Source organism: Protomyctophum parallelum, assembly GCF_964188405.1.
Source record: "Protomyctophum parallelum genome assembly, chromosome: 14".
In the NCBI taxonomy this organism is placed as follows: domain Eukaryota; kingdom Metazoa; phylum Chordata; class Actinopteri; order Myctophiformes; family Myctophidae; genus Protomyctophum; species Protomyctophum parallelum.
The window spans coordinates 30,909,297-31,043,479 of NC_139709.1; the positions used below are offsets into that span (position 1 = coordinate 30,909,297).

The 134,183-nt window shown below is 42.6% G+C and overlaps 8 protein-coding genes across 10 annotated transcripts; 2 read left to right on the forward strand and 6 right to left on the reverse strand.

The window, feature by feature from the left end:
- Positions 1-8,921: 8,921 nt before the first annotated feature.
- Positions 8,922-14,820, reverse strand: LOC310871009 (putative oxidoreductase ZK1290.5). Of its 2 annotated transcripts, XM_083782439.1 has the most exons (8): positions 14,623-14,820; positions 12,889-13,137; positions 12,677-12,778; positions 11,851-11,942; positions 11,401-11,583; positions 11,174-11,233; positions 10,847-10,948; positions 8,922-9,971 (listed from the first exon to the last, which is right to left on the reverse strand). In XM_083782439.1, exons 1-7 carry the CDS (start codon positions 14,690-14,692, stop codon positions 10,853-10,855), a joined length of 852 nt encoding a protein of 283 aa, XP_083638565.1. In that variant the 5' UTR covers positions 14,693-14,820; the 3' UTR covers positions 8,922-9,971; positions 10,847-10,852. The 2 variants fall into 2 exon arrangements, with proteins under 2 accessions (XP_083638565.1, XP_083638564.1); XM_083782438.1 differs by lacking the exon at positions 10,847-10,948.
- Positions 12,693-18,453, forward strand: LOC310871008 (exostosin-like 2). Its single transcript, XM_083782437.1, has 6 exons — positions 12,693-12,785; positions 15,139-15,244; positions 15,741-16,189; positions 16,301-16,371; positions 16,991-17,106; positions 17,824-18,453. Exons 2-6 carry the CDS (start codon positions 15,240-15,242, stop codon positions 18,224-18,226), a joined length of 1,044 nt encoding a protein of 347 aa, XP_083638563.1. The 5' UTR covers positions 12,693-12,785; positions 15,139-15,239; the 3' UTR covers positions 18,227-18,453.
- Positions 18,454-24,380: 5,927 nt separating this feature from the next.
- On the reverse strand, positions 24,381-42,880 carry scinlb (scinderin like b). Of its 2 annotated transcripts, none has more exons than XM_083782567.1 (16): positions 42,660-42,880; positions 40,211-40,365; positions 36,078-36,239; positions 34,824-34,973; positions 34,078-34,167; positions 33,169-33,301; positions 31,965-32,053; positions 31,297-31,512; positions 30,039-30,169; positions 29,039-29,129; positions 28,217-28,387; positions 27,765-27,939; positions 27,219-27,334; positions 26,518-26,595; positions 26,279-26,339; positions 24,381-25,429 (listed from the first exon to the last, which is right to left on the reverse strand). In XM_083782567.1, exons 1-16 carry the CDS (start codon positions 42,838-42,840, stop codon positions 25,266-25,268), a joined length of 2,163 nt encoding a protein of 720 aa, XP_083638693.1. In that variant the 5' UTR covers positions 42,841-42,880; the 3' UTR covers positions 24,381-25,265. The 2 variants fall into 2 exon arrangements, with proteins under 2 accessions (XP_083638693.1, XP_083638694.1); XM_083782568.1 differs by lacking the exon at positions 42,660-42,880 and adding an exon at positions 42,483-42,500.
- Positions 42,881-54,128: 11,248 nt separating this feature from the next.
- ccdc18 (coiled-coil domain containing 18) lies at positions 54,129-83,625 on the reverse strand. Its single transcript, XM_083782733.1, has 26 exons — positions 83,202-83,625; positions 81,039-81,219; positions 80,304-80,495; positions 79,758-79,867; positions 79,448-79,576; positions 78,050-78,146; positions 77,826-77,947; positions 76,991-77,285; positions 76,303-76,390; positions 75,745-75,962; positions 73,570-73,680; positions 72,142-72,273; positions 71,705-71,839; positions 70,780-70,845; positions 70,175-70,291; positions 69,355-69,522; positions 67,372-67,514; positions 65,588-65,751; positions 63,980-64,193; positions 62,226-62,325; positions 61,939-62,055; positions 60,930-61,067; positions 60,200-60,337; positions 57,478-57,963; positions 55,636-56,436; positions 54,129-54,193 (listed from the first exon to the last, which is right to left on the reverse strand). The coding sequence occupies exons 1-26, from the start codon at positions 83,300-83,302 to the stop codon at positions 54,173-54,175; spliced, it is 4,584 nt and encodes a 1,527-aa protein (XP_083638859.1). The 5' UTR covers positions 83,303-83,625; the 3' UTR covers positions 54,129-54,172.
- Positions 83,626-91,004: 7,379 nt separating this feature from the next.
- Positions 91,005-100,233, reverse strand: LOC310871245 (uncharacterized protein; the record flags this gene model as incomplete). Its single annotated transcript, XM_083782734.1, has 4 exons — positions 100,112-100,233; positions 95,765-95,837; positions 94,525-94,854; positions 91,005-91,780 (listed from the first exon to the last, which is right to left on the reverse strand). The coding sequence occupies exons 2-4, from the start codon at positions 95,829-95,831 to the stop codon at positions 91,005-91,007; spliced, it is 1,173 nt and encodes a 390-aa protein (XP_083638860.1). The 5' UTR covers positions 95,832-95,837; positions 100,112-100,233.
- Positions 100,234-101,694: 1,461 nt separating this feature from the next.
- Positions 101,695-105,003, reverse strand: LOC310871246 (ferritin, middle subunit-like; the record flags this gene model as incomplete). Its single annotated transcript, XM_083782735.1, has 4 exons — positions 101,695-101,850; positions 102,052-102,180; positions 103,265-103,411; positions 104,899-105,003. The coding sequence occupies 4 exons, from the start codon at positions 105,001-105,003 to the stop codon at positions 101,695-101,697; spliced, it is 537 nt and encodes a 178-aa protein (XP_083638861.1).
- Positions 105,004-113,647: 8,644 nt separating this feature from the next.
- On the forward strand, positions 113,648-115,484 carry LOC310870801 (ferritin, middle subunit-like; the record flags this gene model as incomplete). Its single annotated transcript, XM_083782119.1, has 4 exons — positions 113,648-113,752; positions 114,740-114,886; positions 115,023-115,151; positions 115,329-115,484. 4 exons carry the CDS (start codon positions 113,648-113,650, stop codon positions 115,482-115,484), a joined length of 537 nt encoding a protein of 178 aa, XP_083638245.1.
- A 1,619-nt stretch (positions 115,485-117,103) lies between these two features.
- Positions 117,104-131,909, reverse strand: wrnip1 (WRN helicase interacting protein 1; the record flags this gene model as incomplete). Its single annotated transcript, XM_083782737.1, has 7 exons — positions 117,104-117,701; positions 118,772-118,851; positions 119,401-119,556; positions 124,223-124,431; positions 126,129-126,367; positions 127,133-127,327; positions 131,208-131,909. 7 exons carry the CDS (start codon positions 131,907-131,909, stop codon positions 117,423-117,425), a joined length of 1,860 nt encoding a protein of 619 aa, XP_083638863.1. The 3' UTR covers positions 117,104-117,422.
- Positions 131,910-134,183: the final 2,274 nt, after the last annotated feature.

Here is a 134,183-nt window from a genome sequence, read left to right on the forward strand (position 1 = left end):
GCTCAATACATTTCACCATTGTCATGCCTCAAATCATTCAGTGCATAATCAATACTAGTAGTTCGACCTGACATTTAATTTTAGTTTGATTCTCAACCTTTTAAATTTCCAGTTTGATGAGCATTCAGCCACGGACGCCCCATTTTATACAACCTTTATTGATCAGTTCTCAATCTACACTGACATTTTTAATTGAACAAATTTAGTGTGGCCGTCTCTTTTCATTAAGCCAATAGCGCCCGATTCTACAAATCCCTTCTAAATCAGTAGTTCTCAAATTGATATGCATTTGGCCGCAGACCACAAATCAAGATTTTTCAAAAATGTTCACAAATAGCAGATATGAGCTTGTACATCTGCTGATATCCAATGCAATAATCTAAAATTACACTTTGACGGGTTTTAATGGTTTAACAGTGCACAGGAAGGATAGAGAAAAAGACATGAAACTACTTGAGAAAGGCAGTGTGTGGGTGGGGGTTATTTACCTGGGGTCCCTGCTCAGTGTGCCTGGTCTCCCACCACCACACCTCCTAGCATGCTCTACGGTGGTACCGGATACCCTTGTGGTGATTTCTGTAACACAGGTTTGTTCTATCTACGGATTGTCCTTAGTTGATCTCTTACCGTTTGAGCTGTCCGGCATGTAACTGCCATGACCTCTCTGGGTAAGAAATACATAAGCTCCTCCGCCACGTCAAGGCGTCAATCCATGGAAGGAGACCAATTTAGTCATCGCCAATTCCCAATTGCCCCAAGTGTCCTTGAGTCCCTGTTGCTGGCAGCACCACCCCCACAGCTGGGGAGGTATAAACTACTGTGTGAATCCTCCCATACACACTTGCAAGTAGCTTCTGCAGTGCAGCAAAAGGGACGGTCACTTGATCCATGCCAGATTAAGTTCCCACCCGTAAACACGGCCAATTGTGTTTGATGGAGCGCCAGGCCAAGTTGGAGGCACCGCAATTAATGCTGCAGTGGTGGGCGAGTACTTTACCTCTTACCACACCCAGACGCCCCATAGACAGACGTTGCAAGACGCAACCTAGAGCCTGGCCGCGCAAGACGCCAAGGCCAGTGACCATCACAGGGTTGAAGGGCACCTCAAGCTAGCCCGCCAGACACGAGGCCAACTGACTGGTGACGATCAGCACACAGGACTCCCGTCAGTAGAAACCTGTGGACAAACTACATAGTTAGTGCAGAAAACAGACAGGCACGACATTACTTTTTTTTGTTGATGCAATACTGGTCAGAATACTGCTCCATTCTGCTGCTCTGTGGAGAGAGGGGGTTTTATTCATTAGTTTTCTTTGCGACTATTATTACTTGATGTTAAAAGTTAAACCCTATAGAGTAGAGAGACAGTGTCAAGTTTCTCTGTGAGGCCTAGCACATGTGGAGGAACAAGATCTATGCCTCCAAGATCCACTTCCTGCTGAAAAGGCACCAAACCAACCTGTACCAGAGGTCCTTAAGAGCTGCTTGTCGTCTAGGAAAGGTCACTTACCTGGTCGATCCTCTCATGAAGTACTACTAAAAGCATTCCGTATTAATCCACACAATTCTATAAGTGTAAGGTATGAAATAAAAATGTCTGGCCCTCAACTTAGCTGCATGTCCTGTGATAGACGGCTCCTTGATCAACTTGACGCACCCCCGTAGGAAAGGAAAGACCCTGTGCATGCAGCTGCTACAATGACCAGCGCACCCCAGGTCTGTCTGAGTTACAGTCTTAGACCCATCTTGCTTCGAGGAGGGCCTCTGTCGATGCGACCAATACCATCGACATCGGTCTTCCTCTTCACCCCCCCCTCTTCAGTCACTTCTGGCCCGTCACTAAAGACTATACGCCTCCTTACCGTTTCAGGGAAGCTACAGAACACGGACAGCTGCATCTGTCCGTCTGACCTATAGACAGTCACTCTCCACTGCCTTTGGACTGGCCTTCCGCCCAGCTCCCATGTGGCGGAGACACCAGAGATGACTCTGCCCAGCTGCTGACCGTTCACCTCCACGAGGTCATAACGGCTGCCACAGCGGGCGTTCCAACACCTGAAGGGGGGCGTTAGGGTGTCAGGGTGGGACGGAGTCACCAGGGAACCAGAGAACTCCTGGAAGAGAACGTTGCTCTGCTTAGTCACCACGGCTAGTGGTGGCGTGGGAGGGCGGACTAGCACCCACGTCTTAGTACTGGGGACATAGCGCTTACAGAGACACCGGGTGACTTTACGGATAAAAGCTGGTCTCCACTGCTTTCTACGACGGTCATACCAAGGAAGCACCGGCCTCCACTCATTAGTACGCTGGTCAAAGTAGCATGCACAGGGTCTCTCCTCAACAACGGGTGTGACATCCTTCGGAGGTCTGAGTAGCTGCTTCTCAACTACTACTAGTGAGGAAACGTCACTAACCTTGTTGAACTGGCGGTACAGTTCAGGGACGCACGCTGTGATGATGGCGAAGTCGTCAGCGGTCAGGGCACGGTTCACCAGGTTGTCCACGCGGACATCTACCTCCCTTCTGGAAGGAGCCCTGAACTTACCTGCACGTCCAGAGACAGCCGGCTCGTTGATCAACCTGATGCGATACTGCTCCATTCTGTAGAGAGAGAGAGGTGCCGCTTTGAGCCTGTGGAGAGAGAGAACTGAGAGAGGTGCTGCTGTGCCTGTGGGGGGAGAGAGACAGAGGTCCTCTGTGCCTGTGGAGAGAGAGTACGGAGACAGAGAGAGTACTGAGAGAGCTAAGAGTTGTACAAGGCTGATACCTGTGAAAGAGAAATGTCAACAAAAAAAGAACAGATCTAACAATGAGTATTATTTATGCTACAAGTGGCTAGCTTAGGTCTGGTCTTTAAGAGACACGGTGACTGATTTGAATGACTGCAGCTATGTTGTTATAGTTTGATTCAAAATGTAACGGCCGAGCCACAATTTGAGTTAACTTGTAAATGTAGCTAACTCAAGTTTGAAACACAGTACAACGGAAATAATTAAGACGGGAACCTGACGGTGCAAAAAACAATTGAAGCTAGGCTACAACGGCTACCGACAGCCTAAATGCTTTCAAACGTTTATGAAAACCACAACTACAGAAGTTATCGACGCAACGACGATACCGACAGCCCAAATCCTTACAAACGTATTTGAAAAACTACAGACGTTTTTGAGCAACGACGATACAACCCAAATACTTACAAATGTATTTGAAAAACACTATACAGACGTTATCGACGACGATACAGACAGCCCAAATGCTTACAAACTTATTTGAAAAAACACAACTACAGAAGAAGTTATCTACGTACGCAGCGATACCGACAGGCGGCAACGGTAACAGACGGTTAGTCCCCTTCCCCGGCCCTTACCCCAAGCACAAAACTCACTGTTGAAGAGAAAACGCAACAATATTAGCACGATGCAAGATAAACACTGGTTCCTTTCGTGGTTGTCGATGTATCCTACTGTGTGATGGTGGTCGGCAAGTGATGTCTGTGGCTGTTGAGCAGGTGGTGGCACTGGTAACTGGTAATGGTGCTGTTAAGAAGGTTGGTAGATGCGACTGTCTCTGTTTAGGATTCAATGCATCTGAGGTTCAGACCGTGGGACTCGGCTTTTTATCTGCAGCCCGCCCCCAACGTGTGCTCGTTCCCGTCATTGATTGGTTGACTGTTGGGCTGTCGCTGCTCGTTGATTGGTCGGTTTAAATGTCAACTGACTTCTCACCAGGCGTCGGGGGGGGATTTCCACCAGGGTGCGTTCGGAAATATCGCACGAGTGTGCTCCGGTGCGGTATTTCCGAACGCGCCCGAAGTAACAAATTGGTTTCTTGTGTTTATTTTTGGATTTTTGCTATAGTTATTATTTTTGTTTAAATTCAAGTGACACATATGTTACGTTTAGAGGAGAAAATATGAGTCGTTGATTGTTGAACCTGAACCACCACTGCATGCCACTGCAGATCAATGAAATTATTTATTTACACGATTACATCAGCCTCGTAGCGTGGTGTTGTGTGTGTGTGTGTGTGTGTGTGTGTGTGTGTGTGTGTGTGTGTGCGCGCGTGTGACATGACACGGCAGTGTTACGGTGAAATTGGTGACCTGACGAAATATGTGATCACTGATCATCTTGTGGACTTCTTGTCTTTGACTGACACATGGCCTAAATAGCGCTAGGTTAGACTGCTATAAGTGCTAATAAACAAACAGCAATGATTTACGTATGGAATGGACACTGTCAGACGTTATATGATGTGTTATATGACCTATTTCAGCAGGTCACCAATTTCACGGTAACATCGCCATGCTGGAATGACCGATTTTGGGTATTGTAATACAGCGTTTACATGACATCACGTTGTCAGATCACATTCAAGACATAGCAACCGTTCTGTAACTTCTGTAGCTACTGTCATGTCGGCCACTGTCACTGATTTACATAATGAACCGAATACCCCATTAGTTATGTAAATGTCGCCCACATGAGAGCACTCTATTGATAGTAAACTCATCTGTTCAATACACAGTAACACCCCCTGTTGTTGTGTATTGAATAGAGTAGTTAACCTTTCGACTTTTGTGTCGAAGACTAAAGTTCAAAGCCTTCTGTCTTGAACTTGACCATAGGAAACCTGAGGTGGTTCAGGGGAGTCCCTGCAAAATGTGTTTAGCCAGTACTTTAACCACTTTAACCCTACTCACGTCTATTTGAAAATAATAGATCAATAAGTTAACAGGATGGGTAAAATGCAGAGGACGAATTTCACCTATGTACCTTAGCCCAGAGCCTTAGATATAATATAGTCTATGCAAACTGCGTTCACTTCATGGGGCCAGTCCAATGGTGACTCTTCTACATAGACTTCTATTGAGAATGGGGACAACCAACTGGGACAAGTCCTGGACCGGAAGTAAGCAGAAATGCATTGGACTCAGGCAACAGCCCAGCTTTAATGATCTTAAATCCCTTTCTTTTAGATTGTTTTGTAGTAATAGTACAACATAAACATTAAAGAGACTTTAATTGTTACTGTAAATTAAAACAGTTGTCATGTTGCACACATGCTTAAAATAGCTCTTATTTGCACCGCCCTCATTGAAAACAATTGTAACTAGACAAAGTGCCAATCGGCACAGGTCTCCACCAGGGCAGGTCAGGTTGTGGCCTCATGGTGGCGCTATAACAGGCTGTTGAGGAAGATTTGGGCCGGAGGTTCGTGTTGGAGGGATGCAGGTACAATGTTTTTCCATGTGTGCATACATAAGTTGTATACAGATCGATGCAGTTATAGCTAAAAACAGGAATTGGCCTGTTATAGCGCCACCGTGAGGCTGATTTTGAGGAAAGAATTGTGGCATGTCGTCCTCGGCCTAGTGAAAATGTGCGTGTATAATTTAACGGAAATTGCACACTGTGTTTGTGATTTGTGGCCTTTTTTCGAAATGGACGAATCGTGTGAGCTTTGGAAGCCAATCTTAGCCAATCAGGATGGAAGATGGGAAATGGTGGCGCTCCGTGTTGATCACATGACTATGGAGATAGTGTATACCGATTTGCGTGAAATTTGGATAAAATCTGAAGGAGTAATAATAGAAAATGTGTTTTACATATGTCGGCCTCCTGGTGGCGCTATAAAGAGCAGATGTGAAAAATTCCAGGCAAAGGTTTTTCCTTGGCCTCTAGGGAGTTGGCATACAAAGTTATCCACAGATCCGCGCAGTTAGAGGTAAAAACACTTTTCGGCCAGTTATAGCGCCACCTTGAGTCTGAGTTGAGATTGTTCATGTGGCATTTCGTCCTCGGCCTAGTGGGAATGTGGGTGCACAATTTCACGGAAATCACGCGATGTGTTCATGATTTGCAGCATTTTGTTTGAAACTGAGCACTCCTGTGAACTCCAAATCAGGATGGAGTGTGAGAAATCTGAAAGACCGGTTTCGTTGAATGGCTCTAGAGAGACTGTGTACCAATTTGCGTGATGTTTGGACAAAATCTGTAGGTGTACTGTGCAAAAACTTGTTTTGCACAAAGCGGCCTCCTGGTGGCGCTATAACAGGCCGTTCTGGAAAGTTTGGGGCAGAGGTTCATCGTTGGCATCCAGGGAGTGTGTGTGCAAAATTTGGCATCGACCGGGTTAACGGTGGCCGAGATTAGCTGCTCACGGACACACGGACACACGGACGGACACACACACGGACGGACGGACGGACACACGGACGGACGGAGTGCAAAACATACTCTCCCCACATGCCTTCGGCCTGGTGGAGACAACAAACAACAGTTGTATTTCCAACTCCAGCTTGTCTCAGTTCAGGCTGCATGAACAGTGCTCGGTTTCTGCCCCCTCAATATCGTAACTCTTCTATTAGATGGCTCTGCTGTAGCCTATATATAAATGGTAAATGGTGCATTTATAGAGCCTATATCCAAGGCGCTTTACATAGATTACATTCACCCATTCACACACACATTCATACACCGATGGCGGATGAAAACATGCAAGGCACCAACCTGCTCATTGGGAGCAATTAGGGGTTCAGAGTCTTGCTCAAGGACACTTCGACTGTCGAAGCCCGGGATCGAAACTGAAGCCCGGGATCGAAACTGAAATGGTTCCCAGTTCGATCCCGGGCTCCCCCAGAGACTCTGGGGGACTCACACAGACACACACACACTACACCCTTCAAACCATATAACAATATGAATGTACATCTGATATTCACAAGCTTGCATATCTATGCCATCAGATGCCAAGAATATGCCCGCTTCCCACAATATTAATCTTCATCATTCGACCTCTGTTATTTGTCCAAAGTCTGACATATTAATGGTACTACTCACATGCTTTATCCTCAGGATGGCGCTCCATACGGTGATCCACTGAAGTGACATGAACTTGAAATAACTGGGCTGAATGAGAACAGGAGTTGATACTGTACACTGCTTAGAATGAATAAAAAATGTACCTTCTCATACTTACATATATACCTTACATATTCATATTTTAGGGTGGCGAGGAGGAAAAAGTCTCCAGCTTCTCTCTAAAATTCACTTTGTGCCATTTTAATAAAGTAAGTCAATCCAGTGGGATGCATTTTATTTCATGATAAAAATAGTGCATTTTAGAGAGAAGCTGGGGAACCGAGACACTTCCCTTCGGTGAGTAGCTATATGTCGTTTTGTTTATTCTAAACCCTTGCACCCTTGGCAGTGGGAAAACTGCTAGAGAACAGTGGAGGCGTGCCCGGCAGGCTGTCAGTGAGAGAGACTCGCTGACTCACTGGACCAGGGCTAGGGTTCCATGTGCGTCCTGCACGCCTCACTGACCGAACATGTGCTACTGTTTGGTACAGCAGTGGACACTATACAGGACACTGGTCGATACTGGGCTGAATCTCAGAGACCATAACTGGAACATTCAGACAGTGGAAGGAAGTTACCACCAGAATGTTACGTGTGGTACTTAACATCAACCAGGATGAGCACATCACCAACAAGCGTCTGTACGGGGCATTACCAAGTGTAACAGAGAAGATAGCAGTAAGGAGGATGAGACTAGCTGGCCACTGCCACCGACATCAAGAACTCCCGGCCAAAAAGCTTGTACTGTGGGAACCAACACACAGGCATCGATCGAGAGGACGTCCCACACCTACCTACGTGGACGTACTAAAGAAAGATACTGGTGCGGAAAGCACAAAGGAGCTGGCCAGATGTATGGAGAACCGAGATGACTGGAGACGCCGATGGAGGGCTCGTCTGAGGACGACGTAGAGACCACTAAAGCCCAAACCACACCAAAGGGTCGGGTCGGACAAAACTTTTTTAAAAGTCAACCACATTAATGCAACTCATTGCAGTGGTCGACCTTGGTTTTGTCCCGACCCGACCCTTTGGTGTGGTTTGGGCTTTAGAGTGACGCCTTGATGCCCTGGAGACGTGTAAATATCTTTGTAAATACTTTTATATTGTTTTTATTGTATAAAATGTACATTGTTTGCATTTATTTAGCTGTTGCCTGTTATTATTATACTGTTTATACATTTGTGGAGTTATTGTAAATAAATTTGTGTGTGAAATGAACATTTCTGCTTTTATTTCTACCTGTGAAACAGATTATTTGAATACGGTACGCTAACAGTCTGAATAACTTTAAACATCTGATCTTTAAACATCCATCAAAATCGACAGCAAACAACTCTGGATACTTTTCATTATACAGCAAGTAGCAACCACCAAACATAACATAATAGGACATGGAACATGTCCCAAATAATATAGAACTGAGCGATTGAAAAATAGCATGGTTTGAGAAGGTGAACTTTAGTCAACTAACAACGTTTAAGACTTAAACCACTTAAACTTTAAGTGGTGCATTGCAAAACATTCTCCAACACAACTGGGATTGGGGGATGTGAATGGCTAATTGGGACTCTTGTGGAACACTGCAACAATGTTGATGAAGGCAGAACTAAAGTCCAAAAAGAGGATCCAGGCATACTGTACATGTTAGTAAAGTCCATAAAGGGGATTGATTCCTGGCATACAGTACTAAAAAGTGAGGTCAGGTGCCACAGGATGTAGTAAAGGCTCATGTTATAAATATCCTCAATGTAGCGGTTCATGCTTTTTGTTAATGCACATAACGGTGAGATGAGTTGAAACATTTATTTTTTTATATATTTTTTATCCCACGATTTTGTAACCCATTTTTCACCCCTGTGTCAATTATCTAATGTGATCCTGAGCTCTACACACCCTCCGCCAACCTAGTCCCCATATATGGGGGACATGGGGAGAGCAACTTCATGCCTCAGTGTCCAAGTTGCTCCTTTACACCTGACAGGGGGGAGTTTGGTTGGACGTAGCGTGTGGAAGGAACACATTATTCCAACCAGTTCCTTTCCCCTCCATCAGACGCCCCGGCTGGCCAGGGGGAGGCAGTTTAGAGACCAGGATTACTGCACGTTTTTTGTGAGGGTACCTACCCTAGGGGACACGGGGAGAACATGCAAACTCCACACAGAAAGGCCCTTTCGCCAACCCCTCCTCGAGTATGGGCACCGATGACGCGGAGGAGGAAACACGCCGCCAGCACCCACAGCGTCCCGAGCGGGAATTGAACCCAGGACCTTGTTTTTCTTGCCTTTATTGATAGAAGTACAGTAGGTAGACAGGAAACGGGGAGAAAGATGGGGGAGAAAGACAGCAAAGTTCGTTGGGATTGGGACTCAAACCCGCAACACACTCGTGCTGGATTGCCATCCTAGGTGCCTGGACCGCTAAGCCAGTGACTAAACTGAGTGACTCTCTTATGACAGTGAGGGAGTCTGTAGTGTAGGTTGTCACTTGACTTGGAGAGTTGGGGTATTGGTATTGTTACACCCATATCTGTCAACACCGCCTTGTCTTTCATGTGGCTGATAGCTGATCATTGTGCCTAACAAATAGGCTACTGGCAAATACTCTGTCTTTAAAATAATATTTCTTTTTATTCAGTTTTGCTCTCAAAGATTTAAAGCACTTGTGGTATAAACTCACATTTTCTAACTAAGGCAGTTGAAACCAATTTTGGGCAGGAAACCCTTTTGGTGTTTTAAGCATTATGTTGTACTTTTGCTGTTGAAAAATAGCAGATCTACAAGCTCATAGCGCTCACAACATATTTTCAGATGGGGGTCAGCAGTCAATTACATAATAATCTTGGAGGCCCTTGACATGAAAATGTTTGAGAATGACTGACATAGAAACATGGGTTTTTCAGAAAACGGTCAGGATTTAGAAGGCATTTGTTGAATAGTCCTCAGGTCTTAAAGGCACTGACGATCTATGAGATTGTTACACAAATGTGTTGGATCACGTGTGTGTTTGCTCTTTCCAGAGTGGATCACTTAGATGAATGAGTTTCATGTCGCAGTGGAGTCTCCTGATGCTGTCCATGTCCTCAGGAGAGAGCAAGAAATCAAAGACCTGTTGAAACACCAAAATTATTAACAACATAGCATAAAAGGTCGAACACTGGTCCAAAGTGTGAATCCATCTCATGACTATGACATTGATTCAATAATGTATACTGTAGTATGTCTATAGCAGAAATGCGTAGATGTTATCTATTGTCCTTGGCTCCTGACATAATTTCCCATTGCTACTATGTTTTCTGAACTATGAATTTCACATTAGAAGGACCTGCAGCCATCTCCTTACAATTGAGTTTTTAACTGCTGGTTGGTGGTTGAGATCGATCAAGTAAGTTATTCGGCGAGATGATGTAGGCAAAGTATGTTTAAATCGAGGTATAATGTGATAGTGCTGCACGATTCTTGCTCAAATGTGAATCTCGACTTTCCAGCCACCTGATTATCACACGATTCTCCTTTTTTCCATGAAAATATCTATTTAAAAAAACATAAGAGTAACTAAAATGAATTAGACAGAGTGCTGCAGGATTCTTCACAAAATTAGATTGCATAGGTAATCTAGATGTCGATTTTCTAATTTCGATTTATTGTGCAGCACTATAATGTGATATGTACAGTAGTGTAGAATAGATGAGTAAGTGCAGGTTTGGTCAGATGAGAGAAGTAATTCTAGCCTAGGACAACACAGATTACAATATCACAAGTCACAAGAAAATCTGATCCCATTCATAACAGATGAAGGCAGTGTACTCTGGCAACAAAGCAGAACAGCATGATGAAAAAAGGACGAAGAATCACTTATGAATACAAAGATCATAAAGGCACCGTGAGGAAAACATGCAGAGAATCAACAGATAGGACGGCTTGTGTTGAGAAGAGAGTGCGATAGAGAAGCAACGTCAGAATGGAGATGTTGTTGGTAAACACCTTGTGCTACTCCACATGGGTGGGATCCCAGGATACGTGTCTCCCATCATGCAATCTGCCCAAAGTTGCCATGTCCACCTCTTGCAACTGGAACCCAAACACCTGAGAGAGGACGGACGTGGTGGTGGTGGTGGTAGGGGATTTAAAAAGGAGAACGAAACTGGGTATATGGATATTGACAATGGTTGGAAATGGGCAGTATGTTTCTGGAACACCTTGTGTTTTCCCACTGATCTTTACCATTCATTTTTTTATTACCGACTTCCCTCATTTGAGGCTAAAGTGATGGTGGGGTCAACAAACAGCAAGTGCTTATGTTGAACTCACTTGACAATTCTCTTGTACTCTCTCCTTCTTGGTAGATTTGGGTATTGTGACAACACCATTCTATAATGGAAAAATAGTTTAAACACGTTAATACATACATAATAATGCATGCATACTACATAGTTTAAGGCAATAATAATTGAAAGAGTGGTTAACCTTGGGGATAATGTGCTTTTATGGCCTGTACAGACCAGACTAGATTGTCAATATTACGACATGATTAATACCTGTATGCTCCAGCGTATGCAGATTTGAGCAGGGGTGCGTTGGTACTTTCGTGCAAGCTGTAGAACAGTGGGATGGTTAAGGGCCTGTCCCTTGGCCAGAGGGCAGTACCCTTCAAACACTATGCCCTCCTGACGACAGTACTCCGCCAGCTGATTGGGCTGCTGGAACGGATGAAACTCTACCTGATTGGGTGAGGGTGGGTGTTGTACCCCAGAGGTTAAATGTTGAATGCAGCTCTTTAGAAACAACTGTTCATTCATCTCAGAATGGACCCCTAGAGGAAATCCAATATCTAATATACTTAGTCAATTGTTTCATGTGTTGTACTTTCAAATAGGACCATAGTATACCAGTGTTTTTGCATGTCCTAAGACACATTTGGATCCATTAGCAGCAGCACACCCTTATAGATTTTGGTCTAAGGTTGGTTAGCTAGCTGTAATACTCACTTGGTTGACATGTGGTACTACACTACAGTCATCCTTTAACTGTTGCAGGTGGTGGACCAGGAAGTTGCTTACACCAATAGCCCGACACACCCCTACAGAAGCAAAATACACAGGCCATTTTAGAGAGGCTTTATTCATTTGTAAATTGACAGGAGTAGTGCATAGCAAAGAGATGCATTCCAAAGCCAAAGGAAATACTTAAAAACTTCCTTTTTTGACTAGGGTCCCCCAGGTGTCTATCCTTGGCCCACTCTTGTTTCCCCCTCTACACCAAACCTCTTCGCCGAAAATAGCTGACCTACAAGCTCACATAGTTAGAGAAAATTAGCTAAATGTGTGGCAAATCTGCAAAGAAAATGCTTACATTATTAAGTAGCATGTGACGTGTCAAACTAGGGGGTTTTCATGATGCTGAACTCATTCCAAGCATTATTTTTGCACGAAAACACTCCTTGGGCTAAATTCGGCCATAGCCCAAATGTGCTGACCTCATCACATTTGTGATGACTGCAAAGGAGTGTTTTTTGTGCAAAACTAATGCTTGCAATGGATACGGATCGATGTAATGTGAAAGCATTGAATACAGTTGAATGAAGTGTTGTGTACTTGGGTGCGGAAGAATCAAGGCCAATGAGAATAATGGCCATTCGGGACCAGGCAATCGTATTCAGGAACAGTTTGAATCAAACGGACTCAGTGTGAATCTGCCCTTAAAGGCAGGCCTTAGACCTTTTGTGAACCATGTATTCTGACCTCTTATTAGTGTAAAATGTCAAATCCATGTAATAAGCATTGCAATTATTTAATGAATCCCTTTGTTTCTCACCCTCTTCATAGAGCTCCTCCAGGGCTCTCCACGTCTCAGCTCTCACCTCCCTGTTAGAGCGACCAGTCTGTCTGGCATCTGGCCAGTGCATCAGGTACAAATCTGAGTGGTAAGGAGTTCATAAAATTACAAAGGGGCATTTTGAGAGTAAGAAGATAGGGATAATGTGGTTTACAGACCAGACAGTAGGTGAACATTATCTTACAACTTACCAAGATATTCCACCCCCATCCGAGAGCAGGACTCAAGGCAGGCCTTTTTGGCATGTTCATATCCATAGTCCCCACACCAGAGTTTACTGGTGAGCCACAGCTCACTTCGTGGAATCCCACTTTCTCTGATAGCTTCACCTAGCTGTGTCTCGCAGCCATAACGCTTTGCTGTGTCAATGTGCCGTACACCACACTCGCGGATTGCATACACAACAGCATCGTGGGCGTATCCACCATGATGGGATGTTCCTTTGAAGAGATCAAGGACAAACATTTCACAAAAATCAGAAATCAGTGGTGGAAAAAGTACTCAATTGTAAAAAACTAAAAGTAGAAAAGTATTGGCATCAAAATGTACTTAAAATGCCAAAAGTAGAAAGTACTCAATATGCAGAATGTCCCAATTCAAGTTTTCAAATGTATAAAACTCTAGTAATAATAGCAGATGTACAAGCTCAAATGCATCGCCATGCGACGCATTGTGAGCTTGTAAATCAGCTATTTTCAAATGTCCGAAATGTAATGCTGAACTTAAGTGTTCAATGTATGTTTTGTAAATAATAATCAAAGTAACTAGTAACTAAAGTTTTCAAGTAAATGTAGTGGAGTTGGAGTAAAAGTACAATATTTGCCTTTGAGATGTAGTCGTGTAGTATTGGAAATTGTACAAATACCTTAAAATTGATCTTAAATATAGTCCTTATTAAGTAGGCCTAAATGTACTTTCCACCACTGGAAATCATACATTGCATATAACATAACGAGCCTCATCGTTCATTGAGTTTAAAGCTCATTTCCCTTACAGTTATGTTTAGTTAATGAGTTATTATTATTATTATGTTTTGCCTGTTTGAGTACTACGGTAGTAGTAAGTAAGTGGATGAGGAATAGACCATTTTTGCACCCAGCAACACCACTTGTAATTTCACTGAAGAATATAGAATATAAATGCTGGCTAAAGTTTTCAAGTAAAGGCAGGAAGATACAAGGACAAAGCAAGTTCAAGTGCAATGTCGTAGTCCAAAAACTTGATCAACTCACACACAGTCCACACCCACAACACCAGAGGGAGTGCAACAAACCATGTACAACCCAGATTCGGCACAAACAAGGGACTAAATTATTTTCGCTCCTATGCCACCAAAATGTGGAACGCCCTACCAACAGTCATTAAGACATGTGAATCCCTTGACTCCTTCAAAACCGCTCTCAAAGGGCACCTACGGATGGAGGGATGGCTGCAATTCGAAACTGGCCTCTGTCAAATCTGAATCCCCCCCCCCCCCTTTCCTCTCACTGTATATGTATCTTTTCCCTTTTTGCTTCCTATATGATGACTTCCTGTTCTGTTCTTTAACTACATAGAAGTGTCTATTTGTATGTCTCTAAATGTTTTGATGAATTGAACAATGTGGACCCTGTTGTAAACAAGTGTAATGCTTAATTGGGTCGTCCACTCACAGTTAACAGTCTTTGTATTGACTATTGAGTTTGTGCTTGAAATGTACTGTAATTCTACAAACTGTTAATAAATATTTCAATCAATCAATCAAAAACAGCGCATGCATGCCATGCACCAAAACAAAAGAAGGAAAAAATTGGAAAAAGACAATTCAGATCAATCATGTGCAATGAATTCATGTTGTATGTTTCACAAACTGCTGCAGTTTGTTAATAAACTGACAGGGATGTGCAGAAGATGCAGCAGCTGTATATTGCATAGGTCAAACGCACCTAATCCAAGCTGGGGAATGTGCAGTCCGTTAGAAAGTGGAACATTGGGACAGTTCAGAGAAGAACACATGATGGAAAAAGCCCAGACTCACTGACGTGAAAGAAGGTAAAAAATCCGACAAGAATAGAAATTGTGTAAAGAAATACATTAAAAACAAAGTCAAAGAGAAAGGTCTGCCGACCAGATCGCCAGATCACTGCAACCCTGTGTTTTGATCTGGGTAATTCAGTTTCCGCTTCCTATCAACTACATTCGGGATCAATTCACACAGGTTTCAGATCCGGGCATCCGGCTTAGAGCAGATATGGAAATGACACCTGTGCGTTTGTGTTCAAATGACCGGATACAGTCAGTGGGCTAAAACCGGATCTGAGCACTGAGACGCAAATAGAAACACTTTCGGACTGTACTAGCAGGTTGCTATGGTAATGTATCAGCTAGCCCGCTCTGAGCTAGCCTAGCAAACATGGCAGCTACTTGAGGCTGACTGCGAACTCCTGTTTGTTTGTTGACAGCTGGTCGTGGGACTCTTTTCTTCAAAGTTCTTTGATGTGTCAACACATGGTGGCGGGGCGTGAAAATTAAGAGGTCTTGCTCTACCAACTGTGAGCATAAAATGAGGTAACGTTAGTTCCATTTTCTCCATGTTTTAAGAAGTTATATCTCGTTGTTTGTCAATGGTTAATTACTTCATGTAGGCTATGTATACTTCATGTATAGCACACTTGGTCAACTAGAATGGCTTTTAAATATGATTGATATATATTTGGCTGCTGACCCCCCCATCTGAAAAGAGTTTGTGCCAGGGACCCACAGAAGATAAAAAAGGAAAATGATAAATAAATAAAAAAGAAAATCTAATTAATTTCAAGATTTTTCATTTTTTCCAAAATAGCAGAGTTGTTAAAATGATTGTGATGCTACATTAAATACTTTTGCGTTGAACCGCCACCCAAGGACACCTGGGGGTCCCCGTACCCCACTTTGAGAACCAAAGGTGATGATGGTCAACAGGTGATGGAGTTCAATGAACCGTGAGAGAAGTACGGTTCATTGAGAAGTACGTTAAAGTAGCATAACGTAACTTAAATGTTGCATTCGTCTCTTCTTGCTACAGGGTCCTTCGCAGCTTTATGGGTCTCTGGCGGCCGTATCTAGTTTGGCCAATACTGCTCCTCCTGCTCCTGGTCTGTGCGGCTTTGACCACTCTATTGCCACCCGCTGAAGACAGAGGAGGCGACGGCGTCCTGGGGGTTCTGCACAGAGCATCGTCCACCAAGTCCCACTTCGCACAAAGGAGGACAAAAGAGGAGGAGGAAGGAGAGGGATTCACTATCGTCATCCAAACGTATAATCGCACGGATATTCTGCTCAGACTTCTGAACCATTACCAGGGAGTACCCCGCCTTCGGATGATAATCATAGTTTGGAATAACGTTGGGGAACAAACCCCCCAAAAGCTTTGGGACTCGCTGGGGCCCCATCCTGTCCCAGTGGTCTTCAAGGAGCAGAGCGTCAATCACATGCGCAACAGACTGCAGCCTTTCACTGAAATTGATACAGATGGTCAGTATTTTATATCAACTGATTGTGTGTTGTCTGTCATGGATGGACTGTTTTACTCTGAAAGATTAATATCTTCCTCTAACATAATATGCCTTGTTTCCAACACCTTAGCTGTGTTGATGCTGGATGATGATACCTTGGTCAGCGTTCCAGACATCAGTTTTGCTTTCTCTGTCTGGAAGGTAATGCCATCAGCTGTTGAAACTAATTATCATCCCATCTTATCTGATAAATGCACCATGTCTCTGTCTGTCTTGTCTGTGTGTAATCCACGTAACTTGAGAACCGTTCGCCCCACCGACTTCAAATTCAACACACACGTTCCACACCACCACAGGGGGTGCATTGCCCGCTGTCGAGTCGGTCGGACCCATGGTTGTCCAGAACCGCCCCCCAAAAGGCCTCTCTCTGCCCGGGCTCTGGACAGGGCCCCTGCCCAGGGTCCATATATGGAGCTGGACTGTTCTGACATCACAACACTCCATATTTGGGCATGCCAGAACTCCATAAATATTTGGGCATGCCTGACAAATCCATATATGGGCATAAAAGGTACACAGACATAATATCTGGGTGGGGCATGCATTTCCAACTTGCATCGTTCCAATTAGGCCACCGCTGTAGAGGCCCCACAGGCTCTACTCTAGTATAGATTAATGTGCATTAGACATTGACATGATGCAACATTTGTCATACATAGACGGACAGACTGGTACACTGTGTGTGTGTGTGTGTGTGTGTGTGTGTGTGTGCGCGTGTAAAAAACTGCTACAATATTTAATGCCTTATTTTGTCCCACAGCAATTTCCGGATCAAATTGTTGGTTTTGTCCCTCGAAAACATGTCTGCATGGCGGGTGGAGTGTATAGCTATGGTAGCTTTGAGCTGCAGGATCCAGAAATAGGTGGAGGGGACAGGTATGTCATCCTTCAACTACTTTTCAACCTATTGTGGGCAATGACATTTTAGGCCAAAAATAGCAGCAGTCTTTTTTTCTTTTTCTTTCTTGAGACACTCTATTTTGTTTATGTTACCAGGGAGTAAACAGATTATATTTTTAAACTGATCTGCCAGGTTAACCTTAACTGTAGACAGTCAGTTTCAGTGTCGTTCTTTCTTCCTCTTCCTTGTTCATCTGATTTATTAACACTTCTGCAAGGTTAAATCACCATTTACTTTTCTTTCTTTGTTTTAAAGAGTTGCAATTACTATATGCACATTCACACAATATCAATAAACCCATCTCTTCTCATACATATTCATCACAAATCACAATGCATCTTATTTTCCTTCATATTCCACATTCCCATGCCATGTCTTTTTACATTGCTCAGCATCAATGAATCTCAGAAAGTGCATTTGCCACCTGGTGGCGGAATGTGGAATAGTTCCATTCCTACAACAGACTCCCTGCTCATTCTCAAGACACAATAAGGCTATTCAAAATAGAACACATTTATAATAAAACAAAAATGTGACTACACATTTGGGTACGTCACATTTACTCTTCTATTACTTTGATTACGGAATTGACCACAATATATTTTAATCCGATTTTTGCCGTATTTACACACTAGCATGTATTTGTTTTGGTTGTCGGAGGTCCACAGTTTAACCTATACTTTCCACTGCAGGTACTCCATGGTGCTGATTGGTGCGGCTTTCTTCCACCGCCACTACCTGCAACTCTTCCAGGACCAGCCTCAAGCAGTACATAAGCTGATTGATGACACTGAGAATTGCGACGACATTGCCATGAACTTTGCCGTGGCAATGCATTTGGGGAAACAGTCGAGGTTGTCGAGCATTGGCAGACCCTCTGGGGTCTTCGTCAAGCCCGTGGACCTACGCAACCTGGAGAAAGACGCCAGCAGCGGGTACCTCGGTATGTGGCGTCGCCCCGAACACCTCCTTCAGAGGTCCTACTGTCTGAACAGGCTGGCACAGATCTACGGCTCCATGCCACTCTGCTTCTCCAACCTGATGCTCTGCCAGTTTGGCTTCCCCAGCTATGGCAACCACAAGAGCAAGGGTTGAAGGGGAAAAGTTCCTATGGCAACCACAAGGGCAAGGGCTGAGGAGCAGGAGTGGATGGATACAGTGGGATTCAATTCACTGACTGCCTGCCATAGATGGAATGAAGTCAATTGCAAGTAGAGTTCAGGTGGGTCTATGGCGATGTGTGACTTACTATTTGAAAGGGCTGGGGGTTTAGATTCATACATAACCTGATGCAGTGGTTTAGTGGTCTCTACATGATGACCTATGGCCCTCGTTAAATGTCTTATTTCTTTTCATGTATTTGACCATAAATCAGTCATTATTAGCATATTCTCTTCACATTTCTCAATCTGTTCCATTCATAATGCAACGGAGCCCTTCCGGCCGTGGAGGACCTTCTTACTCTTGAATACCAACACAGATGGTGCTTTTCCTTTTTCCCCCTCATAAATAACGCTTTAGCCTGATGAGGCAAACATGTTATTTTTGTATTATTGCCAAAGCTGCCTTTACCTTAGTGTTTACAACTGGAGTACCTTGTTATGCACTTACTTTAAAAGCCAGCAGATGTCAGTCTCATCTGCAGCTTAGTAGCATTGCTGTACAGACATGAATGATGGCGCTGTCTAGAATTTTATAGAAATATATCTGTTTTAGAAGGCGGCACAGTGTCACTTCTCACTTTAAACTAGTTGATATCATATTTAGCCTGAAAATCTGATTCTGTGTAATAGTGATACAATGTCTTATCAGTATCCACAATTCCAACACTATAATATTATCTGTCACTATTTATCTAGTGGGACTTTTTCCCCGTCCAGTTTGGCAGTTTCAATCGATCTGTAATGACAACTATTGTTTTTTTACTGTGTGAATGTGCAGAGATCAAATATTGCTGAACAATAAATTCTGTTGATCTTCAATCTATAGACTCTCAAGTCAGTCTCTAAACGCTTTGCTCTCTTCTGTTCTTAACCCATTCTGACCTGAGATCAGATTTAAAAAATGTCTTCTACATCCTGACAGTTTTCTGAAAAAGCTATGTTTCTATGTCAGTCGTTCTTCGATTTTTCAAAAATAGCAGACCTACAAGCTCGTAGCACGCCACTCGGTGGTGCGCTATGAGCTTGTAGATCTGCTATTTTTCAATAGCTAAAGCATAACATAATGCTAACACCAAAAGGGGTTCCCGCCCAGAATGGGTTCTGATCTGTTGATGGAAAAACCATAACCACTTAAGCCCTCCTATATAATTTGTTGTATGACAGAGTGTAGAACAGATTGAAAACGCCCTTCTAGGTTCCCGCATTCATGAATAAATTGACCCGCCCTGGCAAAGAAACACGTCATGAGTTGGGTCCCTGCATCACTAGAGCACAATTCAAATGGCACAATTCAAAATAGTCATTGCATGCGAGAACCTTTATCCTGATAGCTAAAATGTTTGATTGTTGACCATGATAAACTAACATATAGACACACACCTCAATAATCTCAATAATAAGGGCATAATTAATGCAGGATTCCCAATAGTATAAAAATTGTTATTCTATTGTATTACTGTAATTGCAATGTTTGTGTTTCACGGAAGCTCCTGTGAATGACATTTTCTTTCTACTTCATTGGAAGGCTTGATGCAGCCCTTTTCTCTACACAGTAACTACTCATTTTACAGGTGGAAGCTGGACTCCAGAAAAAGGGAAGACGAATGATAGAAGGAAGTGAAATTATGCTGATTTGAAATCTGTGGACATGAAGGTGGACATGAAGCTGGGGAGAAGCCGAGGTATCAGTTCGATCTGAAGGCATTGACTGTATTGCAACAACTGAAACATATCCTAATCCTGCTGCTACTGAAAACAATACAGTGTCAGGTTTTAGATTACATACATGTATACATACAGACATTACTGTACCTTTAATTCACCCATCCTAATTACGTCACCATCAACATCTATATATACACCTCCGAGCATACCCATAAAAAGTACTTTAAACTCACAACTTACATACATGTATATATGTATACATGGGTTACCTGTTACACAGCCAATATTGAAACATATCGTAATTACGTCACCATTGACAGCCAGTTATAACCCGACTTTAGTATTTCATTTCAATGTTTTACAGAGAGGCTGAGATTTGAAAGTTTGTAGCGGTCGACGGTAGGCACTCAACAGAGTGCAGTTCTAGTTTTCTTTTGCTCTCAGTAACTCCCATACATAAAATAAACCCTTTTTTAAGGCTGTATCTTCTGATACGGCAAACTCATCTTCCCATCATGCACCTGTGCACAGTGCTCAGCAGCGCCACTTTGTCACCTGTTGGTACACCGACAGACATGCATACATACATACATATGGAGGGATAGAGATGTCATACTGACATATACTGATTATCTGGTTTTATGTTGATTCCTTTTGATGTTGATTTTGTGTGCAGGCATGCTTTTCTTTATTATTTCATTTTGAGTTGCCGTGTTTTGGAAGCCAGTCTATAGTGGCAGTGGCAGCAGACCAGCATTGATTAATCTAATTAGAGAAGTAAGTTGAACAGGTGCAGGGCATGAGCTAATCATGACTGAATAAATGGTTCTTCTCCATGACAGGTCGGGGCTCTCTGGGCGTGGACGCTCTAGCTCACGACTGGCCAAGAGGCCTGCTTTATGCTTTTCCTCCACTGTCACTGATATCTCCGGTATTGGAGCGAGTGAGGACCCGGGGCTTGTCAGTAATACTGATAGCCCCAGGGTGGGGCTCGTGGAGGTCGGAAATAACACCTCTCTTATGCGGGCACCCATGGCAGCTCCCGCTGAGGAGGCACCTCCTGACCCAGGCTAGAGCCCAGTCGACTAGGGACGCCTATGGCGGCAGGTTGAACGCGTTCGAGAAGTGGTGCGTTCAGGAACGGGTGGTTCCTTTCCAGGCTCCGGTAAGGGTCATTCTGCTTTTCCTACAGAGTCTGATGGACAGGGGTCTGTCTTTCAGCTCTATAAAGGTGTATATGGCGGCTATATCGGCCTGCCACGTGGGTTTTGGCGATGGCACCGCGTGGATGCACCCCCTAGTATGTCAATACATGAAGGGTGGGTCCCGCCTCCTCCAGGTGCCCAAGTCGCTGGTTCCAGCGTGGGACCTTTAGAGTCAGTGGACTTGCAGTTCCTGTCTCTTAAAACAACATTATTGTTGGCGCTGGTGACCGCTAAGCGGGTCAGTGATATTCATGCTTTCTCAGTGAGCGAGGAGTGCACTCGTTTTTCTGAGGATAGAACAAGGGTAGTCATTAGAACCAATCCGGCTTTTCTGCCTAAGAACCAGCTGGCCACGTGCGTGCCGGTGGATCTGGTGGAGTTCTGTCCACCACCTTTTACCTCTGAGGAGGATAAGAGGAGGGAGGCACAATCTGTGTCCGGTAAGGGCGTTACGGATTTATATAGACAGAACGGCGACGCACAGGAAGACAGCTCAGTTGTTTGTCTCCTGGGGCCCCAGGACTCTGGGGAAGGCTATAACTAAGGTGAGGGTCTCACAATGGATAGTTGAAGCCATAGAGCGGTCATACTCGTGTAAAGGTTGCAGCCTCCCATAAGCAAGAAGGCGCACTCTACACGGGGGATGGCGACATCCTGGGCCCTATGTAAAGGGGTATCAATCCGGGATGTGTGTACTGCGGCGAGTTGGGGCTCCTCCTCAACTTTTGCCAGGTTTTATAGGCTGGATGTGACTGCGGCGCCTGTGGCACGTGCAGTCCTCAGTGTGGCCTCTAGGTAGAGGCCGGAGATGTTGGGATCCATAATGGTTTTCACTTGCTCTGGCTCTTCTCGTTTCTCCCTACCGGTTCTGAACTGGGGGGATCATATAGTACTACACTAAGCACTGTTCAGATCTACGTCTGTCTGCTCTTTATGCTGACCTTATAAGACATGTCTGTGACTGTCAGGTTTTTTTTTTTGACTGCCTGGCGGGCAGGACTTAGGCCCTCCTTATCTCACAGGCTATGAGTCGGGCCCAAGGGGCTTGGACTTTGTGGCTACAATAAGGGAGTGTATCACGTCTCCTAAAGCGAGTTTCCTTGTGAGTCTAAATTATAATTAACTATAGGTTATGAAGGTAACCCAGGTTAATTAATTAGACGAGCAAGGAAACTCGCCAAACAATGGGTGGAGCCTGGTTTTTATACCACCAAGCTGGAGGGGGTGGTCAAGGCTCCCATTGGTCCCAAACCCAGTCAATCAATTGCCTGTGAGTGTATTATAATGCTTCTGTGATTATGACGAAGTCACAATCTCCTAAAGCGAGTTTCCTTGCTCGTCTAATTAATTAACCTGGGTTACCTTCGTAACCTATAGTTTAACGTCGTTTAAGACAAGCAGATCGCAAACCAAAAAAGACGAGTAGGGAGTCAATGGAGGGTATTGCAACTCTAGATTCATCCCGTTATAAAAAAATCTAGAGTTGCAAATTGCGGCTATCCTTGCAGGTGATTCTTTTTCTAAGTGCTGGAGTTTGGAAGTGCTCGTTAGATATCACTCAACTGCCCTGCGTACCACCTGTTTTGAATTACCACATAATGCAAGAGGCAGGCAGGCAGCAGGACATTGCTTTACTTAAAACGAGTGCTTCCAAACTCTGAAAAAAACATGGCCATGGTCTGCAAAAGGTAAATAGGAGTGGTTGCACCACTCAAAAAGACAAAACACCATACAGATATGAACATGAACACCCCTCTACAGTGCTTTGGCACCTTCCCAATCAACAGGATTGCAAACAACACTGCATATGAGACAGGCCGGTGACCCACACATAATTTAGCTTCCCCACAGTGTCAATAAATTAACACATTATAAACCATTTTTGTTCTCTTGTGTGTTGTTACTTAAACATGGTCTATATGTTGTACACAAGGAAACATGTGCAACACAACATGACTTAACAGTCACTTCCAATCAAGCAGCTGGTGATGTCAATTAGTAATTTTGACTCAGGTGAACACACACACACACACACACACACACACACACACACACACACACACACGCTTCAGCAAATAAAAGCTTCAATCACATCACACAAAACAACAATGCTTCTAACTAACTAGTTGCTGCTTTATCAATTGGAAAATCAAAACAAAATTACACACAGGCAATTCCATCAATTCCTTAATGATAATTAAGCAGTTAATTAGATAAGCCAGTGCACCATTGGTCCTTCCAGCCAGGTGGTCCCCAACTAAATGAATGATGAGTTTGTAACCAAATGGACACTTGAATATTTAACTCTTGATATAATGAAACCAAATGGACCCATCAGAGTAAATATCTGCATTCATTAATGTAATACCAGAAGTCTACACAATTAGATGTAAAATAATTGTCATTTTGATCAACGTTTGCCTGTTATCTCTCCTAATGGTACCAACATCAATACAGAATGGAATTGTGGACAAACTCTTTTATAGAAAATATGTTTTAGTCTCTAAATGTTCTGATGAATTGAAAATGGTGGACCCTGTTGTAAACAATTAAGTGTATAATGCTTGTAGAAGCTTTTTTTTGTTTTTCACCAGCCTGGTAAAAACACTGACGAGTCTAGTCTACTACATTTTTTTGGGCAAAACACATTTCTGTAGATTAGGCCATAATCTACAGAAATGTGTTTTGCCAAAATCGGCCTCATGGTGGTGCTATAACCGGCAGATGTGGAAAAATGAACCTAAATAGGTTTGAATGTTTTTCCTTGGCCTCTAGTGCGCCTACAAAGATGTACACAGATCGGTGCAGTTTACAGTAAGAACATGAATTGGCCTGTTATAGCGCCACCATGAGGCTGATTTGACATTTCTTGTGCCATTTCTTCCTCTGTCTAGTGGGAATGTGTGTGTATATGAAACATTTAAAATATTCCTTTTCAGGCAAACATGTCCCCTGTAAGATGAACCTAAATAGGTTTGAATGGGGTTTCTAGGAGTAAGTATGTAGGACTATAGTAGCATGCCAAAGTTTATGCTATTGCCATAGAGAATGCATTGGGCGTGAAACTACAAAACAGTAAAAAGTTCCAGCATGTGTCTCCACAGTAAGATGAATTATAAAAAGTGTGAATGGAGTTTCTAGGTGAAAGCGATTTTTTGACGTGACAAAATCTGATTTCCAACTTCAATCTGAAAAATGTTTTAAAAACCACAGTGCTTCAAATACTGGACATTTTATTTGAAATCCATCCACCCTTCCAGCATCAGAGTCCTAAGGTAAAAGCAACACAGATGCCTTATAACCTGCTCAGACACAGACTATGATTCATAAAAAATAAAATACGTGCAGCTAGTAGCAAAGAGCCTCATTTCAAAATAAGCCAGCCCCTATAAAACCATAGTAAAAAAAAAAGATTAGTGACATGAATACATTGCATAATGGAATTAATTCATGACACATGCATTGCAAAGACAAAAAGGGCATGTTTGAACTATGGACACATTTCAAGTTTTTTATTTAATTGAAGTGGGAGCACACTTTGAAATTAAACCCTTCAAATGAAGTCCATGGCATTACCATCATCAATACGACAGTACACAGTTTGACAAATCAATACATGGTCTACACTACCATAAAAAAACAATACAGAAAGGTGCACAAGTTGATATCATTTGAACACAAGCACAGCATAGTGGAAGAGAGGAGAGGGAAACAGCTGATATCTGATATTGGCTTCTTGTCCTATTTCCCCCTGCTGTACACATCTCACTCATTAGGAGTGCTGCAAATATCACACTGATGCTTTTCACAGAATCGCAGCCAATAACATGTATGTGCTCGTGCTGTAAACAAAACACAGTAGAGGATCCCAAAAAACACTAATGTGATGTGATGGAACCCCTATTTTAATTTCAGCGAGCTGCACTGTGACAAAGGAAAAGGGCAGGCTATCAAGAAGGTAATAGTGCTAAAAAGTGAAATTGGCACTTTAGGGATCTTTGGGGAAAGGGAATACTTCTATTGCCTGAGATGCTAGACATAGCCAGAGAGTAACTGGGGTGTTGGAGTGGTTGTAAGAGCCCTGGAGGTTTGGTGTTCAGTTCAGAAGAATCGTCCACGGATTCTGTCCAGTAGGTCTGTCTCCCACATCTTGGGATCCCAGGCCTGGAACCAGCCAGTGAATGTTGGGGGTTCGTCCCCCTGTTTGATGGTGGAGATGGCCAGCCCTCTACGACCAGAGGGGTCTGAGTCCACATATTCCTTTGCTGAAAGACAGAGAAGAATGTAAACATTAGTTGCTTACATCATAAGGTGGCGAGGACGATTCTACAAAATGTCTCTGTCAGTCGTCCTCACACTATTTCAGAATTATCTGAATTTGGCCACGGACCCCAATCCCCCCCCTGAAGCAAAGATTTGAGTTAAAAATGTTCGTTCTGACAGAATATATTCAAAGATATCCACCACATTTTCACGATTTTTCAAAAATAGCAGATCTACAAGCGTGTAAAGAGCTTTACTCTAGGACCTGGCTAAGATATGTATGCGCTTCATTTAGTGGAGAATATCTCAACTGCTCTTGGCTAATATGACCACTGCGAACAACGTGGGAACTGTGAAAAAATCTATCTGGGGCGAAATACCCGGAAATGACCACACCAGACAGCTACTTCAAACATGGCTCTATCTTCTAAACTGTTTGTGCGACAGATTTCCTGAGATGCTCAAAATGTTCAGAATGTTTGAATACTCAATAGACCATATGCACACAGCGGTCATCTTTCCACAAATTAATGGCAGGGTGGAAACTAGCCGCAATTTGCCAATGACTACCCATACATCTAAACAGACAAAGTCCTATCTAATTGTATTAAATCATGTCAAACTCACTAAAATTGCAGCTGTACGAAAAGCTTGAATGATGCTCTTTCTATCTGCAAAGTGTTTTTTTCATAAAAATCCACCATAGACATGTTATGAGCTACTTTATGTCAAGTATTGGAGTTTGGAAGCGTTCGTTGATTAATCACAAATGATACTAAATACCTTTTTCCTTCAGACAGTCTAAGTGGACTATTACATCTGATGTATGATGTAGAGAGATTGTTACAAACCGATTTTGGGAGCTCCGGTCCTTTCCTCTTTATTAGCTTCTTTGCCAATCCAAAGGAAGATCTATGAGGAAGATACAAGCATGTAGCATATCATAATGCAACCTGTCAACCTAAGGCCACAACCCATCTTAACATGTCTCTGGGCTCTCTTGATTACAGAAATAACTCAATGGTTTATTCATTCATAGTAGTATTGCTGATAATGAGTAAACATTGAAGACGATGTGCCCTCATCTCACCTGGTCCCAGGTATCCAGGAGCATGACATCATCAGTAGCCAGGTCTGACTGAGTGAAGTCCCCTGGTACCTCCTCCACCTGGAAGACAATGCGTTTGACAAGTATGCCAACATTACTGCATGTAACAATGTTCTGCCGTATATCTCTGCTGGAGGAAACCTCATAACTCCAAAATGTTCATTTTTCAGGAAATGAAAAATATACATTTTTCAGGAAATTAAGAAAACCTTATATTTTTAACACAAAGCAATACATTACAGCCTCATCGAAGTTGGTGTTGTAACTATATATATTGTCAATTACCTCCATAAGAGGGGGAGAGGTGGTGGAGTTAGTTGCTTTAGCAGACATTTTGAGGGTCCAATGGAGTTAAGGTTTTGTCCAAAGCACCTTTTACTACTTTCCATTGGTTCAATATTTTCGAAACAACACAGACACGTAAAGGGTGTTCAATAGCACTGATTTATGCAAAGAAAATAAATTCAAAAACCACAAAAATTGAGTTATGAGGTTTCCTTCCGACAGCAACGAGATTATGCACTTTGTAACTGTCTGTTTTCCTATTATCTGACTGCACTGACATTTATGTCTTTTGACCTTCTTGTACTTCTGTTCGTGTTGATATTATAAATATATATATTTCAAATGTGCGCACTTATAATAAATAATAATAATCCTTCCCATTCCTTCCATTGGCTTACCGTGAGTCGTCCAGTTTTGTTGGAGCAGCCAAACAGACGTGGGGGTTTAACCATATTACGCAGACTCTTGGAGGTTTGGTAGTCCTTCTTACCACCCAGGGCAGACCAGAAACCAGCTGGAACAAAGACATGGATTAGCCACAGGTTATTATTAGGTTTCCTAGTGGCTGTAAGATGCTACAGAGCTATGACGCAGCTGCTCCTACTACTACTCATTATCTTGCCGACCCTACAAAGGTCGGCATCACAACCCCACCCTTTGCTAGCCTGGTTAATAAACCAGACCGAATCAGCCGTTGGCAAAATATTAGTCTGGTTTATTAACCAGGCTAACCCTTTGCATCTTAAGTGACTAACTGGAATTAATCTGTGGGAAACAACCGAACACAAGTGTAAAAGTGAACCCAAATTGATCCTTTTTATGGTGCTGCTTGCTGAAGGGTTATTATTATCAGCCAAATGCACTATAAAGTATAGATTATGCTTAGCAGTGGCGCCTTCCTATCATGGCTGTTTGTCCTCGTTGAGAGCTCTGAGGACACTCACCTGGCTCCGTGCCCTCTGACACGTCGCTGCTGCCGCCGCCCAGGAAGCCCACCACGTGCTTGGCGGCGACCATCTCCTCGTCGGTGGCTCCCGCGCCACGCCACACGAACATGGCATCGGGAGCTTTGAGCACAAACACGTCGTTGGTGTTGAGAGTGGACGCGCAGGGCTCCACCTGCAGGGAACAGAGAGAGGGGGAGAGCTGTAAGGCCTCACTCACACCTAAGACACACGCAAGACACACTTGTGTTCCGTGTGTACATGCAACAAGGTTATGTCTTCCAACCATGTGACTCCCATTGGAAATGCATTGAGGCGGCCATGACACACAGAACACAAAGGACACAAGTGTGTCTTAGGTGTGAGAGAGGCCTAAGTGGCTGCAAGGACGCAAAAACAAGGTACTGTCATATACACACACACGCACACAGACAAAATGGCTGACAGCTGACCTCCACAGCCCGTGTGGCGTTAGAGGAGCTCTGGCGGATGTGGAAGAGGCGCGTGCCGCCCGCCTTGGTCTGGCCACCCTTGCGCGACGTCCCGCCACTGTGGATGATCATGGGCTTGCCCTGGAACAGACTCATCAGGTGGGGGGGCTCCTGGCCCTGGGTCACTCGCACCTATAGTGGACACAAGAGGCAGAGAAGCTATATAGACCTTTTTTTCTTTTTTTTATCAAAGTTTTTTTATTAATGTTCACACGAAAATATTATACAACATTTTTCGAACTTTTTTTCCCCCTTTATTCCCTCCCCTCCCCCCAGAGTTCCCGCTCTGAAAGAGCCACAACCCCAGTATCTTATTTGAGAGGTCAGCTCGGGAGGTGTTTTCCAATGGGGGAATAACTGTTTTTGTCACATCTAAGTCAAATTAAACTCTAATCAAGTCCTGAATATCTAAAAAAAAACATCAACCTCATGAATGGTATTTATTGGGTATTGAAAGAATGGAAGTTTCACATTTCACTAGATTGTGACTGCAGTGTTTTTTTGTCAGAGCTGGCAGGACTGTTCTGGGAGCAGTTTTACAACATCGTAATGTGACGTGACTGTCGTGACAATAGATCTGCAGGGTTGCTATACTGGCTGTATTGGCTTGCATGTGCCAATTAAAAACAACTTGAGATCATGAGACAGATTAGAGCCCATGATGTCTCCATTATAGGTCTGTGACTCCACGGTACACACTCTTAACTAGTTGATTTGTGAAGTATGACAGACAGACGAAAGTAGCCTCGTAATGAGGCCTGAGGCCTAAAACCAAGCACCGACCTGAACTGGGGATCCTCCCATTGAGTCATCCAGCTTCACTGTCATGAAGGCTGAGGCAGCCAACTCATCCTGGGTGCATTTGAGTCCCTGCCTGGAACACACACACGCACACGCACAGTCTGAATGGCATGCAGTACATGGGAGTACACTATGTCGCAGTGAGGGAATTTCAGTTTAACACAAATACAATGCTAAAAGGATTGAACCCAAGAAAGCACTATGGCTTGTTGTTTCCCCTCCACTTTATGTCAGTCACGTTTGCACACTGCCGCTGAATATTTCCTCAATATAAGGTTTTTTTCCCCCCCCGGACCAGGTCATATTTTATCCGTTTTCCGCAGCTGTCTAGTGGGGTCTAGTTGTGTGTTGGAAAGCTAGTGATAGCCTACTACTTTCGGATCTGCAAAATGCAGCGGGGAAGAAGAAAAGAAAACGCACCAGTCTGAAACCACCTTTGGTGACAGACAATATCTGTAATACTATGTGAAAACATAATATTAATTAGTTAATCAAAAAGAAAAATATGTACGGTAAACAGTTTGAGGGGGGGGGGGGGGGGGGGGTATGGATTTTCTTTCATGGCTGTTTGGTGGCATAGCAGTAGATTTTCTTCTTTCTTTTTTTTGCCTTTATTGATAGATAGATATATAGTAGGTTAGGTTGACAGGAAACGGGGAGAGAGATGGGGGGGAGAAACACATCAAAGGTCGTCGGTATCGGGACTCAAACCCGCGACAAGCTGTCAGGCTTGGATTACCAGCCTAGGTAGAACAAATGTAACCCCTTTGTTATGATTTGTGGAGCTCCCGTATGGTGTAGTCGTGTATAGACCAAAGGGTGTGTGTCTATGCCACCTGGACACACATGTATTAATTAGGGGATGTATAAACTCACATGCATGTACCTATGTAACACCTATGTAACACACCTATGTAACACACACACACACACACACACACACACACACACACGCACACACACATACAGACACACATCCTACCAGGTGTATATGATGTGCTGCTCACGCCCTCCCAGCCTGTAGCTATAGAGGATAAGGTAACAGTCTCCACCATAGAAGTGCCCATAGGAGGAGGCGTCCACGGGCACCTTCTCGCCTTCCACGCGCCAGATCTAACAACAACATGATGAACAAAACAAAACAGGAACATTTACATTAAATCAAATTACATTCTCTGCTAAGGCGGCGCAATGTATCGTTGTCGTATCGTTATCGAGGTATGAACGTGCGCAATATCAGCATTGCAAAAAGGCAAAGGTATCGCAATGTATTTATATCAATAGATTGTCAATATATCGAATTATCGTCGATATATATTGTCCACTTCTAAAGCCAGCAACATCCCATCCATGCTAGTTTGTATTGATGCTACACTTTGAACATCAAATTACAAGTGTGGGGACTGGGGACCCAATAGCACTTAGAATTAAGAGTGATATTGACTTGTTATTAAAGGACAACTTTAGTTTTTTTCAACCAAGGTTCATGTTTCAGGTTGTTATTAGAGAAAGTAAAAGATGAGTGTAAATTTTTCTTCTTTTGCTGCTTTCTTTAGTTTTAGGGATTTTAGCAGTTTTTGACAGGGGGGCGGGGGCATTCGAGCATGGGGCTAAATATGTATTATTTTACAAAATGTTATAGCGATTTTTTTTATTTATTATTTACTCTAGTCCTACTAAACCCGAAACAAATACATCTGGCCACAAAAGATCACAAGATCTACTGAATGTGTCAAACTGACATATTGAGCCTATAACACACAGTGTGGCTTCCCCCCAGTAGGCTACCTTCACATTCAGTAGATCCTGTGATCTTCTGTGGCCAGATGTAATTTCCTGGGGTATATTAGGACTATAGTAAATAATAAAAAAAGAAATCGCCATAATATTTTGTAAAGAAATACATATTTAGCCCCATGCTCGAATGCCCCCGCCCCCCTGTCAAAAACCGCTAAAATCCCTAAAACAAAAGAAAGCAGCAAATGAAGAAAAATGAACACTCATCTTATACTTTCTCTAATAACAACCTAAAACATGAACCTTGGTTGAAAAAAAAATAAAGTTGTCCTTTAAGAGTTTTTTTAATAATGTTTAGTCTTCAATGTTGGCATAAATACCGAGATATGACATTTTGTCCGTATCGTGCAGCCTAACTCTACCATGATCCGATATCTGACACATTTTTGTCTATTCATGTTTGCACATTTTACAGCAACACAGACAGGAGGACACACGCATACCTGAACCTTGCCCGTGCCGTCGTCGACCATGCCATGCTGTGCAGCCATGGCCTTGTTGGAGTGCAGGGTGGAGGCGTCGAAGGGCACCTGCTCCACCTTGGCTATGCGGCCGATGGTGTAGGCCTTGGTGGGGCCTGTGGTCTCGTCCTTGTCCTTCCAGTCGCCGAAGAACTGCTTGAACAGCGTGGTCTCGGCCCCCGCAGGCAGAACCTGGATCTGCGGGAGGGAAATGATTTAGAAGAAAGTTATTTTATTTGTACCCATAAGTAGATGAATCATCTCTGGAGTGTAGTGTTACTGCTGCATTACCATTCACATACAGTGCTTCCTAATAGCTGAAGTGTATTTGTATGCAACAAGGATTTCTCTTCTCTGATACTGTATATCAGTGAAACTGTAGACCAGTAAGAGTGACCAATACAGCAGTATTAAGATGCATAGTCTAGCGACTCTAGCCATATATATGGCTGTGTTTCAACCAAAGTTTGTTTTGAACTTTTCAGCTCCCCCTGGTGGACAAATGAACACAGTGACATACGAAAGAAGCTGCCTCTTCACAATAGTTGTGCACTCATTCTGGCCTGGGTGCTTCTCAACTAATAAGTGTTCAGACTTCAGATAGCTTATGCTATGCGTGTAGAGATTAGCACCTGTATCAGTCACTGTACCTGGGTCCTATTAGAATATCCCTTATCCTTGATGAACTGCTGGGCTGCTGACATGGCAGCTTTGCGTTCCGATGTGTTGGCCTTAGGTCCTGTGAGCAGTCAGACAAAGATGTCGCAGTGAGCAAGTAATCATTTTCAGAACACAAAATATATATATATATATATATTGAATTTGGAAAAATGTTAGCAGAGAACATTCCGGTCCTTGGTTATAATTGGCTGAGCCACGCTCAACACCTTTGTGAAGAACACACTATAAACACACACCTGAGACCACATTACATGAGTATTACGGTTTGTACTAAATGTAGGAGACTAATGAGAGGAAAGAGATTATTACAGAATATAATAGGAAGATGGAAAACAAGGAAGGAAGTACTGCACCTGATTTACCTGTATATTGATTTCCTGCTCTGTGCTATTTATGCTCTGTTTTATATTTTATTGTCTCTTTTCATTGTTTTATATTGCTATTCTTGTTTTTACTCTGTTCAGCACTTTGGTCAGCTTTGGCTGTTGTAAAGGTGCCAGGACCATTTAATAAATAGACTATGTGGTCCGTTCGCTGTTTTTTCTGGTGTGCAGGGAAAGGTATAGCAGCCAGATATCCAGATAACCACCCATACTTAAACACGCGTTCCACTGTGTCTGTGCATTGCTTGTCAAACTCAATGTTACTGAAGAATTCCATTGCTTGACAGAATAATTATTATGATATTTATCAATACATTATTGCATTTTTGTTACTGTTTATTTGATTCGTGCAAAGGTGGTTCCAGGCAGTCCATTTCATACTGTGCCTGAAAACACCCCTTAACTGTTCTAAAATTAATTTAAACGATGGGCTCTGGGGGCATATTGCTTTCATATAATATGCAAAGTATACACGCAGCAGCCATTTTGCTCTTGCATAATACTGAAGTAGAATGATGTGAGGCGTTCTGACTGAAGTGTATCTGGACAAGTTTAGTTTGCCTTGACTTGTATAATCGCACTTGCCCTTGAGTATGCAATTAATCCAGTCTGTTTCCAGCTTGTTCAGTAATATAAAGCTAAAAAAAAAGAAATGGGGCCGTGGCACAGACAGGGGAAGATACAGTGAGGAAGCATAGTGGTTGGGTTGAGAAAAAAGTGAAACCCAGAACTATATGGAGAGCAATTTATCTTCAACTGTTTTATCTAATCTGTGATTGCGAAGACACACCTTTCCAAACAAACACATTCTTGTCCGGCCCGTTGTCCAGGATGTAGCACTCTTCCAGAGCGAGCATGGCCTGTTTGAATGGACTGGACTGGGCCACTACTGAGGTCTTCATACAACCAGAGGCATCGGAGATCTAAACAACACAAGAATATCACAAGCAAGCAGATTCATGTAGGAACTTTAGTTTAAGTGTAAACACAAACAAGGGACAGTTTTAACTCATGTAATTAATTTGTTAAATGAATAAAAAAGAATATTACTAATATTATTATTTAAATTGATAACCGAGTTCTTGCTGAAAAATGTTTCAGCTCCAGTCTGTAACTTCAGTATAGCACCCTCAGTTGACATAACCTTACCCGCCGCAATCACAGTGATTTATTGGAGTTGGGATATTCTTTCACTCTGAAATACATTTTCTGGCCTTTTGATGCAAAGACATTACTGTTGGGGGTTAATAACTGAGAGAGGCCTATATTTGGATCTATACAATGTTGAATTGAATTATGGATTGTATCTTTATTAATTGTGATGAACCTCATGTATTCATTTCATTAGGCCGTAGCATAGAAGCAAAAACAAGCTAGGGGACATGCAACACAGCTCTCTAGCCAGAAACTGCCGGAGATGTTTGTGGCCAAATGTACTCCTACTGTATAACCTTGTTCCATCACCAGCTTTGTTTATATTGTGGTATATTGGATCTTTAATCGCACGATAGAGTAAGCTTACTCTTCTATGCAGTTCTTGCTTCATATAAACATTGTAGATAGCTGAGAGACAGGAAATGAAGTGCAGAGAGCGGAGAGGTCCTGCAACACGTGGTCTCCACAGGATGTTGCAGTTACATGATAAACATACTATCTGGTCAGTTACTTACTGGCACCCCTGCCCTATAGCGTCACTCACCATGTAGAGAACCCCCTTCTTCCTGTTGGAGTTGTCCACCTTCTCGTCGTCCGCGGTGCCGGGGGCAAGGCTGGGTTTGGGTCCCAGAGCCTGGAGGGGCAACAGAAAGGATTAGCAGACATCGTCACTCTCTATTGTTTTCTCATTCGTGTCCTCGGTTCATGGATGGACAAACTCAATGGTGCGCACGCACGCACGCACGCACGCACGCACGCACGCACGCACGCACGCACGCACGCACGCACGCACGCACGCACGCACGCACGCACGCACGCACGCACGCACGCACGCACACACACACACACACACACACACACACACACACACACACACACACACACACACACACACACACATTAGTTCTCAAGCGGCTTGTTTCTCTCTTATTTGGTGCCAGTGTTTACAATGACACTATATGGCAGAGAGTTGGCTCACTGACTGGCACAGCATATAGGACACCATTGTGTTCACACATTCCCACGTTGCTAGTACTTGAATGGCCCGTAAAATCAAATGCTTCAACAATGTATACGGCTCTGGCTTACTAATAATCACTCAAGTTCTGGTGTAGATGCTCAAGTCTAGTAGTGTGCAGTAGAAAGGCTAAGCGGAAAGAGCTAGAGAAAATGAGTGGTGTGTGCGTGTGTGTGTGTGTGTGTGTGTGTGTGTGTGTGTGTGTGGCGTGCGTGTATGCGTGCGTGCGTGTATGCGTGCGTGCGTGCGTGTGCACACATGTACATCATCACCTCTATGATTGCCTCTGGCTCTGCTCCATCGTCGACCATGTGCAGCTTGGCTCTTCCGTTCCTCTCGTTGTCTCTGATGTCAATGGCCACCTGGGAGGCCTTGAGCCTCTCGAAGCGGTTACACTCACTGCCACACCACTGGTAGATGTCCTGCAGGAGAGACGAGTCGACAGAAAGATGTATGAGCAGAGAGAATGGCGGAAAGACACTGAGGATATTAAAACCCATTTTGGGCGGGAACCCCTTTTGGTGTTATCATCATGTTATGCTTTAGCGCGCCACCGAGTGGCGCGCTACGAGCTTGTAGGTCTGCTATTTTTGAAGAATCGTAAAAAGTGACATGAAAGATTTGAGAACGAATGACATAGAAAAACATAGCTTTTTCAAGAAAACAGTCAAAAGACATTTGCAGAATCGTTCCCAGGTGAAAATGGGTTAAGTAGTGACTCAAATGTAATCAATGTCGATGTCTCAACCAAAATGTAGTCACTTGGCAGGATTTTATTCATGTTTTACCCTTGTGACGGTCATGTCCTCATAAGACGAACGTAAAAGAGCACAACATACACATTATCACCTGCATACTCCCTCGTAACCCCACACACGTCTCTCTCTCATTCTCCCATTCTCTGACTCTCCTCTCTCTCTCTCTCTCTCCCTCTCTCTCTCTCTCGCATGCACGCACGCACACTAGAGTTCTCAAACTCTGCCCGAACCCGACCAGGCCCGACCCGACCCGACATTTTAGGGCCGGGCCGGGCCTAAAATGTATGCTAATCAGTAGGGCCGGGCCGGGCCGGGCCTGGGGCTCCATGAAAAAATATATTTTTATATTTTGAATAAAATGTACAGTATGCTAATCAGTAGGGCCGAGCCGGGCCGGGCCTGGGGCTCCATGAAAAAATATATTTTATATTTTGAATTTGTTTAGAATAATAAAAATAATAGTTCTGTTCTGTCTGTTTGTGTATTTATCTATTATGAAGATGGTGCTGACTGGCGTTTCACTTTTACTTTGTGTAGAGTTCTCAAATTCTGCACAAACCCGACCAGGCCCGACCCGACCCGACATTTTAGGGCCGGGTCGGGCCTAAAATCTATGCTAATTAGTCGGGCCGGGCCGGGCCTAGGGCCGATCAGTTAGGGCCCAGTTAGGGCCGGGCCTTAATTTTCGGGCGCGATGAGAACTCTAACGCACACACACACACACACACACACACACACACACACAGAGCACAGACTTGGAACCTGTACCTTTCCCAGGTCGACTATGAAGCAGTCTCCCTGGTTGAAGCTGCTCCAGGACAGGTCCACCTCCGTGGCCCTGATGGCCCTCCGTCCCTTGATGTGCAGGAGCCTCTGAACGCTCATGTCATTGGTCACCACGTGCTGGAAACCAGAAGCCACTCCTCCTTTCTATATGGAACAAAGATGGTTCAAGAAAAGATCATTTTCATCTGCAAAGTATAGCACATATTGAGGATAAAAAAAAGTGAGGGCGCCCCTCGCTTCACACAACTGTGATTTTTCCATTCTGAGGACTAACTATATTCACACCCGAAAGGGGTGGGGGGATTTAAAGGCTCATTCATAGTCTGGATTTACGGTGGTGAGGTGACCACCGAACTACAACATGACGTCACGAGCCGCGGTGAAGAGCAGACCACCGCCACCGCCACCGCCCCAGCCCTTCTCTCTGTTTTTACTCACCACCGCTCAACGTTATTTCAGCTCCAGTGGTCACCTCACCGCCGGAGCGGTGGTCACCTCACCACCGGAGCGGTGGTCACCTCACCACCGGAGCGGTGGTCACCTCACCACCGGAGCAGTGGTCACCTCACCACCGGAGAGGTGGTCACCTCACCACTGGAGCGGTGGTCACCTCACCACCGGAGCAGTGGTCACCTCACCACCGGAGCAGTGGTCACCTCACCACTGGAGCGGTGGTCACCTCACCACCGGAGCGGTGGTCACCTCACCACCGAAAATCCAGATTATGAATGCCATACGAGTCGATACAACATGAGATCTCCATGTGAATAATATGGTCTCATGTAGAAATTAATTCACATTCTCTATACCATTTTAATCATTCTACATTAACTATAAGCCTATACACAGGCCACAATATAGTGCTGTTATAACAGGAGCCATTCATGGAAATGTAAACACTAAGGCCTCACTCACACCTAAGACACACACAAGACACACTTGTGTCCCGTGTGTTCTGTGTGTCATGGCCGCCTCAATGCATTTCCAATGGGAGTCACATGGTTTGAAGACACAACCTTGTTGCATGGTGGGAGGGAGGGCAGAAGACAGCCATGCAACAAGGTTGTGTCATGAAACCATGTGACTCCCATTGGAAATGCATTGAGGCGGCCATGACACACAGAAGACACAAGTGTGTGAGTGAGGCCGATTTGAGAGGGGATGTCTAACTCTCAGCGAGTTGTGATGCCAGCCAGGGGTCAAAGACGCTCATGACACAAATGAGATGAAAAGCGGTCCCACGCTGTACAACCACACGGAACACAGGGTCATTTAATTTAACTGTAAAGGTTTTAACGCCCCCACAATTAAATTAACATTGTTTAGGAATCATACGGCAATCTGAGAACCCATCATCAAAAATTAAGGAAAAGCTCGAGAGACTACTCATACGGATACAGGTACAAGCAGCGAACTGCAAGGATAAAATAGCTAATTTACTCTGCAGGTATCAATCACACTACTAGCTAATAGCACTCATTATTAATAGTATACAAATCAGAAGTTTTAGCAACACTACATTTTAGAATGAAATGGAGTAGAGAGTTAGTATGCACCCAGGTTGGCAGAGGAAGTGTAGTGCCCAGGATTAGATAATTGACGATAAAATGGGTTGCAGAATCATGGGATAAGAATTATGAGAAAAAAAAAGGTTATGTGACCTAGCGCTGGTAAAGGTCTGCCCAGTTAATTGTCATGGGAATGGTCAGGACTCAGGAGACATAATGTCAAAGGTCTCTACACTAGTTTGTTATGATTTGTAACCGCGTTACCACGTGTTTAGGATCCCAGATGAATACAAAGCTTCTTTATGTGTAACAGGCTGACTTCACTCATTTTGTGAGTGAGGTGATGGCCTATATAAAATAAATCCTGGTATGCTCTATGTTTGTTGGAGAACTCCCCGGACCGGTCTGTGACAATAAACTGACAGAGAAGGACGTACTTGACTCTACATTCCTTTTTTTTAGTGCCATGCCATGAAGCACTTGTATTATCAGAGAGCTAACATGATTTTAACAGAGGGAACCATGTTCTGAATCTGTTCTACACAATAGTTCTCTACCGTGGTCCGTGGCACTGCAAGGATGGATGCTCTCGTAATGTGCCATTCTCTTGGTGAGGCCATTAAGTATTTACAAAGCATGCAAATTAAATTTGGCAAACAAATGGAGAGGAAACATATACTGCCAGTGTTCCCTGGGAAGTCCTGCTCCCTACAGGATCTTTCCATTTCCATCGACAACCTGGTGGCTCGTGTCCAACTGCCATGCACGTGGGAGGGAGTGGTACTGTTACTGTACACTACAGCTGTCCTTCAAGGCACACGTTGCAGCAATCACTCACTCCTGTAGTTTTGCACTTTAGAGGTTCAGACACTTCCAAGGAGTCTGTCCATGCAGCTCCTTAATATCCAGACATGATTGATGACCAGGCATGACTCAGCTCCCACCTTGCTGGTCTGCTTGCATCCTCACTCAAACCCCTCCAAATGATCCAGAATGCAGCAGCACGCCTGGAATTCAACCTCTCAAAATGTAATGTCTTTCTCTCTCTCTCTCTCTCCCTCCTTTAGTGCTCACTTCATTGGCTTTCAGTTGTCCTATCCAACACGCTGGTGATGACCAGCAGCCATGGCACCCACTTATCTTCAGGACATGATGCACCCCTTCCCACACTTAGGGCTGTATTTTGCTTAAGTACCAGGTCTTATTACTTAACTTAAGACCTGGAGGCGTGGTCAATGCTCTTTGGCCACTCAGAATAGCCAAATGGCATTGATCACGCCTCCAGGTCTTAAGTTAAGTAATAGGACCTGGTACTTAAGACACGAAAATTACAGCCCCTTACTGGCTTACTGTATAACAGCTAATACAGGATGTATGGACATCCCTTCCTACACCCTGACCAACGCTCCAAGGGCTGTAATTTCGTCCATGCTAAACCCCTTGTCCTTAAACTTCTTTGCTTTTGCCTTAAAATAGCCAATCTACAAGCTCACAATGTGTCGATGTAGATCGGCTAGTTGAACTATTCAAAATTCAATTCAATATTCAATTCAATTCAAGTTTACTAAAGTGTGAAATCACATCAAGTTCTCTCAAGACACTTACATGTAGAGCAGAGACCCGACAGAGATCCCACCCCTGAGCAAGCAATTTTGCCATATTTACACACAAGGATAAACTAAGAATCTTGTTTGTATGTGGAGGAGGGGCCATACGGTGCTCAACATGGAAACCACATCTCATGCTGTCTCAGTGCCTTTCTCCAGAGAAAGACAGTTAAAACTTTTCCATGGCAGTGAGTGTTTATTTGAATGGAAAGAATGCCAGACCATGAGGTCAGATTATGGCTCCCTCTCTGTGCAAAGAACACTGGAGAGGGAGAGAATTAGAGGCCGAAAGGAAGAGAAAGACAGGATAGAAGGGCAAGAAGAAGAAGACAAAAATAGAGAAAAAGAGGTTGTGGGTTTGTTGTGCATGTGTGTATGTGCACGCATGTGCACACATGTGTCTGTGTGCGCAAACAGAACAGAAAACAGAGTTTTCCACAAAGCATCATTGCAGAGGCAGAGCAGTATAAACAGGGATAATTACATCAGCCCAAACCAAGGCGGTCTGGAGGTCTTTATGGAAATGTGAAGCAGATGGTGAATGTTACCAAACTAGAATGTTACTGAACTTGTTTCATTTGTTGAAAATGGCTGTACAGTTGAAGTAGCTGGCTATGGTAACCGTGTTTCAGTCAGTCAGTCAGTCAGTCAGTCAGTAAGACATGGAAAAGGAAGTGTTTTGGCTTGGACCATGCACGAACTTCAGACTGCTATTACTTGACAAAGTTCAGCGCATGTTGTTAATCATTACACCCTACGTATCTGTTACTTTTAAGTGGGCCTTAAGTGGGCTTCTGAGATAGAGTACATGCCTCCACACCCATTTGAAATTTCTATCTCACCGATAAAGACATTTATAAAAATAAAACGTGAAACTAATTGAGAGACAATAGCCAATCTGCATGTAGTTAACAATCAATAGTATGTATCTGTCTGTCCCGTGCACATTGTCTATGCAAACCCCCCCCCCCCCACCCAGGTATTGCACAAGGAAGCTCACCTGGTACTTGATGCCTGATTTGAAGTAACCGACGAAGGTAATGGATTCATTGTTCTGGACCTCCCTGAACTGCACCGGTCCACCGCCAAGAAAATCATCCAGTTGCATGGCAAATATGGCAGCTGCCCCACTCTCATCCTGAGAACAGTCGTCCCCTGGAGGAGAACACAACAGAGAACAGAGCCGAGTCTGCCTGTGAGAATGTATTCAAAAGAAAATTGTGAACGCTATCAAGAGGCCAACTCAGCACTGCACATGTGTTGCACATAAAGATAATGTACCCTGTTTTTTTTCCACAAATGAGTCTTGAAAAATGGGGCTCGTCTTATAATCAGAGTCGGCAACAATACGCTAAGTTGATTTCAAACTGTAGAGAGCATTGGTCCAAAATATACCCAAGATGACTTTATCTTCACCCTTGGAACAACAAGTTGGGTCATTAAACAGTAAATTGTAGCTAGAGTCTAGACCGGTCTCAGGAATGACCGGTCCTAAATATTCACTGCAATAAAAGCCCCTGAGTCACACCCTTCATGAACCCTTGAACAAAAGTCAACAGCTCTAGGCTCACTGGAGACATACATCGAGACGTTACATCCATCATCTACCTTACTGAGATGCAATAGAATGTGGACTCAATTCTTCGGGGTGCATACTTAGTTTAGACTAGTCATTGGTTAGACATGGGTTAAGGTTAGGTTTAGGTGTGCTGCCCCGTGGGAGGTTAGGGTGAGGGTTTGAGATAGGTTGTAGTTGTAGGACTAATGACTGGTCTAACCAATGACTAGTCTAAACCAAATACTGTCTAAACTAAGTATTGCACCCAATTCTTCTAGAATATTCAGTGACTAACATTTGCCCCCCGACAGAGGGATTAATTATGTCTGCACAGTTTCCACAGCAACAACAAATTGACAGACACATTGCAGCAAAGAACAGGGGCCTGTTCGCTTGGTGGCACCGGGGGAGAGGCACTGTAGACGGGAACGACATAAACATGTTGGGACTGGTGCAGTGTGTACTGCCAGAATTATGTAACTTCTAAATGAGAGGTTTCAGTGCTGGAAGGTCGGCTGTAAGATGATCAAAAATACAGTGAATTAGAGTGAATTAAATTGGAATGGCAGAGAGAGGCCCAGGGCAAATGAGGACAAGGTGGCATGGAAAAAACGTTTGCCAGGCCTGGGAAAATAATTTGGCTGATTTATTTAGTAAAGCTTGAGTCAGTGGTTCCCAACTCGTGATACGAGTTGGCAAAACTAGCAGAATACTGCTAGTTTTTTATTCCAGCCATCTAATCAGTGACACATTTAGACTTGGGAATGGGATGCCAGGTGAAAGCAATTAGCTACCTGGTTAAAAAGATGGAATCTGTCTGCAGGATAACCACTGCTTTTCATTGCATTCTCACAATGACAGATTGAAGATGTTTTTTTTTTAACATAAACATTTATCTGTTCCCACATTTACAACCTTTGTAGTTTGTAGTAGCCCTTTTACAACCTTTCCAGTAAGTTCCTTTTGTCTTTGAGGATATGCTGAATGCTGATACAGAGAAGAATGTAACACACTGCTGTGAATTATCTAGCGGAAAGTTACACCAGGGTAGTTAAGTGATGCAAACCGCTCGCCACTTCCTAAACTGAAATAGGTATATGTGGCAAGGAAGTCAACTTCCACTTCTCTTAGTCTGTCTGCATCACTTGCAGTATGAGCAAACACATTGCAATAATGAAACAATGAAACAGAAGATAGCGCCTCTCACCCCAGGCGAGATGCTGACTTCTGCCAAGAGGCAGCAGTCTATCAGGCGATTCAGGCAAACATATCTGTAGTATAGCATTTTATGGGATACCTCATCATAATAACCCATTTTCTGTAATACCGAGATCAGCCTCTGTAGACTATAGTATACAATACAATACATATTATATATATTGTATATTGCATATGGTACAGTATAGCTCACAGCTTCTGTCTTTATACTTATCTTGATCTTGAGAATGGAATTATTAAATGTGTTACTTAATACTCATAACATCACAAGAGACTAAGAGAGATTCTTTGTATGTGCAATAATACTGTACAATTGCGTATCTTAACACATCCACATGTGTTGTCAAATCTATAAAGTGAATTGATCTATTCAACACACCAAAATGCGATGGTGTGTTTGCATCTGAGTTGTGTGTATATGACTGTATGTGTCTTACCCAGCCACATGTAGATGTAGTGGGTGTGTACTGTACATTCTGTATGTTACATGTCTTACCCAGCCACATGTGGATGTAGTGGGTGTGTACTGTACATTCTGTATGTTACATGTCTTACCCAGCCACATGTGGATGTAGTGGGTGTGTACTGTACATACTGTATGTTACATGTCTTACCCAGCCACATGTGGATGTAGTGGGTGTGTACTGTACATACTGTATGTTACATGTCTTACCCAGCCACATGTGGATGTAGTGGGACGGTGCTGCGGTGGTGTAGAGCATTACGTAGGCGTCTCCGGTGAAGAAGTTGCCGTACAGAGCCTTGGGAACCGGTTTCAGGTCCATGTTCTCGATACGCCACACCTGCAGACCCGGCTCCTTCCCAGCGCCCACAAACTCCTTATGGGACACCATGGTGGCTCGGAGAGGCACGGAGGGGCTAGGATAGATGGAGCTGGGGTTGAGAGCGTGGGAGGGAAATATTACAATATTACAATAGGTGGGGAAAGACAGGAATGCAGATCTACAAGCTCATGACACTTATGTCCGGGATTTTCTTAAACTAACTTTGAGTATAAAATTATTAAATGTGTCGGAGTCGTATACGGTACAAAGGTATCTGGATTGTAAGGCCAGATACCTTGTCTCGTATGAGTTGAGGTGTTTTTGATCATGAACGCTACTGAAGGTCTCGATTCTCGAAGAGGTCTGTGTCCTGTGTCTTATGAACCTTTCGGCTATCCAGCCTTCATCAGTGTGATGAAGGCTGGATAGCCGAAACGTTTGCCCCTGTTCAAAAATGAAATAAATATTTTGAACTGAAGTCTAGGTGTGTGCGACCCATGGTCGTATAACAGCCCTAAATTTAATATGGAGGTGGAAAAAACAAGATGTAGAACGATGGTGAGCAAACAGAGAGACAGGGAGAGAGGGAGGAAGTCGATACGAGTGTGCTCAGTGTGATATTCAAATGTATTTTACACCCCATAAACAAATCTGCGCTGCAATTCTAATACTGAAATATGACAAAGAGTAAAGAGAGGGAGAGAAAATTGTCCGGCAGCCGACAGGCTTCTTTTGTTTAAAGTGGGAAATTTGGTATATAGTCTTTTCTATTGGCCTAAAATATTGTCTATATGATACATTCATGAATGAACGGCCGTAGACGTCATGACAAATGTTATGAGGTCAGCACATTTTGGGAAAGTGGCTATGGCTGTTTTTTAGCCCAAGGAGTGTTTTTTATGCAAAACTAATGCTTGGAATGGATTCAGAAGTTTTGCCTGCCATAGGCTGGGGTCACAAGAAACACCTATAAATAAAATTGCCCAATACCGACAGCCGGCCAGCAAGTGGATTCATGAATGTATACATATAGATAATAAAAAAGACTATATACCAAATTTCCCACCCGTCAACACCCCAACAGCGATGAGAGTTGTAAAGTTGTCACAGATAGTAACAAAGTTGGTTACAGATAGGGGGTATAAATACATGTGTTATCTTGACATGGGGAAGCCTACCATATAAGGAAATGAGTGTGTAAGTAATGATTGCCACAACTACACAGGCTGGTTAATTCATTCATTATTTGTCACATATTGTCATGTTTTTTATGTCTACAAATTATTATAACTGTCTTGATATGTAGGTTATGGCATACGTGGCTTTCTTCTTGAAACAATACATGTACAGTAAGTTGGTAATAATATATGTCAACGTCTAGACAGTTCAATATTAATAACATTGACTGACTTTGACAACAAGAATATGTGGATATGAGCTAATGCAAAATAAATAAATAAATGCAAATATCTACAGCTTTAGAAATCTACATTAGTTGTATGGCTGTTGAGGGTATTGTAGGAAACCAACTGTTTGTTGTTGATAATTGTAGGTGAGGTAGATAACACAGTTGAACACAACACAGCAATCCCTATAATCACCACATGCTTACATAGTCACTATAGGCACAGTTGCAACTTGCATATGGCTGAATTATTCACTATTGATACATGGGTTTCAATAGTAATCAGTAATCTAGATCAGTAAATCTAGATTCTAGACAATGACGTATCATAACTGATTTATAACATTTCATGTAAAAATATGAAAAACAATAAACTCCCAGAGGCTAGGACGATATGAATAGCCATGAAGGTAACTTATCGCTGTAACTTGTGAATGTTAAATATAGGAGGGCCTAAAATTGTGTCAAATTTGGCAAATGCAGCTATAGGTTCTGCCAACCCATAAAGCTATAAACATTAATTAAGTTTGCCTCAGCTGTGGTTTTTGCTCTAGAAGGCATGGAAGCAGCAATTTGTTCCTCTCTACTCTAAATTTGGCTTTCAGCTTTGTGGCGGTCGTCCTTGCAGAGAAAACTAACCTATAACTGAAACCTGCGGAAGATATGAATGGAATAGAGAATAGAATAGATTTAGAATAGCCTAATAAAGTGCATAGCTGCTCTGCTCTACACTTTGAACTCTCGTTCGCTTTTCTTCAGAGCCCTCCCATGGCTGAAATTACGTAATAAATCCAAACGTGTTGTCGTTATCGCAATTATTATTCTGTAAATTAGACATTAAAATGTTCAAACAGAAAAAAACGTATCTCCCACAAGACATTTTAAGTAATTACTAATTATAAAGATAACGTTTCTTATTTTCCCTATGTTTCCATATGCGAAAGTCCTGGATGAATCAGCGTAATGAATGCAAGGCTGGCACAGCTGGAAATGAAATCATTTCACATTTCTTCAACTTTTAACCAGAATCACACCATAGGACTATCCGTTATCTTTTCCAACGTTTATTAAAACGATGAGGTTGCGTATTTGGTGAAGATTATAAAAGACATTGCTGCAAGCAGATTTTTTCGAGGTAAAGTATACTATTACTGAAAAGTCCCAAATAAATGCGCTTAATAAACAAACAAAACTCACAGGTTTAGAAGATGTTTTGCAGAGTTAGCGGCGGAGGGCAGATTTGAGGTGGAAGACGGCAGATGTGGAAGTGCCTTTGGGCTATGCTGCCTTGTGTTGGCTACTGGACAGAAGGGGGAGTGTTCATTCAGTCTATGGGTCTGTCTAATGGAGGAATATAGCATTGATTGGTCGATTGTGTCTTTGAAGATGCATCTAACCAGCAGACAGAAAAGGAGAGACAGCTGAGAAAGAGACAGAAATCTTGTTTGGTCTTGTCCATATAGACTATAGAGTCGACTCTGCCTAGAAAGGAATGAATGACTATAGTTAACAGTGAATTGAGTTTATGCATTGGTGAGAGAAAGTGAGTTTAAGAGCTAGGGTTAGCTCAATAGTAGGCCAGGCCTAGTATATTGTAGTCTATACTATACTACAGTTCAAAACTATTTGGACACCTATGCTGAGAACCATTTTCAGAGACCAGAGTAGGCCTAGCCTATGTTTGTGTGAGCCCAGACAGCTGAATTATCTAATAGAAGAGATGTCAAACATTATAGTGTACAGTAATAGGCCTATCTAATTATACTCAAGACCAAACACATAATTTGAATGGCTAATAGCAGCATGGGCCCACATCAACATCAATTCACAGTTTGACTCACACAGTGTAGGCTAATCCCTAAACACAAACCTAAAGGCAAGCTTGTACAAGTCACGCCCTCTCTTACCTTTCTTCTACCCTGGGACTCAGTGGGAGAGATTGTTTGCAGAACACACCTGGAGACTGCGAGAGCCAAGACGCACGCACGCACGCACGCACGCACACGCACACACGCACACACACACACACACACACACACACACACACACACACACACACACACACACACACACACACACACACACACACACACACACATTATTAGATGTGTTTATATTCAAAGATACTGTATAATACCTGTATACCTGCATACCATTCTACCTGTACTGTAGGCTACATATACCGTACATCTTCTTAGCCGAGTATAGGCTTGTCGGCTGTGCCCAGGAAAGATGTACTAATGCAAAACAGTGTGTTGAGCTTCCTACCCCAGGTACTTGGGGGTAGGTCTGTTAGACTTGTCTACAGTTAGAGTGACATCCTATGGGAGACACAGAGCCCAGGAGGTCTTGCATAGGCTGTTCCCCTCTCTGGGGAAAAAACTCCCTAAAAATAGGGACTCAGGGCAGCAGTTGTATGGGGAAAAAATAAATAAATACCATAATAAGGTATGGCGCAGAGTAAAAACCAATTTAACTACCGGTATCTCTCAACCTCATGTCTAATTCATGGTGTTCACTGTTCACATGGCCGAATAGATACAGCGTGGTGATGGTGATGATGCTGCAGGAAGTCTGTGAAGTCGGGGGGGGGGGGGGGGGGGGAGTCCATCCATTCTGGCAGGGGGGGGCAAACAGTCTGTGTGAGGGGAGGGAGCGGTCCTTCACAATGAAAGAGGCCCTACATACACAGCATGTCTGGAAGCTGTCCAGGATAGAGGGGAGAGAGACCTCCGTGATAATTTTAACCATCCTCAAAAGAAAATTGCAGGGTCATGCGTTCAGAGGCCTTGCAGTTTTCAAATGACACAGTGATACAGCCAGCCAAGGTGCTCTCATACAGATTCTTCTCATTCCTGGCTCTGAAGCTGTGGAATGACACCCCCCACCCCAACAGTCTGCACACTCACTTCTCATCAGAAAACTTGCCCCTTCGGACTCTACTCTGCCATTTACTCTAATCTTGCACTTTGTAAGTCACTATGGATGATGGATCAGAGCATGTGCTAAATGCATGAATGAAATTCATTAGGAGAAAATAACATAAGTCAAGCAGAACTCAAATGATGTTGTAAGCATGCAGACAATAGGGCAGGAAACTCTCTGCACACTGAGCTAAAACTCAAGACTGATAGCAATGACTGATGGTTCTTACGCAGTGCCCAGCCAGCCAGCCTCGCCCTTCTCTCTCTGACCTTGTCTGTGACCTGTTGTGGGAGGTGCCAGTAGTAGAGCATGCATGGTTGAATGGACTGAAAAGCCAATGTTTGAACTGTGAAGTGTGAACCCGTCTTCATCAGGGCATATACTAATGGCAAACAGGTAAGGCCTCGCCTCAACCCCTTTACAATGTAGAAGCGATATAAACCATAGCTTATGTAGTATATTATTGTTGATAATGGTGGATATATTACCAGGCAGGTTGTATAAAAAAGAGAGGGTCCAGGCAGTGTACTTTCTTTCTCATTTTGAGTTTATTTGAAGAACACCAATGAGCTTGCCACAATCATGACCAAACAGGACCCAATATTCTCTGAGAAGCCCCGTTCGTACCACCACAAGGCTCTTACAAACTGAGTCTCTTTACACACGTACCAATCCCATGCATGTGCGTGCGTGTGTGTGTGTGTGTGTGTGTGTGTGTGTGTGAAATGGCATGACTTCTTGGCTGGCTCAGACCCTAATGATAAACAGATGTTAGTCATCATTTGAAGCCTTTGCTATAGCCATCCATCTGACCTGTATGACCCAGGCCTGGACAGGGTTTGGGAATGTCCACCCCTAGTATCACTTCCTTAGCTCATACCCAATCTTAAGAACTTGGGCTCACTTTAAACATGGACTATAAGACTACATCTAACCCACAACTAAATGCCTATGTCTGGGCGCCAATATACGACACTTATTTATTGTACTTAGAGATGAGTACAATAAAGTAGAGAACAAAAAAGTAGAGAAGTTCATGTGTTGGTTGCTGATAAGGAGAGCTTCCCACCAGCTCACAGCACAGCACAACCGGAAGTTAACCGCCACATTGTGTGAAGCTTCTGAACACAGTCCATTTTGATCAAACAGACAAGCCCTGTTTCCGAAAATAATAATAAATAAATGTGATAACCTTATAAGGAACCCGTTATCACATTTATTTTGTTCCTTTTTTCATCAGTTCATCACATAAAAACATGTTTTTAATTTATTTATGATCTCACATACACGTTTATAACTGGAGAATCTAATTCCACCGACTACCTAATTCAAACCCTATGCTTAAAATTGTCCCTTGAAAAGTTATGCCCAGTAAAACATTCTCTTTCCAGGATATTACTCGTCCTCATTGTGGGCATCCCAGGCTTGGACAATATGTCCCAGTGTGGATGCAAATGAGCATTTCAAATATTATGTAAACACATTTCAACTAAAAATATACCCAGTGGAAGGCTGACTGTGCAGCAGACCGCTGAGTAGAAGTACACAGGAGAAACATCTGTGGTGCACTGGTGCAGGTGTGCTGCATCCGGTTGGCTTGGTAGGAAGCCAAAATATCTATTTGGTCTTAGCTGTGTCACTGTGTAGATTGACTGGCGCTGCCTGAGAGGTTAACATAGTGTCTGATGGTGCACGCATCGAATAGGGTGTGGCCTGACTGGCCTCCATTATGGCTCCATACAGCCATTTGAACTGGGCTTCCTGGGAGCCAAAGTAAAGTGGTACTTCTGGAGGTGGAGAAGTGAAGCTTTCTCCAGGACGAATGTGCTCGGGGCCAAGAAGTTCCATGGGAAGTTCTGCACGGGTTCAAACGATTCGAAAATATAATTCCCAAAATAGAAACCATGACAGTTTGGTTCGTTGTAAACCACAAGGAAACCCTGATTATACATATTCACTCATAACATGATTCAAAACATATTTTCATATAATACATTTTGCTCCATTCAGACTTAATATTGTTTGGTTTGATAGTTCAAAGTGACTCATGATTTTGATTATAGAAGCATATTGTTGGAAGGATGGTTGGAATTGCCAAATTTCTTTTATCTTTCTCTCCAGCACTTTGTGCTTTTTCAATCGAACAGAAACTCATGCCCATTACGCTGCAATTGAGCTACAGTAGCGTTACAAACTCTGCCAGCTTTTTTTGCTCAGTTGAAGGCAGCTCACCGTATCTGGGGCCAGATTGAGAGAAAGGGGTGACATCATTCACACCCACACAACAGGGCGAGGAATGCCAGTCTTCTGCCACTCTGGAACTCAGTGATACCGACCCAGAGGGGACAATACAGCTAGTACACACAATGGATCCAACTTTAATCACCACAGGCTCACACTGTGAATACCAGGGGCATCAGCAGGTTACATTCACAGGAGCGAATGAAGCGTAAAGCTTTAGTTCAGTTACATTTGACATGATAACATATGAGAAGTTGTAAAACTGTAACAAAATTCCCTTACACTTTGGAATAGGAACTAGCCTACTTTTTTATGGTGCATACAGTGTAGAATAGGAACTAGACTACTTTTCATGGTCATACCTATTAGCTATCCACCCAAGTAAATAATATATGGTAAGAAATACTTAAATATCCAGTATGACATACTGAGATATGCATTTACCATATGTCTCCATTTACAAACCTAACAATAAAACTGTACCTGTGTGTATTTGTATACAAATTTGGTATTGTATGTAATGTTTTACTTATGTGTACAGGACCCCCTCTAAAATGAGATGCTGCATCTCAAGGTGCCATTGTGAATTCAGAATATGTAGTTGGATGTTCAGAAAACATAAAATACAGAAATGAGGAAAGACAACAATCCACAAACATGTGTCAACAAAGTAACTATATAGCCTCAAGACTTGAGACTATAGGTCAACAGATGGAAAAATAAACCTTTAACCTTAAAGGTATATTTTTCTGTTGACCTATAGGCTCAAGTCTTGTCATGTAAACAGGAGACAACAGGGAGGAGTGTGTTTACTTCTAAAATATCCTCGACACCATCCTCTCAAGTAGGCTGCCATAAGCATGCCATAATCATTTTCAGAAACTATAACAAAGTTGTTGAACTTGAAAAGCAGCTCAAGTCAGAGGTTAATAATATAGCGAAGCAACCAGTTTCCATGTTGTGGCATTCTTCTCAGGCGTCCCTTATAAATACAGAAATAATGCACCAGAACCAATCTGTAAAAAACAAAAACACTAATACCAATGCAGCATATGCAAACAAGGCAGGCTAGGCACAAGGCAAATTTATTTGTATAGCACATTTCAACAAGGAAACTCAAAGTGCTTTCCACAAACGTATTAAAATACAGAGCATCAAGAAGATGTAAAAGAAACGGATGATAAACATATTTGAATTTAAAAATACAAAGCAGTGAGTAAAATAAATCACAAAACATAACCACTATACTACTTCAAGCAAGCCAAAGGAACGATATCTCTCCTTCAGGCAGAGAAGCAAACTCACTACTGTGAGCTGTCATAGAAACTGTTGCTGGGATGCAGGCTTGAAACCTTTTTCTATACAAAAGGTCAGTTAAACAAGGGAAAGGTTGGTAGTAGCCGGCACTCATGAGCTGAAGCATGGAGATTGTAGAGTGGAATGGGGGCAGATTAAAATGAACTTGTCAAACATTAAAGGTTGTGTCAACCTTAGTTGTGTCCCTATTTCGGGTATGTCATTACAGGCAATCGGCTATTTTCAAATATCTTTGAAAGTAGTATAAAATGAGTTGTTAGACCATACTGACTTGCTGAACAACCTTGCTTAAACCTATTCGTTTCCGTTGATAAAAATGACACTATGATTATTACATTATAAAGTCAGTTTAAATCTGAACTCTAACTCGAGTGTTAAAAAAATAAAACAATCCAAGTTGTTGTTTCTACCAGTTGTCCAATATTAATTTGGATCGGTTCAGACATACAGTATATCAATTTGGTCCATTAACATTGCTGTGGCGACATGCCGCAAAATCTCCTGGCACATACCGTTTGTCTATTTACTATGCTGGTAACATGGATGCTGTTGAAAACAGTAACAGACAAACTGTCCATTTATGGCTCTCATCAGCTGGCAGAGATTGGTGTGGAGCTCAAAAGGATATATAGAGGCTATGTCATAGGCATTGTTAGGGCCCCATTGGCGCATGTCCAGCGATAAGACCTCATTGACCATTTCCATTGCACTCAGTTGGAGATAGCATGGCTCCACGATGACTATGACCTCCATATCACAGAGACATGAGTCTAAAGACAGCACAGGAATGATGACGATTCGGCGACCAACCTTCTGCACTGTTCATAATGTCTTTGCACTCCCACAATGTGATAATAAACCTGTTAAACACAGCTACCCAATGCCTTGGCACCTGTGGTACGCTGGCATATAAAGCACAGATAGCTCTAGACCTGAAATACACCTTTTTCAGGGCAGACATTGGCAACGAATACCAAACGACTCGCCCCTTTACCAACTCGCCCCGTGATTTTTTAAATTGTAGTTAACAGTTCATTTAGTATTTCCCTCCCTCTCTGAAATCTGAAATTATCTTGTATACAGATTTATTTGATTGTATAGTAGTCGATCTCTATACTAAAATTTAGAAAGAACATGTCAGAGACGGTGACTGCTTAATTAAGTTAATTTAGGACCTTCTAGCAGTTCATTTCATTTTATTAAACACATTCCTTCCATGTAGCCCATGTTTTGTAATGGCATCATCATGCTATTATGCCCGTGGATATACAGTGTGAACTTAACAATGATATGATAAATTCATATGATAATTATATAATCACCAACATGAATTATGTTTGTTATTTACAGCTATGTAGAGTAGTGGAGCGAGATGGAAAAGGGGCGACCGTACCCGTTACCTTGGCAACTACCTGTAAAAATACAAACACCCTTCAGAAAGCAGATACATTTGGTGATGAGGAACCCAGTGATACCGACCCAGAGGAACCTAACAATAAGGAACCGAATCAGCTTTCAGTTTGTCTATGTGACATACTGAAGGCTGCGAAAGTACACCACATCCTTTGTACCGATGTAAGCGCAAATACACACGCACACACACATCACAAAAGAGAAGATGGAAGTCTTGTGAAATAATTTACAAGCTTAAACAAATATATAATTTTTGTCAGAGGAAAGTTTGAATATTCGGCGGTCCCGTTTTCATTTTTCACTGCACTGCAGTGCACTACAATACTTCACTATGACGACAAAAAATTCCCTATTAATGCATAAAGCAATGGCGGCATAAAAGTGGTTTGCTTTAGGGGTTGTCATTAGGATTAGTTATGCCCGACTTAAAATAACAGATCTACAAGCTTCCAATGTGCATGAGTCATGATCCCTCCCTATGAGTGAAAGAGAAACAGCTGAAGGAAAAGGACTACGCTTCTAACATGCAACATTTTCCAACCCAGAAACACTGAGTGAAGTGTTTGACATTAGTCATGGAGGGATTCCCCCTCCCTCCTACACCTACAGGACAAAGTTAAGCGGGCTGGTCTGTTGCTAACAGCAAAGTATGCAGGGTAGACACAAGAGGGAGGAATTGTGAATGGGCCTTTGTCACAGGTGTCAAGAGAAACACCACACACACACACACACACACACACACACACACACACACACACACACACACACACACACACACACACACACACACACAGCTAGGGGTGCAGACACAATACAGAACCTTTGGATATTGTATATTGACAATGTGATAAAATGTCATCCACAACCATAAACTGATCCAACTGCACATATCTGACAGTAAGAACAAAGAGATTAAATGTAACTGTTAGTATACTCATTCTCTGATTTCTCTCATAAATGAGTAGGCCTACTGAGACTACAGCAACATTGCATGATGATGCACCAAATCCTTTCACTTCTTCCATCATTCTCTCTCCTTCGAGCGCTATTTCCCAGTTTAACCATGGATTTACTGTCAGCTAGCTAAGGGATGTTTTCAAGCAGAGTGCATCCATATGAATTACTAAGAGCATAGTGCAGATATAAAAGACATAAATCCGTATCATATTACTTGATACGGATGTTGCTTTGTGACTTTCATCACAAACGCAACAATTCTGTAGCCCGGCAAGAAGACATTTATGAACCACTGATATAAGACTGTTGTGGTTATGTCAACCATCCTCCTCAGTGTGTCCAAATCCAACCCAGTCAGCTTGGTTGTCATAACAGATTCATTCCACTTGACCTCATCTAGAGCTCGGACCATGAATTCCTTTTATTTTCTCAGATTGGAAACTCCTGGTTGCTCTGGTAACACAACTCCCACAGTCCCCAACAAGAAAAACCCACATTGGGTTCTGAATCATCCTCCAACTATCCTCGGGAGAATAACCCACATTGGGTTCTGAATCATCCTCGGGAGAATAAGTACAGTAGTAACCCTGATGGACCAAACACAACACAACACAACACGTACACAGAAAATAAAAACATTTTGATAAAAACACATTTTATTCTATAAAAAAAACATTCACTTAGCTGTGATGTACAATGTACAATTACTTACAAATATATAAAAAACATACAACATAAAAAGCTACAAAAACAACAACTCTAAAATAGACTGTAGGTTCATTCACTGATCAAATCATCAGTAGTAGTTTGAGTCTGAGTGACAGGTAATGCAACCAATCCCAGACAGACAACAATGTTTGGCCTGTAGCTTTTAAACGACACACATTAAAAGACCCAAATATAGCATGGAAAGTTAATCAATCCTAGGGCTATAAAATCTCAATCACTCTCTCTCTCTTTACACACACACAGTGCGGCCTTAGGCAGGCATGCAAACACACACACACACACACACACACACACACACACACACACACACACACACACACACACACACACACACACACACACAATGTAAACAGCTTGAGTGGACACAGTATTGCACACCTTTAGCAGGACACATGGTCACTTGGTAGAACAGCTTCATGTCTCATTGAGGTTCTTCTGAAAGTGAAACAAATGAAATGTACAGCAGTGAGACAGGAAGTTGTACGTCGTTTCCGCCAATGCTCTTCCCCTACTCCATCAGCATGCAATCGTTGCATAAGGCTGTGGTCGGTGCAAAATGACATTTCTCAGTAAATGAATTGCATTGTTTTTTTTTGTTTTTTTTTGAAGATATTTTTTTGCGGCTTACGCCTTTTATTGATTTTTGAAGGGACAGACAGTAGGCTGACAGGAAACGGGAGAGAGATGGGGGGATGACATGCAGTAAAGGCCGTGTCGGGTCCGGGAGTCGAACCCGCGGCACACTGCGACTGGATTACCAGTCCGGTGCCCAGACCGTTACGCTACGGCCTGGGCCGAATTGCATTGTTATAGCGCTTTTCCAAGCGCTTTACAATGGTTCATTCATTCATACATTGGGAGGTGAAGCGGCGAACGCCAGCGTCCTCACTTCCCACATTCACGCACCAACGGTGGCAAGCTCACACCGACCAACATATTGGAGGCAATGTAGGATTCAGTGTCTTGACACTTCGACATGTGGACAGGAGGAGCCGGGATTCGAACCGCCGACCCAGGGATCATTGGACGACCTGCTCTACCTCCTGAGCCACAGCGGCCCTAAAGTAAATACCTCGAAGACAACCAGCCGTGCCATCACAGTCCTTTCTCCTATGTAAAGCCATTACCGTCAATCACAATGTATTTGTAAAGCTGCTGGCTACACTGGGGCAGAGCAGGGGGGGGGGGGGGGGGGGGGGGGTTATCATCACTGGGTGTACCAAGTCTCTGATGTTAGGGTCCATGCCCACACCCTTTGAATACCCGTCTTATCATCAGTTTAACTCATTGTTGTTCTTATAGACTTCAGAGGTAATTTGTTAAGAAAATAACGAGTACAACTCAGTGAGCTTTCACCCAAAGAATATTATACCGTGATTTGATCCATTGAATGTTAAAATCTTTGTTAGAAAAGGGTATAAATGTAATCATGTTGTATTTCAATGTGGATCCATAGTGTGGATCTCGGACTTCATGAGCCAGCCTGTGACATCAGTCGTCTATGACAGCCAGGGTTCTCAACGTTTTTGGCTGGGAAACCACTGGAAATGCAAAAAAGAAAAAAAAAACATCATAAATACTGAAACCAGATATGATCATGTAAGGAAAGTGTACGAAGGTAGTGTACTATGTAAACTCTTAATTTCCATTTTCCAACCATTTAGGTGTTTTTTAAATAATTTGGTGACACCCCCCCCCAGGTTGAGAACCCCTGGTCTATGATGTAATTTCCCTATAACACATATATGACATATGAATCAAAATCTGGGCAGCCCTATCACTGCCCCATTGACTTTCATCATTATAAAATGAAGAAAAAAAAAAAGTATAAATAAAACACGATAATGATTAGCGTCTTCTAGACGTGATGATCTTACCTGTAGTGTGAGGTTGTCTGTGGTTTTGGAGCTCCACAGGGATGCGTTGTCCTGCATGGCCAGGGTGTGGTTAACAAACCTCAGCATGCCCGCCAGAGAGCCCGCCTCAGACTCCTCCTCCTTCTCCCCCTCGCCCGATATCCGCCCCAACGCAGCCTCACGCTCAGGGTTCCATTCCTCCTCCTCCTCCTGGTCGTCTGCTTTCTCCACCATGTACGTGAGGGGGTTGAAGGAGGAGTTGGTGGTCCCGCTGGCGTCCAGGGCGCTCAGTCCCTGCCAGCCGCTGTCCGTCGCCGCCATGCGTGTGATGAAGGGTGAGATGGAGAGGGACGAGGAGGACTCCCAGGACTGCTGCTGCTGGTCCAGGGATTCCCTCAGGGTGGCCTTCAGGTTCTCGGGGAGATCCAGGGAGGAGTCGGTGCTGCTGCCGGACGGCAGCCACTCGAGGGAGCGACGGGCCTGGCTCGGCGGTCGATGAGGGCCGAGGTCGGGCAGGAGAGGAGGCTGGAGGTGGTGGTGCGCGCAGCCGGTCGACGAGGGGAGCGGTGGCTGGCCGAGAGAGCGCGGCGGCGGCGAGCGGAGGCGCGGCGAGGGGAAGCGTGTGGTGGGAGAGGGGCTGGATCCGGGGGAACGAGTCGGTGAGCGGGCGGGGGAGCGGGTTGGGGCGTGCGAGTGCTGAGCAGGGAATGAGTGTGCGCACACGTACGGGGGCAGAGGGGTGGTGGGAAGGGTGGAGTTGTGACGGTCTGAGGCTCTCTCCAAACTGGAGATCCTGGCCTGGAGACGGGTCACCTCAGACTCCTGCAGAGAGAGATGCACATTAAACCCATTTAGGACGGGAACCCCTTTTGGGGTTTTTACCCTTCCAAGACGGGAACCCAGTTTTGGGTTCTTGTTGCCATGTACAGCATATAGTAGGGATCGACCGATTATCAGCAACGGCCCGATTATCGGCTTCAATATTCATAATTTCTATTAATATCGGTACCAAAATAATTATAAATATCATTAAAAAAAACATATTGGTCGATCACTAGTATATAGCAACATAAAATGTTTGTATTTTTGAATAAATATTAGAAGTTTTTCAGAAAACCTACTGTAGTGCAGGTCAGGATTTAGAAGGCGTTTTTTTTTAATCAGTACTAAATGGGTTAACAAAAGCAAAACCTAGAGCACTGCCATCAGGTAAAACGGACAACTAGGAACTGAAAAAGATGAGTGGATGTTTTCTTAATTCAGTGGGTTGTTGAAACCTTACGAGGTGACAGGATGATGTATTGTGTCAAATATGAAAAACAGCTGCAGTTCAAAGGGTTTCCCTTTTTGTGCTAAAAATAAAAGGACACCTCGTGGTCAGAAGCTGCTACTGCAGTCATCATGGCTACTAGAAATGGAAACTCGGCCTCGGCTGGTTTCACTTTTTGTCTTTCCACCGTCTCCTTTTCAAGTTTCCATGAGAGAAACGTTCTACATCTTGCTTACATAATAGATTTAATGGTAAATCTTATTCTTTCTATTGTCTCAATGTCTGTCCCTTCAGGGGATCAGTCAAGCGCCTGGAAATTTGTCTTGCAATAGTACTAAAGCATATTGTCACTGTCAGGCAGAATTTTTTAATATATATATAAATTATTGCCCTAACTTTATTTCATACTGGGTCGTACGAGTGTTGCGTAAAAAGCGAAAATAGCCGATCTACAATCTCCAGGGCTTAAAGCCCCCAAAAATCCCAACACTGATCTCATTAAATGACCCCTATGAAATCCTCAGGACTGAAATCAGTCCCTAGGACTGAGAACTTTAAGCCCTGAAGCTCGCAAAACATTATCAGACCTGTACCTTGATGAGCAGGGTCTCATTGGCCGTCTCCAGGACTTTCTCCGCACCATGCAGCTGGCTCTGGAGCTGAGACAGCTGGGCTCGGCTCTGATCCAACTGGGCCCGACACATCTCCAACTGGGCCTGGAGGTGACCGTTCTGGGTCCTGGCCTGCTCGTACAGAGTCACGCCCTGCTCCAGCTGACCTCCGGTCTGAAGGAGCTGGGCCCGGCTCTGATCCAGCTCCGCTTGGAGTTCGGCGACGCGGTCCCGGGAATGCTCCGACTGCCTCCGGGTCCGGTCCAGGTGGCTCATGGTCTGGTCTAGCTGGGCCTGGAGCTGCGTGGCGTGGGTCCTGGCCTGACGGCACTGGGCCTCAGCCTGGTCCAGCTGGGCCTGGCTCTGCTGGAGCTTTGCGGTGAGCTGCTCCTGGGAGGAGCGCATGGTGGAGGAGATCTGCTCGGAGACCTTCAGCAGCTGGCCTCGGGTCTGCTGTAGAGACTCCAGCTGGGGGGGAATGGGGGGGTACAATGAGTGGTAGAGCAGTGGTTCCCAAACTTTGTCATGTCAAGGACCCCTAAAATGACACTTGTTAGCCCCGCGGACCCCCATTTGAAAATATATGCCAGGGACCCCCATAAGAGAAGATGTTTGCAGCTCTAGCTGCAATTCTCAACCCTTTGATATGCATTAGTCTACAGAACCCCCCCACCATTTAATGGCATTTCTATCTCTGAGACCACAATTTATATTGTAAAATCAATGTTAAATTTAACTCTGAGAGTGTACAAATGGAACCAAATGGACCAGTTAGGGTCCATTTGTACACTCTTAGAGTGTACCCCACTTTGGGAACCACTGGGGTAGAGAAGGAAAAGGTCCGGAGAGGTCCAGCAAAGAGGGATTGGATCCGTCATTCCACCAAGCAGGAAATGACATACATGGTGCACTGTGACAAACACACTACCCTGTAAATGCGTGACAAGCCACTTAAGCCCTATATATTTTGTTGAATGACAAATAGCGAGAACAGCTGATCTACACGTTTGTTTTACAATGCAAGCGTGTAGATATCAAAATTCCACAAATAGGAAATAGTAGGCTATAGAGAAAGAAGAGGAAATAAGATGAATAAGTGAATGGGGAAGGAAAATGAAGTAAAGAAAGAGAAGTAAAACTAGTGGTCAAGGAAATAGGGAAGTAAAGGCTGAAGTGAGGTTAACAGGCTAAGTAAAAGATAGTGGTATCAGTTGAAATCAACAGTTGAGATTAGAAGACAGACATTGAATAGAATAGAAACGCTAACATAACGTGGTTCGCGATGAACAAAGAACACAATCTGACATATCAGCTTGTGGCAATTTAAAACCCTTGAAAAGTAGTACTGTCATGACTCTTGCATCTTACCAAAGTTGTGTAAAACTCAAGAGTTAAATTAAGATGCCTTTCTTCTAACCAAAGTAGTGGATTGAATAATGCACTCGTACAGGCACAAACAATCCCACATCCAACCGTAAACAAAAACAAAAATAAACATGAACCAACTACTAGGCTTCTAATAAAAACTGCTGTATGAAATGACATTCAACTCCTTTGTTTTAGAGACATAGCTAATTTAATTCTTATTAATCTATTACATTTGCGTGTAAATATAATCGTGACCGGAGTTGCTCATTGTGGCTGCAATGAGCCAATGAGTTTCTAATGATCTAATAATTGAACTAGGCTACTGCCTGAAGAAGGCAGTTGTACTGCCGAAACGTTGCTTTTTACTCTGCATCCTGCACTTTGGCTATCAGTGTGTGCAGCCACTCATTTGTCTTTTTAAGACTCTTTATTGTATCAGGCAGACCGCTGTCAGATAGGGAAGAGGTGGTCTCGCTAGTAAACTGTATTGTTTGGGCCTTTCATCAATCAAATAAAATAATAAAAAGCGTTGAACCAACTGATGCACATTTCCCTCTTTACGTATAGCGCCCGCCGGCAGTTGTGATTCCATAGCCTGAGAGGACGTCTGCTTGACTAAAGGTCGTTTCAGTCGACTGACGGCGCCTTGGTAATCCATTTTCAATGAGAGGTGGGCGATTCTTCTGGGGGCGAGCGGAGAAGTTGAGGGGCATTGATGATACGAGCGTGTGCTCATTTCATACACGCAGCCCGTGGGCGGCTAGACTCTAGACCTGGATTGTGATCAGCATCTTCTCACGCTACGCGGCCCACGCCCCTCACGTGCATATGATGCGTTGCTGATCCAAGCGAGAACGCCTGCGTCGGTCACTCACTCACCATCTGAAACAGCCTTAATTCAGTCACTCAGTGACTCTCACGGCCTGCTCAGAGTATGAGAAGGCATTGCGGACTCCCCATTGGCTTAACCCATTTAGGCCTGACGTCGACATTTCTAAAATGTCTTCTACATTTTCACAATAAAAAATAGCAGACCTTTTAGTTTCTATACGTAGCGCGCGTATAGAAACTCGTAGCGCGCCACTCAGTGACGCCCTACGAGCTTGTACCATAAATATATACCATAAAAAGAGGCAGTCGATGCTGAAATAAGATCAGTAGTAGGTAGTAGGGAACACAGGTTCTTCCATATATATATTGCACTGATGTTTGATTTTGTCTGCCTTGCCCATGGAATAAAAATAAAAAAATAAATCCTGACCCCCCTTCCCCCCACCCCGGGAGCAGCCATGTCTAGTGTGTGTACTGTATACATGCAGTCATCATCATACCGTACCTCCTTACTGTGCTGTTCTCTCTCCAGCTCCGACTCCTGCTGGAGGGAGGCGACGCTGCCCTGCAGCCTGGCCTCGGCCTGCCTCCAGCGGGCCTCCTTCACGGCCAACTCCTCCTGCACCGCACGCAACCGATGCTCCTATAGCAAGGAGGGGGAGAGAGATGGCGGCGCGTTTACATTGACAAATGATAAGACTACTGGTAACATAAGGAGAAGAATGTGTCTACGTTATGATTGAGAGAGTGCTTTAGACTAGGGAACAGTGTCGTAGAGTCTGTGGGGGCCGGAGGGCCAGGGGCCCCCATGAGGATTTTCGGGGAATTCGGGCAACCAACTGCACTGAAGACAGTCAAGACACTGTCCAACACCGCCCTCCCCTGGCTAAACCAGGCATGGGCCCCCATGAGGATTATGAAAACTATTCCTTTCTGCTAGGGAATGATAGAATAATGCAATTAACATGTGGATAAAGTGTGACAGAGTTGATTTGATGAATACGGTTATTTTGTTAGTAAAAACAAACAAAAAACAACAAATTTTTATTTGGGTCTACTTTAGACCAAATGGCTTCTATTCCAAGAGGCCATAGGTAGTGTCCATTAATATAGTGAGAAAATTCTATATCATATGTACTAACTGTATCTATAGATTGTTTTCAATGTATTGCAGATAATGAATGTGTAGTTGGTGTGGTGTATATACAGTTAGTTGTCTGTGCATTTGCCTCTACCTTCTCCTTGACCAGTTGTTGACTCGTTTCCAGGTCTTCGGCCACAGTCTCACTGTGAAACTGGTCTTCCTGCAGCTCCTGAGACACAAACTGAAGCTTCTCCTGACACACATGCAGCTGCTGGCTCAACTCCTGACACTGAAACGCACGCACGCATACACGTTCATGATCCGTTAGCTATTATGTTATTTTTAGGGCTGTCCGAGTAAACACGTTTTATCGCAATTAACTCGCCGTTCTGTTAAAAGCGATTCATTATTTGAATCGCAACTAATTGCATATTTATTTATTTTAGCCATTTGTTTTCCTCGTATCATTTTTATCCCACGATTATTTCACCCGGTGTCAATTATCTAATGTAATCCAGGTTACTGAAATGTAAACACTTTTCAAAAAACTATGACTAAAACGTCTGGTTTTCCGAGGCTAGCCAAAAACAACAGTGGTTTCCCCAGGCGCCCCGGCTGGCCAGGGGGAGGTGTGGGAGGGGAATATTTTATATTTGAGCCATTTGGACAGTGGTTCTCAACATGGGGGTCACCTAATTATTTTGGGACTGTCCCCAGATGATTATTTTCTAGTTGGACAGCACTAGTTATTTTGTTCTCACTTTTTGGCTGCTGTGTGTGTAATAACCCATTCTGAACGGGCACCCATTTTGGTGTCAGCATCATGTTATGCTTTAGCTATTTAAAAATAGCAGATCTACAAGCTCATATCGCGCCACCGAGTGGCGCGATACGAGCTTGTAGGTCTGCTATTTTTGAAAAATCGAAGAGCGACTGACATTTTTAGAATCTGATCTCAGGTCAGAATGGGTTCATCAGGACCAGTGTGTGTCCGGCGGAAACCTGGTATGAATCTGATCTCAGGTCAGAATGGGATAAGCGTATAAAACAACCAGCTTGATTTGGTCAGAGTTGTGTGGCCGACCTGGCTCCTAACCTTCAGGTCCTCGTCTCTTAGCTCAGCCTCTCTGGCCTCTAACCCTAACCCTAACCCTCCTAACCTTCAGGTCCTCGTCTCTTAGCTCAGCCTCTCTGGCCTCCAGATTGGTCTGGAGACACTCGACCTTCCTCTCCATCTCCAGCTTGTGGTCTCTGATGGCCGCGTCCAGCTGGCCCAGCTGAGACAGAGAGAGAAAGGTGGTGGTGCGGAAGAGGACGGTGAGGATGCAGAGTCGAGGACGACATGCGGAGAGAGAAGGGAGGGAAATATATTTAGCCATTTCGTTATATTATGCACAGTTTGTGAATATACAAGTGTGTGTATGTGTAATGGGTGTGTGCCTTGTACCAGCTTGGCTCTCTCTTGTAGCTCCCCCTGTCTTTCCTTGAGGGCATTGTCCATGTCCAAGACCTCATGGGTCCTTTCCTCCAACTCCCTCTGGCTCTCCCTGTGCACGCACGCGCACATGCACACGCGAGCACACGCGAGCACACACACACACACACACACACACACACACACTATAGTGAATTGCGAACTATAGTGAAATAGTCAAACTGCAATAACTGGCAGGGAAGATTTAACAGAGCCCCTCTGCGATTCATCTGGTGGGGATAGCACATATGTAGCAGTCTGTTCGAGGAGTGTGTTATTGGTCAAAGCAGATAACACTCGTTACAACAATGTTCAGGTCACAGTGTGACCAAAACTAATTAAATGTGTTTGCTTATTGCACGTATACAACTAGTACTTTGATATAACTACAGAGTAGACTGTTCTGAGAGAAGGTACAAGACAACCCATAACGGGAACTAATAGATGAGCTCTGCTAAACTAACAACTGATTAATAAGTTTTCGCTGTGTAGAACTTCCCCCCTCGGGTGCTTGTTGTACTGTACTTGTACCACAGTGTGACAGTGCTTACTGTTTATGCCAACATGTATTGAAACACAAAGACGTGTTGACATGAGCCATGGTAAGGCATTTATGAAGAGAATTCAAGTGCCCACAAAATAATAATACAACAAATATAGCACATGAGATAGAAATGATCTGACATTATAAACGTAATTTATATTATTCTCATCTTGCCAACTTCAACAATGTAAAATGTAATCTAAACAAAACAAAATAATACAAAATAAATATAAGGAGAAAGTAGATGCGTGACATTGATATGATATGATCTTCTCAAAACCGGAAAAAGCATTAGTTCACAGATACAGATTCCATTTTGTAGATTATGATAATCCATTAACATTCTCCAACATAATACAGCACGGTCTAGACTAAGCGTAGAACTTTCTGCTGGTGGGTCGCTGAACAGTGATCACAATTTAGTATGCATGTATGCACTTATGGCCTATTCATCATAGTCCAGTTTTTGGTGAAGAGGTGACCACCGAAACGGTGGTTACTAAAAACAGAGAGGTGTTGTGTGGTGACCACCGCGGCGTGACATCATTCTGTAGTTTTCGGTGGTTGCGTCAAAAACGGGACTACGAATAGGCCTTTATACTACATGCATGCTATAGAGCGTCGCAGTCCCGCCCCCCTTTCAAGACGACGCTAGAACCAGAAGTGACTTTCTCATTCATTTTCCTCATAGACTTTTCAAAAAGTATTTATTTATTTATTTCGCTGATCACATAATTTGTAAGAAGAAAAACAAAACAAAAAGTGTTGTATCCTGCCATGTTTTTCTTCTTACAAATAATTTGATCGGCCCAAAACATTGGGTTTACTGTCATTTGTCGTCACAACTCGAGTTGGCTTTGTCCGCGGTGTAAACATCTTTATATAAATACTTTTTGAAAAGTCTATGAGGAAAATGAACGGGGAATTCACTTCTGGTCCTTGGGAGGGGGCGGGACTGCGAAGCTCTATCTATACACGTTTGACCTGTAAGACCATGGGCATCCCTGAGGATGTTTGATGTAAATATACAACACGTGCATTGTATTTGTTTTTATGATGAAGAATAGTTTAAGAACAGTGTTGGAAGCGAGTTCCTCTTCACAGACGGTGAGCCTCTCGTCCCTTAAGTGTGCATATATCCGGACAGATTTCAGTGTTTTCGGCGGTGGCGTGTTCTCCTCACCTAAGCTCCGCCGTGGTCTTCTCCAGCGAGGCCTGCCGCTCGTCGGCGGTGCTCTGGGTCCTCTGCAGGACGTCCCTCAGCTCCTGGAGGTGCTCCAGAGCTCCAGACAGCTCGCTGCGCACCGCCTGCAGCTGTCCGTCCAGAGCCTGGGCCTGCTGGACGGAGCGGAGTCTCTCTGCCTCGCGGAGCCGGAGCCTCTCCTCCAGATCCTCCACTGGGGGAGAGAGAGAGAGAGAGAGAGACTTTAACCCTTTCTGACCCGAGATCAGATTCTAAAAATGTCAGTCGTTCTTCGATTTTTCAAAAATAGCAGACCTGCAAGCTCGTACCGCGCCACTCGGTGGCGCGCTATGAGCTTGTAGATCTGCTATTTTTCAATAGCTAAAGCATGACATAGTGCTAACACCAAAATGGGTTCCCGCCCAGAATGGGTTAATCACTTTATGCATTGTGTTATGCGTTAGCTGTAGAAAAGCTACAAAGCTACAAGCTCATAGCGCGGTAACCGAGAGTGCCGCGCTATGAACTTGTAGGTCTGCTATTTTTGAAAGATCGTGAAAATGTGGCGCAAATCTTTGAATATATATTCTTTCAGAGCGAACGTTTTGAACGTGGGGTGGGGGGGGGGGGGGGTTCCTGGAACTACATATCTTCAGATGGGGGTCTGTGGCCAAATACAGATAATAAAGGTCTTTGACATGGAAAAGGTTGAGTACCACCGACATAGAAACATAGGTTTTTCAGAAAACTGTCAGGATTTAGAAGACAATTTTTTTATTTAGCCGTCAGGCCTAAATGTTTCTATAATTTAAAAATTATTTTACTTGTGTATAAAGCTCTCAATGGTATCGCACTTTCCTACCTACATGACTGCCTGCCTAAATATGTCCCAAACCGCCCCCTAAGGTCTTCCACTGCTGGCCTGCTCGCTTTGCCTAAATAAATGGCAACAAAAAAATACGGGGAAGCAGCTTTTTGCTTCTATGGGCCGACGGCGTGGAAACTCCCACTGTACGTTCGACAGGCAGCCTCTGTAGACATTTTTAAAGCACAGCTCAAGACCCACTTCTACACCCTTGCTTTTAATTGATCTTTTATTTTTTGTTATTCATGTCCTTCCTCACTGTATTGCATTACTGCTTGTTTTTTTTAATGTTTATGCCTTGCTTTTCTTTTCTTTTTTCTCCATTGCTCTGTAAAGCACTTTGAGCTGCATTTCATGTCATGAAAGGTGCTATACAAATAAAGTTTTATTATTATTATTATTATTATTATATCAGTGGTGCTCAAACTATTTCATGTCAACCCCCAAAAATATATGAAATTGGTCTCCCCCATCTCAAAATATGTTGTACCAGGGAGAAAAGATAGGAGTTAAAAACATTATAATAGCAGATGGCTCTATGAGCTTGTAGATCTGCAATTTTTCAACAGCTAAAGTATAAAATAATAGTTAAAGTGGTAAATAATGGTTAAAAAGCTATGGTGACACAAGACGCGTCCTCGGGTCTAAACGGGTCCTCTCAGCAAGACTGGTGGTGCTTGGCTGGTGCCTCAGCAGTGGTCTCTCTACTAAACGTCCCTCGTCCCCCTGCGGCTGCAGCGTACCCATGTCCTTCTCCTTGTCCAGCAGGCTCTGCGTGTGCTGCAGGCTCCGCTCCATGCAGCCCATCTGAGAGGCTTTGGCGCCCGTCTCGCTCCTGAGACGACGCAGCTCCGACTCCATGGACGACAGCTCGCTGCGGCAGTCCGTCACCTCCGACGTCAGCTTGCTGCAGCGGAGAGGTGCACCCAAAAAGAGGACGTACGCAATGCGTTATGGCAAAAGAGTCAACAATGCGCGTGTCTGAAATCACTTCAGGTGAAAGGGGTGAAACATGCAGCACAATATGCATACTACTCCGGGATTGTGACAGTACAGGATGTCTACACATTGCCAAAATAATCCATGACCACTGGGATATAATAATACTATATGCCACACCATCTTCAATACCCACCTAAGAGTGAACATGGCTCCCATTGTAGTCGCCCCTAGTAGAGCAATGTTGCTGCACAAACAGAAACCCCCGGTCCGGAGAAGTACTACCGTCCTACAGGCACGATGGAATAGGCTAAGGATACATGCCCTTTAATGGCTTCCCCCAGACAATATACTATAGAAACACTAAGCCAGGGGTCTTTAAGAATGAAGTACAGCTGCCCCCAAAACACATGCTCACTGGTAGTCAATCTGAGAACAGAACAGACATTTATACGCCGCTGTATGGAGTGGAGGGATGGGCTAGTTGAAGAGACACAGAGACCTAAGAACACACGTGTGCTAAAACCCACACAAAGTGCCAGTCATAAGATTGTCTCACGGGCCGTGCGGCCCAGGCCCACAGGGCATCGCAGCATTTCATTGCCTGGGTCACAGGCTGGGAAGTTATATAACATTGAATAGTCACTCCAGTGTCAGTTAAAATCCCCTTTCACTCTGTGCCGATTGTTTTAATAGTAAATGGTCAGAAGGCAGCAGACAATGTATGACCAATCATTTCTTTCAACAATACCTCTACACGCATCCACAACCTAGGTTGTCATCTTCGACCCTACCCTCTCATTCCTCCCCCACGTAAACCACATCACAAAAACAGCATTCTTTCACCGCAAAAACATCGCCCGTCTCCACCCCTCCCCGACACCCTCAGCCGCCGAAAACCTCATTCACGCCTTCATCTCACCCCGACTGGACTACTGCAACAGCATCCTCTATCATGGCACCACCGCAAAAACCCTCAACAAACTACAGTACGTCCAAAACTCAGCCGCCCCGCCTGCTCACCTCCCTCCAGTCCTCCGTGACCTCCACTGGCTCCGCGTTAAACACAGAATTGAATTCAAACTACTCCTCGCCACCTACAAGTCACTGCACAACCTGGCTCCCCCCTACCTCTCCGCTCTCCTCGAGACTGTAAGTCGACCACATTACAAGAGGGCGGAGTAAAAGCAACAAGGTAAGGGCAACAGATCTTACAAGCTTCCAACATGTCATGCTGCAATGTGTTGTGGGCTTGTAGATCAGCTTTTATTTTTATTTTTTATTATTTCATGTTCGAATCCCGTGCCATCGAATGAAGCTTCGAATATTCAACTTGTTTGGGTCAACCCTAGAATTTAACAGATGCTCTTCATCCAGAGCGACTTAAAGTAACTTACCGTGTCTTCTGTCGCAAACTTTGATAAAAGCTGTAAAATCACTATGCACGTCACAAGCCTACGATTCCCTCCACTGCAGTATGTCCGTACCGTATGTTTGTTTTTGATCACAGGTTGCAAGCTGAGCTCTGGTGGTCAACGTTGTGTCAACTCTACCGATATCCCCCGGCGGGGACACAGTTTACACTTACGTGACGGACTCGGAGAGCTGTTCGGTTAGCCGCTTCTTCTCCTGAACGTCCCTGTCGTTCTCCTGAACGTCCGTCTCCCTCCTCCTCACCCCCTCCTCCAGGGAGGTCCGCGCACGCTCCAGGTCCTGCTCCAACGCCGACACCTTTAGAAGAGAAACACAACTTTGCTCACAGACACGCCTTCCTTTATAGCGTGACGTTTATGTCACTGGACTTGAGGAAAAATAAAGGGAAGCTCCGCACACTCAGATCTGCGCACAATCAGTTTATTTTTGGCAAGCTTTCGGTCTACTGACCTTCTTCAGGCATAATCAAAAAGTGACATAGGACAGATATATATGTTCATCATTTGATTGGATGATTGATCACACCTATGTCAAACATTTCAATTTGAATGATAACTCATGGGAGTTGTAGTTCTCAATGAAACTACAAGGCACCCAAAGACACCAAGTGTCCATTTAGACAAGAGAAAAACATCACAAGGAAAAAACATTACAAATGTCACTGGACTTGAAAATATGAAACTTATTTAGGTAAGAAAGAAAAAAAACTATAAAATATGTAAGCACTGTCACTTGCAGAGACACATCAGCACACATCGTATTTAGCAAATAGAATCCTAACAGGAATTCGCCTGTTGTGTTTCAGTATACACTGAATTGTATGTCTTGAGAGGAAACCTCTGCGATTCATATCGGATTCCGGATGCCGAGAAACATCCTATTTCAAATGCACGTTCTTCTTTGTGTTTCATTCAATGCATAATATAAATAACCAGTGTTACATAATCAAACAGTGAAATACAAACCTTAATAGAGCCTCATTTGTGAGTTCACCATGTCTCTTATCCAAAGCAGATCTTTATAGACAGGCCAGAGAACCTGGCCCCAAGCACACTGTTCTTGCATTGGCTCGAGCCAGTGAATGGAGATTATTGTGCTTTGTTTTTTCTTCATAAATGGGGCACTTCATAAATAAAGCACAACCAGCAGCCAGAAATATGGCGTCCTCCCATATAATTGAAATCACGAGCTACAATTACTCCAGCTGAATTCACTAAATATTTGTAGGCTATTTATGAATCATGTGTCTTTGCATATACACTCTCACTGTGCATTATCCGATTGGGGTTGGGCAGCTAAGCAATGCTCTGGCTCTGGGATAAGTTCTTAGTTGGTAAAGAAGAGGCGGTCTGGTAATCAGGTCACCGGTTCATCTTTCCACCTGGTCTTTTCCCCCTGACCGCAGGAGCATACATTTTGAATTGTTTACAATCTGTGTGAATTTGAGTCTGTGTGTGTGTGTGTGTGTGTGTGTGTGTGAAGTAACTAAGTACATTTACTTAAATACTGTACTTAAGTACAATTTTGAGGTATTACCAACTTTCAGTACTTTACTTCTACTCCACTACATTTCAGAGGCAAATATTGTACTTTTACTCCACTACATTTATTTGAAAACTTTAGCCATTGCGGCCTAGTAGTATAGGCCTCGGACGAGGCCTACAGGGCGGCCTGACCGGTCAATTAAAGAATGCTGAATTAACTAGCTTGTATTGGTAACTTTGACTGCACAATAGCCTCCCATTTAACCTCCTTGTATAGGCCTATAGTTATCAACCCACAATCAAATGTTATGCTATTTAATTCACTTGCATAATGAGACAGTGTTTTCATATAGGCCTACATTTACCTTGCCGACATTACTTGGCCTCTGAAACTTATTTAATAATATTTGGACTGCTGGACAGCTGACAGTAGGCTCTCTTCACTCTTAAAAATTGAATCTAAATGGGTTAAATAAATACATTTCCTGTGGGAGCTACGAAACAGTGTGCGGACTGCAGACTACTCCTTCTCGAGTAGGACTACTACTAAAAAGAAAAGGCAGGTTAGGCAGCAGACAGGCTTCTGTGTGTGTGTGTGTGTGTGTGTGTGTGTGTGAATGTGTGTGTGTGTGTGTGAACTGCCGTTCTCAGACCTGTCTTTGAAGGACGCTCTGACTCTCCTCCAGCTCAGCGATGCGGACGCTGCTCTCCGTCAGCATGCTCTGCTGCTCCTGCAGGGACACCTGGAGCTGCAGGTTCTGCTCACTGGAGCTCTGACACGCCAGGCTGGCCCCACACAGCTCCTCCTTCAGAGAGGACATCTGGAGACAGCGAGGGGACAGTCAGTGCACAAGGCACACTCTTTAGCGCCACGAAGATTCCTAAAGTGGATGGAAAATGAAGCTTGCGCGCTGCTTCCATTTGCCGCGGGGGCAAGCTTTTCCGGGAATCTGGCCGACGTGGGTGGAGCTTCATTTCCATCCACCAGCTGTCTAAAAACCAGGAAGTGACGCCTGCCACGAGCGGCTTTTTGCCGCGCATGGAAGAGTGGGTTTACACTCAGAGAGAGAGAGAGAGAGTGGATGGAGAGGGGTTGAACAGAGGAGAGGAAAACATGTGTGCACCCTTAAAGGGACATTTCACCGCTAAGAATAAACTGCAGTCACTCAATGTTCATAGTATTTGCCAGTAGATAACAGTAGCACAATTTGGAATTTGCACCCTATGGCCAGAAAAATATATTATGGAGACATAAAGAGTTTCCTTTGTGTCTCCATAGGGAGTATAGGGAGCTTATTGGGAAATTATTGGGAAGTAGGAATGCAACAAAAACAAAACAATCTCCATGAATTCAAGTCTCCATGCGGTGAGTAATCGATAGAAAAAGTTATTTTGGGGTAGAACTATCCCTTTAAAGTGGAAAGAATCATAGGCGAAGTAGAAAGTGCATGTAATTATTGTCCAGTTCTGCACCGTATTGTTCTGTTGTTGCAGCTCAATGTCATAGTTGTGTTTCGTCTCCTCCATCTGCTTCAGGTAGGAGCTCAGCTCTTTCCGACATGCTGACAGGGATGCATCCAAATCACACACCTGACAAACACAAAGATATAAAACTAATTATAGCAAATATCCCTTCTGATCAAAGGTTATTTCATGGCTTTTTGTGTGGGTAGCCGAGGAGTCCCATGAGGTGCTGCAATTGTGACTAACATATTGCTATTATACACTGAAGAATATATATTCAAAGATTTGCGTCACATTTTCACGGTTTTCCATAAATAGCAGATCTTTTAAATGTGGGGGTCCTTGACATGAAAAGGTTTGGGAACCACTGCTCTATAGCAACCATTTCCATATACAAAACAATGATTGTCATTACATGCAGCCATCCTGTTAGAGAACTATACAAGCATTTCATGTAAGGGCTCTATTCTAATCTTTAAACTGTAAAACGCATATAGTGGCTTTAAAAAACATCATATCGAACCACACTGTCAAGGATTTCCAGCAACAGTTGGGACCATGCATGCTCTTATTTATTGATGTGTCTCGATAGACGGGTAGCGTTTTATACTGACCGTGGCTGCCTGCTCTTTGAAACTCTGGAGAACCTCCTCGCTGTGTCTTGCTTCCGCCTCCCGCTCCTTTCAAGAAAACACAAAAAGAAAAAACAACACTGTACTGTAAAAGGTTATGTATGATATGATTGCTTCAATTGCTCATTGTTGCCTACAGAGGTCACCAGCCCTTGTAGCAATTTCAGCTCTGACACTTGATGATATAATTGTTAAACGTTTTTGCTAATTCCTCACATTTCTTGACTAAGGTCAGAGGCAGGGTTCTATCAACAGTATTCTAGAATTACTCTAATTTTCTATGATAAAAATGCATCTCACAATGCATTATACAGTAGGTAATAATATGTATTCTTTGTAAATACTACAGTGGACCTCTAGTACACATCTTTTCAGCTGCTCGACAAGACCTTTTAAAAAACATGGATAGTGCCGTCTATCATGGCCATATTTGACCACATTACTTATTTTTAACCTTGAGTGGTGCCACATTATTTTTACATACATGGGCACTTAATGTGGCCCACAGGTTAATATCCGAATATTGATATTATATTATTTATTTCAGCTGTTACAATTCACATGCAAACATGACCCGCTATAATTACTTCAGTCTATTAGGGTGTTGGAGAAGTATCTCATTGACAAAATGTCAGGAGCATAACTGCCCGTTTTCCCTCAAAAGCACTTGTTTTTTAACACAAATCTGAATCTGGATCTTGTCATCTGAGCCGTGCAATGTCAATGTGGAGCAAATGTTTGATCAGTAATCTTTAATCTACGGAGCAACTATTGAAGACATCTCACCATTATTTGAGCTTACATGATTACATCATGGCAGTGTAACTATACCCAACACAACAAAACCTCTACCAAAGACTCATTGAATGTGCTTTACGTCGGTCAGGTCCATGGCGGCTGTTCAAACCTGCGTGAGCTGCTCCAGGCAAGTCTGCAGAAGGAGGACATCGTTCTGGGCCACTTCTCTCTCCCTCTGGGCTGAACTGAGCTGTTGCTCCAGCTCAAACACCCGAGACTGGGACTCCTCCACAGACAACTGCAGCTGGAGGGGGGGAAGAAGACGAGATACTTGTTTTGTGTCATTGAGACAATTCTATCTCTGAAAGAAAAAAAACGGCTATCTCTGGAAGAAATTGGTGCAGTTGAGATTTACCTTCAAGGTATATAGTAAAGTGTTTTTTTTCCAGCAGCTCGCTTTTGGTTAATGTAAGAAACATGCAAACAACAGCATCCCTTTTGGTGTTAGCATTACGTTATGCTTTAGCGCACGCACACACGCACACACGCACACACACACACACACACACACACACACACACACACACACACACACAGAGAACGTACCACTTCGGCTCTGTGCTGCAGCTCTGTGCACTGCTGAGAGTAGGATTTCTTACACTTGTCCAGTGCCTGCTGGTACTCTCTCTGCTTCTTGCTCATCATGGACTGGTAATGCTGCAGACTACTGGTCTGCTCCTAGGAAGACACAAGGCATGACGAACAGAGACAACACAAGGATTAAAGACAAGTAAGACGCGCAAACGCGGGAAGCGAACGCAGCTCGTGTGTGTGTGTGTGTGTGTGTGTGTGCTACAGCTGCGCCCTGTGTGTGTGTGTGCTACAGCTGCGCCCTCTGGTGGCGGGCGGGTGGTGTAACAGCGGGACAGACACACAGACAGACACACACACACACAGACATTCAGCCCTTGCTGTCATAGTAAGTGGCTCACTGCGTTCGCAATAAATAAAATCTCACGACTCATGACCAAAGTCCTAAACGTGCGATTTGTGAGACAGCATGAAAGGAGCTGCACCACACACTAGCGCTGGTTCCTAAACAATCAACACAATATGTAAAATTATGATGTTTTAGTAATATTGATGTAAAAGGATGATGTTTTAGTACTTCTTTTGTAATATTGATGTAAAATGATGATGTTTTAGTAATGTTTTAGTAATATTGATGTAAAATGATGATGTTTTAGTACTTCTTTTGTAATATTTATGTAAAATGATGATGTTTTAGTACTTCTTTTGTAATATTGATGTAAAATGATGATGTTTTAGTAATATTGATGTAAAATTATGATGTTTTAGTATTTCTTTTGTAATATTGATGTAAAATGATGATGTTTTAGTAATGTTTTAGTAATATTGATGTAAAATGATGATGTTTTAGTACTTCTTTTGTAATATTTATGTAAAATGATGATGTTTTAGTACTTCTTTTGTAATATTGATGTAAAATGATGATGTTTTAGTAATATTGATGTAAAGTTATGATGTTTTAGTATTTCTTTTGTAATATTGATGTAAAATGATGATGTTTTAGTAATGTTTTAGTAATATTGATGTAAAATGATGATGTTTTAGTACTTCTTTTGTAATATTGTCCCTGCCGTCAACCAGGTTAAAGAAATCACAGATTGAGGCTTTAACCTTTGGTTTCATATGAGATATCCGACGGAGAGTATTACAGAGTTTATGGAAGATGCTTCAGAACATATTGCTAGTTTGACCACATCAAATGCTCTAAAACAATGACCCCGAAAATAGACGATCTACAGGCTCTCAATGCATAGCATCATTAGAATGTTTTCGCTGTGCAACATGCCTCCACAGAAGACATGATGATGGCTTCTATGGAATAGAAAAAGACTGAAATCAGTCGTGGCGACTGAGAACTTTAATCCATGTAACAAACTAAATCTTGTATAAAATGTACCTGTGTGTGTGTGTGTCTGTCTTATGGAAGTCTGTGTGTGTGTGTACCAGTAGCTGTTTCTCCTGTTCTGTATTCTTCAGTGCAGCCTGACTGTACGCTGATGTCTTCTCCTGCAACTGCTTCTCCAGCGCCGCTACACGTGCACTCTTCCTCTTCACCTGGAGAGGCGTGCACACACATACACATACACAGACTGTGATTGCACGTGACAGTTTTCAGACAAGAAAGTGGAACACAACCATCCATCCCAAGGAAACCGGTTTATTATTACCTAAAAGAATTTGAATGCAGGAAGAGTTGAGGAGAAGAGAATGGCTGGGGATAGAGTATAGAGTATAGAGAATGGCTGGGGATAGAGTATAGAGTATAGAGTATAGAGAATGGCTGGGGATAGCGGCTGAATTATCCCATTAAGGACTGGAACGCACCAGTGTCACCTTAGCTTTTAACCATTATTTTAAACTTTAGCTATATTGAAAAACTAGAATTTCGCGGCCGCTCATCCCAGAGTTACCTTGCTGCGCACTATGGGAAGAAGGAAATTGCGGGAGTTGACTCCACTTGTAGTAACGGATGGGTTATTAGTTATTATTATGTGTCCTTATTAGTGTAGTGTAGTCAACACTTTATGGCTCATACACACTGCCCGGTATTTGCTCCGATTATGCTGTCGGGGAGCATTTTTGGCGCTGACCGACAAAACGGCTGATCTGACGTTAAGCGGTGCCCAAAAGGTAGATCAGGATCTACCAGTATAGATCACAAAGGCTTTGCAGGTAGACCACATGACATGGCCCTAAAAATATATATAATTTTAATATAAAAAACGATTTTTGCATCTGCCGCTTGAGATGACCTGAGATGACTTGATTGATTGACATCAAAAAGGGCCTGTCAGCTCAAACACACAATGCAATACTTGTTGTTGCGTACAATCATCAGTAGCAAAGTCAAATACCAAAAATAAAAACCAATGGGATGATAGTTTTATTTTGCTGGTCGTTTTGAAAGTAGCTCTGAAGTAAAAAAAAGTGTGGGCAGCCCTGGTATAGATGATTATATATATATATTCATTCCGTGGGTAAATCCCTGGCTGTAGGCTACCCACATATTGGTAGCATATTACCTATATTAGCCCAATATTGGCGTTACGCATTTCAGTTGAATAATGTTGTGTGCGCACGTGCGCGTGTGGAGAAAGACAGTTATTTAATGAAACTCAAGATTATAACGTCCTGTCTCGCTGGCGCCGTGTATAGGCTGCACGGCTATTCCTGTGTGTGTGTGTGTGTGTGTGTGTGTGTGTGTGTGTGCGTGTGTGTGTGCGTAATGAAAAGTACTCGGGAGGCGAAATGGCGAATTCGAACGGTGTAATTGTAATAGTTTGGAACAAACCAAGTTCTGTGGAAGAACAATGTTGACCTAACTAAGAGATTCGCTGAGTAAGCGATATTTTATATACAGTGATTTAGAAGGAATAAGCAAAATCGTGAGGCGAAGATTCCTCTCCTTCCTTGTTTTATTCTCCTGCGGACAGGACTGTCAGGGAGACTATCAGAGCAGGTTGGCGAATTGTAAGCGAGTCGTAGTGTGTGTTGAATGGCATTTGTGGGCTTGTGAATGCATTTTCTCACATGTAATTTGTGCTCACTTGCATAGACCTGGCGAATTTAGCGTGGTGAAAGGGCAACAGTGTTCCGGGGGTGTGGGTGCTTCGGGCGATAATGTTTGTAGTAAACAAATGCATTGGCTGCGTGAGTGTGGAAGGGAGGCATTTTTGGTGGCAGTGCCAGTGTTTGGTGGTGGTGTCGAGTTTTGGCGTTCGGCGCGATAGGAGGAGATAGCGTTGCAACACTGCGAAGGTAAGTGTGTGACTTCACTGCCGTGTGAGTGTGTGTGGGTGTAGTGTGTAAGATGGTGTTGTGGGTGTTGCGATAGCGACGTAGCTGTTGTGGCTTTGGGTTTCTTGCCATGTGTTGGGTACAACTTCTCCAATATAGAATAGATAGCAGATATACAAGCTCATAGCGTGGCACCGAGTGATGGGGGTCAGCGGCCAATTAACATATAATTTCTGGGTTCCTTGACATGAAATAGTTTGAGAGCCACTGATATAGAAACATGATTCAGAAAACTGTCAGGATTTTCCATTACATTTGTAGAATCTGGTCTCGACCCGAAAATGTGTTATAGATGTTTCTAACAAGCGTTTCTCTCCTCACCTCCTTCTCCGTGTTGGCAGCCTGGCTAACTTTCCCCATCAGCTCGGTGTGGAGGTTCTGGTAGTGGGAGGCTCTCTGGTCCATGGAGCCGTGCAGGGCGGAGATCTCCTCCTGGGCCCGACTCAGACGCTCCTGGAGCCGCTGGGCCACGCCACTCTGTCTGCACCGCTCCGACTCCATGGACTGCAGTGCAGACAGCAGCAGTTGGTAGCGCTCGCCTGCAGGTGAGATACATTGGGAACCGCGGTGAGGGATAGAGATGTGGAGGGGTGGTGAGAACGAGTGGAGAGGAAGATGGCGAGACAGGGAAGGAAAGATACAATTATCTGATTTTCTTTTCGTACTCTTTCTGTAGGATACGCCCTAGAGAAAGATAATAATAGTATCAAAGTATGATTATGAAATGCAGGGACCAACGACCTGTGCGCCCAATGCTTTCACAGAGTTTTATTTGACTATACGAGCAGGATTATTTATTGAAGTTTGAACTCACAAAATGCAAAACACACTTGCGAATGAAAGTTAACTATATTTGGTCTGGCAACTGTGTTACAGTACCTGGCTTAGACATGGCTAGATGTGTAGTTCTGTAACAGTCCACTGGAGGCATGAGGCAGGGTCTGGCACATAATGGCCCATCGGGACCCTGCAATACAAAAACGACTAAATCATGATCCGTGTGTGCTTAGTACGACGGCATGAATTGAAACGTGTTTAGTGCTACAATTGAAGGTATGCGTGCATACGTGAGTGTTCACAACAAACCATGTACAACCCAGATTCGGCACAAACAAGGGACTAAATTATTTTCGCTCCTATGCCACCAAAATGTGGAACGCCCTACCAACAGTAATTAAGACATGTAAATCCCTTGACACCTTCAAAACCGCTCTCAAAGGGCACCTACGGACGGCTGCAATTCGAAACTGGCCCCTGTAAAATCCCCCCCCACCCCCCCCCCCCCTTTCCCCTCACTGTATATGTTTCTTTTCCCTTTTTGCTTCCTTTATGATGAATTCCTGTTCTGTTCTTTAACTATATAGAAGTGTCTATTTGTACGTCTCTAAATGTTTCGATGAATTGAGCAAGGTGGACCCTGTTGTAAACAAGTGTAATGCTTAATTGGGTCGTCCACTCACAGTTAACAGTCTTTGTATTGAGTTTGTGCTTGAAATGTACTGTAATTCTGCAAACTGTTAATAAATATTTCAATCAATCAATCAAACATCTCCCCATGCTCCCCCACCTCCTTCAGATGCAGCAGGGCCAAAATGGCTTCCAGGCTGGCCAGCTCCGCCTGGCTCTGCTGGGACTCTCCGTGGCTCTGTGCCACCCTCTGTTCCTGGGTCTGGCTCAGAGCCCGCAGCTCCTCCAGCTCTTTACGCAGAGGCGCCGCTAGCTCCCTGCCGTCCACAGCCCGCTCCTCAAGCTCCCTCTCCATGCGGGAGGCCCGTCGCCTGGCCTCCTCCAGGCCGGCCTCGAGGTCGCTTCTCTCCGCAGTCAAAGAAGTCTTGGCCCGTCTTACATCCTCGTTCAGCTGGCTAATAAAAATTGGGGCGACAAGAGACTATACATTTACATATGAGAGTGACCCAATAGGGTAGGTACCCTCACAAAAAACATGCAGTAATCCTGGTCTCTAAACTGCCTTCCCCTGGCCAGCCGGGGCGCCTGATGGAGGGGAAAGGAACTGGTTGGAATAACGTGTTCCTTCCACGCACTACGTCCAACCAGGGAAACTCCCCCCCTGTCAGGTGTAAAGGAGCAACTTGGACACTCAGGCATGAAGGAAGCATGAGTTCAAGTCCGTTGCTCTCCCCATGTCCCCCATATATGGGGACTAGGTTGGCGGAGGGTGTGTAGAGCCCAGGATCACAGTAGATAATTGACACAGGGGTGAAAAATGGGTTACAAAATCATGGGATAAAAAAAAAGAGTGACCCAATCGAAGCAAGTTTATTTGAAAAGACATAATGTGTGATCATGAAATGAAATCTATATTTTGTCCACACATAGTATTAGCAGATTTAATCTCCTATTGAGGAATGGGGGTGCGGGTCAGTCAGCAGAACATGGAATACCTAATGACTTGGCTCTGTTCCGCCTGCTGCCTCTCCAACGCAGCACACTTGCTCTCCAACTGCTCTCTCTCTCTGTCACACTCGATCAGACTCTCTTTTAGCCTGCCCTCGCTCTCCGCCACCTGCAACATATAATTGTCAGAGCAACATTATCTCCACCACTGCTGATGCACTCGCATTCAGAAAAACTGAAGAGAAGCATGCCGACAGGTGAATGAGCGTACCTTCTTTAGCTTAACAGATACAGTGGCCTTGTATTCTTTGTAGGCTTCTTTGAGTTTCTCTGCATTTTCAAGGGCTTGGTTCCTTTGCTGCTCAGCCCTGTGAGAAATGAGTTGGTGCAGCCATTATGACGTTATTGGCTATAATTCACATGGCGGACATTTTGTTCCAACGACATAATCTCTGAATATGACGAAAGAGCAAAATAGCCAACCTTACAGACATTGTCAACCAGTCAGTGTTACACCAGGGTAGAAGTTTCTCATTGGAAGAAATTAGACCACCGTCACATAATTGCTTGCTCAGTGTAGGATCTGTCGATTCTACATGTAAAGTGTCTTGAAGTTGAGACAACTTGTTGTGATTTGATACTAATAAAAAAAACAATTGAGATTAACATTATATACTGTAGGAACATATCTACCAATGCAGATTGGTTAAAATAACATTTTAATCTTTAAAGTAAGTTTGTAGTTTAAGGTCAGATTCTCACCTAATACTTCGGTAGACTTTGGGAAATTGGGATTCTTGCATATTTAATTGGCTGCGGTTTGCCTTCACACTGTCATTCGCAGCAATTGGAAACGCAGCAGGGGGGACCTTTATCAATGTGTTCCATTCATAAACTATAGCCTACACAGTGAAATCTATGGTGATAAAATTACACTCATAACGTGCATGTGTCGTGCCGTCTGGGACCCCCCCCTCTCTCTCTCTCTCTACGCACGCAGCCGCCACACACTGTTCTTTTGGGCATGCAGCACAGCGCTGTATGAGCACACTGATATAACTCCCCAGTCCCACACAGTGACAGCACTCCATGTTTACGGCACGCACAGACAGACAGACAGAATATTATGTAGGCTATAATACACTGCAGTGTTTTTATGTGTTTTCTTAAGCAATTGATTAATGTACACGTCCTCATTTCGATCAGGGCTTCAGTCTCCTTATTCGACCACGTCTATCCACAGTAACGGGACATCTTTGCACTGCGTAAAATATGCCTTCTCCGTCTCCAACTGTGTTCAGCTCCTCACCCGCCACATTATGTTTGCTTCATTTCCTTTATTTACTGCGGATTGCATTCACACCTGCACCGAATCGTAGTCAAGTGCGATTCGAAGCGAAGCGAAACCCACGTTTTTGGGCGGAGTAAAATGCGGTTATTTGCTGCGCATTAGGATTCGAATGAGCCTTCACACCTGCCAAACGAAGCGCACTTTCTGACAATGCGCAGCAGGATTCGTTTTAATCGCAGCAAAGCTCTCTGGTATGAATGTGACCTTAAAGTAACAGACGGACAGAAATCGGAGCATGTTCAGTTCAGCTAAATACCCCATTAACAGAACCTTGGTAAGTATGATTACAGCAACCAATTTGGAGGATGCACATCTAACCGTTTCCCCACTGCTGTCCTTTTGTCCAGCTCGTCTTTGAGAGCACTCAGCTCCTCGGTCAGTCTGGTCGCCACAGTGTCGCTCTGGGCTGCTGCCTCCTGGCCCTGCTCTGCGCTCAGCTCTGCTGCCCTGGGACAACCACAGAACACACACACCACAATCACAGTCTTTCATCTAGAATAAAGATATATTAAGTCCACTAACCGGAAACGCTGTAGCTTCCGGGAAAGAGACACGTGTTTTAGAAGATTTACAACGGTACTTGTCAGCTAAGAATATGAACAACAGCAAGTGTGGTTTGCGAGGTTACCTAAGTTGTCTGGCCAGAGACTCCAGCTCGGCCTCCAGGTTAAGGATCTGTTCACTCATGACGGCCACATTATTGCTTCTGACGCCTATGCTGGAGCCCAGGACATGGAGCTGGACACACACAGAGTTTTGTTTTATTTTTGATAAAAAAACACCGTTTTTGTCACGTGTGTGTGTGTGTGTGTGTGTGTGTGTGTGTGACTGTGTGTCATAATGCAGTGGTTCCCAAACTGTCAAGGAATTTGACACTAATTAGCCCACAGACCCCCATTTGAAGAGATAATGCCAGGGACCCCCATAAGAGAAGATTTCTATGACTGACATGTCTATCTCTGAGAATTCAATGTTAATTTAACTCTGAGAGTGTACAAATGGAACCAAATGGACCCGTTAGGCTCCATTTGTACACTCTCAGAGTTACAGACCCATAAGGGTCCATTTGGTTCCAAACTATCATTTAGCTGGAAGACCCCCTGGAACTCCCTCCCTCAAGGACCCCTGGGAGTTACCGGACCCCACTTTGGGAAGAACCACTGACACAATGTACCTGGCTCTTGGATGAGGCCAGTCGGTACTGCATGGCCTCTGGGTCACCGATAAGCTGTTTATTCTGCATGGTCAGACAGGCGTTCTCCTGACGCAGGCAACCCGCTTTGTTTCTGACGGGGGCTGAATCCATCTCCAAAGACCCGGCCTTGCGTGATGCAGAATGGCGGACGGATGGACGGCTAGAGGGGACCTGCAGGAAAAGAGACGGAAAGAAAAAGGTAAAGATGAAATAAATGAAGATGTGTGACTGTAAACAGGGATGTCATTATGTGACCCGAAAAGAGACAAACATTCTGTGATGCAAATACCCCTGCATCCTTAAGACTCACTAAATTGAGAAAGGACGCAATCATGTCACCCTCCGGGGGGTCCTGGGAGGCTGAGACAATACTGTACTCTGTACTGTACTCATAAAATGTCACCTGGGACACATCTAAAAGACCACCCGTGGGTCCCATTACATTTATAACCTATTTACATCACTGAACATTTACTAGTAAAGTGTCCCAGTTGACAAAGACAATAGCTTTTTGTAAATAGTATAGGATTGTTGTGATATTAAGTATTGGCAAGAGCTTCAATCCACGTTCACCACTGAATATAATTATCCATAGCAATAATCGTCATCAGGTTCCCCAGCTAAGTAGGTGGCCATGAACAGGGAAGCGGACCTGTTACGAGTATGACCCACCCACCTACTGTATACTTTGTATACTACTGTCTATGATCTCACCATAGACTTGGAGGGACTGAGACTGACAGCAGCTGACAGCAGCCTCTCGGACTTCTCCACACTGTAGCTGCCAGAATGGGACAAAGGGCCATCAGGTTTCTGCAGGTCCTCTAAAGTGAGACGGCCGGGCAACCCAATGGGTGTACTCTGGCAGGGAGGCTGCTCATGCCCTCTTGATTGACTGCATAAGAGGTCAAGATAAATTAGATATGGAGATAGATGGAAGTGACCGACATGACACCATAACAAGTTTACAAACAACAGTTTACTGTACAACACCATTGTTTAAATGTGAGACAAGTGTATGTAATTTATTGAGTGCACAGTGCACATTGATAGGTATCCGGAGAACTCGCCAGTTTACCAACTTGCCGCGATTTCGTGCATTTTAGTTTTACTTCACCTTCATTTAAATGACATTGAATTGAGAGAGAGAGGATAGTTGTTTAGATTTAACACTAGAGATAGTAGGAATGCTAAAAGTTTAAACACCAAAGTACCGAAACAATGTAATTAATTAGTAAACATATCCTGAAATGGTACTTATCATTTCAGGATAACCTGTTTATCATTATCTAGCTGACCATTTAATTGCACAAAATAATTTGATCACTTTGGAAATGATTAATGAACTATAACATCTGTGAGTTTGACATAGTTTGACACTACACTGCTGAAGACAGCATGTTAGCATAACGAATTTTCACCGCGGTGACTTGGTAAACTGGCGAGTTCTCCGGTATCCCATTGATACTCCAAGCTTACATAATGGGACATTGTGTAGAGTAAGTAGTATTCACAACTCTTGTCAAATAGGCATACTCTCGCCCAAACCACTAAAGCTGTACAATCACAGCAAACTACCGGGTAAGTGCATCTGAAACATAGAAGCCATGTTCTGGCTTCTGGGAATAAGTGTACAATTATTTATTGTGTACAGCATTATGAATACAGAGCATAGAGATAATTAAAGGATACTTTAAATGTACTTGCAAATTATACCCTTCTTGACATTTGTCCATTTGAAGCTGCCTCGTTCAAGTGTAACAAGTGCATATAGTACATAACTGCAGTACCGTATTTTAGTTACTATAGTGAAGTGTACCACTATCTGCTGGGTTCTTCATTTCAATTACAATATTAACACATTTGTCCATTTGGAAGCTCAAAGAGATTCAAGTAGATATGTACACCATTGTATAATGCTTTACTTAATCCCAAATACCAAATGTGAATTTAGACATAATATGTATTTACTTGGGCAAGTACAGTAGAGTATAATTTGTTGTTACATTTTATAACTCAATCTAATGTACACTGTACCCAATGAGCTATAACCACAATGTTATTGTAAATAAATGCAGTGCCAGTGTTACCAACTATTTGATTTTAGGCTTTCTCTTCAAGGGGGCTATCTATAGCTCATAGCGGTCTAGCCCCTTTCGGGACCCTACGTAAAACTTTTTTGATATTTTGTTTAGTTTTACGTTGGGTCCCTGCTCGCTAGTGTATTTTCGTATGGAAATTCCTAAATGCGGATGTGGAGATTCTCTCTAAAATAGGACCCGCGGCATGTGACGCCATTATTTTCCTTGAGTTATTCTGAATTCGGTAACTTTAAGTAGCTATACATCCCGGTGCGAATATCTCCTGTGGCGCGGAAGCCGTTAAGTATTTTTAATCTTTGTTTGACCGATTTGGTCGCTTTATTTCTTCTTGTTTGTTTACCGTTTATTGTACCGCCTCCCGGTGTGCGGTTGGCTTGTGAGGCTACGTCCCTGCCTCTGATCTGCTGTGTCATAGCTATAGCGCCACTAGCTAGCCAGATAGGCGGTACAATGAGGTGTCAATAAACAAGAAGAATCCAAGCTTCCAAATCGGGCAAACATATATTAAAAATACTTAACGGCTTCCGCGCCACAGGAGATATTCGCACCGGGATGTATAGCTACTTAAAGTTACCGAATTCAGAATAACTCAAGGAAAATAATGGCGTCACATGCCGCGGGGAGGCGTTTTAACATGTAAACATGAGCCAGTAAATGTTTTAATCAGGTGGCATGGACGACGTGGAACAGGACCCAATGCACTGGGTCGAACAAATGTCAGAAACTTCAGTAGCATTTGGGTTCTGCTTGGAGGGCTAATAGCGGTCACTCTCACCTCAGTTGTTCTCCCACACTTTGCAGACTGAGCTCGGTGAATCGAAGACGGTTCCTTAAAGTGGCCACATTTTCGTTAAGATTCTCCTCGTTTTCAAACATTAGTAGAAGACAACTCCTAACAGCGTCGCATACTGTAGGTTACTTTGCTACGGTGAGCAACTTAACAAAGCTAACGTTAGTAAACGTGTGGGTGCAGGCAGAAATGATAACAAACGGAATACATTCCCAAGACAATGACGGTCAGTGACGGACGGTCAAAATTGAAGAGACAACTTACTAGCTAATAAAATAGCCAACTTGGCAACTGTAAACAAAGCATTGTGTATCAGATATGAACAGGTTGGTATGTTTGGATGGCACCAAAGGTAAACGTAACAGGCATGCTTAAAACAATTTAATTAGTTGCCAAGTTCCTGGTGTCATAAAACACATTAAACCGACTGCATCTTCATAAATCTATTCATTTTATCCACGCCAGCCTGCCAAAGTTGTATCTTCATTCATATTCCTCCGGGGATACAGTCTACACATCAACAACGTGCTTTCTGATTGGTCAATAGATCACGTCTGTAAAGTGATTGGTGCAGAGGTTTATGATCATGTTTGTGATGCCCAGGGGCCGGGAATAGTGGCGCGTTCTGGTCAGAGCCATCTAATAGAAGAGTTACGACATTGAGGGGGCAGAAACCGAGCGCTCGAGCACTGTTCATGCAGCCTGGAGAGGGACAAGGCGACAAGCTGGAGTTTGAAATACATTATTTTCAACGAGGGCGGCGCAAATAAGAGCAATTTTAGGCATGTGTGCAACATGCCAACTGTTTTAAAGTATTGTACAGTAACAACTAAAGTCTCTGTAATGTATACTAATGTTTATGTTGTTCGATTTACTACAAAACAATCAAAAATAAAGGTTGAGTCCAATGAATTTCTGCCTACTTCCGGTCCAGGACTTATTTGTTGTCCCCATTCTCAATATAAGTCTATGGGCGCGTTCGGAAATAGCGCACTGAGCCCACTGTGCAATGCAAACTAATAGGCGAGTGTGCTCCGGTGTGGTATTTCCGAACGCGCCCTTTGTAGGAGAGCCGCCATTGGACTGGCCCCATTGAAGTGAACGGAGTCTGCGTGGCTCTGCGGACAACCTATACAAATCAAGGCAGTGTTCTTTTGGCAGATATTATCCCGATATACAACTTCCGGTGTACGATCTCTTCAAACTAAGAGTATCCCTAGAGTAAACTGAATCCATTGAAAAACTATTCATCTGAGCTTTTTAACCTTTTATCTCTGTTATTACCACTGTTCTGCCCATTTTAATGCCTTTTTATACCTGTTTCTAGCAGCCTGACCAGTTTGTTTTGTTTTTTTCTCAGAGCAAATGAGTGGCTGATACTATTGTCACAATGTTTACAGTGGAAAAGTCTTTCTCCAGTGTAGATGTGCTGTGTGTTTTCAGGTCACCTGACCGTCTGAAACTCTTGTCAGTGTGTTGCACACATGGTCATACAAGTCTCATTATGGCATCCATTTTATTGTATTTTTGAGGGGCACTAGCCCGAGCTCCTATATACAGTATCGTGGCCTTTCTTACTCAACAAGGCCACTGTTTGTCGGGGTGGTGTTGCAGTCTATTGTTGCTGTATAACTCGCGTCGCCTCTCCTCTTGTAGATTCAAATACTCACGGAGATCGGATTGTTTTGTCAGAACAGAATCATATTTATTTCTCCGTCACATCGTCGCGGTCAACAAACGGTGAGCTTCCCCGTCTGTCACATTCTCTCCCAGCAGGGAGTCACCTATCTGTCATCAGGTGCCTATAGCACCTACAAATCCTTTCTCAAAAGGGGAGGGGAAACCTCCATTCAGCATGTCAAATCCATAGCATAATTATAATAATTAAATAACCACAAAATAAATACATATCATAAAGCAGGCAATAATAATCAGAATAAATGCAAATCATCATAAATAGAAAATGGCTCTAACATACAGCTTTAATGTTTGTTTTTCAACGATGCTTGTTTAAGAAAACGTAGACAATAAAGATACATTTAATATTTGTGTTGAGGACTAAAACAAACATTAGCACCCATTACTTAAACTATGTTGTAATTGATATTGTAAGATGACAAGAGCGCCCCTCACTTCACACGGGTGTGATTTTTTAGTTTTTATAATTTTTACAAATTTTGTATTGATTTAAGATTGAATATCAGCATTTTAAAAGAATGCATGGAAGTTTAAAATAATCTTTATTGTTGGTTTCCCTATAAAGTTTATTTCAACAAGAGGATAGTGTGACACACAAGTATGGATTAACATGAATACCAAGACCTACAGTACTACTATACCAAGAATTGTACAAGGAGAGGACACTGGAGCAGCATGGACATTTTAAGTCTTTTATTAGGTGCTAGTATAGATAACGACTATTAATTGTCACAACTTGTGTCGTAGCTTGTTCCTGTGATGCACCGGACCAGCCATTCTAGGCTTGACGCGTGTGGACTCCATTTGTACCAAGAATTGTACATTTAAAAAAGGTATTTAACCTTAACACTAAAACACTTCTGCGCTCATTTTCATGTCTACTCCTGCTTGCACTCCTTTTTATTGCAATACATTCATTGTTCATTGTGAGTTTGCATTTTCTCCCCGTGTCCCCTAGGGTAGATACCCTCACAAAAAACATGCAGTCTGGTCTCTAAACTACCTCCCCCTGGCCAGCAGTCTGGTCTCTAAACTACCTCCCCCTGGCCAGCCAGGGCGCCTGATGGAGGGGAAAGGAACACATTTTAACGATTTTTCCAAAATAGCAGACCTACAAGTTCATAGCGCGCCACTCGGTGGCAGAGTTTCCTGTCCTCCGTGTCATCAGTGCCCATACCCGGGGTTGGCGAAAGGGCCTTTCTGTGTGGAGTTTGCATGTTCTCCTGTACCCTCACAAAAAACATGCAGTAGGCCAGGGGTATTCAACTGGCGGACCGCCAGTTGAATAAATAACATTATAAATAACATCAGATGGTACATTTCTCATGTGAAATTGCTGCAAAGGCCCCCAAAATGTCCCCCAAGGGCCCCCAAAATTCTGGCGCGCGCTATGCGCGCGCAGTGTGATTTGGATTTGGAGTTCCACTCCGGGCCTGCACTCTGCACCCCATTATTGGTTGGTTGGAAGGGGATCTGATTTGTATAAGCTTGGCTTGACCATACTAAACGGGCATAGAGCCCCGCTCTCCGATGGACGCCGCGCATGGGACCGGACCTCGGTCTTATTCAAAAAAATATTTGTGGACCTTCATCATTTCTAGTTGAGGACCCCTGCAGTAGGCTAATCCTGGTCTCTAAACTTCCTCCCCCTGGCCAGCCGGGGCGCCTGATGGAGGGGAAAGGAAATGGTTGGAATAACGTGTTCCTTCCACACGCTACATCCAACCAGGGAAACTCCCCCCTTTCAGGTGCAAAGGAGTGACTTGGACACTGAAGCATGCATTCAAGTCGGTTGCTCAGGACACAGGGGTGAAAAATGCGTTAGAAAATTGAGGGATAAAAATGATCAATACCAGTATCATTCCACTTCAAAGCATTTAATTAATTCTAAACCTTTTCCAGGGCTGGAAAACGTTTATTATTATTATTATTTATTTTTTTAAACATCCAGGGGGCCTGTTTCACGAAACTTGGATTAGAGATTAAGCCGGGATTTAACACATATCCTGGCTTAATATATCCTGGATCAGCGATTAACCTGTTTCATGAAAACTGGTTAATCTTGCCAGATTAATTTAACCAGTTAACCTGGATATGTTGAGGCTTGATTCGGTTTCATGAAAGTGATGCTACATTAGTTACCATGGAAACTAATGCTTTGGATTTAGCCTGCTCCGGACCAGGCTAACAGCCAGGTTTAACCTAATCCTGATGTCTTTACTGTTCATTAAACGCCCAATGCATTCTCAATGGCAATAGCACAAACTTTGGCATGCTACTAGTCCTACATACTTACACCTAGAAACCCCATTCAAACCTATTTAGGTTCATTTTACAGTGGACATGTTTGCCTGAAAAGGAATCTTTGAAATGTTTCATAGTTTTAGAAATATAGTGCTTTCAAATTTCAGACATTTATAGGCAGATAGTGGCATGTCAAAAAATCACTTTCACCTAGAAACTCCATTCACACTTTGTAAAATTCAGTTTACTGTGGAGACAGATGCTGGAACCTTTTACTTTGAAATGTTTTGTAGTTTCTGAGTTATTTAACTTAAGCAGTCAAACTGATCACAAACCAATGATGTTTTCCAGATTTATTCAATTATTATGGGTTTATGTTGCCTTATTTGTATCGGTCTGCATTAAAGGACTAATGTAAGCACTATATAAAATCAAATAACCAAAATATATAGGCTGCACAACATCATGACAGCTTGTGAGCTTGTAGATCAGCTGCTTTTGGTGAATGTTCCCCAGAATAGGTTTGATGTCGTGCAAGTGCACGGTTAAGAAGAATTATTATATTATATTATATTTTTTTGTAAAAGTGAAAACCACTAAATATTACTCATTGTTTTACAACATATTACCATTGTAACGTTTCACCCACTATTGAACCCATGACTGTAAATGAGTCCGTTTGATGAGGGCTAGGTGCACAGAAAAAGGACATACCAAAAATCTCCATCGTTGCCAAAGGTTTATTTCAAAGGTTTCCAAAAATAATGTTCCAAAAAAATGCCTCATTAAAATAACAAAATTAAATGACAAGCTTAAATTCAAGCATCCAGTGTGGACATGACCAGTCCCAACACTGTCCTAGGGCAGAGCTTCCCGCATTGTGTCCCCTTCCTCCCCATGTCTCACCATGGACTGACTACATGAAGTCAAACCCAGGCCTCTGACTATTGGCCCATACCATCTGTCTAGAGACAGGTTTCCCCAAAGCATTCACTTACAAATCTAGTGAACAAGCAACACAGAAAACATTTCCCAACATTTACAGTATATTTGTCGATATCAAAGTAATCAACAAACCAGGTCTTAAACAACCCGTCTCGTTGTAATCATACTAAATAGTATGTATTACCAGGCCCATGCACCCCTGCAACATGGTGCAACCCAATTGAATCCTCCACCTATAAAAGGAGCAGTGGATTCAGTAGTGACTCTTTTGTGAAACTTTGACCAGGAAATGAGGATGGTGTGAGTAGTGGGTGTTTGAGTTATCATTACTATGTTGTCAAACTGTTGGACTTTGAAAGGAATAAAAGTATGTTTGACCAACCAATTGTCTGTCCAAATGAAATTAAATGAATATATGCAGATAAAACAGTAGAAGTCAAGATCAACTGATTGCTAACTTAGCCGGCATAGTTAAACAGCAAACTGTTGGATAATGACTGCATACGGAGGGAAGGTTGAGTATGAAATGAGGTTATGATAAACAGAAAATGAAAAACAATTAAACATGTGTGGCTCAAGAGGAAAAGTGAGAAAGCAGTCTGTCTTTATCACACATCCCCCCCTTTAAGACCTGTCCCTCACATCTCTTTGCGGGACAGGAAGTCAGCCACCACATTATCCTTTCCAGCACGGTACTTCACAGTAAACTTGTACGGCTGCAAAGAAAGGTACCACCGTGCTATTCTGCCATTTGTGTCTCTCATCCTGTGGATCCATTGGAGGTGATGCTGAAGAGGCGTGGCCTGATGATGGAGACCCCGCCCCCTGGTCAGCCGAAACAGCAGGAGAATCAGCCATCCTGGAAGGCTGCAATTCCCTGCGGTCACCATGAGGCGCTGCGGTGACATCAGTTGATTGGGCTCTCAGCGACCTTTGCTCCAGTCGGTCCAGCTGGATTTCTTGCTGTAGCTGGCCGAACTGGTGCTGGAGGTTTCGTAGCTGGAGCTCCTGTGCCTGCTGCTCACCCTCCCTTCGTTCATCTCTGAGTTGTTGATTCTGGAGGTAGGCTTGGAAGGTTCCGCTCAGACTGTCCACCGTCTCTGGTAGTCGACCACCGGTGGCTCCTCCCTCCTCCTCCAGAATGTGTTCCTCTTCAACCTCATCAGCAAACGAGGTCTGGTTGCTGCCATCTTGACGTACTTTGGATCTGGTAGCCATGTCGGTTTCTGTCACCCTTGCCTGCCACTCATCCCACCACTGCCACCATGTGTAAATGAGTCCGTTTGATGAGGGCTAGGTGCACAGAAAAAGGACATACCAAAAATCTCCATCGTTGCCAAAGGTTTATTTCAAAGGTTTCCAAAAATAATGTTCCAAAAAAAATGCCTCATTAAAATAACAAAATTAAATGACAAGCTTAAATTCAAGCATCCAGTGTGGACATGACCAGTCCCAACACTGTCCTAGGGCAGAGCTTCCCGCATTGTGTCCCCTTCCTCCCCATGTCTCACCATGGACTGACTACATGAAGTCAAACCCAGGCCTCTGACTATTGGCCCATACCATCTGTCTAGAGACAGGTTTCCCCAAAGCATTCACTTACAAATCTAGTGAACAAGCAACACAGAAAACATTTCCCAACATTTACAGTATATTTGTCGATATCAAAGTAATCAACAAACCAGGTCTTAAACAACCCGTCTCGTTGTAATCATACTAAATAGTATGTATTACCAGGCCCATGCACCCCTGCAACATGGTGCAACCCAATTGAATCCTCCACCTATAAAAGGAGCAGTGGATTCAGTAGTGACTCTTTTGTGAAACTTTGACCAGGAAATGAGGATGGTGTGAGTAGTGGGTGTTTGAGTTATCATTACTATGTTGTCAAACTGTTGGACTTTGAAAGGAATAAAAGTATGTTTGACCAACCAATTGTCTGTCCAAATGAAATTAAATGAATATATGCAGATAAAACAGTAGAAGTCAAGATCAACTGATTGCTAACTTAGCCGGCATAGTTAAACAGCAAACTGTTGGATAATGACTGCATACGGAGGGAAGGTTGAGTATGAAATGAGGTTATGATAAACAGAAAATGAAAAACAATTAAACATGTGTGGCTCAAGAGGAAAAGTGAGAAAGCAGTCTGTCTTTATCACAATGACCCACAGTTCACCAGTCTGGCCCCTGTCTGGACAACAACCCCCTTCCCCAAAGGTAGCTCCCTCAGTGGAGGGAGTTATGGCCAAATATCACAATGCGACAATATCATTATGCTTACAATATTAAGAATTCTGTTTGAAGTTAATAGTAGTGGTAAAATGTAAACTATATTTTTGGGGTAGTTAATCATTCAGTCTATCCACTATTGAGAGTATGTTCTCTCTTTAATTACAGCAGCAGTATTTGTATCAGTAAGTCTTGAATAGATCAGTAAAGATACTGATATATACAAAAGGAGTGCAGTACTTTCATCCGACGGAGCATTGGTCCGAACGACAACCTACCTCCTCCCTCACCCTAACCCTAACCTCCCCCGGGGCAGACACCTAAACCTAACCGCAACCCTCTCCCGACCCGCAGCGCACCTCGGAGCATTACTCCTTCGGAGCAATGCTCTGTCGGATGATAGTATGCCTCCCATACAAAAGGGGGCAGTAATGCAACTATTAAGGATGCAAACTGCCATAATACCGCATGAAGAAGGATCAGTAAATCTGTGTTCTACAGAATGGGTCTAGAGACAAAAAGTCAGGCTATCTATTCAGCCAGGCTTGCTGATCCCGGCTCGCCAAATCCGCCAATTCTGAGCCTCGCTTGGCTTTAGTGGAACGGAATAAACAAGGCTGTAAAGACCAGGATTGAAAAAGCCTGGTTTTGGCCTAAATCCTGGATTAGTTAATCCAAGTTTCGTGAAACGGGCCCCTGCTCTTCAGCATGGTGGACACGCTGGTGTCTCTTCAAGTCACCTGAATGGCTGTAACTCTTGTCACAGTGTTTACAGTGATAAGGTTTTTCTCCAGTGTGGACACGCATGTGTGTATTAAGATTACTTGACTGCAAGAAACTTTTGCCACAGTGTTCACACTGGAAAGGTCTTTCCCCAGAGTGGAGACGCTGGTGTGCCTTCAGGTGACTTGATTGACTGAAACTCTTGTCACAATAATTACAGCGGAAAGGTTTTTCTCCAGTGTGGAGAAGCTGGTGTCTCTTCAGTTCACCTGCCGTATTGAAACTCTTGTCACAATTACAGTGGAAAGGTCTTTCTCCAGTGTGATCATTCTGGTGTCTTCTCAGAGCATATGAGTATCTGAAACTCTTGTCACAAAGTTGACATTGGAAAGGTTTTTCTCCAGTGTGGATACGCTGGTGTGTCTTCAGCTTAGCTGAATCAATGAAACTCTTTTTACACAGTTTACACTGGAAAGGTTTTTCTCCAGTGTGGACACGCTGGTGTATCACGAGATGAAGTGTACGAGTGAAACTCTTGTTACACTGTTTACACTGGAAAGGTTTTTCTTCAGTGTGCACACCTCCACTTGTCTCTCCACCATCATCATCACTGTCTTCAGTGGTCTCTCCACCATCATCACTGTCTTCAGTGACTTCAGTGTCAGATTCAATTTTAACTTCAACTTCAGAGCAGTGTGAAGAGATGTCTTCAACATCACTGGCTAGGAGCAGAGAAATAAGATGTTAGTCAACACTGGACTTCTAAAATTTAAATACAATTTTCTATCTTCCATGTACAAAGCTTTTACCTACCAAGACTGACCAAACAGCTACTAAATAAGCACATTATTACAGGTGGTTCTGGAAACTCAAAACCAGGCTTCAAAGTTTTAGCAAGATTATAGAAAAATACACATTTACTTATATTACAATGAATGATGGTGATAGAACAAATACTTTATCTTGATTTATCATAAAATGTAGTCTAAATCTAGTTTAGACTAAATGGTTTAATTATTGTACCTATGTACGTGCATTTTTAAGTATTTAATCAATCAATTCATATGTGAGCTAAGGAGTAAGTTAGGCTGTAGTTGAAGCCATGTACAACTGTATTTGTCTGTATACAGTATTGTACGTCACCTCCAAAGTAAGTGAATCACATTTCGTCACATTTCTAGTGCATGCTGCCAGTAGGCCAAGCAAGTATTCTTTTAACATTCACCGCCACCAGGAGGAGCCAAAGTTCCCAGACCGCCACCACACACATATCTATATATATATATATATATATATATACACATATCTATATATATATATATATATATATATATATATATTATTTTTTCCCCCATGTTAACCGGCTTATGGCCAGTGCCGTAATTGACGTAATGAATCATTTAACATCTAATAGAATGTGCTACAAGTCGTCATGTTTCAGTTTTGTACAGATTATTAAATTGCTGACTGCACGCTTTCAAATTACTTGCCATGCACTGAAATCTGAAAATACTTTAAATAAGATACTTATCCTTATTGGGATGTTTTTTACCAACTTTTTACCAAAACAAAACATAATAAACTAGAACTGCACTCTGTCGAGTGCATACTTGCTTGTTGCACACTAGTAGGCCATAAATGGCCAACTAGTGCGCAAGCAGAGCGCGCAAGTACTTTCGACCGCTGTAAACTGTCAAATCTCAGTATCTCTGTGAAGGAACGTTTGAAATATATAATTATTAGATGTAACTATTTGCTACCTACCTACTTTATGCATATAAACACCTAGTATTATTAAGTATGGTTCAAGTTTCTATCTATATAAGAAATACACTTATCGATGTAGATATATTCTGGATCCCTTTTTAGTTTTTTAAAGAAAAATAAATCATTGATATGTGATGAAAAAAAAGGTATATAAACTGAATTAAAATATACGTATACATATACATATACTATATAGAGTATGTAGTTGTAAGTTGATTAGCGGTATACTGTGGTTACTTTGCGCCAAAAACCGTGCCAGCCAACCCGCCACTTGATGCGTATGCAAATAAAACAGCGGATTTGTGCCTGGTTTGCTGGGACCAGATTACATAAATGACCATATTTCTTACGTCATCATTGAGAGCTAGTCATACATATTATACACACCACGTACTCTGGTCCCAGCAGATCAGGCACGATTTGCTATTTTATTTTACTGATTATGTATATAGTATATGTATGACTAGCTCTAAATGATGACGTCAGACATACGTATACATATAGGCTACATATACTATATAGAGTATGTAGTTGTAAGTTGATTAGCGGTATACTGTGGTTACTTTGCGCCAAAAAACGTGCCAGCCAACCCGCCATTTGATGCGTATGCAAATAAAACAGCAGATTTGTGCTTGGTTTGCTGGGACCAGATTACATAAATGACCATATTTCTTACGTCATCATTGAGAGCTAGTCATACATATACACACCACGTACTCTGGTCCCAGCAGATCAGGCACAATTTGCTATTTTATTTTACTGATCCCTGGTTGGACGTCACTGATCACATGATAAACAGGTTGCCATGTTTACTAACCCATGCATTATCAAGCATGGCTTGAAAAGGGTCTATTCCTGAGTCTTGTCAACAATAGGGGAGGGGGTAAGATATGTTGGTTTTAGCTCTATTTGACATGATGACCATCTACCAAACTGCAAAGTTTCATAAAAATGTGACACAGTATGAAGTAAGTAGTAAGTTAGGGGCAGAATAATAATAAAATATAGCTGCAAGCAGCGATAAGACGGGACCAAGCAATAAGCCCTTTTAGGCTGCTCAACAGTGCCACTTTAGGTCACCCAGCGGTATTGCAGCTGTTCGTTCCCCAAACATACAGAGACAGACAGAAAGACAAGACATGACTTATGCCTGTTCAAAGAGCCTGTTATCGCTGCAGCTATATTTTTTGTACAAACTTTCACATACAAACTTCTCTTCAATTTGGATTTCAGATAATGGTCCATAGATTGTGTATAATGCTTCACGCAAATTGCTCAAAAATCCCAGCAGAAAATCAGGTATAAGCGTTCTTCAATCTGCTCAAAATGGCAGAAAGTCTGAGGGCGGAGATTACTGGTCAAAATGTCTGCATAAGTCAAGGCACATTTGTAAACAAGGTCCATGGATTTTGGCCAAACGAGGCATGAGTTATGACTGTTCAAAGTTTTAATTTTCAAACAATTGCTATAGCGCCCCCCTTTGGCCAATTGGAGTAAGACTGGTTTCAGCTGTATTTGGCATGACCCCCTACGATACTGTAAAGTTTCATAAACGTGGGACTCTGCATGCATTAGGGGCAGAAGAATGATTTTCATAAAACTGCAATTTTCATTGGTTCATAAAAGCTTAATTTTTAAACTTAAAAACAAAGGCGATACGTGTCGATACGCTGGTGTGTGCTCAGGGGACCTGACTCACTGAAACTCTTGTCACGCCGTTCGTCATCACCGTCTTCACTGGTCTTCTCCCAATCATCACTGTCTTCAGTGACTTCAGTGTCAGATTCAAGTTTAACTTCAACTTCAGAGCAGTGAGAGAGAGAGTCTTCTTCTTCACCACTGTCATTTTCTTCTTCACTTTTCACTGCTAGTATTGTCAACATTGACCCATCAGGGTGATCTGGTCTTTGAAGTATCCCCTCCTGTTCCTCTTTAATGTGTGGAGGCTCTGGTTCCTCCTGGAGCAGACTGGAGCTCCTCTCCTGTTTAATAAAATCCTCCTCTTTACACACAACCATGTGCAGGATGTCTAGGAGCAGAACAATTACATAACAGTTAATACAAGATTCCTAAAATTAACTTAATCTCTTCACAAAATGGAACAATATAGCCTGCTATAAAGGCTTTAGCTAAAGGAAACTCACTCACAGTATATTCTTTATATATTTTTGAGGGGTGCTAGCCCAACTGTGAGTGTTTGTGTAAACACAAACATTGTGTAAACCACAAACAGTATAGACAAGTGTTTAAACACAAACATTGAAGACAAAAGTGAGGACGCAAATTGTGATTGGCCAGAATGAGATGATGCATCATGCATGATGATAAGAGCGCTCCTCACTTCACATGGGTGTGATTTTTATTTATACATTGTATTTTTGAGGGGCGCTAGCCCCTCCTATGTCCAGCTTTTAGTGTGTGTCCTAATGTTTTGTTCTGCACAAACATTAAATTCCCATTGACAATGAATGGACAATTTTATGTCAGTGTAAACACAAACATTGCGTAACACAAACATTGATATATGAGGCTTTCAATCTCAAATGTAAGTAAGAAGTTGGCGACGATAAAGCCTAATTTGAGGCTTTATTTGAGGCTCATTTGAGGCTTTATGAAAGCAGTGACGCACAAGACTAGACAGCGCCTGACACAGACATTACCTGTCCATCAAATAAAAAACGATAAACCAAAGCAGCACAGCACACGCTGTCAATTGTAAACGAACAGCATTTTGCTTCTCTTGCCATAAAATTTAACTGAAATAAACTCCATGCCATCATTTATTCGAGGCTTCATGAAAGCACTGAGTTATAAATCATATAAGTATGATTTGTGTACTATTAGTACACGAATCATCTATACTTCTGTGTTATTATTGTAACATCTATACAACTGAACAGAAAATAATATGAAAGAAAGGGAGAGCACATGAAACGTACCGAGGTGTGGCTGATCTTCAGGTTCCTGTTTAATAGAGAGAGCCCTGGCTGAGTCTGGAGAGTTCATCTTCACCTGGTGGTTTGGACTACACAAACTGATCTGAAATGAAGGAATGGAATGAGGACTTTAAAAGGATCACTGTCTAATAAGACTTATATGACTTAAAGCGCAAATAACATGCATTTTAATACTGCTTTTAATATTTACTATCATATTGTCTATGTCCATCAAAGCTATTTCTAATGGTTTGAGCCTCAATCACCAATCTGATATAACCAGTCCTTGTCATTTCTCTCTGGACTTTGAAAGCAGTTTTAGCTGCAGTACCACAATGTCCTGAGGTGGTGGGGGTGTGCTGATATGCAGATTATTTAATATTTGAGTCATTATGATATTGATGCTAGATAAAACCAGGCTTGTTTCCATTCCATGCCAGGGGCCTGTTTCACGAAACTTGGATTAACTAATGCAGGATTTAGGCCAAAGCCAGGCTTTTTAAATCCTGATCTTTACAGCCTGGTTTATTCCGTTCCACTAAAGCCAGAATTGGCGGATTTGGCGAGCCGGGATCAGCAAGCCTGGCTTAATAGACAGTCTGGCTTTTTGTCTCTAGACCCATTATGTGGATCACAGATTTACTGATCCTTCATGGGGTATTAAGGCAGTTTGCATCCTTAATAGTTGCATTATAGCCCCCTTCTGTATATCTCAGTATCTTTACTAATCTATTCAAGACTTACTGATACAAGGACTTAAGCTTCTAAAATAAATACTGCAGCTGTAATTAAAGAGAAAACATACTCTCAATAGTGGATAGACTGAATGATTAACTACCCCAAAAATATAGTTTACATTTTACCACTAATATTAACTTAAAACAGAATTATTAATATTGTAAGCATAATGATATTGTCGCATTGTGATATTTGGCCATAACTCCCTCCTCTGAGGGAGCTACCTTTGGGGAAGGGGGTTCTCCAGACAGGGGCCAGACTGGTGGGTTCATGTAGCATGCCAAAGTTTGTGCTATTGCCATTGAGAATGCATTGGGCGTTTAAGTTAAATAACTCAGAAACTACAAAACATTTCAAAGTAAAAAGTTCCAGCATGTGTCTCCACAGTAAGCTGAATTTTACTAAGTGTGAATGGAGTTTCTAGGTGAAAGTGATTTTTTGAAGTGCCACTATCTGCCTATAAATGTCTCAAATTTGAAAGCACTATATTTCTAAAACTATGAAACATTTCAAAGATTCCTTTTCCTTTTCCTGTCCACTGTAGGATGAACCTAAATAGGTTTGAATGGGGTTTCTAGGTGTAAGTATGTAGGACTAGTAGTGGGTGAAACGTTACAATGGTAATATGTTGTAAAAAAATGAGTAATGGTAATATTTTGTGGTTTTCACTTTTACAAAAAAAAGAATAATAATATAATATAATAATTCTTCTTAACTGTGCACTTGCACGACAGCAAACCTATTCATGGGGAACATTCACCAAAAGCAGCTGATCTACAAGCTCACAAGCTGTGATGTTGTGCAGCCTATATATTTTGGTTATTTGATTTTATATAGTGCTTAAATTAGTCCTTTAATGCAGACCGATACAAATAAGGCAACATAAACCCATAATAATTGAATAAATCTGGAAAACATCATTGGTTTGTGATCAGTTTGACTGCTTAATGAACAGTAAAGACATCAGGATTAGGTTAAACCTGGCTGTTAGCCTGGTCCGGAGCAGGCTAAATCCAAAGCATTCGTTTCCATGGTAACTAATGTAGCATCACTTTCATGAAACCGAATCAAGCCTCAACATATCCAGGTTAACTGGTTAAGTTAATCTGGCAAGATCAACCAGCTTTCATGAAACCGGTTAATCACTGAGCCAGGATATATTAAGCCAGGATATGTGTTAAAGCCCGGCTTAATCTCTAATCCAAGTTTCGTGGAACGGGCCCCAGCTTGGAAAATCAACAATGGTGGGCATTGTAAACAAAGTGGAAACAAATTTGGAACTGAAGACTGAAGAAGGGGAGGAATTATACAAAGTAGGGTGACATTGATGACATCACGATGAGGACAAAATCAGTTGAGCTGTTCCTGAGAGCAATTCCATTAAAAGCACCTATATGATATGAAAGCCTGATTGTTCAAAATCGGTTATTTGTGGAGAGAGAAAACACATATGGGAGCCCCAAAAACACAAAATAAATTGAAAAAGTTGAATTTTATGTTATAGGTCCTTTAATACATTATACTTGCGATCTATAACTAAAGTTAGAAATAAAAAACCACCAAAATCAGTAGGCCTATAACCAGTTTAAACCTATTATGTAAAGGTGACCTGAAAATAGCATATCTACAAGGTATTGGATAATGATGCATTGCGACGAGACACATTGTGAGCTAGATCAGGTTTTTAACTGGAAGAAATGGGATGAACAACATGGTGTGGTGCCCATATATAAATTGTCAAGTTTCCTCCGGACTTAGCCTGGGTAAAGGCTACTCCGGACTGGTAGTCTGGTACTTGTCTTCAGGTCTGAGAGGCTTCTAGCCCTAGAACGGCTCTTGTTGTTACATACAGTATGTACAGTATTTCACATATATATGTACATACTGTATGTAACAACAAGAGCCGGTGTTACAGTTTGACTAGTTTCTGGTTCATCTGGTTTCCTGGGCTGGATTTGCGCGTGCATGAGCCGTCTTTCACAGCTGTCTCATGAAGGGGGCGGAGCTATCTTCTATCTTCTCGGAGCGGAGCTATCTTCTATCTTCTCATTAAATATCCATCCGATTGTTTGTGGAATCTCACTTGTATGAAACAGTGACAACATGCACTTATAAAACACAGTTAGAATGATGAAAATAAAAAATAAATGAAAATATCTGTGGGAAGTGGGATTCGAACAGTCTGAGTCTGAGTGAACCAAAATAACCTTGGAAGCTGTGCGCAAGCCACTACACTATGATGCGCTGACAACTGTTGTAGGAAACGATCTATTTGATCCTATGTGTGTCTGTCCACGCGTGAACTTGGTAACAGTATAGTCACAGCATGCCATTTCATCTTGTGACTCTGGTTTTTTAACAAATATAAGCACTCCGTTGAACTGATCAATGAATAGCTGTAGAAACAAGTCAATGATGTTGCTATAGTCACATCATGAAACACAAAGGGCCGATTCATACTCCTATTTTACCGCTGTTTCAGCGCTGTATTGCCGAAAATGATTTCGCCTCGTCAGAAATTTTCAGTAGCAGAGGAGCCGACTTTAGGACGGGGCCCGCCCCCCGAACCTCAAATGACGTCACATTGTAGGCTTAACAGAGCCTATTAAACAGACTTTTATTCGGCTCTAAAATAGGACTATGAATCGGCCCTTTGTGTTTCATGATGTGACTATAGCAACATCATTGACTTGTTTCTACAGCTATTCATTGATCAGTTCAACGGAGTGCTTATATTTGTTAAAAAACCAGAGTCACAAGATGAAATGGCATGCTGTGACTATACTGTTACCAAGTTCACGCGTGGACAGACACACATAGGATCAAATAGATCGTTTCCTACAACAGTTGTCAGCGCATCATAGTGTAGTGGCTTGCGCACAGCTTCCAAGGTTATTTTGGTTCACTCAGACTCAGACTGTTCGAATCCCACTTCCCACAGATATTTTCATTTATTTTTTATTTTCATCATTCTAACTGTGTTTTATAAGTGCATGTTGTCACTGTTTCATACAAGTGAGATTCCACAAACAATCGGATGGATATTTAATGAGAAGATAGAAGATAGCTCCGCTCCGAGAAGATAGAAGATAGCTCCGCCCCCTTCATGAGACAGCTGTGAAAGACGGCTCATGCACGCGCAAATCCAGCCCAGGAAACCAGATGAACCAGAAACTAGTCAAACTGTAACACCGTTCTAGGGCTAAGAGGCTTCTAGTTCTTGTCAGAGATCTCTCAGAATGTAGAGTCATAATTTGTCATGCATGTTTGATGTTTATCCTTCAATACATTCTAGTTAAACGGACAATGCCTGGTCTCTCCCTTAATTCTCGGCCCGGCTATAATTAGTAATTGCTCCCACTGACACCTGCGAGACAACACTGACCCTTTGGTGTGGTTTAGCCCAAACATTTAGACTCTCGTCGAGGTTAGACCTCTACGAGAGTCTAAATGTTTGGGCTAGGTGTGGTTTGGGCTTAAGAGTAATTAGATTCATGTTCCAACTTAAATGATGAGTTAATAAAGACAAATAGATGAAACGAGACATTATGATTCGTTCATCTTTAAATGATAAATAGATTAAACACAACGTGAATTATTAGTTCATCTTACCTGCTATGTTTCAGTGGTTGAGCTGCTAACAAACGCCATCCTGCTACTGCGACGCACGACACTGTTTCGAAACGAAACGTTTTAGTTTTCTTTGTATTTAAAGTGTCAACAGTCAACACACCACCATGTTGTTTCCACTGCTTTAGTGCTTTGACCAGTGTCGAGTGAGCTAGGATAAGGGAGCTAGGATAGGACTTCCTGTGGCCGAGCTCTTCAGAATAAAAGTATCCTCTAAAGTAAACAAAAACGGTTAATTTACACATTAAAACAATAAATTAAATATTGAAACGTAAATATATAACAAAAAAACACATGAACACTCATACAGAGAAAAAGCCCTTTGCTTGCAAAGTTTGTGGTAAAGACTTTAGTCTAAAGAAAAATCAGAAAAGACACATGAGGACTCATACAGGGGGGAAGTCCTTTACTTGTACAGTTTGTGGTAAAGGCTTTAGTCACAGTGGTGTTCTAAAAACAGACACGAGGACTCATACAGGGGAAAGCCATTTAGTTGTTCAGATGTGGTATAGGCTTTGCTAAAATGAGTAATCTGAAATCATACATGAGGAATCATACAGGGGAAAAGCCCTTTAGTTGCAAAATTTGTGGTAAAGGCTTTAGGCGAATGACTAATCTGAAATCACACACAATAACTCATACAGGAATATATTCCCTTTACTTCAGGATTCATAGGGGATATGCTGTTAAATGAACAAGAATAAAATGCCTGTTTCAAATAATCATTCTGAGTTGACATTTGATATCACACACATGTAAAATCATTCCATTAATCCAGGATAACAATTGTTGTAAACTCTAAGTATTGGACCCTCGTCTGTTTTGACAGACAGGTGTGTGTGCAGGCTGGGTGGTGTGTGATAATCCGGTTGAAGTATTCCTTCGGTACGGCGACTGCGGCGGCGTGCCCGGGAGAACAATAACGCGACACGAGACAGTATCACGCTAAAGGTTCACAAAGTTTATTACACAAACAGGAATAGTGCTAATGACGTGACAACAAGATAATGAGACATAATAACGTGCCTACTGCAGCAAGGCTGACCTTGCTGTCTGAGATGTCTCTCGTAGCCTAACTATAAAGTATGCTACAGATCAGGCAGTACACAATACATATCAAGTAGCCTACACTGTGTCTTACGTTCAAGTACACAGACATGGGCGATCATGATTATAACAACAATGAGTAGTAATGTAACCTGAAAATCAACATTCTTGTATATGGAAAAAAAAAAAAAATCTTTTCCTTAAAGTCCATATTGGGTTGACAATAGTTTACTTGTTTAAAGGGGCTCCACCATGAATTTAAAATCAAATAATAATAATAATAAATGTTGCCCTTTAATTAATACCTTTTTATACACACTGAAGACTAAACAACCACTCAGATGTCAGATCATTCATTTTCATTCTTCTTTTATGAGAGAGCTCATGAATTAAAAACAGTGAAAATCAGTATATGCAAAGTTGGGGGACAGAGGTTGGGTAAGATCTTGTTTGGGACAAGTTGAACCGCGCGTGTTAGTTATTTACTTATTTTATCTCCAGAGCATGGCCCTCTGGGTTTAGCTCCTTCCTCCCAGTGTGTGCTTGTCGAACAGGTGCTCGGCCATCTTGTTGTTTGTGGCGTCCATAGAGGTGAGTTTGGCGACGTTGTCGCCAAGTTTCTTAATGGCCTTCACCTGCTCGTCCAGGTAGTGGGTCTCCAGGAAGTTGCAGAGCTGCCGGAGACAAGCAGACATGGAACGGTTAGCTAATAGTTTCCCATGCTACGGGGGAGGGGGGGGGGGGAATCAGGTCTCTGCTCATGTTTGTGTTTTGGGACTATAATAAATTAAAATTTTAAATGTTAGCTTTGTAGAAGTTAACATTTAAAAAAAAAACTAAATCTAACAGTTCGATTTGGGCCCCTTTTTACGTACATGTGGGTCTTCTTTTTCAGTAGCCAGTTTGTGCAGATCCAGCAGAGTCTGGTTGACCATCTTTTCCAGGATCAAGGCCTTCAGCATGACATCCAGTCCACTGCCCCATGAGTCCCCCTGCTGTGGTTTCTATATAAAAGGGGATATAGGGATGTGCCGATGAGACATTTTGGCTGATATCGATATCCAATATAATTCATTCCTGTTATGGCCGATAACCGATACCAATGTCGATATGATCTCATTCTGTATAAAATTATATAATAATTTAGGCCATTCTGATAAATATATAACAGGGTATCTGCACTGCATGAGGCTTAGGCAAGTCAGATTTAACTTTTAATACCTGTATTGTCCCGAATATAAGACAACTCTGATTATAAGACGACCTCCATTTTTCAAGACTCATTTGTGAAAAAATAACATTGAATGTCAAATAGTCTATAATCCCCGATTATAATACAACCCTGTTTTTTAGGATATTTCCATTGGAAAAAAAGCATAGTCTTATATATCCAGGACAATAGGGTATACCTTAAATTTAATATTGTGATCTTGTAGATCAAAGCTGTTACTTTGGCTTTGTTTATCTGTAAATGCAATCGGACCGATGAATTAATCGGACTGATGAATCAATCAGACTGATGAATCAATCGGACTGATGAATCAATCGGACCGATGAATCAATCGGACCGATGAATCAATCGGACTGATGAATCAATCGGACTGAACAATTAATCAATCGGACTGATGAATCAATCGGACCGATGAATCAATCGGACTGATGAATCAATCGGACTGATGCCGATGAATCAAAAATCAACTAGAATCGGCCAACACCGATATGTTTGTCGATTAATCTTCCATCACACTGTTAAGTATAGTGTAATAAAATAAAATAAAAGTTGCATTAAGAAAAGGTCACACTTGCAACACAACCCTATACAACCCCAAGTGTATATATGGTCAGCTTTGCATGGATATTTTATAAATGAATGTTCTCAAGATGTGTCATGATCCCAAAGTGTGAGTCCATGGTTACAAAGAAATCAATATAGTCAAATGCTAGGTTATCCTTTATGATTTGGGCTGTGTGGCTCTCTGCACCCCAGAATACTTCATTTTAATATTTAGCAATTTTTGTTTTCATCTTCAATGGCGGGGGGGGGGGGGGGGGGACATTTCACACTACGGGTGCTTTAAGTTCACAGACTTGGATGTCTTGTAAGTGGATGCGTCCTCCTCGCTTGTTCTGGTAGTCCCACAGCTTCTCAGCTTGCTCCCTCTTATCATGGCTGTTGCCCTTGAAGAAACTGGAAAATCCTGCCAGGGCCACAGTGTCATGGTCGAAATGCATGGCCTAAGAAAAAGAGCAAGAAACAGGAGGCCGGAAGATCGGGATGGAGGAAGGTGGGGAAGAGCACAAAAACAATGAACGGTACCAGTCATCATTTGGCAAAAACAAAGAGTGACACAAACAGTGGTTAAACACTGTGTGTCTGACTAAATCCAGTAGTTTTATTCTTAGTCAGGCGCTAAACAATAACATGTATGAATGCATGACAAACAGGGTGTGTAGTCACTGTGTATGGCTGTTTTTTTTGGGCTAGGCTACAGTGATGCATTTTCCTTGTCAACAACCAAGACATTTCAAAATACATTTGTTGTAAAATGGAATGAAAAGATATAAAACATCAGCCTTCATTTCAGTTTGGCCTAAATGCGGAATGTGCACCTATAGGCGTGGCTGTCCTGTCCACATGAAAACTTACACATTGATTGAATAGTTTATTAGACATGTGTATAAACAGCAACAGAGTACAGTCAAACACTCCAGCACCAAAAAAAGTCCTTGCCGTCTTGTTTCCATTTTAGAGCCCCATTGTGAACCTGGACATTTGGAGTACCTTATAAAGTTTTATGCTAGAAATGTCGAGTATGGTATGGGTCCCCAGCATAACCGTTTTAGCCCAAGGAGTGTATTTGGTTCTAACTAAGGCTTGGAATGGATTCAGAGTCATCAAAACCCCCTAGTTTGACACGTCACATGCTACACAAAGCAAATTAAATTTAGAATGTTTTAACTTATATAGGTTGTTAATGGTATGGTCACATACTATGGCAATTATGAAAATTGCCCATCATATGCAAGCTAGCATCTGGCCGTTTCTAAATGCTGGGAAACCTTACTCGACATTTCTAGCAAAAAGGTTTAGGGTTTAGGGTTCACATTCTGGCAAGTGGACTATTTAGGCCCTATGCAATCAATTCATAGACATGACATGAACAACAACAACAAAATCATCATAGGTAAAAAGTAACAAAACAGTAAAGATATAAAAATACAATGAGGGGGAAAGGGAAAGGAAGGGGCGTCATTTATCCTCCGGGCCTGCTGAAAGGTGGTTTTTCAGGCCTGTTTTAAACGATGCAAAAGATTAGCATTTTTTGAGGGAGGGGGTCAGGGCATTCCACACTTGGGTGGCAGTGCTGTAGAAGGAGAATTTACCCATAATATGTTTTGAAAGTGGGTGGTACCAGATTGTTGTTCTCGCTCCCCCTGGTATTGTGGCTGTGGGTGCTTTTTGAGGTAGTTAGTGTATGTGGGCACTGAGGGCATTGAGACAACTTGTGATTTGACACTTTAATAAAATGTAATTGAATTGAATTGAATTGAATTGAATTGAATTGAATTGAATTGAATTGAATTGAATTGAGGGCAATGTTGCATTTACAATTTTGAAGGTCACGCCCATTTTCAACTGCATAATTGCACGATCATTACATGCTCATCATAATTCACGTTTTAATTAGTGCATATTAAATACATTATTATTAGTTCCTTACCATTGAGGTGTAGGTGTAGGAGGCATGCAGCTTCAGGTTGACCATACGGTTGATGGAGGCCTCACAGTCCTGATGGTAGTTGTGGCGCACTTGGGAGGATGCCATTTTGCCTGGCGTTTTCACTGGTTTTCAAAATGAGACTATAGAAAGCATATACAGTTTAATTTGCGGCGGTCTTGTGTTTTTTCAAGCAACTCGAGAATGCAGATTAATATAGCGGGATGAAGCAAGAACTATCCTTGAAGATTCTCCCCGTCCGTTGATGTGAAGCTGAACGGCGTGGCTGGCTGTATTTATAAGGCCACAGTGCACCATGTGACTGACATGAAGCTGCAATAAACCAGGACGTAGGTGGGCTATGTGAGTTGGCCAATCACTGAGTCCGCCCCTCATGAGTATGTTTCAGTTTGGTTAGTTACCATTATTCACAATCGTTCAATTTTATATAATTGGCTAAATAAAACACTTTATTTCTATAAAGTTTGTGTGAGCATATACTGTAAACCTATATAAGGCAAAAATGTCAACATTTCATTATGCTGTAGCATGTGACATGTAAAACTAGGATGATTCTGAATCCATTCCAACTTAAGCAATAGTTTTGCACAAAAAACACTCCTTGGGCTAAAAACGTCCATATAGCCATCATTACAAATGTGTTGAGGTCAGTACATTTTGGGCACATTTGGCCAAGTGGCTATGGCCGTTTTTAGCCCAAGGAGTGTTTGCTGTGCAAGACTGATGCTTGGAATGGATTCAGAATCATGAAAACCCCTTAGTTTGACATGTCACATGTTACATAAAGCATAATGACAATTTGAAAATCTTGCCTTATTATAGGTTGTTAATGGTATCGTCACAAATATATCCGCTATATAAAAAGATCAATACCGGCAGACGGTTAGCATGTGGATTCATGAATGTATATCATGTATAGACAATATTTTAGACAAAAAAAAAGAAAAACTATATACCACATAGACATTTCCCACTTTAAACAAAAGAAACCTGTTGGCTGTCACCCAGGTGGATGCGTGCACGCAACCTCGCCCTATAGGACGAGGTCGCTTCTCGCCCTCCGCCGTCTTACTGGTTATTATTTACATTTTACAGATATGTCAAGTCATTCCACCGTGGAAGTAAGGCGTAAAAGGTTGTGGCACTGTCGCCTATAGTGGAAAACATGTTTCGCAGTAGATCATTTGACTTAGATTTAAGAAAGAAATGTACAGTAATATCGTTCATGAAGACTTCAGTATACTGAAGGCTATTTGTCTGTCTTTATAATGGGACTATTAAATTCACTTTCATGCAGACGTTTTGATTCTGTATTGATTTTGCTCTGTTGGGACACAAACATGAACTCATAGAGACGTAACATAGAGTGTAATGTAAAAATGTCTAATGCATTGTTCTCATTAAACTCTTTCTGACTTTATATTAAACCTTTTGCCTCTTGCAGTTTGACAGAATACTACAACATAAGCAGAGATTTGAGAAGTCTTTTTTTATTGCATAGTTAACATGCAGGGACAGAAAAGAGAACTTATTTTGAGCCATTGTCTGCAAAGAAAACAAAGGCAAATTATTTTATATCCTGTGTGAATAAATACACAGGAGCCCTATCTTGTGCCAAAATAAAGTTAAGTTTTTACTTTTTACTATTTTAAAACATTTTAAAATGGTTCAACTAGCCAATCTACATCGACACGTTGTGAACATGTAGATCAGCTAATTGTACTAAGGTGCCCGTGGGGCCTCTACGGCGGTGCCTGTTGGGCACTGGCCTACTTGGAATGATGCAAGTTGAAAATGAATGCCCCACCTTTAATGATATCAGATTTCTGTACAGTATGTGTGTCTCTGACTCTGTGAGTTAAATAAACCAGTGGAGCTGAGTTTTTCAAACCAGTGTTGCAGACTCTATTTTTCCTTCTGTCTCTGACTCTGTCCCTTTATTTCCTACATATGGAGTTCTGTGTCAGCCATGCCCAAATATGGAGTGTTGGGATGTCAGAACAGGCCAGCTTATGGAGTTCTGTGTCAGGCAGCTCAGGCCAGCTCCATATACATGTACAGTATGTACCCTGGGCAGGGGCCCGGTCCAGAGCCCGGGCAGAGGCCTTTTTGAGGCGGTTCTGGACAACCGACACTCGACACTGGGCACTGGTGGTGGTGTGGAACACGTGTGTCGAATTTGAAGTCGGTCGGGCGAACGGTTCTCGGGTTACGTGGATTACAAACATAGGCTACACACAGACTTGGTGCATTTATAGTTGGATTTCATTTTTTCTTAAGTAGTAGAAAGGGTTGCCGCAAGATATAGCTGACAGTAGATAAGAATTAGGCTATGGGGAGAGATTTGTATTTTTGTTAATCCAATACCATAATGCACAAATATCCCATGTTTTACTAATGTGCTTCCATGATTTACTAATGTTTTTCCATGATTTACAAATCTACTTTGCGATTTACAAATGTGTTTCCATGATTTACAAATGTATTTGTAAATTTACAAAAATACTTGTGTGCATTTATCATCTACCTATAATTTAAGAGATCACAACCCCACAATTACTGCACCATGGTCTCAAGCTCAAAATGAATCCACATTTTGCTCAAAAATCTGCCTACAATGTGAAAGTGCATTAACGGTCAGGAAAGCAGCTATCATTGAATGATAGCTGCTTTCCTGACCGTTAATGCACTTGCACGTTGTACAGTTAATGTACAATAGAAACTCTCATCAAATACTGCAGGTGATCCCTTTCTTTATGATGTTGAGGGTAAATTGGCCTGAGACTTGATGTTTTTGGATACCATGTGATTCTGCATAGGGCGTCACCATTGTGTCATTTTGCTTTGCAGTTGCTACTGTGCATGCCACGTTTAACTATCGGCAGATTATAAGTAGAGTTGTACCGATACTGGTATCGGTTACTCTGGCCCATACCACCCTCTCAAGTACTCTTAATCGGTACTCGGAACCGGCCCCGATACTTTGACCCATGCAAGTAACAAAACATCCAATTGACACTAGGCTGAACGAATGCAACGGGAGGAAGTCTGACCCAACACTGCAGCAAATCGCCAAAAACAGCCGATCTACAAGCATAAATGACAAACAAACTGTACAAAAAAAAAAAACTTTCAAAAGGGCACATTGCTGTCCAGACTAGGGCAAAAGGGTGGGTGCTCTAGCTAGCACCACTTAGTGTATATCTGTGCACGCCCCTGTCAATTGCACATCCCAAGAAACCTTGAATTCATGGAGATTATTCTTCTCTTTCTGCCGGTCATCAAAATATTGGCTCAGGAATGCGATAAAAACAAAAGATTTTTTAGATGCATTCAAGACTTTATGGGGTGTGTAATTGATCGAAAACAAGTCCTTTTTGGGTGAACTACACTCCTTTAAGGACCTGATCTTTCTATACCATGTGTCATTTTCAAGCAAATGTTTGTAATAACTTTGTTGTGATAATTAAGTAACACTGCGCATTCAAAACTAATTCTCTATGAAGACCTCTAGAGACCATTCAGATGGTCACCCTAAATCACAACCGTGATGGCTGTCAACTCAACAAGGACACCTCTTCAGCACACCTGTTCAGGGTGTGCTGGCTCTGTAAATATAGGCGTAATTATATGGAACCTTTAAATATGTTATAAAGATAAAATAGCTACTATTAGTAGGGGCGCCAATATGATATTACGGATACAGAGACGTGTGGGTGACTAATGATTTGTCATTCTGTGATGTCCCAGTTTGATAGCAGGTCACTTAATCTCAATCAGTGTTGCCAGCACGTCATTGCGTAGGGTTCATGATGACAATTTTTTATGTTTTGATGTATTACCATGTTTTTTGTTCTTGCTTACTGCAAATTGCTCTGGATTAAGAGCATCTGCTAAATGCCTAAATTGTCATTCAAAGGTTCATTTGAAATGCTATGTTCTCCTTCATTTGGTTGCTGTTGAATCATGCTGATATGTGATATGTGCTGGAATTTCTTCTTCTTCTTCTCGATAATACCAATTGATATTGTATTTTATGAAATTTTTATCGTTTATTAGTCAAAAACTAATAGAATACGCACATCACTTGGTAGAGATACTTGTTATCGGATTCCAACCTGGACTTCCTATAGGCCTGTCTGAAACATGGTTACATCAAAATTCATCTGTGGCAGCTACTTTCCGGGGTATAATCTGTTTAGGAGGGATAGATTAGGAGGGAGAATGTGTGTGTGTGTGTGTGTGTGTGTGTGTGTGTGTGTGTGTGTGTGTGTGGGGGGGGGGGGGGGGGGGTTAATATAAAAGCACACTCAAATGTTAGTTCACATAATGAAATAGATTTAGAATGTATTGGGCTGAATATTACACTGTCTCCAGAAATGTCTTTTATTGTTATTTGTTTATATAGACCACCCTCGGCAAACAGTTCATTTTATGAGCATTTAGACACAATGCTTAAGGAATGTGACAACAAAAAGGAGATTCTACTTTTTGGTGAATTTAATTCTAACTGGACGGATAAATCAAATAGGAAAAAACTTAAGCAGATAAGAGGCAAGTTCAATCTCACCCAGTTGGTGAAAGGTCCTACTAGAATAACTAATTCCTCTCAGACACAATTTGATTAATATTCACAAATAGACGGGAGAGAATAACAAAATCATATAATTTGATCACTGGTTTGTCTGACCATAACATAACTTTACTGGTGAGGAAACTCACCAGTAAACGGTTTAATAATAGAACAAAACCTAAATCCTTTCACCAGAGAATACCAAAAAACAAAATTGACAATCTTGATAGGGCTCTAAAACAAACTGATTGGTCCAACCTCATATATGTAGTCAAGATGTAGAGAGAACTTTGTGACAACCATAAATGTAGTAGTGTCACCATTCATAAGGAATGTGAAGTCTAGACATAGAAAAAAGAACACCCTGCCATGAAAAAAATGCCTAAAATCAAATTCAATCTATCTAACTTCAGACACATAAGACCATATCTCACAACAGACGCAGCTAAACTCTTCATGCATGCTACATACTGTTTCACAACCTGGTCAGACAAATCAGACAACGTTAAAACCCATAGAATCACACTGGACCAAAAGCCCAACCGTTACCACTATTGCCATATAGTTCAAAGTACAACTTATTTACTTTTGACAGCTTCAAACGTTTTGCAGATGCTTGTCTCATTTTAAAAATCTTAAATGGACTTGCACCTCCACCACTGAAACAGTTCATATAGATCGAAGGGACAGTGGTGACAGAGCAACAAGGGCAACTACCAGAGGAGACTGTGAAGTGCCAATCAGACGTAGTGTGTTTGGTAAAACAGTCTTCTCTGTTAGAGCCACTGGAACAGTCTCCCTACAGAAGTATAATTCAAATTCAACCTGAAAAGGTGGCTAAAAACAATTCAAATCTGTAATCATGAGTAACTATCAGTACTATTTAGTATTCATCACCGGTGTCTATGATTTATTTACATGTCTCTGTCAAATAAATAAATATAAAAATATATAATAATAATAAAATAATAATAATAAATATATATATATATATATATATATATTAAAAATAAAAAAATTAAGAAAGAGGTGCTGGGTTCAAAAGTAGCATCAGAAAAAGAGAAAAATAACCTGCACACGCATGATCTGCTCCAAAAGTTATACTTTATTGACAGAGTTTCGAGTCAAGGCATCTGGTCTGAGTTTGACCAGGTGCAGGTTATTTTTCTCTTTATCGTCGTCACCTTTACAACGAGGTATAAATCAATCGATCACGTATGTTGGTGACTCCACTGTCACACCTCTCTATACCCACGTCCGCAACCTTGACATCATTCTTGACCCCACCCTTTCATTGCTCCCCTGATTAGCCCACCACCTGCCTTCCTCCCCCTCAAAAACATTTTCCGTCTCTGGCCCTCCCTGTCGTTCTCTGCAGCAGATCATGCATTCGTTACATCCCGGCTCGATTATTGCAGCGGTATCGACAGTATATTCAAATAGCCTATCTACAACCTCACGACGTGTCAATGTAGATTTTCACTATTTTATAAATGTATACATGTAAAAGAAAATGCCTAAAAGGTTTAGACATAAGAGGTAAGGAAAGGTAGGACCCCAAGTGACTTGTTCAGGGAGACCCTCAAACCATTGGGAATCGAACCCAGGGTGTCCGGGTGACATTATGGAGGCAGTCTTTGCTCTCTTTAAGATGTCTATGAGTTCATGTTTGTGTCCCAACAGAGCAAAATCAAAACATCTGCATGAAAGTGAATTTAATAGTCACATAAAGACAGACAAATAGCCTTCAGTACTGACGTCTTAATGAACAATATGACTGTACATTTCTTTCTTAAATCTAAGTCAAATGATCTACTGCGAAACATGTTTTCCACTATAGGCTACAGTGCCACAACCTTTTACGCCTTACTTCCACGGTGGAATGACTTGACATATCTGTAAAATGTAAATAATAACCAGTAAGACGGCGGAGGGCGAGAAGCGACCTCGTCCTAAAGGGAGAGGTTGCGTGCACGCATCCACCTGGGTGACAGCAGACTGCTGGCATGGGGCCCGGGGTAAGATCTTGGCCAATATAGATGACATCAGGGATCTCCACCGGAACATTGAATTCTTGTATATTTGTTTCTCTGGCACAATAAAAACAACAAAAATGAAATAAACATCGATCGGTATCAGTATCGGCTATCGGCTAAATTGTTATTTTAAACATCGGTATCGGACAAGAATTTCCATATCGGTCCATTCTCAAAAGGCATCTGTATAGCTATTCCGACACATTCCATCTCCACACACACTGCGCCACCCTTAGCCCTTATCCCTAAACGTATTTGCCATTTTTTACTATTTTGAAAAACATTTTAAAATAGTTCAACTATCTATCGATCTACATCGAGCCATTGTGAGCTTGTAGATCGGCTATTTTAACTATTTTAAAAGGTTTGTTTAAATGGTAAAAAAAATGGCAAATTATAGTTTAGGGATAAGGGTTAAGGGGTGGCGCAAGATATAGCCCTAGAGTCCAACTCAGTAGTTATTTTACACACTGAAATTAAGGTATCAAAAAGTTAAAAAGCAGCATTAAATCGGAAATGAATAAATGTCTCAGATTGCACATGTAAAGTGACGATATTCAACATTCTATAACTGAAATTACAGGATAAACAATCACTCATATGCAATTATTCACCTTAACCTCTTGAGAAGACCTGTCATAAAGCAGAAAAATAGAATATTCATGGTGCCCATGGCTGGGGGCAACAGGCCTTGTCATCATGAGTCCCAGATTATAATGTATTGTTTATAAGCTCACGGCTTTTATACATAATCAAAAGTCATCACTACCATATATTGTTATGGACAATAGATCTGAAGGAACAATATCACCTCAAGGGCTGTTTTTCCCCAGTCTCCCTGCAAATCATACCCACACATACTTAAGTATAACACCCTTGTCATATCATACACTTTATCAGTTGGTTTCGACCATATTCATCGATTAAGGCTTTTTATGATATAAATTAAAGGTTGGCTCCAATGATAAGTGCTGTGGGCGTGGTTCTAGTTCTATTGCCCTACACACCTGTCACTAGCCTTCTGAGGTGTGCATAGGCCTTTTGTTATAGTCCGGCAGCCAACAGGCTTCTTTTGTTTAAAGTGGGAAATGTGGTATATAGTTTTTATTTTTTTTCCGTCTAAAATATTGTCTATACATACATTCATGAATCCACATGCTAACCGGCTGCCGGTATTGATCTTTTTATATAGCGGTTATATATTTGTGACGATACCATTAACAACCTATAAGGCAAGATTTTAACTTTATGTAGCATGTGACATGTCAAACTAAGGAGTTTTCATGATTCTGAATCCATTCCAAGCATCAGTTTTGCACAACAAACACTCCTTCGTGGGCTAAAAACGGCCATAGCCACTTGGCCAAATGTGCCCAAAATGTACTGACCTCAACACATTTGTAATGACGGCTATATGGACGTTTTTTGTGCAAAACTATTGCTTAAATTGGCATAATGAAATGTTTACATTTTTGCCTTGTATAGGTTTATATGCCCACACAAACTTTATAGAAATAAAGTGTTTTAATTAGCCAATTATATAAAATTGAACAATTTACAATTTAGGCATTTAGCAGACGCTCTTAATCCAGAGCGACTTACATTAAGCAATAACAAAAACATGGCATACATCACATATAAAAAGTAGTTATCATGAATCATGTATAAACTAAGAACGTAACAGTGGAGTATCTACAGTATGTAAACTATACATACTATACTATATTATATATTATACATGTGTACTATAAAGTGCTTTGACTACATAAAATGCAATTCTAACGAATTGTGAACGATTGTGAATATGGTAACTAACCAAACTGAAACATACTCATGAGGGGCGGACTCAGTGATTGGCCAACTCACATAGCCCACCTACGTCCTGGTTTATTGCAGCTTCATGTCAGTCACATGGTGCACTGTGGCCTTATAAATACAGCCAGCCACGCCGTTCAGCTTCACATCAACGGACGGGGAGAATCTTCAAGGATAGTTCTTGCTTCATCCCGCTATATTAATCTGCATTCTCGAGTTGTTTGAAAAAAACACAAGACCGCCGAAAATTAAACTGTATATGCTTTCTATAGTCTCATTTTGAAAACCAGTGAAAACGCCAGGCAAAATGGCATCCTCCCAAGTGCGCCACAACTACCATCAGGACTGTGAGGCCTCCATCAACCGTATGGTCAACCTGAAGCTGCATGCCTCCTACACCTACACCTCAATGGTAAGGAACTAATAATAATGTATTTAATATGCACTAATTAAAACGTGAATTATTAATCAATTAAGCAGTTGAAAATGGGCTTGACCTTCAAAATTGTAAATGCAACCTTGCCTTCAATGCCCTCAGTGCCCGCATACCTGACTACTAACTACCTCAAAAAGCACCCACAGCCACAATACCAGGGGGAGCGAGAACAACAATCTGGTACCACCCACTTTCAAAACATATTATGGGTAAATTCTCCTTCTACAGCACTGCCACCCAAGTGTGGAATGCCCTGACCCCCTCCCTCAAAACATGCAAATCTCTTGCATCGTTTAAAACAGGCCTGAAAAACCACCTTTCAGCAGGCCCGGAGGATAAATGACGCCCCTTCCTTTCCCTTTCCCCCTCATTGTATACAGTGTTTTTATCTTTACTGTTTTGTTACTTTTTAACTATGATGATTTTGTTGTTGTTGTCTATGAATTGATTGCATAGGGCCTAAATAGTCCACTTGCCAGAATGTGAACCCTAAACTTTTATGCTAGAAATGTCGAGTATGGGTTCCCAAGCATTTAGAAACGGCCAGATGCTAGCTTGCATATGATGGGCAATTTTCATAATTGCCATAGTATGTGACCATGCCATTAACAACCTATATAAGTTAAAACATTCTAAATTTCATTTGCTTTATGTAGCATGTGACGTGTCAAACTAGGGGGTTTTGATGACTCTGAATCCATTCCAAGCCTTAGTTAGAACCAAATACACTCCTTGGGCTAAAAACGGCTATGCTGGGGACCCATACCATACTCGACATTTCTAGCATAAAACTAGGGTACTCCAAAACTACTGGATTTAGTCAGACACACAGTGTTTAACCACTGTTTGTGTCACGCTTTGTTTTTGCCAAATGATGACTGGTACCATTAATTGTTTTTGTGCTCTTCCCCACCTTCCTCCATCCCGATCTTCCGGCCTCCTGTTTCTTGCTCTTTTTCTCAGGCCATGCATTTCGACCATGACACTGTGGCCCTGGCAGGATTTTCCAGTTTCTTCAAGGGCAACAGCCATGAGAAGAGGGAGCAAGCTGAGAAGCTGTGGGACTACCAGAACAAGCGAGGAGGACACATCGCATTACAAGATATTACAGTGCAGATACCCTGTTACCTGTTGTTTTCAGAATGGCCTAAATTATAATTTTCTTTATACAGATACACAATTAATTATATTGGATATCGATATCAGCCAAAATGTCTCATCGGCACATCCCTATATCCCCTTTTAGCATCCACAGCAGGGGGACTCATGGGGCAGTGGACTGGATACCATGCTGAAGGCCTTGGCCCTGGAAAAGGGGCTCAACCAGACTCTGCTGGATCTGCACAAAAATGCTACTGAAAAAGAAGACCCACATGTACGTAAAAAGGGGCCCAAATTGAACTGTTAGATTTAGTTTTTTTACCTGATTACATCACAACTTTTATTATAGTCCCAAAACACAAACATGAGCAGAGACCTGATTCCCCCCCCCCCTCCCCTGTAGCATGGGAAACTATTAGCTAACCGTTCCATGTCTGCTTGTCTCCGGCAGCTCTGCAACTTCCTGGAGACCCACTACCTGGACGAGCAGGTGAAGGCCATTAAGAAACTTGGCGACTATGTCGCCAAACTCACCTCTATGGACGCCACAAACAACAAGATGGCTGAGCACCTGTTCGACAAGCACACACTGGGAGGAAGGAGCTAAACCCAGAGGGCCAGCAACATGCTCCGGAGATAAAATAAGTAAATAACTAACACGCGCGGTTCAACTTGTCCCAAACAAGAGCTTACCCAACCTCTGTCCCCAACACTGATTTTCACTGTTTTAAATTCATGAGCTCTCTCAAAAAAGAATGAAAATTAATGATCTGACATCTGAGTGGTTGTTTAGTCTTCAGTGTTTATGAAAAGGTATTAATTAAAGAACATTTATTATTATTATTATTATTTGATTTTAAATTCATGGTGGAGCCCCTTTAAACAAGTAAACTATTGTCAACCCAATATGGACTTTAAAGAAAAGATATTTTTTTCCATATACAAGAAAATTATCAACAGAGAAAGATTTATTTTATTCAGTCATGTTGATTTTCAGGTTACATTACTACTCATTGTTGTTATAATCATGATCGCCCATGTCTGTGTACTTGAACGTGAAACACAGTGTACTTGATATGTATTGTGTACTGCCTGATCTGTAGCATACTTTATAGTTAGGCTACGAGAGACATCTCAGACAGCAAGGTCAGCCTTGCTGCAGTAGGCACGTTATTATGTCTCATATCTTGTTGTCACGTCACTAGGATCCAGCACTATATATATATATGTTCCCGTTTGTGTAATAAACTTTGTGAACCTTTAGCGTGATACTGTCTCGTGTCGCGTTATTGTTCTTCCGGGCCCGCCGCCGCAGTCGCCGTACCGAAGGAATACGTCAACCGGATTATCACACCACCCAGCCGGCACACACTACCTGTCTGTCAAACCAGACGAGGGTCCAGTACTTAAGAGTTTACAACAATTGTTATCCTGGATTAATGGAATGATTTTACATGTGTGTGATATCAAATGTCAACTCAGAATGCTTATTTGAAATGGTTTGACTTATTACACCTATATTACACAATATTTTTTTGATTTATAACAGAAAAGCCTACTTGATATACTCAAATAGAGCGCCGAAGTCCTGACGTCACTCGCTCATCCCCTGGTTCTGCATGGTTCATGGAAGTAATGTCTCTATGGAGAATAACATGGGGTCATCTTAAAATCGTTTCATATAAGCATTGTGGTCCAAAAAAAGAAAGCTGTCTCGGCGTTATTGTCAGGGAGGTGTCTCTGTATCGTTTGCGACAGTCAGTCACTCATATATGATAGTCTGTTTCTAGCGAAAATGTAACTAATTCAGTAGCAGTAACACTAGAGTTTTCTCTCAGTCCGGGGTGACATGTTTATTTTTCAAACACAGTTCTTATATGAGGCGATCTAAAATACCCCTATGGGGATTACAATGCAAATAAAAAGTACATGAACCTGTGGATTTGCGCCCTCTACCGATATAGACGTCAGACTTCGGTGCTCTATTGTATAAACCACTGTCTGTGCACCAGTGTTGTTTTTGGAAGCACATTTTGATTTTAGTTTTAGTCGTAGTCTCTTGAATAGTTTTCATTTAGTTTTAGTCACATTTTAGTGTTAGTCTAGTTTTTTTTGTCATATCATTTTAGTCGACTAAATCTACAGTTGATTTAGTCGACTAAAATGTGTTTTGCCGGGCCTTGATGCTGTCGTAATGGCTGATTTTACACTTGCTGAAAATGCTGAAAATAGCCAATCGGCTATTTTCAGCATGCAACCATGTGTAAAATGACTTATACTGGATCTCTTGTCCACTAGTCGCTTCCTAACATTATAGTCTAGTTTTTATTTGTTGGCGAAATTGTCAGTATATTTAATCTTAGTTGTAGTCATCACAGCTTAGTTGTCATTTAGTTTTCCTCAGTGGAAAAAAGGTAGTCGACGAACATTTTTCGTCTTAGCTTTGGTCAACGAAAACAACACTGCTGTGCACATTGCCATCTTGCTCCGTTTGCATTTCCTTGAACTCAACGACAGGATATTCTGGGTATTAATATCTCAGTGTTCACTCAGTGGGCGTCCAGGTGAAGAAGTCCATTCCCTGCAGCTCCTCGGGCAGGTACTGCTGCTCCACGGCGGAGCCAAAGGCCGGGTTGTATTTGTAACCCTTGGCGTATCCCAGTTGCTTCATTAGCTTGGTGGAGGCGTTGCGGAGGTGCAGGGGAACCGAAGGCAGGGGTCCCTTGTGGTTCCTCAGACTGGCCTTCACGTTGTTGTAGGCCTTGTAGATGTCCACGGACTTCGGCGCCCGAGCCAAATACACCACACACTGAGCCAGGATCACCTGCAGAGCAGGGTTAAAAAAAAGGAAGGAAGGTAAATTAAGGCTTTGTGTGTGGCAGATCCAACACACGTCACGATTCTATATTTGTCAGAGCCAGTGGACGTGTTCATTGACCATAATTAGCCCTTCACTAAATCCCACCCCCAAAAAGAGATTGTCCAATGCCAATCCAAATAGTTTTGCAACGGTTGTTATGCAGGTCAAGCTTTCTTCGCTGCTAATGTGCCTATTGGACAAGGATGGGCTGGGGAGGGACTTAGTGAAGGGCTAATTCACATGGTGGCCTTTACCCATGACCCATCCATCTGTATATATCTATTCATCGTATCTATTCATTCCTGTCTGTCTGCGCAACTGTCTCTAGGCTAGGGCATAGCTCAGGCACTGTCGTCTGACTGATCGACTGAGTTCTGTGGAGATCGCACTGATTCTGTGTGCTTATGACGACACAAGGGAATCCTGTATCTCCATATTTAGTCAATCGGTTGTCTGGTAGGGTACTGCACTGGATACTCTTTAGAATGGGTATTGCAGAAAAGGGTAGGGGCATGCATTCCCAACTCGCATCATTATAGAGTAGGCCGTGGCACACGCCTAGTACCAGTGTTGTTTTCGTCGACTAAAACTATGACGAAAAATGTTCGTCGACTACCTTTTTCCACTGACGAAAACTAAATGTTAACTAAATGAAAACTAAGCTATGATGACTAAAACTAAGACTAAATATACTGACAATTTCGTCAACAAATAAGAACTAGACTAAAATGTTAGGAAGGGTGTTTGTTAGTGGACAAGAAATCCAGTATAAGTCATTTTACACTTGGTTGCATGCTGAAAATAGCAGATCTACACGCTCACAACGCGTCACAGCAGTCATTACGACGGCATCAAGGACCGCCTAAACACATTTATTTCGACTAAATCAACTGTAGTTTTAGTCAACTAAAATCTCATGACATTTAGTCGACTAAAACTAGACTAACACATTCCAGGTGACTACTACTGCTACTACTCTCAAGTATGAAAGAAATGAGACCCAAATGTCTGATGTGTGCGCATGGGTGGCGTACCTCACATTCAGGCATACCGATGAAGTGACAGGCCTGAAAGGCAGACACAGCCTGGGGGAGAGCAGAGGGATCTGCCATACCTGACCAACACACATGTGACATCATCCAGTCAGAATTAAGACATTGTATTTATAACGTAGTGCGATGGCGTTGCAGACAGAAAATGGCAGTTCTGCAAGCTACATGTGACCTTGCAGATCAGCTGCTTTCAGTGTGCGACACCATGTGCAACTGCAAACTAAAATATATCAAGCCCTTAAAAAGCTACAATATTTTCCTATCCATTTTGAAAACAACTATTTCCCATGTGGCCCCCTACTTGTAAAAGGATATGGCTCTGCTGGTTAATTCAAATGGGAAGCAGTGAAGCTGTTGCCTAAAGCCTAAAGCCAAAAGCACCCCCCCCCCCGCAAGTGGCAAATACAGCAGGTGATAATCGTTTACAATTATGCATAGTCATTTTTAGCAACCGGCAATGTTTTTTCCAATGTGACATACTGTACATTTATATTACATTTATAGAAAGGGATCATTTCACCACAGTTTTAACAGGGTAAAAATAGTATTTATTCAGAGTAAATATTATTTTGCAAATGGTTTATAAATATAATTATTATATAGTCACACACCAATGTCTTCACTGGCGAAGCGCACCAGCCTGCGAGCCACATACAGAGGATCCTCGCCTCCCTCCAGCATGCGACCCAACCAGTAGAGGGAGGCATTTGCGTGGGAGCCCCTCATTGACTTATGCAATGCTGAGATGCAGTTGTAGTGTTCCTCTCCTTGATGTGCACGCACACACACACCCACACACACACCCACACACACACAGGCACGCGCACAAAAGAATACAGTTGCACGTTCATCATCAGTGTAGGAAAAGGAATGAAGCAATTCACATTCACAAAAATCATCCTCTGTATTAATAAAGGGGATAATGCCAGACACTGCTATAGCTCCCCCAAGGTCATACGTTAAGTCAAACCGAGGGCACATTTCCGTGCCCTGCGAGGACAAGCCTATGGGGTACAGTAAATCTGGAGCTTCAGAGACAGCTGAGTGTGTGTTACATAATGGTGGGGCGAGAAGGGGGAGGGGGCTAGTGTTGACAAAGTGTTTTAACTATTGTTTTTCTAGCAACCTTTTTACAATTTACAGTTTAGGCATTTACTGTAGCAGACACTGTTCGACTTACAAGTAAGCAAGGTAAACACATGCATGAATGCATAGAGTGTCAGCAGTAAACTAGGATCATAGGTAAACAAAGAACATATAGCAGTCTAAACCAGTCTAAACTAGTGGTTAACTTCCCAAACGTTTTTCATGTCAAGGACCCCCAAATTAATTTGCCCACAGACCCCCATTTGAAGAGATATGCCAGAGACACCCCATAAGAGAAGATTTTTACGGCTCTAGCAGTGATTCTCAACAATTTAATTTCAAGGACTCCCAGTTTGACATGCATTAGTTTACCCCATTTAATGGCATTTATATCTCTGAGACCCCAATTCATATTTTAAAATCAATGTTAATTTAACTCTCAGGGTTACAGACCCATAAGGGTCCATTTGATTCCAAACTTTAATTTAGCTGGGCACCCCCTGGCACTCCCTCAAGGACCCCACTTTGAGAACCACTGGTCTAAACAGTAAAATATCAAACAATACAAACTACCGGTAATCTGTACATTGGAACTTTACTCTAAGCCTCCTCACTCTCTCCATCTGAATCCTACTAGATTCTAGAAGCTCACATAAGCACATAATGGACAGCTCTCAGCTGGTGGAGTAGATAGTAATAAACGCATTAGGATTTAAACGTGTGTGCTGGTGTTTATATGTCATATTTTATCATAGCTCTGGTCCATAGCCCTAATGCCGATTCTGCCCTGCATTAAGGCTATGGAACCGATGGCGTCTAGCTCTCACATGAAATGCAGACCAGCTCTCTTCTGTAGCTGGAATATAAAGAACATTTGACCTACTCACCAATACAAAGACAGGTTGTGTAATTAAAGCCTACTTTCCTTAGTGGACGCACTCTGAAACCCCCCCCCCCCCCCCCCCCCCCCCCCCCCACACACACATCTCTCCACACACAAATCTTTCGACTAGAGGGCGCAGTGGAGTAACTAAAAGTATTTATTTTCCGGTGGAAAAACAATTCCTTTCTGGCCAAAAAGTACATTTTATACGTGTGGTGGTACAACTCGTCTTTGTATTGGCGAGTAGGTGAAACGTTCTTTTAATATATTCCAGCTACAGAAGAGAGGCTGGTCTGCAAATCGTGTGAGAGCTAGACGCCATCGGTTCCATAGCCTTAATGCAGGGTAGAATTAGCATTAGGGCTATGGACCAGAGCTAATTTTATCATGACTCATATACCCCCGTTATTGTTACAACCCCAAGACAACCGTGGCATTGATATTATACTATACTATTGTCTCAGTGTCAGAAGGTAGTGTGAGGGTCATTCTGAAATACATTGATGGCAGGCAAAAGGATGGTAACTTATGATATGGATTCATGACACAAGGCTGCATCTGACAAAGCCATAGGCTTTTAATAACCATTTAATAAATCGTATTAACTTAACCTGTTGATTCTCTTAAAGCCTCTGTTGCATGAAGCCTTTATAAGATTGGGTGTCATGCGTGACAAGTAACGTTCCATTATTAGACAGTGGTCCTCTAATGATCTCTGGGGTAGCTTTTCCTAAATGATAAATGGGTCCGTTGCTTCCAGGACAAAATCCCGACGCATTAGAATGTTGACCATGCTATTCTAAGCAGGCCGTATTAACTCCTACACCCCAGCTGGGACACCAACAATGCAGACTAGTATGTGGTTCCGATAAACACACTAATCATGCTTCCCCGAGCAGAGGCGTCACTCAGTCTCCGATTATGTGGCAACATAATCAGTCAGTCTCCATAGCCATGGAGTGCTAAGAAAATGGATCAGACAGCTGCACTTGATTCAGAGGCTAGTGCTGCTTCTCGAGATCTTATAATACCAAGAGAGTTGTCATCATATCAACTCAGTTCTCAGATCTTTACACTGGCCTCCCTGCCTGTCAAATTATTCATTTCAAATTTCAAATTCATTTAAGAAATATTCAATAAAATCTGGGTTCCCGGCCCGGTTTCTGGCGAGCCGCGTCCGAACCGGTCGAGAAATGACAGAGTCACTGTGTGGGGGAATTAGCAGACACCTCTCTCTCTCTCTAGTCTTAGTTTTAGTCGCAATGGCTTAGTTTTCATTTAGTTTCCATTCAGTTTGTCCGTGCGAAAAGGTAGTCGAATATTTTTCGTCGTAGTTTTTAGTCAACGAAATCAACACTGCTTCCGGTTCACAGTCTCCTTCGCAGCCTTTTTTGTGCATTCTGTTGGCACTGCCGCCACAACGCCGGGGTCAATGGTGGCATGGAATCATAATAAACTTCCTGAGCCTGCTGGGGGGAGTGTACACAATGTTAAGGTTTCACAGCGATCAGTCCAGTGGTGTCATATTGATAGTGATCATGCCATAATGTACATGTAGGCAAATTGTCCTGAGACTTTCACTTAATGTCAGTGCAAAGTATGGAGCTTTATCCCGAAATGTATTCTGCGGTTTCCAGAGCGAGACTGAAAGAAAGACACTGACAAGAGGGAGAGAGTGATATAATAGTACTATAAAGCACTATTGTCCAACCCCAAAAGAGGAACCTAAAACTCTCATTCTCATCACAGTCCAATATGTCCAGACTCGGGTCGCCTTTTCCGAGTGTCCATATGCCTGTGCCCCCACCTTCCTCACCCAACCCATGAAGAGGAGCCACAACAACCTCTACTGCCAAACACTGAGGAATGAACAGATGCCTTCCGCAGCCTGTCAGCAACTAAACGGCTCTGTAACCAGCCAGAAACAAAGAGACACAGATGTACCTACATCTAACAGTCAACAGTTTACCACAAATTTAGCTCTGGCGGGAGAAGTAAAGACAAATCAGTCGAGTTACACAGGAAAGAAAACCCACAGCTGTAAACAATGTGACAAGAGTTTCATTTCAGTCAGTTATGTCATCTGCAGTCACACCAGCATATCCACACGGGAGAAAAACCGTACCACTGTCAACAGTGTGACAAGAGTTTCACTGATTCGGGTAATCTGAAGGCACACCTGCGTATCCATCCACACTGGAGAAAAACCATACAACTGTAAACATTGTGACAAGAGTTTCAGTAGGTTAGGTCATCTGCAGGTACACCTGCGTATCCACCCTGGAGAAAAACCATACCACTGTAAACAGTGCGACAAGAGTTTCAGTTAGGTCATCTGCAGGTACACCAGCGTATCCACACTGGTATATCTTTATAAATATTTCCTGTGGCGCAACTCCCCAGATGGTGTAGCTGGCTATAATGTAATTCATACCGCCCTGTTAAATCTCTTTCTCTATTAACAGTATTAACACCTTGAGGGCCCGGGCCTATTTAATCCATTAATAAAATGTGCCCATCGTCAGCAAGCACCTCTAGGCTGTAGAGAGCGATGCGATCAGTTTTCAGAGCACTAATTTGTAATTTTGTCACATGCTACTAAAAGGAAAGTTTGACAATTTTGCCTGCCATAGGATGTTAATGGTAGGGTCACAAGAAACCCCTATTAAAGAATTGCCCAAAAGTGACAGCCGGTCAGCAAGTGGATTCATGAATGTATATAGACAATATTTTAGGCCAATAAAAAAATACTATATACCAATTTTCCCACTTTAAACAAAAGAAGCCTGTCGGCTGCCGGAATATTACCTGTTGCTTCTGTAACCGAATACCTGATGAAGGTCGTGAGACCGAAAAGTATTAACAGTCTTCACTGTTATATAAGTGAAGACCTCCTCCCCCCCCCAGTTTAACAAAAACATCACTTACAACATAACTGTATTCAAATGGCCTTTTATAATGCATTTCTTAATGCAATTCATGTTTTATGTAAAGCAAACACTTTGAATTGCCTTGTTGAAAAGTGCTATTAAAGTACACTTCCCTTACATCGGCTTATATCTTGCCTTGTGAAATCTGCCGAGTCTGTGAGTAAGTGCAATTAGCACGGACTCTGATGTCCATTAGATAAGCAAGGAGATATACAGAAATACTATATGTGTTTTAGGAGCAGTTTGTTCCTTGGCTAGGATATGTATTTGCTGGTCACAGAGACGCTCAATTTCAGCGCACTGGCCTGTGAAAGCCATCAAAAAAGCTATTAACACTTTCTATTTCCTTATCTGACTGTGTAACTTTCATATGCGACAGCTGTGAAATCTGGACAGCGCAACCACCATCTCTGGGCAGACGCCGGAGAGACCAATTAACAAACAAATAAACTGAGCATCACATCGTTTCCTTGCCCCAGGTGTCGATAGGGTGACTTGACTACAAACAAAACAAATTTGGGGGTTTGGGATTACCTGCTTTATCGTAGAGAATATGGGACCTCTGCATACCCTCTTTGACATGCACTTCCTGCACCACAATCTCCAGGGGAGAAGAGTCAGGGCGGGCCGCGCCCACCCGAGCCTGAACAGCCAACTGGAGACCGTTGAGTCCAGCCCTGGCATCACCGTCGCAAAGGTGAGCAATGGTGTCCAGAGCTTTCTGCTCAATGGAAACTTTTGGCCTGTTAAAAATTTGAATACAAAAAAAGAAATGCAAAAAAAGAAAAATAAATATATACTGTATATACACACACATATATATATATATATATATATATATATATATATTTTTTTTTGAACAGACAAAGGAATATGAAATTAAACCACCTACCGTCCGCAACCACTACGAACATTTTATTCGATCACATCAACATGAATTTAAAAGCTCTGCTAAATTTGGATGCAGTAAAATGAACGACTTGTTTCATACATTGTGAAGAAAAAGGTAACGGGTCGCTTCATCAGTGTGCCTGGATACGTGTGTCTTTGATCCATCATGCAAGAATAAAAACTAAAACGCAGTCTTGGTGTGACCTTTGTGACCCATTACCCTTATTTCCATAATATGATTTGGAACGGGTAACGTTTGCCTGCCATAGGATGTTAATGGTAGGGTCACAAGAAGCCCGTATAAGAAAATTTGCCCAAATACTGACAGCCGGTCAGCAAGTGGATTCATGAATGTATGTATATATAGACAATATTTTAGGCCAATAAAAAAAAGACTACCGTATATACCAAATTTCCCACTTTAACACAATCAGCGCCGGGATTTCTTTCAAAATAGAAGCTCGGGGTGCCGGGTAAGATATGGCCGCTTTTACACTGTAAGCCCCCTTCCGTTCCGGACAAAGACTTGTTTTTATTCTTGCATGATGGATAACCATGAGTCAGAGCGCAGGTTGTAACAAGAAAAGTTATACATAGTGAAGAGACATTGATGATGAAGCCTCTTTGCCCAGCTTTAAAACTTGCCCCCAACTACAGGCCACCCCGTGGAGCACATGGCCGTTTATAGCTCCTTTGAACCCCAGTGAATGGTGACAAACACTAGAGCCATGGATGACTCTTTAATTACGCAGTGGCAGCATCCATGGAGACAGACAGCAGCACCCATTCCTCATCACACCATTCTTTCTGCTCAGATCTCCTCTGCCTTAAAATGGTCCACTGTGTGATTTTTGTCAAGTAACACATGTCACAAGGTTGAATTAGTATTTAACTAATCCACTATTTATTCTTAAGGCAAGATAATTATGATGACCTCAGCCCGCAACACGGTCCATATTTGTACATTGTCAAATAATTATAGAAAAATATCAACTACTCAGTCAAGTCAAACAACTGCGCTAAATGACTGAGGTGGTGATCTGTCTAAATAAACACTGTTGGTTGCATCTCTTTGGATGGATTCCAAACATTTATATACAGATGCCCTGTCTACATTCCAGCCAACACACGTTACAACTAGCTAAGTCAAAACCTTGAGGCTGTCATTAAACATGAATCTAGCAAGCTGTTAAAATATAGCTTTTCTCAGCTACCAGCAGTTAACAGTTACCTCACTAAGCAGACGGTTATGTCCCGTCTGTCAAATAAAAATGAAGTGCAAAGGGAGACTACCACAGAGTTATTTATACAATATAATAAGTCTACAGGGACCCCTGGGTTCCAAATTAATGACCATATCACTTCCCTTCCTATGTACTCTTAGTTGCGAGCACGCAAGAAGAGAGAAGAGAATCCCCCATTCTTCATCCATTCAAGGACAGAGGAGGGATGTTGAGTTGTCGTGTGTCGTCTGTCTTTCACAGCTCTCTGGTACAATCTATCGTGACAAAAGGGGAGGATTCTGGGAGCAACCGGGGAGAGCACTTACTCAGAGCCATCTGATAGGTCGCCTTGCTGGGGATCGGCCGGGTCCTCTCCCAAGACCCTGATCCCAAGTGAGGCCACCGCCCTGCGCAGGATCGAGCTCATCGCCTCCACAGACAGCCTCTCCAGCACCAGCACCCTACACCTGCTCAGCAGCGCCGCATTCACCTGGAAGGAAGGGTTCTCCGTGGTCGCCCCGATCAGGGTGACTGTCCCGCACTCCACATGAGGAAGGAAGGTGTCCTTATGTACACATACGGGACGTCAGAGAGGGGGGGGAAGAAAAGGTACATGGGGAAGACAAAGAAGACCTTGACATTCTATACAGACTTAGAAAGATGCCAGGCGTGAGTATTCATATTTTGTTCATTATTCACCGTGCGCTTTGGTCTGTTGAGGCTATTCTGAGTCACACGGACAGAGACAGCTCTTATGAGTGTGCCGTCTGTCAATGGATCAATATAATTATAAAGATATATTGTAATAATGTAAAGCTCATGTTTCTTACATTTCTGATATATGACATATTTAATTTTGACTTACTAGTATATGAATGGTCTTATTGAGATAAATACACATATTTGATTAATAGGTCCCACTAACCCTAACTGCAATAAAACATGAGGGTCATTTTTCAGGAGGGAGGGCCGGGCCAAATGTTTATTTTAGGGAAGCACATTCTCATCAGACTTCAGTTAAACCCAGGACGACTGATTAACCTTCATGTTTAGAGCATGTGGTCGAGGGAAATACCCATTGAAGGACTCTCATACATATTAAATAAACAGTGGTTGAAAAGGTACTCAAATATTTTACTTAAGTAAACGTATCAATACTGCAATGTAGAACTACTCTGTTACAAGTCAAAGTCCGTAATTCAAAATTAGCTACTTTACATAAAAGTAAATAAATCAAACGGCTTCAAAGCTTCAATTACTTTCACGACACTGGATTTGAGAGGGAAGGAACTGGATCATGGATGTGTTGCAGTCTCAATCAATATCCCACCTGTTGGGATTTGTTGAAGCGGTGGATCTCGTCAATGAAGAGGATGGTCTTCCTCTTGGTCAGTCGGAGTTCATTGTGTGCCTGCTTGATGACCTCCCGGACGTCGCTGGTGGAGGCGCTGGTGGCCGACAGGGTGACAAAGCGAACGGTCCCCTTCTTTCTGCTGGTGCTGGCAATGATATGAGCGAGCGTCGTCTGTCGGAGGTGCACACAAACACAAAATGCACAAAACAAAGAGTGAGAAGAAGGGAAAGGGATAGTAGGTGGTGGCGATTGTTTTTAGACTTTTGAAATATTAGAATAGATTTCAAAAGATTTCGTTATTTGGCCTGGGTCGGCTTAGCGGTCCAGGCACCTTGGCTGGTAATCCAGCATGACAGTGTGTTGCGGGTTCGAGTCCCGATCCCGACGAACTTCGCTGTGTGTCTCCCCCCCCCCCATCTCTCTCCCCGTTTCCTGTCAAGCTGCTGTATATCTATCAATAAAGGCAAAAAAGAAAGCCCACGAAATATCTTAAAAAAAGATCGTTTTTAAAATACATTATTTTTAAAGAATTGTATACATTTTAAAGCAACCGAACAAACAATTCCATAATTAATACATATAATTAAGAAGTGGTGAAAATAGACAATCTACAAGCTCACGTGTAGATTGCGTGACGGATGGATTGATTGAAGTATTTTGTATGCCGAATGGGACCATTTAAATTGGAATGAAAGCACAACTCACTACAAAACCTGTTGCTGTGGACGACAGTGTAAAGCAGTATTCTTGTGTACAATAGGGGCATCATAAGCGTTTTTGTGCTTTTTGTGTGGAAATGGTGGGGCTTTGCTTTAATGTACTGTATGTAGTATGGGTGGGATAGAAAAGAAAGATTTGAGTATATGAAAGGTGAGTGTTTTTCCGTTGTGGGTGCGCACACACGTGCAGATGTCGCTTGTAAAAGCGATCTGTAAATATGTAATGTCATGTCATAATGTTAAAAACGGCAGCCGCCGCGTGTTGGTAGACCATCAGCGCCTAATGATGTGCAGACTGCAGAGTGTATGAAACTTAAATGGAATGGGCGGCTGGCAGTGGCTGGCTGGCAGCCAGTGAGATATCTGGCCTCCGGACAGATATACAGGGAAGGGAGGGGTGGGGGGTTCCAGGTAGCCAGGGTGTTGGAATGACTGGAATGACGGCTCTGGGCTGAGTGAGCTCTCTCTCTTCTGCAGCGTGAAGTTGTGTTGGTGGGAAAGTGAAATATATTCCGCAAATCCGCTCTCTGTGGTCTCTCACGGGCGCGAGTTGCGCAGCCACTCCAGCATGGCGGTGTTATGGGGGAATTGGTGACGTGGTGAAATATGCCACGGGCTAAAGTACGGTGCGGTGTTGATGACGTTCTATGTCTGTGGTCTGTGGCGCAAAAGTGGTAGCTGTAATGTGCCTGAATGAAAGTGTTTTATATTAACTGTACAGTAGGTGAAGACGTAGACGGCGGGATGATATAAAGGCTAAAACCTTGTCAGAGTACTTAACAATGGTTGTGGTTGTGGAGAAGGTGGAGGCGTTTGAGTGTGCTGACTCAGAATGTGTACCAAAGGGTCCCATTTTTACAGTCTTTAATTGGTATGACCCAGCCGGGGAGCAAACCCCAACCTCCCAGTTTCAGGGCAGACACAAGGCCACTGTCTGGTGTTTAAGTTTGATCAAATGAACAGTGCATGTTCACATCATAATACATACTTTTACTTTATATTATTACTAAAGGCCATTTTCCTAAAGATTTTGGACAAAATATCCAATTTGACATTGAGGTGTCCAGATGTCCCTAAAAAACTTTTTCATATCAAGGACCCCCAAATTGGTACTTAATAGCCCGCAGACCCCCATTTGAAAAGATTTGCCAGGGAACCCCATAAGAGACGATTTGTATGGCTCTAGCAGCACTGATTCTCAAACATTTTAATTTCAAGGACCCCCAATTTGACATTCATTGGGCCTCAGACCCCCATTTAATGGTATTTCTATCCCTGGGACCCTCATTTATAGAGTGAAATCAATGTTAATTTAATTCTGAGTGTGTACAAATGGAACCAAATCCATTTAGTTCATTTGGTCCATAACTACCAGTTAGCTTGGGACTCCCTGGAACTCCCTCCCCGGGCCGGACCCCACTTTGAGAACCACTGCCCTATAGTGCCCACCTATCCTTAGCCCCTCTCGGAACCCTCCATAAAGCTTTTCTGAAATTTTGATGAGTTTTATGTAGGGTCCCTGTTCAAGTAAGACGTGCAAACGCGGGAAGCGAACGCAGCTCGTAAATGGCAATAACAATTAGAATAAATTACATACTTTAAGGTTTTCTTTTTAAACTTCACTTTTTTGTGTTTTTTTAAGATTTTATTTTGAAGTTAAGTTTTTTGAAGTTTAAGTGTTTTTAAAGTTTGTTTTTTAAGTTAAGTTTTTTTGTGTTTTTTTAAGTTTTTAAGATTTTATTTTGAAGTTAAGTTTTTTGAAGTTAAGTGTTTTTAAAGTTTTTTTGAAGTTAAGTTTTTTCTTTTTCATTTTAAGTTAAGTTTTTTTTAAGTTAAGTTGTGTGTGTGTGTGAGTGCGTGCGTGCGTGCGTTTTGTGTGATACAGCTGCGCCCTCTGGTGGCGGGCGGGTGGTGTAACAGCGGGACACACACACAGACATTCAGCCCTTGCTGTCATAGTTAGTGCACACTGCATTCGCAATCACTGCGTTCGCAACTATATTTTCGTATGGGAATTTTGGAACGCGGACATAAATATGCTCGCTAAGATCGTAACTGCGGCGTTTGACTGCCTTTTTTTGTTTGAGTTATTCTGAATTTGTGAACTATAAGTACATATACATCCCGCTGCGAATATCTCCTGTGGCGCGGAAGCCGTTAAAGGACAACTTTAGTCTTTTTCAACTAAGGTTCATGTTTTAGGTTGTTATTAGAGAAACTAAAATATGAGTGTTATTTCTTTTTCATTTGCTGCTTTCTTTCGTTTTAGGGATTTTAGCTCTTTTTTAAAGGGGGGCGGGGACATTCGAGCATGGGGCTAAATATGTATTTTTTGACAAAATGTTATGGCGATTTATTTTTGTATTATTTACTATAGTCCTAATAAACCCCAAGAAATGACATCTGACCACAGAAGATTACAGGATCTACTGAATGTGAAGGTAGCCTACTGTGGGAAGGCTTACTGTGTGTATAGGCTCAATATGTCAGTTTGTCACATTCAATAGATCCTGTGATCTTTTGTGGCCAGATGTCATTTCTTGGTGTCTAGTAGGACTATAGTAAATAATAAAAAAATAAATCGCCATAAAAAATTGTAAAGAAATACATATTTAGCCCCATGCTCGAATGCCCCCGCCGCCCTGTCAAAAACGGCGAAAATCCCTAAAACGAAAGAAAGCAGCAAATGAAAGAAAATTAACATTCACCTTTTAGTTTCTCTAATAACAACCTAAAACATGAACCTTGGTTGAGAAAAAAATAAAGTTGTCCTTTAAGTATTTTTAATCTATGTTTGACCGATTTGGTCGCTTTGATTCTTCTTGTTTGTTTACCGTTTATTGTACCGCCTCCCTGTGCGGTTGGCTTGTGCGGCTACGTCCCTGCCTCTGATCTGCTCTGTCATAGCTATAGCGCCACTAGCTAGCCAGATAGGCGGTACAATGAGGTGTCAATAAACAAGGAAGGAAGAGAAGAATCAAAGCGACCAAATCGGTTAAACAAAAAAATTAAAAAATTAAAAAACTTAACGGCTTCCGCGCCACAGGAGATATTCGCAGCGGCATGTATAGGTACTTATACTTCACAGATTCAGAAGCCCTCACACGAAAAAAAGTCGTCAAAGAGCGCAGACAGGCCGTAAACACGTTGTTTATGTTTTATGTATGTCCGCGTACCAGGTGGCATGGTACTGCTGGAACAGGACCCCATGGTCTGTGTCGTCAAAAAGTCAGAAACTTCAGTACCATTGGGTTCTGATTGGAGGGCTAACCTATCCTGTATCCGTCTGGTCTGTTTATATTCATTTGGGGGCCCCTGACTCCCTGACGCACCTTTCCACATCCAGGCGGCCCCCAGAGGATCAGCGACGGGATCTCAGCAGACTCCAGCAGTGAACGGATCAGTGTCTGCTCTCCCACTGCTTTGTTCTGCCCGAAATATTCATCCAGCGTGTTCGGTCGCAGTTTGTCCGCCAGAGGCTTGTCGATACTGGCGATCAGTGGGTTTGACGATGACGACGACGACGGCATCTTCATCCCGTGTATGGGTTCGTTGGTAGAAGAACGGCTGTCAGTCCTGTCGTCAGCAGCAGCAGTACGCATCATCATCACAGCAGCTCCTCTTTGCTCCACGCCGTTCTCGAGGTTGCGTTTCGTTCCCTTTCCGACAGCGGCGGCGGCACTAGTGCCGGGGCTTCGTTGAGCAGAAAACGACACGTTTCGTTCATTTTTAAATGGAGTTGTTTTACTACTCTTGCTGTTGCTGTGAAACATGGAGAACACAGATGCGGCGGTGGTGGGTAATAGCGGCGGTTCGCTGTCCGCGGGGGTGGTGGTGTGTGGAAGCGCTTCTTCCCCAGAAATGCGCGATTTCTTAAGAGGCGGCGAGTCTGTTGTTGTTGTTGCTGGAGGACATGAGCCGTCATCACCACCACCACCCAGCAAGCATCTGTCCAGGTGTGCGTTGATTTTGGAAGGCTGGAAGTCCTTTGAACAAACTGGACACTGCATCATTGCTTCTTCTGCGCCCGCCATGTTGTTGAACGTGTTGTTGTTCTTCCGGGTTGGTTCCAAGGACTGTCCTTGGTTGGTTCTTTCCTCTGAACTTTGGTACTATGCTCACGTCACACGTGAAGAAGTTGTGCATGATTGAAATGAAGATATGATACCTCCGTCTTTGGTGGAAAAATATATATAATATGATTATTAGTTTATTAGTATAATAGCATTACTACTTTGGATTAAATATCATATATATATATCATAATATGGAATGTGTGGACTTATCTTACCTCAGGCAAATCAGAGCACTTGTTTGATCCAGAAATCCCCACCCACTGCACCCTAGCCCCTTTCGGGACCCTACGTAAAACTTTTCTGATATTTTGTTGAGTTTTACGTTGGGTCCCTGCTCACTACTGTATTTTCGTATGGAAATTCCTATATGCGGAAGTGGAGATTCTCTCTAAAATAGGACCCGCGGCATGTGACGCCATTATTTTCCTTGAGTTATTCTGAATTCGGTAACTTTAAGTAGCTATACATCCAGCTGCGAATATCTCCTGTGGCGCGGAAGCCGTTAAGTATTTTTAATCTTTGTTTGACCGATTTGGTCGCTTTATTTCTTCTTGTTTGTTTACCGTTTATTGTACCGCCTCCCGGTGTGCGGTTGGCTTGTGAGGCTACGTCCCTGCCTCTGATCTGCTGTGTCATAGCTATAGCGCCACTAGCTAGCCAGATAGGCGGTACAATGAGGTGTCAATAAACAAGGAAGGAAAAGAAGAATCCAAGCTTCCAAATCGGGCAAACATATATTAAAAATACTTAACGGCTTCCGCGCCACAGGAGATATTCGCAGCGGCATGTATGGGTAGGCCTACTTATACTTTACATATTCAGAAAGCCTCATACTGAAGAATATCGTCAAAGAGCGCGGGGAGGCGGTAAACATGTAAACATGAGCCAGTAAATGTTTTAATCAGGTGGCATGGACGACGTGGAACAGGACCCAATGCACTGGGTCGAACAAATGTCAGAAACTTCAGTAGCATTTGGGTTCTGCTTGGAGGGCTAACTGCACCCAGACCGCAGAAAATATACTGAAAAGTTCTGGTTTTATGGGTGCAATTGAGCTCAGAAAACATTTTCTCTTTTCTTTTTTTTACACAACTTATTTTTGTCACGATTAGCTCTATTTTATACTTTTGAGTTTGTAGATCGGCTATTTTCAACTATTTGTTAATATTATTATTATTTTATAATCGATTAGTTCAATTAACTGTTGCAAACCTACTGATTATCAATTATTTACCTTTTTTCTCTCCTTTCCAGGTCAGAGAAAAAGCCCAGCCATCCTAGTAGTCAGGCACCTGATGTCAGCCACACAAGGAGGACGGAGAGGGATGATTCCCCCAATGTGGCCAGGATGAGGTCAGTTCATCAGCCTGACGACATGAAGCTGGTCTTCTTTCAGTATCTGGAGAGGGTGGAAACCATGCGCTACTTCTGGGAAATGAAGGTAGGCCTACTTAACTGTATAGCTATGAATTCATGTAAATTTGGGGTGCAACAGTTAATCGAACTAATCGATTATAGAAAAAAAATACAGATATTCGATCATTTAATAAAATCATCGATAGTTGCTGCTCTAATGTACATGTTTTGGGAATCAAGAAGTATCCTTTACACAGTGACTGAGTACATCATACAGTGATTTTAGCTCAGGTTTTGTATTTTGGGTTAATATTTAAAAAGCTCTGTGTCACAAAAGTCATCGTGTCAAGACAATTTACTCTACCACCACCAGTTCCTCCGCTATGGGGTCTGGGCACACCTAAGATTCCATGCGCGGACAAAATAAGCTGTCTTTTGCGTCATTTCCGGTTTTTAGACAGCTGGTGGATGGAAATGAAGCTCCATCCACGCGGCAGATTGGCGCGTTGGCCAGATTCCCGGAAAAGCTTGCCCCAGCGGCATTCTGACTGTGATCTTACTAATACACGCAATGCTTCCACTAAATCACCTGATGAATACACGTAACTGACTAGTAACTGACAGGGATCTGGCAGAGAACCACAATCCAGATCAGACAGGACACTTCAGAAGTTGTATGTCGTTACGGGTGCGTTCGGAAATGCGCACCGGGAATGTGCGTCACAGAGTGTCACAGAGTGCGTTCAGTGTGCCTTATTTACAAACGACCACAGCTGTGACGCATTCACACCGGACGACCCCAGCTTCAGGGTAGGGTCGCTCAGTGCGGGCACTCGGCACACCCGGTGCGCAGCGCACTGCATTTTCGAACGACAA

Coding starts and splice junctions, on each gene's coding strand:
- LOC310871009 (XM_083782438.1), bottom strand. CDS start 14,692: ATGTGTTCTTCTCTGAACTGTCCCAATGTTCCACTTTCTAACGGACTG. Junction 12,779..12,888: donor GATGGGGGTGGAATATCTTG/GTAAGTTGTAAG, acceptor CTTACCACTCAG/ATTTGTACCTGATGCACTGG. Junction 9,972..11,173: donor GAGTACAAGAGAATTGTCAA/GTGAGTTCAACA, acceptor GTGTTTCAACAG/GTCTTTGATTTCTTGCTCTC.
- LOC310871008 (XM_083782437.1), top strand. Junction 16,372..16,990: donor TTGCTTTCTCTGTCTGGAAG/GTAATGCCATCA, acceptor TTTGTCCCACAG/CAATTTCCGGATCAAATTGT. Junction 17,107..17,823: donor GAAATAGGTGGAGGGGACAG/GTATGTCATCCT, acceptor TTTCCACTGCAG/GTACTCCATGGTGCTGATTG.
- scinlb (XM_083782567.1), bottom strand. CDS start 42,840: ATGGTGTCCCATAAGGAGTTTGTGGGCGCTGGGAAGGAGCCGGGTCTG. Junction 33,302..34,077: donor AGAAGGGGGTTCTCTACATG/GTGAGTGACGCT, acceptor TGTGTTGTTTAG/ATCTCCGATGCCTCTGGTTG. Junction 25,430..26,278: donor GACCGGAGCTCCCAAAATCG/GTTTGTAACAAT, acceptor TCTGTCTTTCAG/CAAAGGAATATGTGGACTCA.
- ccdc18 (XM_083782733.1), bottom strand. CDS start 83,302: ATGTTTGAAAACGAGGAGAATCTTAACGAAAATGTGGCCACTTTAAGG. Junction 75,963..76,302: donor TCTAGCCATGTCTAAGCCAG/GTACTGTAACAC, acceptor TCTCACCTGCAG/GCGAGCGCTACCAACTGCTG. Junction 73,681..75,744: donor CTGCCAACACGGAGAAGGAG/GTGAGGAGAGAA, acceptor ACGCCTCTCCAG/GTGAAGAGGAAGAGTGCACG.